This window comes from Sphaerodactylus townsendi, linkage group LG11 (assembly GCF_021028975.2).
Source record: "Sphaerodactylus townsendi isolate TG3544 linkage group LG11, MPM_Stown_v2.3, whole genome shotgun sequence".
NCBI lineage: Eukaryota > Metazoa > Chordata > Lepidosauria > Squamata > Sphaerodactylidae > Sphaerodactylus > Sphaerodactylus townsendi.
This window is the reverse complement of record NC_059435.1, coordinates 20,673,395-20,795,290: the sequence shown is the minus strand read 5'-3', so window position 1 is coordinate 20,795,290 and position 121,896 is coordinate 20,673,395. Positions and strand designations below refer to the sequence as shown.

At 46.6% G+C, this 121,896-nt stretch overlaps 4 protein-coding genes across 4 annotated transcripts; 3 read left to right on the top strand and 1 right to left on the bottom strand.

Annotated features, from left to right (window-relative positions):
* The first annotated feature begins 8,644 nt into the window (after positions 1-8,644).
* Positions 8,645-9,655, top strand: GPR141 (G protein-coupled receptor 141). The gene has a single exon (XM_048511920.1). The coding sequence runs from the start codon at positions 8,645-8,647 to the stop codon at positions 9,512-9,514; it is 870 nt and encodes a 289-aa protein (XP_048367877.1). The 3' UTR covers positions 9,515-9,655.
* A 6,524-nt stretch (positions 9,656-16,179) lies between these two features.
* Positions 16,180-50,629, top strand: NME8 (NME/NM23 family member 8). The gene is made up of 12 exons (XM_048510458.1): positions 16,180-16,282; positions 18,835-18,881; positions 18,969-19,026; positions 20,948-21,054; positions 28,810-28,989; positions 32,198-32,351; positions 35,188-35,332; positions 37,671-37,778; positions 41,905-42,056; positions 43,618-43,762; positions 44,596-44,833; positions 50,438-50,629. Exons 1-12 carry the CDS (start codon positions 16,180-16,182, stop codon positions 50,627-50,629), a joined length of 1,629 nt encoding a protein of 542 aa, XP_048366415.1.
* SFRP4 (secreted frizzled related protein 4) lies at positions 49,372-70,561 on the bottom strand. The gene is made up of 6 exons (XM_048510284.1): positions 70,072-70,561; positions 68,695-68,778; positions 68,520-68,585; positions 65,262-65,460; positions 59,906-59,969; positions 49,372-52,191 (listed from the first exon to the last, which is right to left on the bottom strand). The coding sequence occupies exons 1-6, from the start codon at positions 70,514-70,516 to the stop codon at positions 52,003-52,005; spliced, it is 1,047 nt and encodes a 348-aa protein (XP_048366241.1). The 5' UTR covers positions 70,517-70,561; the 3' UTR covers positions 49,372-52,002.
* Positions 70,562-74,594: 4,033 nt separating this feature from the next.
* EPDR1 (ependymin related 1) lies at positions 74,595-86,168 on the top strand. The gene is made up of 3 exons (XM_048511262.1): positions 74,595-75,102; positions 80,983-81,191; positions 82,615-86,168. Exons 1-3 carry the CDS (start codon positions 74,843-74,845, stop codon positions 82,803-82,805), a joined length of 660 nt encoding a protein of 219 aa, XP_048367219.1. The 5' UTR covers positions 74,595-74,842; the 3' UTR covers positions 82,806-86,168.
* The last annotated feature ends 35,728 nt before the right edge of the window (positions 86,169-121,896 follow it).

Here is a 121,896-nt window from a genome sequence, read left to right as displayed (position 1 = left end):
TCAGAACAGTTCCAAACCTCTTGAGAGAAAGGTTCATATTAACTCAATACTTTTCAACCATGGACCTTTAGATGGGACGGCCATTGACAATTGATGGAAATTTTAAACTGACTTAAATGGACTGCTTATTGGATGGAGAAACAAAACGGGTATTGTTAGACAATATGGGATGGGCAGACTATACTGAAATTGTGAATTGCTGTGCGTGATGGTGGTGAAAATGGACTCCACAGTGAGAAATGGCAGAGTTGTCCAGTGGAAACAGCAAGGGCCTCTACTAATTTGGTGGTTAGTTTGAGAAAGGTTTGGCCCTTTCCACAGAGACAGTTTTAAATGTTTTGAGGCAGGAAATAAAATGTTTCCTCCAAGGAGTTCCACATATTTTTTACCCTAAATTTTTAAAATTTTCATCCTCAAAATGTTTTAAACGCATCCTCAAGAATAGCGATTATTTTGCTGAAACTTTTTCAAAACGTTTTGACTTGCTGCGCGTATCTCTTTAAAACATTTCCCACAGCTTTCTGCAGTTCCTGGACTTCCGCCTCAGTGCCATTTTCTGAGCTCGCTCCGTCCATCTCACCTGTTTGTTTTGTCAATTGAACTCAGTTCTGATTTTTTTTTTAATTTTGGGAGGATAAATCTACACAATGAAAGAGAATCACCAGAATAAAGCACTGAAGTATCAAATCCATGAAGAATAGGGGGGGGGGGCGGGGGGGGGGGCAGAAGAATCACAAAATGGTGGCTTGTGCAAGAAGGGTAGCTATCTTTGAGGAATACAAAAGGAGGGGGTGGCCTAAGGGACAGCAGTGGTACTTACCTGCTTTTATAATCAGCTTCTTATCTCAGCTCTAACTTCTTTGGCCTTTCCCTGAAGTTGCTTTGGGGTGTCAGTCACAGCACGGATGAAGATTAAGCAACAGAATTTTCAGCATGAGTGTGAACACACACGCATGGGGTATTCCAGGCAGCTTTTTACACCCTGAATTTTCATGTTACCCATAGAACCGCCGAACTGAGCAGGGGCCACAAAAACATGAGACGTCACAAGTTCAAAACCCAGGCCGTCAATGAATGCATGAATGTGGTACGTCATCACACCAAGACTTTGCTGGAGTTTTGTTGTTGTTCTTCCTGTTCATTTTGAGAGTTTCCTCCAATCACACAAGGTTGAAATGCCAAAATCTGAACGAACCCAAATTGAAGTTTAAAATTATAACCAACATTCGAAGCCCCATCAAATATAGAGTGTCTTTTGAGGACACATGCATAGTTCAGTATGCAACATGTACAAGCTTGAGGCCTTTGAGTGGGAATTTTTCACTAGCAGCTTGTGAGATTACGCAAGGTCCACTGTGGTTTTGTGGTTCTGAAGACTATTTAGAAGGACAACTAAAAAAACAGTTGCTCATAGCTCTTGACTGTTCCGCTGGGGACAGTCGATTTGTTTACTTGTCGCAGCAGATATCTGGATTTGTTGCCACTGGACATGCCAGGTAAGTACTTTAAATCATGGGTAGCCATTATTGTGTAGCTAGCCTTGTCAAAGACAGAAAGGAAAAGGAAAAACTTGTTGAAAGGTTTGTTCCAATCCAATCCAAAAACCTTTATTAGGCATAAACCAGAAGTAACGTACATTCCAAGTACAAAAACAGGATCATTGTTATATATCATGTAGAACATGGATGAAAAATGTAGCAACTGCTTCAGAAATTTCTACATTAGGGCTGTTCAATAGCTTAGACATTTTTAGTTTGTCTGAGAGAAACATAAATTCTAGAGGTGGTAAAGCTCCCAGATCGGTTCTAATATCATTATACTTCGAACAGTAAAGCAGGATATGAGGGATTGAGTCCATAGCATTGGGACAGTACCGACAACAACGCTCACTTTGTGGGATGTTAAGAAAATGACCTTGAAGATAGACAGAGGGGAATGAGTTGCATTTGTTGCCATTGGACATGCCAGGTAAGTACTTTAAATCATGTGTAGCCATTACTGTGTAGCTAGCCTCGTCAAAGACAGAAAGGAAAAGGAAAAACTTGTTGAAAGGTTTGTTTCAGAACTAAAACAATACGATGGGGGGAAGTGAAATTTGAAACAAGAACCAACTAAAGGGTCACTCGCTTCAGAAAGAACAGCAGCTCATGGTAGCCTCGAGTGTTGGCACTAAATAGCTGGAACAATGATTAAGTACCACTGAATTAAATGTGCCAAGTTCATACATGTCCTTTTTTTCAGATTTCAGCAAGGCAGTTTTTCTTCCAGTATGGACAGTGAGGAAAGTAACCGTTATCAAACAGGAGATGGGGGCTACCCCTTTGAGGGTCCATACCTTTGGCCCCACTGAACCAAACATCACCAAACTCAGGTGGTATCATCGGTACAGTCTCCGGATGATACCCTGAAATTCTGGAGCTGCTAGCTTTAAAAATGTGCCCCCTGCAGGCCAAAACACAAAAACCTAAAAATACTTTTAAAAAAGCCCGAATACCTTGCATTTGGATTCGTTCATATTCGGGCACGACATATTCGGACAATTTTTGCCTGAATATGCCTGAATTCACCCGGATTTAGGCCAAATCTGGTATTTGTTGCACCCAAATCTCCAAGCCTAATCTGGAGTCTAAAGGATCTTTGCAGGAAAAGCAGGGATTTATTCAATGGCAAATGTAGTGAATGGGGCTTACTTGCAGGGAAACACAATAGTAATATAACAAACATAACATGATATAACAGCAGTACCAGATTTTTAGAAAGAAATATTAGGTGCTACGTGGAATTCCCATTGCAATTCCACTTCCAGCTCCCTGGGGAAAATAAATCCTTCAACAGAGAAAGAATGGTCATAATGCAGAACCAACCCTCGTGAACAGTTCTCCATCTGCAATATGTAGGGTTGCTTCGTACCAAGGTGGGAGGCACTTTGGGCATTTCCGCGCTGGCCAGGATGCGCCCCCACGCCGCCAAGAGTTCTGGCGGCGTGAAATGGCGGAAGCCCATAAAGTAATGCAAGCATGCTGAACGGGCGAAGCGGAGGCCGGCACGAAGCAGGTGGCTCCGCACGCGAACGCCTCTTCTCCCTTCTGCGCCCCACTCACGGTGTCCTGCGTGCAAATTCGCCTGCTGGGCGTGCGCAGCCACCGCCCACGCTGCCCTCCGACCCCTGGAGGTCAGAAGGGACGGGCAGTGTGGGCGGGAGCCTGCGACACCAACAGGCGACGACGGCATGACACCCGTGAGTGGGCGCATGGGGGGGGCTGATGATCTTCCCGGCGTGGATTTCGCACCGCGCCACGGGGAAGAGCCTTCCTCTAACAACAACCCTTTAAAGGGTTGTTGTTGTTTAAGCTGACCCTATGAGGCAGCCAGAGGAAAGCGAGAAGTCCAGGTCGCCGCTGCTGCATTGCAGTAGCGGCGCCTGTGCGAACAGCGGCCTGGGGGCGGCGTTTTTAGCGCCCCCAGGCCGTCGTTAATGGGCCGTGCTGACTTGACGGCCCTAGAGATTCTGGGGATGGAGTCTGAAGAGGGTGTGGTTTGGGGAGAAGAGGGCCTTCAATGGGGTATAGTACCTTAGAATCCACCTTTGAAAGTGGCCATTTTCTCCAGATGAACTGATTTATGTCACCTGGAGATTAGTTGTAATCCCAGGAGATTTCCAGGCATCACTTGGAGGTTGGCAACCCTACTAAGATGGGGAGATAGCAGCTAATCTTTACAACAACCCTGTTAGTCGGGTCAGTGTTATCTACTTCATGAGGACCTGAGATTGGCTCGTCCCTGGCCTCCTAGTGAGGAAGGTGGCAGATGAGAGGTCTGAAAGGGGAGCCAACTCACACCCTTGGAGATGACTCGTGGACAGATGGACGGATGGGGAAGGAAGGAAGGAAGGAAGGAAGGAAGGAAGGAAGGAAGGAAGGAAGGAAGGAAGGAAGGAAGGAAGGAAGGAAGGAAGGGACGGACGGAAGGAAGGAAAAGGAAGACGGACGGACGGACAGACCAGGCCGGACGAACGGACGGGGCGGACCAGACCGAGCGGAAGAGCAGAGCAAGAGCAGGCGAGGCAAGGCAGGCAGGCAGGCAGGTGCTAAATAACAAAGACCAGAGCCGCACAGCTTGGAAAACCCACAGGAGCTGCTTGATTATCACAGTGAAAGCCTTTAATACTACATAAAACTTACTTTATTTAAGTTTTTAAAACTACCCGTATATACTCGAGTATAAGCCGACCCGAATATAAGCTGAGACACCTAATTTTACCACAAAAAACTGGGAAAACTTACTGACTCGAGTATAAGTCTAGGGTGGTAAATGCAGCAGCTACTGGTAAATTTCAAAAAATAAAAATAGATACCAATGAAATTACATTAATTGAGGCATCAGTAAGTTAAATCTTAATTGAGGCATCAGTAGGTTAAATGTTTTTGAATATTTATTTCAAAGAAAAACAGTAAACTCCTACATTCCTGCTGGGTGACCTAGGCTAGTCACAGTTCTTCGGAACTCTCTCAGACCCACCTGCCACCTACCTCACAAGGTGTCTGTTGTGGGGAGAGGAAGGGAAAGGAGCTTGTAAGCCACCTTGAGTCTCCTTGCAGGAGAGAAAGGTGGGATATAAATCCAAACTCTTGGTCTTCTTCTGTGACAGGAGGGGTAATTTCATCTCATCCCCCTTCTCACTTCAGCTCCATTATTATGGCTTTTAGTTTCAGTGACTCTTAGAGCCCTAGGACTGCTTGTGCAAGAGGTATGTGACAAACATTTACCCAGCCAACATTCCAGTTACCGACCCAACCCAGTGCCTGCAAGAAGCTGTGAACACAACATTTATGATGAATAAGTTGAGCAGATACAATAAGATAAGATAAACGGCTGAGCAGTCAGAGGTGGTAAAATCATGGGATTCTTAAGACTCTGCAGGTAGCTCAACGTCCCTCAACGTCAAGACACAGAAGGGTGAGAGATGCCTGTGGTCAAAGTGTTATCTGTACATCACAGCATCCTTCCTACACGTGGACTGGAAGGTCAATAGCAAACACTTCAAATACGGTAACTGTCTCTTACAAACTGCACTGTGTCTGTATGAAGACAGGCTGCTGGACACATTGCAGACCTCCAGGAACAGTAAAGAGGAACATTTTGATGATTAGCAGTAGCAGTTTAAGAATCTGCAGCCAGGGACAGGTGTAGGGCAATTGGTTAAGTTAAAGGTTCACCAGAATTAGTTAAGTTAAAGGTGCAGCAGAATTAGTTAAGTTAAAGGTGCACCAGAAAACTTACTACTCATGACTTAAAGGCAATAATAGATGTGACTTGACGTTCTTTAGGAGTCTGTTCAATTTCTCTACATTGAACCAACAGACCAAACTCTGCAACAAGGATTAAATTAGAAACCACAACGTTAAAAACAAAACAGTGGGGGTACATTTTAACCTTCCAGGAGATTCTGTTGCTGATTTAAAGAAGTTCTCTTAAAAAGGGGGTTTAATGGGAGGTTAGAAAGAGAGGCTGCTGAATTACAACTAATAATGAAGTTCAGGACCATGCCTTCTCCTGGAGTTAAGAGAGACCTAGGATTCCTGTCTCATTCCCAGCGCTGATTTCTCCACACTTACTATTCCTCTGCACAGCCAGAGGCATATCTAGGGTGGGGCAAGGTAGTGCATGTGCTCCGGAATCTGACCTTCAAGGAGTGCCACCTGCACCCTGCAGCCTCTGGGAATGACTGCAGTGCATCCACAAATTCCGTGTGGAATTTAAGGATTGGCACTTCTGGCCAGCATTCAGCTGGGTTCACCCCACCCCTGAACCCCATGTGAATTCACCTGATTGACCCTGGGTTTCGCTTGGCCAGATCTAACTTTAAACTGCAGGCTTCAGTCAGCTGGTGCTTGGGAGCAGAACCAGTCGTATATAGCCGGAGTCAGTCAGTTTGATGCTGGACTCAGCTTGGCTGTGACAGTCTTTAAACTCCAGGGTCTGTCCTCCAGATGAGCTGCGGACTCTAATTTGGTGGATTTGTTTCCCTGTTCCTACACAGGAAGCCTGCTGGGTGACCTTAGGATAATCACAGTTCTCTCAGAATTCTCTCAGCCCCACCTACCTTACAAGCTGCCTGTTGTGGGGAGAGGAAGGGAAGGCGTTTGTAAGCCGCTCTGAGACTCCTTACAGGAGAGAAAGGTAGGATATTACTCCAAACTCTTCTTATTCTTATGATTTCCCCACTTGCTTTTCAAGATCTCATGGGCACTCTGATATGCACAGAGGAAAGCACTGGTCAATCCTTAGCAGAGAAAGGCCTTGGAAAGGTCAAATATTAGAGAACATGGTCAGTGACATAGGTATAGATTTTTATGGGGGGTTCAGGGTGTGGCCAGGCCCCACCCACCCCTGGGGGTGTGGCCAGGCCTCCCCAAGCCCCGCCCACAGCCTCAGTGCTTATAAAAGCAGTTCTCCAAGGCCACCCTGTCCCATCCCCTCACCAGCTGGGCTCCCAGCTGGCAGCCGGCAGTCCCTTCTGCCTTCCCCTCCAGGCAGAGACGTAGCTAGGGGAAATGGAGCCTGGTGCAAAATCTGAATTTTGTGTGCACACACACACACACACACACACACACACACACACACGCCGGGCAGCTGCTGTGATGCTGGAATCCACCCCCAAACAGCATCACTTTCAATGGTGTTTAAACTAGGGAGCCCAGATTCTCCTTTTAAATCCACCTTAAAGGGATAATCTGGGGTCCCCAGTTAAAACAAAATTTAAAGTGATGCTGTTTTGGGGTGGATTATCCCCCACCCTGAAACAGCATCACTTTCAATGTTTAAACTGGAGACCTCAGATTCTCCCTTTAAATCCACGCCGAAGGGGGTGGATTTAAAAGGAGAATCTGGGGAAATTTGGGGGGTGCCTGCTGTCAGGGGTGCAATTGTTAAGCTAGCAGCACCAAACTTTCAGGATATCTCTAGGAGACTCTCCTGATGAAGTTTGGTTTAGGGGGTTCAAAGTTATGGACCTCAAAGGACCCCTTTAGCTCCCATTGGAAACAATGGGGGATTGGTGCACACACTTTGGGGGTCCATAACTTTGGACCCCCTGAACCAAACCTCACCAAACCTGGGTGGTATCATTGGGAAAGTCTCCCAACAAATCCCTGAAATTGTGGTGCTTTGAGCCTAAAAACTGCGCCCCCTGCAGGCCAGAAATCCCAAAACACAAAAAATACAAAAAAACCACAAATGGGAGGTGGAGCTTTGGAATAGAATAGAATAGAATAGAATAGAATAGAATAGAATAGAATAGAATAGAATCTCCCTTTAGAATCTAGATAGAAATAAATAGAATCTAGCCTTGCAGGGGGGCGGGGGAGAAACGTTCAGTTCTAAGGTTGAAAAAAAAGTCTTCCAGCCCTGGTAAGAACATAAGAACATAAGAAAGAGCCAGCTGGATCAGACCAGAGTCCATCTAGTCCAGCTCTCTGCTACTCGCAGTGGCCCACCAGGTGCCTTTGGGAGCTCACGTGCAGGAGGTGAAAGCAATGGCCTTCTGCGGCTGCTGCTCCCGAGCACCTGGTCTGCTAAGGCATTTGCAATCTCAGATCAAAGAGGATCAAGATTGGTAGCCATAAATCGACTTCTCCTGCTCCATAAATCTGTCCAAGCCCTTTTTAAAGCTATCCAGGTTAGTGGCCATCACCACCTCCTGTGGCAGCATATTCCAAACACCAATCACACGTTGCGTGAAGAAGTGTTTCCTTTTATTAGTCCTAATAACATGTAATGGGGGGGTTTGAACCCGAGGAAACCCCCCTTTCCCTATGTCCTTGAACATGGTTGACCTTATTGGGAAAGGTAGAAACATCTACTACCAACACAGACTGAACAGGGAGGTTACCTCTAAAGGTAGGCCTCTAACAACAACAGAGACACCAGATGACTGTTGGAGGGAGCTAAGGGGGAAGGGAAAAGGGGGAAGGGAAAAGGGGTCACTCTAATCCTAGCCCTAACAAAGACTGACCTCCCAATAATGCTGACAAGAAGGAACATGCTGACACCTGGTTTTGCCCTGTGAGGAGCAGCTTGGGCCCCGCCTGCCAATCCACCCCAGTCTTGACAGTAACATAAACATAAATGAATGTTCTCTATATTGTTTACAATAATACCGTATATTGCAACTTGAAAGTTTCATGTCCTTGATAAGCAAGCCTTCCTTGTGCTGTTTCAAATGGCAATCGTTGCAGAAATATTTCAGATTTGGAGTTGCTGAACCAATTCCAGAGATGGGATTTTCTAATGATGAGGACCCACTGAAAAAAAGCATTTTTAGATCTCTGCCTAGAAGGGGGAAAAAGTCACCACTCCCTTGACTAGGTATAACACTAATTACAAATTTGAAATTATGATTTTTCCAAACCATAACTTTGTGTTCCTCTTCCTTTGATTTAAAATATTTCCTTCATAATGTCGCAACAGCATTTCTACTTCTTTGCTTTACAAAGGACAGTGATCCATATACTTTTAGACTTGTTTCAAAGTATACTTTCAAAACTTTAATAATGTTTGTTTGTTTTCCTAGTGTTTGACAGAAGGCAATTCTGAGACTCAGACTACAGAGAACACAGGCTTTCTAGACCTACTTTTTGAACCCATGGAGCTAACCAACAGCCCCTGGAAAGCCATCTTGATTACAATATACACAGTAGTGCTCCTTGGAGGGGTATGTGGAGCTATCACCATATCATTTCTCCTGGTGAAAATGAATACTTTATCGGTGACCACGACAGCAATCATAAATCTGGTGGTAATTCACAGCCTTTTCCTTGTGACTGTGCCATTCCGGCTGTACTACTACATCACAGACAAGTGGGTCTTCGGACATCCCTTTTGTAAAACTGTGAGTGTAATGATACACATCCATATGTACCTCACCTTTCTATTCTACCTGTTTGTTTTGGTAACCAGGAACCTTATTTTCTTTAAGTGGAAAGATAAATTGGAGTTCTACAGGAACCTGCACGCTATGGCAAGCAGCATAGCTATATGGATTCTGGCTGGTGTTATCGCTCTACCGCTCATTTACCATCACTATGGGAAAACTGGGGATTATAACAGCACCACCTGTTTCACATTCCACCAGGAGCTAAAAGAAAACTCCGTGAAAGAACTGAACTACAGTGTCATTGCTCTCATGGTTCTAATAACCTGCGCCCTTTTGGGCTTGCAAGTTTTCATCATTCTCAAAGTGGTCAAGAGGCTATCAGGATCCATTTGCTCACATCAAGAGTTTCGGGCCCAGCTAAAAAGTCTGATTTTCATTTGGGTCATCATTTTTTGTTTCCTTCCTTACCACTTTTTCCGGATTTATTACATTCAGAAATTTGAGGGCAGTTCTCAGTTGGAGATTTACAATGAATTTTGTTTGAGCATCACCGCAGTCAGCTGCCTTGATTTGTTGTCCTTTGTGTTAAGTGGAAGCCAGCTCTGGAGGCGACAAGGAATGGTCATTTCATGCTGTTAAACAGCCATCTGCTACATCGTAACGGCGTCTCTTGCTGGATAGGAGAATGGTATATGGCTCAGATTCATCGTTTTTAGGCATTATGCATATTTTACATCCCTGGAGGCATGCAAAAATGTTTTCTTTACTACATTTCATGGATGATACGTAACAGTTACAGCACCTGCATCACACTAAACCCCCTTCCGCACATGCAGAATAATGGACTTCCAATCCACTTTCACAATGGTTTGCAAGTGGATTTTGCGATTCTGCACAGTAAAATCCAGCTGCAAAATGCATTGAAAGTGGATTGAAAGTGCATTATTCTGCATTTGCGGAAGGGGTGTTAGAGATTTAAATACTATTCCTGTTTTCAAAAACTGGCAGAAAGTGCCATATTGATAAATGTATAATTAAAGGGAAATTGAAAAAGCAAACATCTATGACTCTTTATATGTGTGTACCTACTGATGCACTGCATTCACTTATAGTAGTACCAGGGACTTGAATTGCAAATCTCAGGGGTTTAGGTTGGGCACTGGACTAGTGAGGTACCAAAGACTAGGGGCGTTTCCCCACTTACCTGCTGCTGCGTGCTACTCTCCCCAAGTAGCGTGGGGTCCCTGGCACTCCCCACTACAGGGGCGGCGTTTCAAGCGCTTAGCACGCCCGGACTTAGCTACTCACTGCTCCAGCCCCCTCAGCCCGGCGTCATTTTCTGGCGCTCCTCTGTGCTTGAAGTGCGTGGGGAAGCCAGGGGTAGCCCAGCATAGAAATGACGCGCGCTGGGAGTAGCGCACAGCAACCTTTGGTCGAGGTAAGTGGGGAAACGACCTAGGTCTGGTTTTTTTCAGTAGGAAGAAGGGGCAATGATCCCAAGCCCAGCAGTGTCAGGGGCCCACTGCAGGGCCCACAGCTACAAGGGACAGCAGGACATAGGATGCCACATCAAGAAAGCATGATGCTTCCTCTCTCCGAAGCACAGCCATACTGCATTCAGATGAATCACTAGTTAATCTCTGACCCAAACTGTGTCCACATATAGTTAGATTAAATAAGCTTGGGCCAGTAAGTTCTGACCTTCTGGAATGTTCCTGTTCAGCTGATAGCTGCCTATCTTGTTTCAGTTTCCTGGGCAATGAGAGGAGCACAGAAGGGAAACAGGGTGGCCTTGGGCTAGTCACAGTTCTCTCAGATCTCTCTCGGTTGTCTCTGTTGCGGGGAGTGGAAGGGAAGACATTTGTAATCCATTTTGAGACTCCTTATATTTGAGAAAAGCAGGGTATAAATCCAAACTCTTCTTCTTTTCTTCATTAGATATGGAATTGATGCATCTTTATTTTATTTTATTTTATTTGACTTGATACCACACACTCCCCAGTCTAAGCTGGGCTCGGGCCAACTAACATAAATAACTAAACAGCAATTAAAACAATAATTTAAATTATTCAAATTAAAACATTTCATATAAACATCGCCAATGGCGATTTAAATTGCCCGTGTAAATCTCCGTTTCACCCAATTATAAAAGATCTAATTTGGACAAAGGGAAATATCCAGGTTTGGAGAAGAACTTTGCACGGGTCCCTTTCCCCAAAGGATTGACCAGTTATATTTCCCTCAATCTGTTTTTTCAAAAAACGCCAAAATCTTTTTGAAAAATCTTGGCTTGGATCCACTTTTGAGGGAATGGCATGGGCGGCCAACTGCTTCATTTTTCCCATCCCCCCACCTGATCTCCCACCATACACCATGTCCATTTTGTTTGAGCTGAGCTGCCAACCAGTGTGATAGTCCACCATTTCAGAAACATACACGAGCAGCACGTTTTCTTCCCTTGTCAGCAACTGTGAGCCCCACTTCATCCAAATGGGGACATTGCGAGTAATGGGCCTGTTTTCTTTCCTTTTTATTTATTTGGTTATTCAGAGCATGTAGCTAGGTAGACGCGCACCTTTGGATATGGATGGGACATATTGTTTTGCTCCCTTCTTGGAAAGATATTATTTTGCACATCACAACCTTAAAGGGGGGGGAGGGGGGTTGCATGCTTCACGTTTACAAGTGTCAAGGTTTCAAAGCCCTAAACTTTTTTTCCATGCTGGAGAAATGGAAGGGGAAGGTCCCGCTCAGGTTCCCGTGGTTGCTGTAGATTCTCCAATGGAAGCATTCCCTCAGACGAAGGTGGGAATGGGCAGAAGGGGGACTGTGGTGATGGAACAGCCAATCAGAATGCAGGAAAAATGGGATGTTTGTGCCTGTGCATTTGCACTGTGAAAAAAAATAGTGGGTTCGCGTGAAGGGGGCAGAAAGAAAATGCACTGTTTCCTTCATGGAAAATGGGCACTCATGCAAAGGACAAAAATGAAATAAAATAGACCCAGATTCAAAAATAAAAGATGCAACCCATTTTATTATTATGCCTTGTGGAATCCACCTCTGGTTAAACAAAAAAACCTGTGGAGCAAACAGCCATGAGGTAAGCCCTGCAGGCACAGGTGGCCTAATTTTTCTATGCCCATTTCACCATTGATTCCACCATTAGGAAATGGCATTCACCCTGCCTATGCCATTATTAGTCCTAGAAAGCAAAAAAATACAGGCAGGGGTCAATTAGAAATGAAGTGTTGTTAGGACCTTCTCTGTGTGTGTGTGTGTGCGCGCGCGCACGTATGACTGCATTAACTTTTGTGCGTGCACGTATGACTGCATTAACTTTTGTGCGCGCACGTATGACTGCATTAACTTTTGTGAAAATTGTGGAAAGGCCGCCAGGGAAGCAAAAAGAAAGGTTTCCTCCCATCCCTTCCCTTGATTTAAATGACCCCTTGAAGTTGCAAATAGCTTCATGGGGAAAAGCTAGCGCTCATAGCCCTGAAAATCACATGGCTGTGCAGCTTTTCCTAGCAGAAAAATCATTACGTTTAGCTTTGCAGATCATTTGATTTAGATTACTCTAAAGGCTTTTATTCAAATACTAGTTGGCATTCGTTCTTAAGGTCACTGTACAGTCACCAAGGCAACAACAGTCTTTCTCATGCTGGGTGCATTTTTATAGGCAAGACATTCGCGCAATAAAGATCATTCCGTAAAAATGAAAGAACAAGGCAAAAATAAAGATGGACAGTCTGGGACTGATGGAAATCAGAAAACAGGTTTTATGAACGATTCAGAAAGCTGAGGAAAGGAAGTGGAGAAGAAGTAGCTCTTCTTGATGAAGACCAAAGAGTGAAGCCGCTGGTGACTTCTCAAAAATTCTTAAATATTATAGCAGCAAATGAGAACAGGCTACAGCAGTATTGACTGCAGGATAATAAAGTGGCTAGAGTGCTCGAATAGGGTCTGAGTTTGAATCCCTGCTCTGCCAAGGAAGTTCACTGGGTGACCATGGGAGAGTCACTCTGACAGAGGGCAGAACAATGGCCCCTTCCGCACATGCAGAATAATGCACTTTCAATCCACTTTCAATCCACTTTGCAGCTGGATTTTATTGGCTCATTCCGCACATGCAGAATAATGCTCTTTCAAACTGTTTTCAGTGCTCTTTGAAGCTGTGCGGAATGGCAAAATCCACTTGCAAACAGTTGTGAAAGTGGATTGAAAGTGCATTATTCTGCATGAGTGGAAGGGGCCAGTGTTGGACACTGCTCTGGAGAGAAAAGTGGGTGAAACGATTTAAAATTTTGAGTGTGTGTTTCTTAAAGGTAAATTGTAGAAGGAAGGGAGTGAGGTGACTGCTTGACACCCGAGAGTATCAGTGAAGGGTTGTTATTTTTTTTGAGAGACAGAGTCAGGGAAAATATGGTGAGAAAGGGCTGAAGCAAACAGAAAACGGTATGATCTTAACAGCCTAAAGAAGATTTCTGATGTGAATCCTTCCTAGTGTTATATAAAATACAAAACTGTATAAAGAAATGGGTAGAAGACAAATAGAAGACAGTGGGAGACCAGAAATGGAGTAAAATCCTAATATGGTCATAGAGATGTGGGAGAGTGAGAGAGTAGATTTATATGACATAAAAGTTTCCTCAGCCAGAAGTCATTGCCTCAAATTGTTCTACTCCTTCTAGAGATAAGATAAATTACTTTATCTTTACTCCTTCTAGAGATAAGATAGATAACTATTAAGCTAAAGAGAATATATAAATAAATTTTAATTTGTTCAAATTAACCTGGAATCCTAATACTGTCACCACAGGCTTGGGGTACAGACCCAGAGGCAAATGAGCCAAACCGACAAAGGAATAAAATTAAAGAAATAATTTTATTCAGACCAACAAGGGCTTCCACTAGAATCAGGAGAATCACACACAACTGAGCAAAACCCGGGGTTTATAAAGGGTACAAGCCAGAGTATATCAAGAGAAAGAGAAGACCAATTGATTCAGATAGGATTACAACAGTTCTGTCATAATTAAGTCATCAATATGCCAATATGCCAAGAGATAGTCATGAGATGGTCTTATTGTTCTCAAAACATGCAGAGATTTAGCTTAGTTGTTTGACCTGATTTAGCATATTTCACACTATTGACATCCTGTTCTTCTGATGTTTCTACTTTCTTATCTGAATGTGCCTTTATGGCCCTGACTTGAATTAAACAATAGAAACTAACTATTGACACTCCTCTGGAGGATCTCAGAATCCTAGTACCAGGGAAAGTCTGTTTCTAGGCAGAAGACATGTTGATGTGTTTGGGGCTGTGTAGGGATGGGTGGAGGAAGGGGGAAGTGAGGATGATGTATGAGTCTGAAAGTATATGAGTATGATGTATTGTATGAAATTGTATGAGTATGATGTATGAGTCTGAAATTGTGTGCATCAAGGAATGCTGCTGTAAATTTCGTTGTGCGTGCACAATGACAATAAATGCTTATGCTTAAGACAGGAGTTTTCCCTCTATAGATGCCTAAATTCCGGGGCATGATTTATAATAAGAGGGGTCTTTTGATGACACTATGAATTCCATTAGGCTGAATGTTAAGGTGTCTCTTGTTTGGGGGATTATGGCTGCTGCTATCTGGGGGCCTGGCTGGAAGAGAAGGCCTGTGCCTACAATACCAGTAACTTATGAGGGTTTCTTCCTCAGGACCAAATAGACCTTCAAAACTGCTTTAGACTTCAGCCACAATACGCTAGGAGAAATTAAAAAGGGGGTTTGAATTAAATTCCTGGTTTATATATACCTTGGAAAGAAAGGAAGAAACAAAAAGTATTTTTCACACCTATTCACAAAGAAGAAAGAGAGTGGTTATCACAGTGAGGATAAATACAGAAATAAACAAATACATTCCTCTAGCCATTAAAGACTGGAATCAGCAGATCTGAACTTCCTTCCAAGGCAAATATGAGAGCAAATAAAAGAATGCCACCATATAATCTGGGCCAATGCAAGTCTCTGGGCTGCACCCTGGTCATCAGCCATGCACGGACTTCAACGAGCCATCTGTTTTTACTGCTAGCTTTGGAGTACAAAAATAATCACAAACCTGGAAGACAACAATACATGGCTAGTGGGCTACATTTGGCTGAGTAGAGCAGAAGAAGCTGCGCACTTCTAATTTGATGATGTGTGTGAGCATAAGCTGACTGCCTACCACCCAACAGCCTTCAAGTCCAACCTAACTATTTATTCTCCCGTCCTCTTTTTCTACACACATCCCCATTCCTAACTGTTGGCCTCTAGAAGGGTGTTCTCTGGTATCCATAGCAACAACAGCCAACTGACTGTTGACCCACGTCTCCTTCAGTTCTCCTTTTGTTTTTTTACAAGGGTCCACTTCATGTAAGGCTGTGGTGATCTTGGGTTCATTTACACTGTGGGCATTGTCTAAGAGCATGAGCATGGTGTGTGACTGCCAAAATACATCTGTATTGTACATTTAGAAGAGAAAAGCCAATGAGTTGGACTTTTTACCTTTGCTGTGGTGGTGCTGTTTGTTCATCCTGAGGACGGAGGGGTGACCTTTCTGTACCTGTCAAAACCCTACTTAAGAAGGGTGCTCCAAAGGTATATTGGTAAATAGGGCAGAAAATGGGGGCGGATAGGCCAGGACTTGGGAAGGGGATTCTAAACCTTTATTCCTGGAGCAGCAGTGGCGTAGGAGGTTAAGAGCTCATGTAGCTAATCTGGAGGAACCGGGTTTGATTCCCAGCTCTGCCGCCTGAGCTGTGGAGGCTTATCTGGGGAATTCAGATTAGCCTGTGCACTTCCACACATGCCAGCTGGGTGACCTTGGGCTAGTCACAGCTTCTCAGAGCTCTCTCAGCCCCACCCACCTCACAGGATGTTTGTTGTGAGGGGGGGAAGGGCAAGGAGATTGTAAGCCCCTTTGAGTCTCCTGCAGGAGAGAAAGGGGGGATATAAATCCAAACTCTTCTTCTTCTTCTGGGGATCAGTGAAAACAGGGGGGGGAATTTGGGAGGGGAAAATGGTTAGAAATCACTGTCTCATATTGTGGAGACTGAAGCATTCTTAAGTCATTGGATCTCTGTGGCTGTGTACATGCCATTGAGTTGAATCCAACCAGATTCTCTGGTGGAGAAAAAGGGTAGGAGCAGAGGCATTCTCTTTGATTGCCCAAAATAGGGATGCTAAAAATTGTGGGCCATACATGTGCAAAAGCCGTGTGGGGTGGGGCTGTGGGGGATTTAATATGGAGGGAAATTAAGTGAGACTGAACATGCTGCCTGAATCCAACCCATTATGTTTTCTGCCAGCGAGAGACTTAAAGTGCGCTGAGATCTTCTCAATCCCTGAAAACGGCAAATGCCAATTTATAACTGGTAGGCACCACTGTGGATGGTCATGGTGTGCTAGTGTTTTATATTCAGGATGAATACATATCAGCAGTTGTAAAGCCATGTCTCAGCATTTTATTTATTTATTTATAATTGGTTTTATACACCGCCCCTCCCCCGAAGGGCTCTGGGCGGTGAACAACACAATAAAACAATAGTTACAATAAAACCCCATTAAAACAGCAATCAATTTGCAGGTGTTGTTAATGTGTCATGATGAAATGCAAAGCCATTCTACCAATTTACAGAATATACATCGTTTATCAGAGAATGTAACGTGACTAGCAATGGGATCGGTCTAGAAAGCTAGTTTAAATCTTTTTTTCCCCCCAAAACGGCAAAAGCATACAGCCTCGATGAAAGACTTCCAAGTGTTTTAAACAAGTGGTTTGCAGAACTGCAATTCTAACCAATCATTGGTCTCTGTCTGTGGCGTGGCCTTCTCTTTGACTCATCTTCCGCTTTGCTACCTAACTCCTTGTGCTGGTATAAAAAAAGATGTAACCCAATAGTCTTATCCCTCCCTCCGCCCCCCAAGTAAACATGCTTAGGTTGTGGTGTCAGTCTAGGGTCCCAGGAGCCTAGGTTTGCTTGGTTTTCCTTAAGAGACTAGCAATAGCCAGAAATGATTATCATGTGCTACTAAATTTAAAAGAATAATCAGGTTCAGGAGTAGCTAGGTCCATAATCTATGTAAGTATGAGCAGTTCTGTGTATAAGATTATGATGATTGTACATGGATATAAATATGTTTTCCATTGATGTTTCATCAGCTTCAGCCTGCAACCCCTGCTTTTTGCCACGTCTCCCTCATTCCCTAGAAAAGTAGAGGATCTTGCTCTAATCGCTATAGCACTATAATAATATACCACTTTGGGGAGCCCTCAGAAATACCTTGAATGAAACAGTCACGTGAAATGCTGAGCAATGGCAGCAGCTGGGAGAAAACTGTGCAGAAAACTCCTGTGTGGAGGCGGCGCCGCTGATCTTCATGCTGTTCTTCCTCAGCGAAAAAGTGCTTTTTCCCTCACAGGACGTTTAAAACATTTTGCAAATGTTTTGAAAAGAACCATTTTGGCTTTTTTTTTTTTTTGTCTGCATTGCAGACTGTTGTCTGGAGAAAACAGTTCTTTTTGTTTTTTAAATTTTCTGTGAAGTATCATCGAAGCTACTAAAAATCTGCACATATTGCCAATCTTATATCATGTCTATCAGGGGTAGGATTCTAATCCCTCAACCACCGGGTCCCCCCCCCCCGCCGCCGCTGCCGCCGCCCAATTATCTGGCTGCGCCTTCTAGCTGGGGAAGGGGGGGCAGCTGGCCACCAATGGGGCTGCGCGCCTTAGGGCCGGCTGCGTGACCTTCGGGGAAGGAAGCCCAGCTGCAGCCTGGCACCAGCAGGCCTCCCGCAAAGGCTGCACAGCCTGGCAGCACATGACTCAATCTGTGGCCAACCAGGCCCACCAATTGGGCTGCACGCCTCTGGGTTGGTAATCTGGCCCCATTGCTCCTTCTGACAGGGGAGGGGGAGCGAGGGGCTTAACAACCAATTCACCCGAACCGGGCCAAACCGGCTGAATCCGACCACTGATGTCTATGTAGCTTTGAAGATACCTCACAGAATTGTAAAAAAAAACAACAGAAACATGACATGGAAGCACAGGGTTTTTTTTGTTACTCATCTCCCTTCACTGCCTAGCTATGCAGGCATCCCCTTTAACCCAGTGTGGCTACACAGCTGAGACCTGGGACCTCTACAAAGGGAAGCGCGACTGCTTAAAGTGCTTCCCGGTCAGCCATTCACTCGCAACCAGCTCCAATCTGCGTTAAAACAAAAGAATCTCGGATTCTTGAATAACCCGTTTTGGGGAAGATTACACGGGTCAGCCTCGCTTTAGGGATGGGAGCCATGCGAAGTCCCCCCAACCCACCCCAACAGGTTTTTTTCCCATCCCCAGCCCAGGTTTATTGGCCTGTGCAGAAGGGGCCAGAGAGATGGATAGGTCAGGACCATGACCATCTATCTTTTTTACTGCTCTGATGTTTTACTGCTCTTTGATGGGTAGATTGCTGCTCTCAGGAAATCTTCATTTATAGATTATACCTTCTATCCATACTGTATTTCTCCATCTTGGCAGCTTGAGTAAAGCACCCACCACCTCCCTCTCCATTCATGCTAGTTAGACTAGATTAGAATCCTTCCTGTATATTGTCTGGAATGGAGTTAGTGCTTACAATAATGAACTCGTATTAGTTTTACAAAGATAAAACTTTGTTTCTCAGTAGCAAACACACACCAGATCAATCCCACTGTGACATGTGCCTTGGGCACTCTGCTAACCCTGTATTCCTTCAGATGTAACCTATATTTGGGCGATACAGATATCAGAGTACAAATATAGGGAATGTCTATAAAATGGTTATTCTGCTACCAGATTCAACTTAACTTAGTATTAAGAAATAAAGCTCTAAGTTTTGGCCAGTTAAGAAGCTGACAGAATTGTCGTTCAAACCTTTTCTTTTCTTTTTTAACACAGCTGTAGTGAGTAACATGGCAGGCAAGAAAAAAGAAATACAGCTGCAGGTATACATCTTGTTTTTTACTTTAATAATTTAACTTGAAACATCAGCACTTTAGAGCTAACAAACCCCTGTGTTTTCTTCCCTTTAGACAACAATACTCAATCAGACTCAGTGGGACGAAATGTTGTTGGTTAAAGGTCTAACAGGTACACTAATCCCCTGTCTCCTTAAATACTACATTGCCTCTTGTGTCTGTGTGTGTGTGGTCACCCAGTGTGGTTATCAAAACATGTATACACTATCTTACTGCATGAGGTGCCTCACAAAAATGAGTTACATGAATTCTCCCTTGCGTAGTGTTTCCTTTTCAGACTTGCTTCATGTAAACACTCTATTGCAGGGCAGGATAAACAATCCTTGGTGCCATCTGGCCTAGAGGGAAAAAAAAGTCCTCTCCTTTAATAGAAGCTTAATATGCAGAAATGGGCAGTTGAAATTTTTCATGGCATGGATTTGCAGCAGATCAAACTGTTTTTAAAGGGACAGCTAGAAGGACCAGTTTAAGCATTGGCAACTCTATGGAGAAGGCTTCCACCAACCTTTTGTCAAGAGTACCACAGTTGTAGCAAAGCATACCACTGAGAACCAACACCGTTATCACCTAAAAACATATCATGAACAATTTTACCAGCTTCATAGGACCTTAGTCCCTGAATTTTGACCTGCTGGTAATCTCTGCCACCTCTAACCTGCCACCTCTAACCTGCCACCTCTAACCTGGGTGTGAGAGTTCCCCAAATAGAATCCAACTATCAGCTCCCTAAAATCAGGGATCTGGTGTCTGATCTACAGAGGTCTTAATCAGTGGTGGGATCCAAAAATTTTAGTAACAGGTTCCCATGGTAGTGGGATTCAAACTGTGGCGTAGCGCCAATGGGGCTGGGCGGGGCACGACAGGGGTGTGGCCGGGCATCCGGGGGCGGGGCTGTGGCAAGGACGCAGCCATTGCGCTGGTCCTTGGGCGGGAAACAAATGCACGCAGGCGCAGGCTGCCACGTACGCCAGTGCACCTCCTGCTAGACTGCTTCAAGTTATGCGCGCTACTGCTGAAAGGAGGGGCGTAACTAAGGCAAAAATCACGTGGCAAATTCACCAATTAGTAACCCCCTCTCGGCACACACAAATAATTAGTAACCTACTCTCGGGAACCTGTGAGAACCTGCTGGATCCCACCTCTGGTCTTAATTGACCCCCATGGTATATTTCATTTCATTAATTTCATTTATTGGATGTATAGACCACCCTTCCCCGAAGGGCTCAGGGCGGTGAACAACAACAAATATAAAATATAACTTTAAACACAGTATAAAATAACTTTAAAATATAATATAAAACCAGCTCAAACCCCACTTAATAAAACCAGGAACCAAGTAACATCAGATGGCGGCATTTTCTTCCCCCCTTGCACCCACGGGGGGCCAGATGGAACTGGAGCGGTGCACTTAACCAGGCTGGCCAAATACCTGGAGGAACAGGTCCGTCTTGCAGGCCCTGCAGAAACTCTGCAGGTCCCACAGGGCCCTGACCTCCCTTGGGAGCCTGTTCCACCAGGTGGGGGGCAGGGCCATAAAGGCCCTGGCCCATGGGGAGGCCAGCCTGATCGCTTTTGGGCCAGGGATCACCAACAGGTCCTCCTTCGAGGAGCGGAGGGGCCTAACAGGGCGATGTAGGGAGAGACAGTCCCCAGGTATGTAGGTCCAAGGCCGTGAATGGCTTTGAACATCTGCATATTTGAAAGGCGAGATGCAGAGAGATCCATCACCTGACATCAGCATAGAACAGAAAGGATCCATTCTGCATATTTATGACATGGAGCATGCACCAGCCAGCAAAGGGTTTTGCAGTAATAGTACAGAAATCATAGAACTATGCATATGACGGAGTAGCCCTGGCATAAAAATACTCATTGCTACTAAATTCATATTCATTGCTATTAATTTGTGGCCTTGGCATCTGGTGTACTTCCAGTTTTCAAGTTTTTCCTCTGCAAAAGCAGATAAGCTCTTGTTCATTTGGAAAAAAAATATGTGGTCATTGAGGACTGACTGTCTGCGTATGTCTTTTCAGTAGTAGATGTTTATCAGGCTTGGTGTGGGCCTTGCAAAGCCGTGGTTACATTGTTCAGAAAACTAAAAAATGAATACGGCGAAGACGACCTTCTACATTTTGCTGTGGTAAGGATATAAATACGAAACTTTCCAGCGAGAAATGTGGCTTCAACTAGCCATTGCCTTCTTTTATTAGCGATGTTGTTGAAGCAAGGTGGCCGAGTTGGGAAATTCCTTGTGATTTGAAGTTAGAGCCTGAGGTAGATGCTGTTTGGGGAGGGACCTCCAAAGCAGACCTTTTCCTTCAGAAAATGGATCTCAGTCATCTGGAGATCAGTTGCATTTCTGGGCGACCTCCAAGCCCCACCTGGAGCTAACAATCCTATGGTGAAGTCTGTAATTAAACTTTAGTGTCATTGTCAAACTGTAATTAAGCTTTGTCATCCTTACCTATGATTAAGGTGGCCAGATTGTCACCTTTGTAAATCAGGACCCGGGCGGGCGGCAGGGCGGGAAACGAGAGCGCCCCAGAAGGCAGTGCGGGAAACGGGAGCGCCCTGTGACAGGGCAGGACACGGGAGCGCCCCAGAAGGTAGTGCGCTCCTGCAGCTGCGCACGTGGGAGCCTGCCACACTGCCTTCTGGGGCACTCCTGGTTTCCCACCCTGTGGCAGCGGCAGCCTTCCAAAAATCAGGACGGTTCAAAAAACCCGCGGGACACGGGACAAATTGTTTTAAGGCGGGACTGTCCTGCCAAAAGCGGGACATCTGGTCACCATACCTATGATCCAAGACAAGCATTATGAGTCAGCACTTTCCTTCAGCTCAGTAAGCAACTCAGCGTCCCTGGACACTGGGGGGTGCTATACCACTCTCAGATTGTCTAAGTATTATCTCCTTGAATGGGGTGTTCCTCTTTTCATCTTAACTTGGGAGCTGCCCTCTGACCCCTCCTCTCTCCCTCTCAGTGCTCATTTTTTGTTCTTCCCAGTCTCCATACGGCTTTTGATGGAGTCACACACATCTGCGGGTTTGTCCCGTAGAAACAGTGCCCTTCATACTTCCATACAAGCGATGCTGGATTAGCCGGCCATTTTGCAATAGGGAAAGTATTATTCCTTTAGGGAAAGTGTTCTTCCTTTTGACTGAATCTGCTTGTAAGTTGTATTTTTTTGCAACATACTTCTTGGGAGTTATATGTTTACTGCACTAAATACCATGCTTTTGGGACTGGGTGACCTCTGCTATATTCACCAGATATCCCAATAGTATTCCAAACTGAAGAGCTGTTTCCACCCACCCATTCACTCAGAAACCCATATCTTCTGAATTGAATGGCAGTAGTATGGGAAGTTGCTCATGTCTGTTTTTTTTACTGAGATTTCAGGACAGCACAGATACTTACATTTCAATGGTGCCACTTAATCGATACTGATCTTCACAGTCAACCAATTCTAACATGATAACATGAAAGCGGCATGTTGCAAAGCAAGGAAATGATGTGTTGCCCTTACCAAGCTAAACATATATTAGCACAATTTACATTTCACATATAATAGGAAGACAAAAGAATCCCAGTCCCCAGATCTGTAACTTTCAGACAGGGAAATGTTGTGCCTTCATATTTTGGAACATTGTTGTCTTCTATACATTTCAGATCCATCTCTGTAAAATATATATGAAAGAAGGATTTGGGTTTTCAAAAAACCTGGGAGTATGTTTAAGCCGTTCAGTGGGAATATGTTCAAATGTAAAAATAATTTGCCTTTTTTACATTAACTGAATTTGCACAGAATACTTGAAAAAGATGTGGAGCTTTCCGAAGTTGGGGGGTGATACCCACCAGCTTCTCGCTGAAGGAGGGAACCAAGATTACTAGTAGCAGTTTAAAGAGTCACAAGCTATGTGTAAAAACAAAACACAGTGCAATTATCCCACCCCCCACCCCCCCCCCCCCCCCCCCCCCCCCCCCCCCACCCCCCCCCCCCCCCCCCCCCCCCCCCCCCCACCCCCCCCCCCCCCCCCCCCCCCCCCCCCCCCCCCCCCCCCCCCCCCCCCCCCCCCCCCCCCCGCCCCCCCGTCCCCCCGCACCCCCCCCCCCCACCCGCGCCCCCCCCCCCCCCACCCCCCCCCCCCCCCCCCCCCCCCCACCCCCCACACACCCCCCCCCCCACCCCCCCCCCCCCCCCCCCCCCCCCCCCCCCACCCCCCCCCCCCCCCACCCCCCCCCCCCCCCACCCCCCCCCCCCCCCACCCCCCCCCCCCCCCACCCCCCCCCCCCCCCACCCCCCCCCCCCCCCACCCCCCCCCCCCCCCACCCCCCCCCCCCCCCACCCCCCCCCCCCCCCACCCCCCCCCCCCCCCACCCCCCCCCCCCCCCACCCCCCCCCCCCCCCACCCCCCCCCCCCCCCACCCCCCCCCCCCCCCACCCCCCCCCCCCCCCACCCCCCCCCCCCCCCACCCCCCCCCCCCCCCACCCCCCCCCCCCCCCACCCCCCCCCCCCCCCACCCCCCCCCCCCCCCACCCCCCCCCCCCCCCACCCCCCCCCCCCCCCACCCCCCCCCCCCCCCACCCCCCCCCCCCCCCACCCCCCCCCCCCCCCACCCCCCCCCCCCCCCACCCCCCCCCCCCCCCACCCCCCCCCCCCCCCACCCCCCCCCCCCCCCACCCCCCCCCCCCCCCACCCCCCCCCCCCCCCACCCCCCCCCCCCCCCACCCCCCCCCCCCCCCACCCCCCCCCCCCCCCACCCCCCCCCCCCCCCACCCCCCCCCCCCCCCACCCCCCCCCCCCCCCACCCCCCCCCCCCCCCACCCCCCCCCCCCCCCACCCCCCCCCCCCCCCACCCCCCCCCCCCCCCACCCCCCCCCCCCCCCACCCCCCCCCCCCCCCACCCCCCCCCCCCCCCACCCCCCCCCCCCCCCACCCCCCCCCCCCCCCACCCCCCCCCCCCCCCACCCCCCCCCCCCCCCACCCCCCCCCCCCCCCACCCCCCCCCCCCCCCACCCCCCCCCCCCCCCACCCCCCCCCCCCCCCACCCCCCCCCCCCCCCACCCCCCCCCCCCCCCACCCCCCCCCCCCCCCACCCCCCCCCCCCCCCACCCCCCCCCCCCCCCACCCCCCCCCCCCCCCACCCCCCCCCCCCCCCACCCCCCCCCCCCCCCACCCCCCCCCCCCCCCACCCCCCCCCCCCCCCACCCCCCCCCCCCCCCACCCCCCCCCCCCCCCACCCCCCCCCCCCCCCACCCCCCCCCCCCCCCACCCCCCCCCCCCCCCACCCCCCCCCCCCCCCACCCCCCCCCCCCCCCACCCCCCCCCCCCCCCACCCCCCCCCCCCCCCACCCCCCCCCCCCCCCACCCCCCCCCCCCCCCACCCCCCCCCCCCCCCACCCCCCCCCCCCCCCACCCCCCCCCCCCCCCACCCCCCCCCCCCCCCACCCCCCCCCCCCCCCACCCCCCCCCCCCCCCACCCCCCCCCCCCCCCACCCCCCCCCCCCCCCACCCCCCCCCCCCCCCACCCCCCCCCCCCCCCACCCCCCCCCCCCCCCACCCCCCCCCCCCCCCACCCCCCCCCCCCCCCACCCCCCCCCCCCCCCACCCCCCCCCCCCCCCACCCCCCCCCCCCCCCACCCCCCCCCCCCCCCACCCCCCCCCCCCCCCACCCCCCCCCCCCCCCACCCCCCCCCCCCCCCACCCCCCCCCCCCCCCACCCCCCCCCCCCCCCACCCCCCCCCCCCCCCACCCCCCCCCCCCCCCACCCCCCCCCCCCCCCACCCCCCCCCCCCCCCACCCCCCCCCCCCCCCACCCCCCCCCCCCCCCACCCCCCCCCCCCCCCACCCCCCCCCCCCCCCACCCCCCCCCCCCCCCACCCCCCCCCCCCCCCACCCCCCCCCCCCCCCACCCCCCCCCCCCCCCACCCCCCCCCCCCCCCACCCCCCCCCCCCCCCACCCCCCCCCCCCCCCACCCCCCCCCCCCCCCACCCCCCCCCCCCCCCACCCCCCCCCCCCCCCACCCCCCCCCCCCCCCACCCCCCCCCCCCCCCACCCCCCCCCCCCCCCACCCCCCCCCCCCCCCACCCCCCCCCCCCCCCACCCCCCCCCCCCCCCACCCCCCCCCCCCCCCACCCCCCCCCCCCCCCACCCCCCCCCCCCCCCACCCCCCCCCCCCCCCACCCCCCCCCCCCCCCACCCCCCCCCCCCCCCACCCCCCCCCCCCCCCACCCCCCCCCCCCCCCACCCCCCCCCCCCCCCACCCCCCCCCCCCCCCACCCCCCCCCCCCCCCACCCCCCCCCCCCCCCACCCCCCCCCCCCCCCACCCCCCCCCCCCCCCACCCCCCCCCCCCCCCACCCCCCCCCCCCCCCACCCCCCCCCCCCCCCACCCCCCCCCCCCCCCACCCCCCCCCCCCCCCACCCCCCCCCCCCCCCACCCCCCCCCCCCCCCACCCCCCCCCCCCCCCACCCCCCCCCCCCCCCACCCCCCCCCCCCCCCACCCCCCCCCCCCCCCACCCCCCCCCCCCCCCACCCCCCCCCCCCCCCACCCCCCCCCCCCCCCACCCCCCCCCCCCCCCACCCCCCCCCCCCCCCACCCCCCCCCCCCCCCACCCCCCCCCCCCCCCACCCCCCCCCCCCCCCACCCCCCCCCCCCCCCACCCCCCCCCCCCCCCACCCCCCCCCCCCCCCACCCCCCCCCCCCCCCACCCCCCCCCCCCCCCACCCCCCCCCCCCCCCACCCCCCCCCCCCCCCACCCCCCCCCCCCCCCACCCCCCCCCCCCCCCACCCCCCCCCCCCCCCACCCCCCCCCCCCCCCACCCCCCCCCCCCCCCACCCCCCCCCCCCCCCACCCCCCCCCCCCCCCACCCCCCCCCCCCCCCACCCCCCCCCCCCCCCACCCCCCCCCCCCCCCACCCCCCCCCCCCCCCACCCCCCCCCCCCCCCACCCCCCCCCCCCCCCACCCCCCCCCCCCCCCACCCCCCCCCCCCCCCACCCCCCCCCCCCCCCACCCCCCCCCCCCCCCACCCCCCCCCCCCCCCACCCCCCCCCCCCCCCACCCCCCCCCCCCCCCACCCCCCCCCCCCCCCACCCCCCCCCCCCCCCACCCCCCCCCCCCCCCACCCCCCCCCCCCCCCACCCCCCCCCCCCCCCACCCCCCCCCCCCCCCACCCCCCCCCCCCCCCACCCCCCCCCCCCCCCACCCCCCCCCCCCCCCACCCCCCCCCCCCCCCACCCCCCCCCCCCCCCACCCCCCCCCCCCCCCACCCCCCCCCCCCCCCACCCCCCCCCCCCCCCACCCCCCCCCCCCCCCACCCCCCCCCCCCCCCACCCCCCCCCCCCCCCACCCCCCCCCCCCCCCACCCCCCCCCCCCCCCACCCCCCCCCCCCCCCACCCCCCCCCCCCCCCACCCCCCCCCCCCCCCACCCCCCCCCCCCCCCACCCCCCCCCCCCCCCACCCCCCCCCCCCCCCACCCCCCCCCCCCCCCACCCCCCCCCCCCCCCACCCCCCCCCCCCCCCACCCCCCCCCCCCCCCACCCCCCCCCCCCCCCACCCCCCCCCCCCCCCACCCCCCCCCCCCCCCACCCCCCCCCCCCCCCACCCCCCCCCCCCCCCACCCCCCCCCCCCCCCACCCCCCCCCCCCCCCACCCCCCCCCCCCCCCACCCCCCCCCCCCCCCACCCCCCCCCCCCCCCACCCCCCCCCCCCCCCACCCCCCCCCCCCCCCACCCCCCCCCCCCCCCACCCCCCCCCCCCCCCACCCCCCCCCCCCCCCACCCCCCCCCCCCCCCACCCCCCCCCCCCCCCACCCCCCCCCCCCCCCACCCCCCCCCCCCCCCACCCCCCCCCCCCCCCACCCCCCCCCCCCCCCACCCCCCCCCCCCCCCACCCCCCCCCCCCCCCACCCCCCCCCCCCCCCACCCCCCCCCCCCCCCACCCCCCCCCCCCCCCACCCCCCCCCCCCCCCACCCCCCCCCCCCCCCACCCCCCCCCCCCCCCACCCCCCCCCCCCCCCACCCCCCCCCCCCCCCACCCCCCCCCCCCCCCACCCCCCCCCCCCCCCACCCCCCCCCCCCCCCACCCCCCCCCCCCCCCACCCCCCCCCCCCCCCACCCCCCCCCCCCCCCACCCCCCCCCCCCCCCACCCCCCCCCCCCCCCACCCCCCCCCCCCCCCACCCCCCCCCCCCCCCACCCCCCCCCCCCCCCACCCCCCCCCCCCCCCACCCCCCCCCCCCCCCACCCCCCCCCCCCCCCACCCCCCCCCCCCCCCACCCCCCCCCCCCCCCACCCCCCCCCCCCCCCACCCCCCCCCCCCCCCACCCCCCCCCCCCCCCACCCCCCCCCCCCCCCACCCCCCCCCCCCCCCACCCCCCCCCCCCCCCACCCCCCCCCCCCCCCACCCCCCCCCCCCCCCACCCCCCCCCCCCCCCACCCCCCCCCCCCCCCACCCCCCCCCCCCCCCACCCCCCCCCCCCCCCACCCCCCCCCCCCCCCACCCCCCCCCCCCCCCACCCCCCCCCCCCCCCACCCCCCCCCCCCCCCACCCCCCCCCCCCCCCACCCCCCCCCCCCCCCACCCCCCCCCCCCCCCACCCCCCCCCCCCCCCACCCCCCCCCCCCCCCACCCCCCCCCCCCCCCACCCCCCCCCCCCCCCACCCCCCCCCCCCCCCACCCCCCCCCCCCCCCACCCCCCCCCCCCCCCACCCCCCCCCCCCCCCACCCCCCCCCCCCCCCACCCCCCCCCCCCCCCACCCCCCCCCCCCCCCACCCCCCCCCCCCCCCACCCCCCCCCCCCCCCACCCCCCCCCCCCCCCACCCCCCCCCCCCCCCACCCCCCCCCCCCCCCACCCCCCCCCCCCCCCACCCCCCCCCCCCCCCACCCCCCCCCCCCCCCACCCCCCCCCCCCCCCACCCCCCCCCCCCCCCACCCCCCCCCCCCCCCAAAGGAAGGAAGGAAGGAAGGAAGGAAGGAAGGAAGGAAGGAAGGAAGGAAGGACGAGGAAGGGGGTGCACTCGCCGTGTCTCAAGTGCAACTTGCTGTCATTGGCATCGCCACCGCTGTCTATCTGGCCCGCTTGGCTGAAGGCAGGGCTTGGGGAGGCCAGGGGCGGGGCCAAATGGCTCTTTGGGTGCTAAAGGTTGCCAACCTCTGCTCCGGTGGAAGCAGGCTTCCAGCGATGGGCTATCAATGGAGCAACGTTTTGCATCATGGGAAGGTTCCTTCTGAACGCATATACAATATGCATGTGTCTATATACAGGCACATATACACACACAGTGCATGTACAACTGAATGTTTTATTTAAACCCCACATTTATCCAGGCACTGGTCTCTGGTTTCACTTTCTCACAGATTGTTCAACAGCAACAACAACAATGAGCCTTTATTGGCATGTGAAACAGGACAAAATTTCAGAGTAAAACAAGATTTAAAAACACCGTTAAAATTACTGATTTCCAGTATGAAATTTGCAACAGTCTCACAAAAGAGCACATCAGAGCTGTTCAGGAGGCTGGGCATCTTGGAACACTCTTGCCACTGAGAACATTGCAAGAAAATGGAGTTCATGTATTTCATGCATATTTGATCATATTTAGGGCATACAAAAAGAGAATGGTCAAGTGCACAGATTATTCACAGACAGGGAGGATGCGCAACCATTCGCTGTAACATGTGGATAGGACTGTAACATGTGGATATCAGTCATACAGCAAAGGGAGCTACCATACTTCACACAAACATGATGTTGTTCTCTCCTGGGCTACTCGTGGGAATTAGGCCTTTTATAGTGAAGATGTAAGACCCTGATATCTAACTAGTAACAGAGAGGTTGTTAAGTGACTATGCAGCGGAAGCAATTAACAGCCAAAGCTATTCTTTCAGCCTGAATTTGAGGACTTTGTTGCATTTATGGTGAGCGGACCAAGTCACATTCTGATAGTTGCAGAAGGTAAAGAAGCTCCTGATATAATGCCTCTTATGAAAGAACTGGGTGGGGAGGAGACAGAGGAGGAGGAAGAAGAAGAGGAAGCCCTGCTTGAAACAGAGAAACAGGCGGACCAAGTACCTGGAACTGAAAAGCCAAACAGGTAAATTCTACCTTAGAGCGTGTATTATGTATGTGTCATCAAGTCGCTTCCAACCTCTGGTGACTCTATGACTTAATGACTTCCCAAATATTCTATTATTAACAGGTGTGTTCAGGTCTTGTAAAATGAAGGCCATGGCTTCCTTGATAGAATCAATCCATCCAGAGGCATAGCTCCAAGGGCAGTGGTGGGATCCAAAAATTTTAGTAACAGGTTCCCATGGTGGTGGGATTCAAACTGTGGGGTAGTGCCAATGGGGCTGGGCGGGGCACGACGGGGGTGTGGCTGGCATTACGGGGGCGGGGCATTCCTGGGCAGGGCTGTGGCAAGGACGCAGCCGCTGCACCGGTCCTTGGGCGGGAAACGAATGCACCCAGGCGCAGGCTGCCATGGACGCCGGTGCACCTCCTGCCAGACTGCTTCAAGTTGTGCACGCTACTGCTGAGAAGAGGGGGGGTAACTAAGGCAAAAAATAATGTGGCAAAATCACCAATTAGTAACCCCCTCTCAGCACACACAAATAACTAGTAACCTACTCTCGGGAACCTGTGAGAACCTGCTGGATCCCACCTCTGTCCAAGGGGCAGGGGTGTGCGCAATGCATCGGGTGGGGGTGTTCAGGGGCGGGGGCATTCTGGGGTGGGACAGGGGCAGAGGACACACAAGTGCACCGCGTGCTTTCCCCCCTTGCTACGCCTCTGAATCCATCTCATGTTGTGTCTGTCTCTTTTCCTGCTGCCTGCAACTTTTCCTAGCATTATTGTGTTTTCCAGCTTCTCTTGTCTAATCATAATGTGACCCAAGCACTGAGGTAGCACTTTAGAAACTGCATTTATATGTTATGTTGTCTTTTATAGAAGTATAGTCTCTGATATCCTAATATAGTGTGATACCTTTCTGAGATGCCTAACCATTTCTAATAGACCTATACTGGAAGCAGGTAGACTTACAGTCTGCGGAAACCAATCATCGCAGCTCCCAAATAGTTTTCAAATGAACTTAGAATTGTAGGGTTTTAGAATGTTTGTTTGAAGAAGAGTAATTAATGTAGATAATCATCTTAGCTAGGCTAGTATTATTCTTTGCTAGGAAGACCCTTTCTCTCTCACACACACACCAATTCCTCTTGCACCTGGTTAGGAAGAAATAAACCTTTATTCTACTGTTGAAGGCTTTCATGGCTGGATTCAACTGGTTGTGGTGGGTTTTCCGGGCTATGTGGCCGGAAAACCCACCGTGGCATCTTCAGAGATGTATCACAGAGGAAAGCCTGTTACAGACGGTGTCCAATGACAGACTGCGTAACAGACTTCTCTGTATGATACACCTCTGAAGATGCCAGCCACAGATACAGGCAAAACATTAGGAACAAGATCTGCAAGACCACGGCCACCCAGCCCGAAAAACCCACAACAACCAGTTAAACCTTTATTGTCTGACAATAGGGGAAACTTCTTGGTTGAAATATCCTGCAGATTGCTGAACTGCAAACTGTGGATTCGGCAATATGTCACTATGTTCCAATTTTCAAGGATATTTGAGAGATTTTGGGTCTCCACTCTCAGTTCTTGGCAACACTTTCTATACTGTTTGCTGATAAGAACTGTGTATTGCTGTATGGCACCAGCCAAGCCTCTAATAGTTGGCAGTAACTCTCTTAAGGTGATGAATTGATCTCGGGCTGCCCCCGGAGCTCGTTGCCATACTAAGATCTCCTCCCATAAGTGTGAAAAGCACACCTCTTTTGAGACATGGGTCCTGTGTTTTGATCTGAGCTTAACCTGTATTGACATGTAAAGGGATAGATCAATGTGATGTAACCAGTGATGTACCGATGATGTACCATTGATTTATGTGTAAACCACTATAAAACCAAGTGCCTGCATTCAGTGCTTCGCTTCCACCTTGGGTCAGAAAACCTGCTATTTTGCTGCAGCTTAAGAAAGCCTTTTTATTCATCTGCACCTCTCTCCTCTCAAGTTTTTTTATTGGAGTCTGAGTCTTTGGAGACCCAATCGTGATTCACTAGTGCATGGTATCAGTTTGATAGTCTCAGTTTAGTCACTTTAGTTTTTAAGCAGAGTTCAGGCATGATTTGATCTAGAGCACTGGCGTAATGCCCATTGGGAAAGGTGGGCAGCTGCCCAGGGCATCACCTTGTGGGGGGCATCAAAATGCTGGATTCGTTTTTGGGTATTTTTAGTGGTTTTCCTTTTTTGGCCTGCAGGGGGCACAGTTTTTTGGCTAGCAGCACCAAAATTTCAGCATATCATCAGGAGACTGTCTTTATGCTCCCCCCCAAGTTTGGTGAGGTTTGGTTCAGGGAGTCCAAAGTTATGGACTCCCAAAAGGGGTGCCCCTATCCCCCATTGTTTCCTGCAGGCACCAATGTCCTGGTGTAAAAACAAATTTGGTTGTGGTGGAGTGGCCTCCCATGGTGGGGGGGGGGGCATCCAACTCAGGTTTTGCCCAGGGCTACAGTTTGCCCAGGGCTGCCTCGTTATGCCCCTGATCTAGAGTGAGCCCTTTAGGCACATTGATAATCTTTCTTGCATGGGAAGGACATCATGTTCAGGCATGTGCAACATCACTGCATAGAGCTGCCCTGTCTTCCAGCAATTTAACAGCATATTGCATGGATGAATTGTACATAGTATTTTCCAACTCTGCTTAGACTCTCTGTGTTTTCTTACTGTACCATGCTATGCCCACCCATCTGTGCCCCAATGCTATTTATGGTATGATCTAGTAGGAAAAAAGGTAAACATCAGAAACCATCAAATGTAAGATAAGAAAGAACAGCCAAGGTTTTATAGGGATAAGAGGTGACCAAAGTCAAGCTGATATGTACTTGGAGTACAATGTTCCTCAAGACAACTGATGACTATTTTAATGCTGTTAAAAACCTCAAATGGTGTAAGAAAATCCCCTGGAAAACAATTTATTTCTTCACATTTCCCCTTTCTGTTTTAGTAAATGCCAAAAATTTGCTCCAGAAATCATTCTTTGTATTATATATTTACTATTTCAGCAAGATTCACTGTCTATGCGAGCGGTATTGTTTGTTTGTTTGTTTCACAGTTGCTGTGATTGAATTACTGAGGCAAAACACTAACAGTGTGTGTGTGTGTGTGTGTGTGTGTGTGTTCTCTTTTAGTTTGCATGGTGTCTTGGAAAACCAGGAGATGTCAAATTTATGTGAAATTCATGATACTGTTGAAGAAGCAAGCAGGCAACTGGCTTTCTTCTTCCCTGGTTTTTCGAAAAAGAAGACAGGCCCTGCTGTCGAAAGAACGTTGGCCTTAATTAGACCCGCACTCTTAAGGGAAAGAAAGGGTGAGTGAAGCCTGTGACATTTCCCACCTGCAACAGGTATACGTTTCTGATGAAATTTGCAGTGCGATACAATACAATTTTTGCAATATTGATACTTGATATTAAAGTGCATATTAAGCTATAACTAAATTATAGCCTTCTGGGGATGGGTGGTTCCTAAATCTAATAATTAATTAATAGATAGATAGATAGATAAATAAATAAATAATAACAAGACAAGTTTTCCCTGCAACAAATTTACTTTGCCCATTACTCCTGAAGTAGTTTGAATATAAAGAAAAATCAGGGTATCAAGCCATGCATTAGAAAACTGTGTTCGGCTATCTCATGTTTATGCCTCATCTCTGCAATGAACTTGACAGGTAGTTGAAGGAAGCTGTTGGTAGCTGGGAATATCCTGATCTCTACTACCGAGCACTGCTGAAGCAGGAGGGAAGATGACACCCTTTGTAACAGCAGATCTTTGATCTGCTGAAATTGTAGTAATGAGGGGGCGCACACTGCTAACATGAACGTGAGGCAGTGATGAAGGGAGTGGGGACTGTGCCCGGTGCATGAACTGCCGACACGCGCCCTCCCTGCCCCTGAGATGCCCCACCCCTGAAACACCACAAAATGCCCCCAAGACACCCCGCCCCCGAGATGCCCTGCCCCTGAGACCCCCTGGCCCCGCCTCCCCATGTGACTGCAATGGCGCCGCCTGGAACAAGCCACGCCAGATGTCCCCATTGCAGCTACGCGCCTGACATGGGGTTCTGAACATGGGTTGATGTGTCGTTTCCCAGTACTGACTTCCAGTGCCCACTCAGTAGTTGCATACCTACAAAATGCTGCAGACTTGATCCAGGGAAATCCACCCACCAATAAAGTTGCCCCCTTCTCCTCCTTTTTCAGTTATGCTCAGTGGTGATGGGGAATATTCCATGCACCCCACCCGACAAGCAGCTGCTGATTTCTGTGCCCTAGCCCTCACATATTATAGAGACCTGCCTAAAAGGATTCAGGAGCAGCAGTGGCGTAGGAGGTTAAGAGCTCATGTATCTAATCTGGAGGAACCGGGTTTGATTCCCTGCTCTGCCGCCTGAGCTGTGGAGGAATTCAGATTAGCCTGTACACTCCCACACACGCCAGCTGGGTGACCTTGGGCTAGTCACAGCTTCTTGGAGCTCTCTCAGCCCCACCCACCTCACAGGGTGTTTGTTGTGAGGGGGGAAGGGCAAGGAGATTGTAAGCCCCTTTGAGTCTCCTGCAGGAGAGAAAGGGGGGATATAAATCCAAACTCTTCTTCTTCTAATGCCTTTTGAACTTATTGTTCAAATAAATAAATATCCAATACACCAAAAAGTTTCACTGAAAGCATGGGATGGGCAGAGGTAGTTAGTAAGGTCTACCATCGGCATACATGATCATTCTGTTTACGCAACAGAATCTTTAAAAATTACCCAATGCAGTCTAGTTGCAGTCTTAAGCATTTTTAGTCCCACTGAACTTGTAGTTAGTCTGTGATGGTGGCAAATGGGTTATTTGATATTCTCCATGAAAAAAAATCTGCCATTTTGCATTCCTGTTCAACCCATACTGAAGGGGACTTCACCGGAACATATAGCCAGATTCTTTTTGAGTAAACAAAGCAAGTGACCCATTCAGTATAGTACCAAATTGCCATGTGTAAAAGATAACCGAATTGCATATGGTGGGTGAGTTATACACACCTTAGTAACCATCCATGTTTGGTTGTTGTAATATATTCTATATAGGGCTACACTTGAAGATGTCTCAGAAACTTCTTTGTTTAAGGTCTTTATGTGGGCTCGATGGAGTGATCATAATAAGTCAGTGTTATGCCATCTGTACTGGCTTCCAGTTTGTTTTCGGGATCAGGGTATCTGCAGGACTGCTTCCACCTGCATCAACCAGCCCAAGGCCTGAGGTTGGCCCATGTGTGCTGCCAGTGGGCAGGGGTGTGGCCTGGTCTGATCTAGCAGGGTCAAACAAGTGGCAAGCACAAGTATAGTCAGGCCACAGTCCAATAGATCAAAGCAGGCAGCAGGCAAGGCATAATCAGGTCACAGTCCAATGGCCATGGTACAGGAGAAACGATAAGCAGGATGGGAATCAACAAAGTACCAGGCACACAGTGGTGACAGATAACACACTTATTGCACCCAGGCAGAAGCAAGTTCAAGCAAGGCTTATATAGAGAGCCTTGTTAAAGGGGCTGGGATTCTGTGAGGAGTTAATACTCATCAGATGCAGAGACTTCTATTTTCCCATAACTTGCTGCGAGATAAGCACTCCTTTGCTTCTGCAGCAGCTGCCTCTGCTCCTGCCTCCTATGAACAGCTGGCTCATTACTGGGTTCCCTAGGAGGATCTGCAGGCTCCTCCACCTGCATGTCAAAGCAGGGATGGACTGGGAGTTGGCTCTGCTGCCTGGGCTTCCTCAGGAGCCACCTCCTCTGGCTGCACTGTAATGCCAGGTTTTGCTTCAGAGTCCTCTGTGTCCTGGTAAGCACCCAGGGGCTGACTCATGACACCATGTGCCCGAAGCCGTATGAGGACAACAGCAGTCCCCCTTTTATTCCAAGTAGTTGCTATGCAAAAGGCATATCTGCTCGAAGATGGCTTCAATTAAGGAGGGACAACAATGAAGTTGAGACAAGGAGCTTTAGGTGAGGGGAGCTAAATGAAGACGAAGTGGGAGTGAATCTGCAGGTGGATGGAGAATGTGCACTTTCTGGACGTATTTGCTGCCTTACAAATACGTGATATATTTGTAAGGTACCATGGGGTTAAATTGGGGCAAGCTATTAATCATTATAATCTTTGGTGTGTAGACTCTATTCTCAAGAGGATCGAGGACGATGGTTTTACGATAGCAATGCAAAAGGAAATCATTCTGTCCGAAGACCAAGCACGAGAGTTTTACAAGATGCACGAAAATGAAGATTTCTTCCCAACACTCCTACATGAAATGACCAGGTACACTAGTTAACAAGAGACATGTTTGAAATTTTAAAAAAACCTAAATTATTTTACACAGTTCCGTAACTCTGAAACTAGGGCTGCCAGCCCCAAGGTGGGCCTGTAGTCGCCCTGGAACTACTGTGGATCTCCAGCCTACAAAAATGAAAGTAAGAGCTCAAGGGGAAGGAGGAGATGAGAGAAGAGCCATTTTGGCTGGCAATGCTTCATTTCTCCCATGCTGTGTGAAAGAAAAAACCCAAAACAGTTCTGTTTAAAACATCTGCAAGACCTTTTAATTCCTCTATAGAGACCCCTATTGTCCCCTGATGATATCTGCAGAGTTCTTCTAAGAGTGGCTCATGAGTGATGTGATCTGGTCGATCTCGTCATAATAGGGACCCAGAAACTGATGGTAAGGTCACTAATCAACCAATAGGTTTTCAAGCTAATGTCAGGCAATCTGTGGCCATTTGCAGTTCCTTCTTCCCCTATCCTCAGAGGCATAGGGGGACAAAATGGCACCCAGACCCACTCCCCTGCACCTGCACAGGCCCCCCACAACCCCCACTTCCATGGCTTGCCAGAGGTGGTGGTGGGGCTCAGGGGCAGGTCTCTGCCCCTGAGCCCCACCCACTGCCTGCATGAATTATAATTTGCATATTTAGCAAAGGCTCATGGGTATGTTGTTGAAATGCTCACCATAACTGGAAAAGATAGTCCAAGGCAGGTTTGGAAGGACCCCTGAGGACTCTGTGCAGGTGCCCCCCCAATGCCCCCTCCGCCTCTGTACTTTAAAAAGCTGTTTTTCGGTTTCCCTGCACAGAGAGGGGATGCTACCCCCATCCAGAGGAGAGCATTCTCTTTAGCTGGAAGTGACTCACTCTCCTCTAAAGTTTTGGAGGAAGATACAGGAAAATTCCCTTTGAAAAAAGGCTATATGATTGTCAATTAAAAGAGATCGAAACTATGGAACATACATTTTTGAGGTGTCCTTTGCTTGACTGGCCTCGCAAACACATATTAGGCCCAATATTAAAAAGACTTGCTGGAAATAATAACAGACATATATTTAGACAGTTACTTCTGGGAACAGATGATCCTAATATTATATTGTCAGTTTTGTGTATACTTGTGTAAATTTTGAAGAACAATGAAATATAGGGTGAAGTGACTTTTTAAAAATAGACCTTGAGAAATACCATTATAAGTTTTTGTTACCTTGGTTGTTGTTGAAATATGGAAGAGTAATAATTTAATTGTATTTTATATTAGTTAAGAAGGTTTTAAGTTGGGGTTTTTTTTAAATCATATTTTAAATGTTTTGGCCTAAGGCTGTAAATAAATAAATAATATATACTACTTCATTGTTTTAACTGGAGATTAGAAGACCTGAGCCTGGGACCTAGTGTCTGCCAAGCGCTGACCTATTCCAAATCTACTGGTTCCCACTCAGTAGTTAATATATTCAGCATTTGACATTTAGAAGTTGTTTGGTGGAGAGATTGCATCAACAATCACTCTTTCAATTACTTTCTTGGAGCAATTTGATCCTGTAGTTCTGTCTAATGTAAGCTGACCATCCGTCCCGCTTTTGGCGGGACATTCATGCCTTGAAAGAACTTGTCCCGCGTCCCGCGGGTTTTCCCCAATGTCCCGGATTTTGGAAGGCTGCCGCACTGCCTTCTGGGACGCAAGGCAGTGCGGCCGACCTCAGCTGACGCGGGGCTTTTACCGCACTATCTTCTGGGGTGCTGCCGTTTCCCATACTGTCACAGGGTGGGAAGCGGTAGCGTAAACGGCTATGCTTCCTCTTGACATATCATCTATGTGACCATGGAGGCATCAACCTTCTGGGGCGCTGCTGTTTCCCATACTGTGACAGGGTGGGAAAGCGTAGCGTAAACGGACCATATCGATATGTGATGCGAGTGTGTTGTGGCTCGATGTGTGGTAATGCGAGTGTATTACTCCGTGTGTGTGAGAGAGAGTGTGTGTGGCTCCGTGTTATTATTGATGAGTGTTGTGCACTCCGTGTGTGTGTGATGCGAGTGTATTGTGGCTCTTGCGCGAGGTGTGTGTATTGTGTACTTACTTGTAGCGAGCGCGCGGGGCCATACATACATCCCGGTTCTTGAAGGTGACCATCTGGTCACCTTATCTAATGACTTGTTGCTTATTGATCTCCCATTCTTTGAAAACTGCCTTGAATAGTCCCAGGGTAAACAGTTTCCCCTGCCCTGCCTCCATCACCCTGGCCAGGAAACAAAGGCATTGGTTAATAATCTTATCACAGAGCAAAGAGATTTAAAGATTGTATTTTTTTAAAAAAAAATTCCATATTTTCACCGAACAGTGGGCCAACTCTTGCGCTTGGATTAGTGAAAGAAAATGCAGTCGAAGAATGGAGAAAATTACTAGGCCCAAAGGCTGTTGAGGAAGCAAAGGAACACTGTCCAAACAGGTAATTTTTGAAATTATTGCACCTTATTCATACATGTCATAGAGGTAAACAAGGACCTCTGTGTTTGTACCACAGTTTACAGAATTGATACCTTGTTGTATACTTCATGCATGTTAGCACATGCGTAAGATGATATGATTGCACCATCATGTGGATGGTATTGAACATTGCAGCACATTTCCAGAACTGGTATTTTTAAACAGATCTGTAGCAAACCATTATTAATTTGGCAGACTGTGAATAATCAAAAAGTATTGCATTGGAATTATATTAGATTTCCTTAAAATTATACTGTGTGAGGTTAAAAAATGATTTTTAACTGAATTAAGTTAGAAATATGTGTAACGAACACAAGTAATTCATACCGCCATTATAGATGCCATTATTATGTTATTACTGTCTTCTAGTGCTCTACAGTATAATCCTAATCATTGATTTCAATTGACTTAGAAGCATGTAACTCTGTTTAGAATTGCACAGTTGAAGCAATACAATCGTATTGTATTCTGTTACTATATTTTAAACTGACAATATTCTAGGAATTTGAACAAAACGAAAAAACGTGTACATTATTATTATTGTTGTGTTATTTATGTCTTGCCTACACCTTCAATAGGGCTAACAATGAAAAACAGTTCATAAAAACAATAAAAGCATAGAGCCAGATATTAAGTCACAGCGCAGGAAGGAGGGGTCATTGAGGGAATGCCGGATGAAACCAAAAAGTCTTTACCCGCTGGCGGGAAATATTGAAAGAAAGTGATAGACAAATATCTCTGAAGATGTGAATTCATTGTCCCATAAGCCTAACCGGAACAAAACTATGAAAGAGGGTGTGGAGGTATCCCCAGATCATGGGCAGAGGGGGACTTTTGGATGCATCGTGCCTCCACAACAATAAAACAAAAGAGATGCATTTCCGTAGTAGACCACACCACGGTCCATGCCTATTTGACTTGGCTGATGTCTGAGGTTTAAGGCAGGGTCTGAATGCAGAATGTGGGAAAGAGAGGGAAATGCTGGCAGAGCATGCATCCCTTGGTTACCAGCTCGATTTGGGAAAATCAATTCATCTCCCTCTGCTCTGCCTGCTGGATTGCCCTGCTGGCCTAGAACAATAATAACAGAAGTGTCACAACATGGCAGATGGCCAGGGGGGCTAGCAATGATCGGTGATACACATTTTCAGTACGATGCTGACACTGTGCAACTTTAGTGCGACTTTTTAGTGCAATGTTGACACGGTGCCAGGCCCTAGGTGAGCAGTTGAAAGGATCACTGCCATGTTCTTATCTTCATGTGAATCATCAATATCATGATATTTCTAGGATAGACATTTGTAACTGATAATGTAGTGGACTGCTGGTGACAAATTGACTGATGGTATATAATAGCTTCATTTAGACAAATTTAGTAAACATTGACAATTTGGTACTTTGGGGGTTTATGTGGAGATATTTGTGTACCACCCCCACCATTCGGGTATTAAGTTCTTATATCCAAACATTTAACACTGCCGGCTTCATGTTCTGAAGCTAAGGCTGAGTCTTGCCAATAAAGAGGCTTCTTGGCTACCCTGGGACCCAGCTTAATACAGCCAACCTCTTAACTTCAGTTAAGCATACCAGAACAGACCTTGGAATATCAAGCTTCTTCCCCGTAGCCTATCTCCTCTTAAACATACTTAATGAACGCATTGGCATCATTGTTAATATCAGTGAAAATCAACCAGGTTTTTTACTTAAACTTGGGCTGCTTCCACACGGCCGAAAAACAGCACCCCAGGGATGGAAGAAACACCATCCCTGGGGTGATGTTCACACAGGAGGCGCTGCTGCATCCCCACCCCCCAGCAGCACAAAGACACCGCTTTCAAACCTCGCTCAGGGGGCAAGGTTTTTGGAATACACCAGCTTCCACCTGTTGCTGAGCGAACGGCAGCGGGTGGAAGCCAGCGTATTCCGTGTGCTGCTCCCAATTGACTTACCTTGTCCTGGCTTCCATCGCTCTGAGGAAGCCAGGGGACACGCCTCCTGGCCTCCGTCACTGCAGCCGTCGCTCTGGCCATGGGGGCATGTCCCTTGTCCTCCTCAGAGCAATGGAAGCCAGGACAAGGTAAGAAGCCGTTTTGGGGGGGCTGCTCAGCTGTGCGGAGCCTGCTCCGCCAGCTGCGCAGCCCGTGGGGCCGCTCGTGCGGACCCCCACAAATCTGGCTGTGCGGAAACAGCCTTGGTTTCTAGCCATGGGAGCTTAACCGCAGCTAAAAAAAAAACCCCTGGATCCAATCAATCCTCACTGGAAATTGATTTGGAGAGTGTAAACATCCTAAGGTAGCCCAAGCATTGGCATTGCAGTACACGATCTATAGTATTGGACAATAGATATGTCTTGAGTCTTGGTGGCTGGAGGTTTCCTGGGATTCCAATTGATCTCCTGGCATTTTCTCTGAAGAAAATGACTGCTTTGGAAGGCGGACTCTGAAGCATTATATTGCAGTGAAGTCACTTGCTTGCACTCTGCCCTTCTCTGGCTCCACCCCCAAATCTCCACCCCCAAACTCTGCCCTTCTCTGGCTCCACCCCCAAATCTCCACCCCCAAACTCTGCCCTTCTCTGGCTCCATCCCCAAATCCCCAGGTATTTCCCAGACCGGGCAAGTGCCAATAAGAGGACAGTGGGGCAGTGGAGTAGTACAAGAAGATGGGTGTGTGTGCGTTGCACTGGGCGCGCACCTGGGGAGCACGAAAATTGCCCCCAACCCCACCCTTCTTCCCTCCTCACCAGACCTGGCCCCGCCCCACCAGCCTGGCCTGTTTTCAGCCGGCAGAAAGCAGTGGGAGGTGGAGGGGCTGCGGGTGGAGGGGGCCCCATGGGGAAAATATGAAGTGTGCCCTGGGCACACACCAGCCCAGCTATGTCTCTGCTGTGGGGAGAGTTCTTTCTTGGCAAAGGGGCTTTTCTTTGTCTGCAGAAAGCCTTGTTGTTCTAGAAGCAGCAGTGGCATAGTGGTTAAGAGCAGGTGCACTCTAATCTGGAGGAACTGGGTTTGATTCCCCGCTCTGCTGCCTGAGGTGTGGAGGCTTATCTGGGGAATTCAGATTAGCCTGTACACTCCAACACATGCAAGCTGGGTGACAGAACTAGATCAGGGTAGGGAACCTCTTGACTCTCCAGATGTTCAGGAACTACAGTTACATCAGCCCCTACCAGCATGGCCAATTGGCCATGCTGACAGAGGCTGATGGGAATTGTAGTTCCTGAACATCTGGAGAGCCGCAGGTTCCCTACCCCTGGGCTAGTCACTAGTCACTAGTCTTCTGAGCACTCTCAGCCCCACCTATCTCACAGGGTGTTTGTTGTGAGGGGGGAAGGGAAAGGAGTTTGTTAGCCCCTTTGAGTCTCCTTATAGGAGTGAAAGGTGGGATATAAATCCAACTCTTCTAGTACAGTCCAGTAGTGCGCGCTCTCTCTCTCTCTCTCATTCAGCTAGCAAGACAGCTAGGTTTATCTCTTCTCCTTCTATCCAGCTCTTCTCCTTCTGCCCTTAAATTAAGCTTTCTTTTCTTTCAATCAGTTCAGTGTTCTGACTGCTGCCTAGGCATTCTGATTTGATTGATTTGATTTATATCCCGCCCTATCCCCAAAGGGCTCAACACATAGACCTACTGGGCCAGTACTGTCCCAAAAAAGGTAGGCTTGGAATAGTCGGGGGGTGGAGGGGAACTATACTCTTGTCTCTTGGATCCTAAGATCCAGTTCGTTCCTTTCAGAGTTCACTCCCTCAGCCCAGTACCCATCAGATTATCAGATACACTAGCTGTTGCTGCATTTGAGGCAACTGCTGAGGAATCCAAAAATACTGCTAAATGTGCTTGGTAGAAGGATTTAAAAAATAAAAAAAATTGGGTTCTTTACATCACAAGCAAGATAAGCGCACAAAAAGCAAACAGTTCCAAACAAAGGTTGTTCCAAGCGGCAGCAGTTCCTCGCATCATAGATATCTGCGCAATCATGGTAACTTTTCTATTTAAAACCAAGCCACCCATTCAAGAGGATAATGTAGCTATTACTGGAATGCAGAAAGCGTTTGTGCCATATTTCTAATTTTTTTATTTTGTTGCCCACAGTTTGCGTGCCGAGTTTGCCATTGACACTGCGCCTATCAATCAGCTGCATGGCAGCTCTACTACCAATGACGCAGAAAAGGAATTAGAATTCTTCTTCCCAGTGGAGCACACTTTGGCTGTTATTAAGCCCTCAGCTCTCGCGGAACATAAAGGTAAGCCATGTGGAGGAAGAGGTGGATATACAGCCTCCGGTGGGTAGGATTGGACCACACAGATTAGTGACCGCTTTCTATCTGCACTCTAAACATTTGGGCCTTGATAAAAAGCCCAGTTGATGGTCTTACGGGATAACTGTGGTTAGAAAATATGGGAAGAAGACAGAAATTATAATGAAGCAAGAATGCTATTAGAAGATCGTGTTTCCGCCATTTCACAGAAGGTAGCTAAATTTTGTATACTGGTACACAACAAGCGTAGTTCCTTATTAAGACAAAGAGCTGTACTGTGCGACGAGGACTGTAATAATGCCTGAAGTTAATGTTATTTATCAATAGATTTTATAATGGATTTTACAATTTATATTATATTTCTGTATAGATGGAGTGCTATGTGTTCACGTGTACTCTGATTTTGAACTGTTGGCTGGCCAAAAGGCCGTAATAAATATCTAAAAAAATAATAATAATAAAGCAAGTGTGTTGGCAATTGCTGGGGAACATTTAGCTTGAGGCAGATGAGACCTAGAAAGGCCAGAAGACTTGGGGCCTGCTGCCTCTCCAAATGCCATCAGGAGATTTTTTTTAAAAAAACTGACAGCGTTATGAGAAGCATACCATCAGTTCTGGGAAAACTCCAGAAGTGATGTCACATCACTCTAAGAATGGCTGGAAACAATATGGTTTAAGCACAGAGTTTCTGACGATTCTAAGAGCGACGTGATGTCACTTCCAGTTTTCCCCAGAAGTGCCCTTCTTGTCCCCAAGCTCCTGTCAGCTGCCTCCTAGCCCTAAGAAGACTTGCAAACAATGCATCCAAAATGGGCGTTACTCCTGCTCTTTCTGCTGTTTTTGGAGATGATCAACAATGTTCTGGAGGAACCGGGTTTGATTCTCTGTTCTGCCACTTGAGCTGTGGAGGCTTATCTGGGGAATTCAGATTGGCCTGTGCACTCCCACACACGCCAGCTGGGTGACCTTGGGCTCGTCACAGTTCTTCTGAGCTCTCTCAGCCCCACCCACCTCACAGGGTGTTTGTTGTGAGGGGGGAAGGGCAAGGAGATTGTAAGTCCCTTTGAGTCTCCTGCAGGAGAGAAAGGGGGGATATAAATCCAAACTCTTCTTCTTCTTCTAAAATGATGGATCTGTTTGCAGTTTGAAACAAAATGCATTTCAGGCACCCATGCTGCTTAGTGTCCAGATAGTCAGAAGGATTTATCATTCATGACACTGGAAGGTCAACTGGTAGCCTTTACCAAGGCAGGCTCCAAGCGCACCTCTTCCTGTCTCTTCTCTGATAACTTCCTGAAACACAGAAACTGATTTGAACTGCTTTTACTCCAGTCCTCAGTGACGTCGCTTACAATTCCTACCTTCTAGGGAGTCTCCTGCTAGGCTGTATCTACACCATGCTAAGTTCTCATTCTTGTTCGAGAACAACATGACTGGGTATTGCATGTGAAGTGGGACTTCTGAGCTGCCCAGGCATGCACTGCCTCTTTTGGGGTTGCGACTTTTAGAACCAAGTATCCTTAGTTCTCAGTGCTTTCCCTTTCAGATGACATTCTAAATGAGGCGAAAGATGCCGGCTTCATCCTGTCTGAAATGCAAGAAACACACATTAGTCCTGAGATGGCAGCCCAGTTCTACAAATCTCAAGAAGGGCAGCCCTATTACCAGCAGCTTGTGGATTACATGTCCCAGTAAGTGCCTGATTTTCAGAGTGGGATATGCAGGGAATTTAACAGGTCTGACTTCAAACTGACCCCAAAGGTTCTGATGTTAGAACTTTTCGAATTAGTAGAACGCATTGTAAATAATTTAGGCAGAGGCATATCAGGGGGAAATGGGCGCCCGGAGACAACTCCTTCTCTGGGCACCCCACGAGCCCCGCCCCACCCCACCTGCGTACCCCCCACCCCCGCACTCAGGGGTGGGGCTTTGGGGCTTTCAAAAACTGGCCTGCATGGAGGTGGGAGATGGGGCTTGGTGGCATGTGCCTGGGGACATGGGTGATCGCATGTCCCTATAGGCCATATACCTATGAATTTAGGAGCCAATCTAGCCTGAAACTGAGAAAACCTAATCTGTGCCCAGAAGTCTTCAGACATAGTAAATCTGTTTAAATGTATAATTAGGAATTTCCATTTCATTGTGCATGACATCTTCAAAGTTCTTTTCAGACATGTCAATGTGTACTGGGAATTGTAGTCCATGAACATCTAGTTTGGTATATTATGGTCTGGTTATAATTGGGACACGTCATTATCAAAGGCAACATACTCAAACCCTGTTTGTCTTGCTCAAATGTTGTTAGGTAACCTCAAGATGGCATGCAATCATTCCCCCACTTACAGGATGGGGCGGGGGGTGGGGGGGGGAAGGGTACCCAGATGATACAACACAAGGCTGGTACTAGCATAACTGGGGTGGGGGTTGACACATCCAGTAGCTCCATTTATGTTGGTGTGACGGTGTTATAGTTATGCTCACACTTAACATTTGCGTGGCATCTTCATATGACTTGAACTTCCAGTGGCCCGTCAATGGTGATGATTCTAACCAAGGAAAATGCCGTGGAGGAATGGCGAAAATTAATGGGGCCAACAGATCCAGAAAAAGCCAAACAGACTGCTCCCGAGTCGTTACGTGCTCGATTTGCTAAAGATATCTTGAGCAATGCTGTCCATGGATCATCAACTGCAGACCACGCGTTACAAAGCATTGACTTCTTCTTTGGAGATATTGATCTAGAGAGCCTCAAACACAAATATGTATATCTGAAATAGAATTTTCGAGATAGCTTGTTTTCGGCCACATGTGCCAGACAAAGAAAATAAAGTCAAATGTGCCTCTGTCTGGGAGATTTTGTTATTAATTGAAAAATGACAAGCTACTCATTGCAAATTAAGGATGGTGGTGGGAGCTTTTCCCCTTGACTGCTAAGAAATCATCTGTAATATCGCATAACATCACCAAATGTTATGAAACAAATAGTTGGCAGGATGTACTGTCGAAGGCTTTCACGGCCGGATTCAACTGGTTGTTGAGGGTTTTCTGAGCTGTGTGGCCGTGGTCTGGTAACAGACTTCTCTCTGTGATACACTTCTGAAGATGCCAGTATAACACGCTTCTCTCTGTGACACACCTCTGAAGATGCCAGTCACAGATGCAGGCGAAATGTTAGGAACAAGACCTACCAGACCACGGCCACACAGCCCGGAAAACCTACAACAACCAGTTGGCAGAATGTTCATGCTCACAGTGGATTGGATTCAGACATCTTTCCCACTCAGTCTTGCCCTGTTCATTCCACACACCCCATCTCACATGGCTTTTGTATATCCAGGTCCCATGGATTTCACTGTAGCTATTTTTGGGTGGCCACAGAGGACCCCTCGTTCCTTTTTTCCCAGCAGAAAAGATGGCTGGATCCAACCACATAATTCTTTTACTGTTATCATTATTGCAAAGTAATGAGTGTATAATATGCATCAGCACATTTTTATTCAAGAAAAAAGGAAACCAAAGAACAAAAAAGCCGGCACTGGATAACTACTCCAAACCAATAGCCACCAAGTAGAATGTTCAATTACATTCCCTCCACTTTCTAGTTCAATGTATCTAACATTGGGATTCCAGTAGCTAATAAATATAAATCATGTGTCCTAAAATTGGAGGATCTAGTAAGACAAGCCAAAGGAACTATCTATTATAGTCTGTCTCAGAAAAAGATGTTACTGGACCTTATTTGTTGTAGAATGCTCTGCCTGGGTCCTAGCGCCTACCTAGCCCTGCTCCCCCCATTCATTTGAATGTTTGAAAATTAAAATAAAGTGAACTATCGAAGTACTATGTTCAATAATGCACAAAATAATGGTTTTGTTAAAGGCAGCATGTAAAAATGAATAATTCTCATATTCATTCAGGACTCTATTCTAATGTGAAAGCGTATAATTTTACTAACTGCTGCACCTCAACTGACCTTACTGACATCTTTATCTGGCTCAGAGTCTAGATCTGCATATATTTTATAATATTAGCAGCTGCCCCAGGATCAGCTTTTATCGGGATTTTCCAGCCATAAAGGTTCTTCATTCATATCCTGTAAATCTAAAGATTTCTCCAGTTCATTTGTTCAGCCTTTTAATTGCATGCAGTTCAGTGCTCAACACTGATGACTTCAAGGTGCTCCTGCAGCTGTAACTCTGCTTAGGGCTGCACTTTAAGTTAGGAAATGCAAGAATGAAAGTCTTCATGGCCTTCTGTGCTGCTAATAGTTTCACTTTGGGCTGTTTTCCATTCCAGGAGAATTTAGTTAGCACTTTGCCCCAGTTACCGATTTCTTGAAAGTCCTGCATAAGGGGATGAAACAATATTGAAAACAAACAAACAAAAATCAGGCATAACAGACATATTAATATTTTAATTGTTCCAGATGGTTTTAAATGATTGCATCTTCTCAGATTTTCCTTGAATGTAGAACTTTGCCAAAGAAGCTAAATAGGATCAATGGTCAATACTACATACATGGTTAATGTTGCTAACTAATGCATATGATAAACTATTCACATTCTCTTAACCAGTTGATGTCATGACCTCAGCCAATGTAGCTTGAGCCCTGCTATGCTGTTTGTAAGAGTTTCTTCTCACACTTTCAGTCTGAGAAAGTCATCAAGTCACGAATGTTATCTGTGTTTGGAATGTGTATGTATGTCTCTTTCTCTCCTTACTCTCCCCCCCCCCCCTTTATGTACACGGTCCTTCCAATTCCTGGCTGCTGGCTCACTTGAGGTGGGAGGAGAGGGTATATCAGAATAATATATCAGCAGAGGGTATATCAGAATTATATATAAGTATTTTATTGATGAAGTAATGTATATAATTTTTAAAACGCTGGTCTATGACCGTAATAATCAATTTTTTTAAAAGTGGGAGGAGGAGAACATAAGAACATAAGAACAAGCCAGCTGGATCAGACCAGAGTCCATCTAGTCCAGCACTCTGCTACTCGCAGTGGCCCACCAGGTGCCTTTGGGAGCTCACATGCAGGATGTGAAAGCAATGGCCTTCTGCGGCTGTTGCTCCCGAGCACCTGGACTGATAAGGCATTTGCAATCTCAGATCAAAGAGGATCAAGATTGGGGGGAAAAAAGAAGAGGAAGAGGAGGGGAAAAGGGGAACCACTGGGAGTATATAATTGGTGTCTTGTGGAAAACTGACTAGTTCAGACAATTTTAAAAGTTACGTACCTAAGCTTGCTATCAATAAGACAAGGATTCTATTACCAAAGTATTGGTTCCTGTTATTCGAGCAAGACTGGGAATGTGACAGTCGATACTTACGCTATTAGGACAATTTATTTTCATCATTTTGCATTTGATGCACATGATGGTAGAAATTATTAATGACGTATTATTAATTAATATTGGTTACAGTACTTGGGAAAGATCAAGGGTTGGCCCTGGTTAGTACTTGGATGAGAGACCTCACTGAGGAATTTCAGGGCTGCAGGGCCAAGGAAGGCAATGGAAAGCCACTTCTGTCCCTCTCTTGCTTTGAAAACCCCGTGAGGTGTTGCCAATCCATAAGTCGACTGTGATGATTAAAGATTTTAAAAAATCAATATTGTAAAAACTTACATGGTGGTATAGTTTTAATATGGAAAATACTATGAACCTCTTAAGTCCTGCTGTTACAGGGTTTCACTCCCTAACATCTAGGATACCTCATGCATGGGTGTAATATTCCCTTACTGCTGTTTTCCCAACCCCTCTCTCTTCATTAGTTGATATTTGTGAGTCACTAACCACATACAGACACTATTTGTGAGACACTAACCACACTAACCATTAACCACATACATTCACTAGGCAAAGAGAGGCCTAGTGTGGCAGAGATAAAGAGCTGCAAACAACCACTGTGTGGGGGCCTATGCGGAAAATGGCAGTCCCAAGAGTCACCCCTGGCCCCAGAGGGCAGCCTGTGAGGAGCCTGATCCTTCCCTTCCATCAATTGGGAGTGGGGGTGACATTTTCCTCTTTCTCTTCCTCATGTTACAGGGGCAAGAAGGGTGTTCAGCAGCTGCTTCACTTCATATATGTTGCTGCGGTGTGTGGGGGGGGGAGCAAAAATGAAGGCTTCTCACTCAGTGGGGGGGCAATGGTTTCTGGCTTTGCTACCCCTCACCTCGCTGTGGTGAAGAGGGGCAGGAAGAGCTCCCCACATCATTTAGGTGTGGTACAGAGGAGGGGGAGAAGGACTAGTGGTGGCTTGGGGCACCAAAATCCTTGCCCTGGCCAGACCTCCTAATGAAGTTATTCCACACATTGTCTCAGATGCTGCAGGAGAGCGGGTGGTGTAAGCCTGCACCACAAAAACGGGGGCGCAGCTGCATTGGGGGGAAGAAGAAGAGGAAGAGGTGGGGTTTGGATTTAGAACCCACCTTTCTCTCCTGTAAAGTCTCAACTCCTTTCCCTTCCTCTCCCCACAACAGACACCTTGTGAGGTAGGTGGGGCTCAGAGAGCTCTGAAGAACTGTGACTAGCGCAATGCCATGCTGCCAGCATGTCCGCCCCTTTTGCAGGCAGAGTGGGCCCCTGTGTCAGCAAAATCCTGCATCGTTTCCAAGGCTCCCCCACTCCCTTTGGATTGCACTCTTAGGAAAGAGATGACCAAGGTTTCTGGGAGAAGCCGCCACTCAAAGGAGACATGCTTTCCTACAGGTTCTGAGGAGAGGTGACCAGTCATATGGAAAGGTAGTGGGGATGATCTGAGAATGTGTGAGAAAACTTAGACATGGACATCAAAAAGACCTGCTGTCCGCTTCTGGAGTAGTTAGTTCCACCACTGACACATAAATTCAACTTTTTGCTAATTTTATAATGACACATATTCATGCCTTGCAGGAATTACATTGATTTTACTTATTTACTTCATTTATATGCTGCCTTTCCAAAGGGGACCCAAAGCAATTTATATCATTCTCTATTTTATATCCACAACAACCTTGTGAGGTAGCTGAAGCGGAGAGATTGTGACTGGCCCAAGACTACCCAGTGAACTTCCATAGCAGTGATGATTCAAACCTGGATATCCCCGGTTCCTAGTTCAACATCCTAACCACTACACTACACTGTCGTTTCTGTTGAAAAAGTAAATGAAAGGTTTTAGGAATGTAACAGAACACTTGAATAAAGGGGAAACAGTAATGTTAAGATACAATCTTAAACTACACTATTTTTGCTGAACAAAAATTGGTTCCATTGTTAAAATGGTATTTCACAAGAGATGCTCAATAAAAACATAATAGTCTGGGGGATTACCATTTATTATTTCAAATAGTAGAATGTTAATGCTGACACATTATAATTGAAAGGTGCAAAATCTAGGCTGGAAAGCATTCTCGTTTTCCTCTCAATTCAAAGCAGCAAATAATATTTTATTTTCACAGAAATAAAACACACCTAGCAGCCTTATACATCTGAAGAAGTTTCAGTTAGCCCACTGTGAAAGAGGAATACCAAATCTACAATATTTGTTATAATAGCAGTGTCTTGTTAAGTTGGCAATTGTACATTTCTCTGCATTATTACTTAAGATGCACACGACATCTTCAAAGACAGAAACTGATACACAATAGGAGTGTTTACTTCATAAATCTGCACAAAGGTCAAGCGCTGGGGAAACTGTGCTTTGTAGAGGAATTGGCTTAGACAGCACTGATTGGCTGACAGCTGGCTGTGCAAAATGCTGATTGGCTGACTGCTATGGTCCCTCCCCCTCAAGCAGTTTCATTGAAAAAACAACGAAGTACCAAAACTTTTTTTAAAAAAAGTACATTCCATCTGTAAATCATACCAGGGAGAGAGGAAAAAGGGACACAGCCCTTAGCTGCAAAGTATAAACATCCAGCCAACACATATGATCTCTCATATGTATATATCTGCATTGTGCCCTTAAAGAAGAACTAGTGGAACTTAGATAAACCGAGTAACTGCAACCCTAGAAAAGAGCATGCATAATTGGACACAACTGCAAGAAGTGGGAACCACAGAACCCAAGCACACATCATTGCACAGTAGGCAGTGTTTGTAGTAAGAAGGATACTGGGAATAAGCAGGAGCAGCCAAAACCTGCTACTTCAAGAGTGTTGGGGAGGTTTCAATGGCAGCTTCTGATACAGTCCAGGGAAAATGGCAGGAGTATGGGAGAGGAGGAGAAAAGAAAGCAAAAAGCCCAACTGCACTTGCATGTCTTCCTACCTCTTTCTCTATATTTTAGACAATTGCCTTGATCAAGAGACAGAGACATTTAGGAAAATGGAGCCCGGGGCAAAATCTGAGTTTCCACCACCATCCTGGCTCCATTTTCCCTAGATATCGGGGTGGGGGAGAGAGATTGAGCCGTCTACCAATCTCTTGGAGGAGCGCCAGGTTGGCAATGGCGCCCAGGTCCACCACCGGAAAGCCGGCGAGGTGCCCAAGTCTACCACCCGAAACCCGGTAAGGTACCCAAGTCTGCCACCTGAAGCTGGTGACGGTGACCAGGTCTACTGCCCAAAGCCGTGAGCGTGACCTGGGCACAGAGGGAGCCACCGGGACCCAGGCTGCAGAAGAGGTCAGGTGTAAGGACCCGGCCGGCGCCCCCCACGTGATTAGATGGCATGCACCCGGGGACATGTGACATCACATGTCCCAGTGGGAGTACACCCCTGTCAATAGATAGTTTATGGGCACAAGAGAATTGATGCTCCTCTCCTTCAAAAGTTCCCCATCCATCTCAGTGTAGAGTTTCAGTCCATGCACTTCTTAGGCTATGCTTGTTAATGGGTTCCCTCCATGGACCTCTAATACAGGCATAAATAGCCTCATGTTGGTACATTTCAGATGCGTTGAAATGGCTGCCTCCTGTCTTTCAACAACATTTCCAAATCACACAGCGAGCCTACTGTTTAACCATGCTTCCAGTTCAAAGGCTGAAATAATTTCATTCCATGTTTGAAAAGAACCTCTATTCATAAGAAATCTACGAGTGACAAGTCCAAAAGTATAATTTCTAAGCTTATAATTTGTTTTTAGAGTACTCTAAAAATTTTATATGCAGCAATTAACGTTGTGAAAATTTTACATGCAACAATTAACATTGATGAAAAAGCTGGCCTAAAGTAGAGGATGAGGAAGGGATTTGGATTATTTTTGCTATACAAACACATGCTGATCAAAGACTCATGTCTTTAGGAACATTTGTGGGGCTCTTAACAAAACAGCCACCATTTTGGCATACATACACATATACACCACCTGCCCTGAGCAGAGGGTGCGAAGAAATCTCACACTGACAATACTTCTACAAAACAGCACTAGAGACAGAGGAACCCAAAATTAGATACTGTATTTTGATGTGTGCCCTCTCTGCACAGTACGTCTCATCACAAGGGAAACAACAGCGGCTGCCACATCTGGAGCACATGTGTAAAACCAGCCTTGGTATGTTCACCAATTCCTGCCAAATTCATGTTTGAACAGCATAACAGATCCAGATGTTTATTGGTTACTCCAGAAGAAATCCAGGTGGACCTCAAACACAGGCACAAATAACCTCATGGTACATTTCAGATCTGCTGAAATGGCAACAGAAACATGTCTGCCTCCTATTTTTCAACCACATTTCCAAATCACACAACGTATTTGCTGTTTAACCATGCTTAACCATGTTTAACCTAATCAACTGACTTTCATTGATCAATCAGATGTGGCCACAACACCTATATCTGTTGTTTAGCAGGAAAAGGCAGTCCTGTAAAAAGCAAATGGCAGCAAATAATGGCTGTCTGGGACATTGCTGCAAATGTTTGTGAGTTCGGGGAACACTGATTAACACCTTTCAGGCCGATGGAACCTTTGTCATGCAAGCGAATCTTTTCCTCAGAAGAATTGGGAATTTATATTCTTTTGATATTGACTTCTTTCCGGTCACGTCTCGGTTGATTGATCTTCTTAGGGCCGCTAAGCACCGGGTTGGTGTTCTTGGAGTTTTGTTTCTGTGCCCCGCTGCGACTGAAGCTTCTCGCATTTTGGTTTTTGTTATGGGCTGCTCGTAACTTGAGTTCCTGGAGTCGCTGCTCCCACCTCTAGAAAAACAATTTTAAACAAGTAAACATATGAGTGTGAGAGAGGAATCTTTCATACAGATCAATTCTTCCATGGTTCATACATTCAGCTGGTGGAGGAGGTATGCATAGTAATGTGAGCAGCAGTGCCGTAGTGGTTAAGAGCAGGTGCATTCTAATCTGGAGGAATCGGGTTTGATTCCCTGCTCTGCCGCCTGGGCTGTGGAGGCTTATCTGGGGAATCTCCTCCTCCTCCTCCTCCTCCTCCTCCTCCTCTCCTCCTCCTCCTCCTCCTCCTCCTCCTCCTCCTCCTCCTCTCCTCCTCCTCCTCTCCTCCTCCTCCTCCTCCTCCTCTCCTCCTCCTCCTCCTCTCCTCTCCTCCTCCTCCTCCTCCTCCTCCTCTCCTCCTCCTCTCCTTGGTAATGAGTAGTGTTAGTGGTGGGGGTGGTTGTGGTAGTGGTGGTAGTAGTGGTGGTGGTGGTAGTGGTGGTGGTAGTGGTGGTGGTGGTGGTGGTGGTGGTAGTGGTGGTGGTGGTGGTGGTGGTGGTGGTGGTGGGGGTGGTGGTGGTGGTAGTGGTGGTGGTGGTGGTGGTGGTGGTGGTGGTGGTGGTGGTGGTGGTGGTGGTGGTGATGGTGGTGGTGGTGGTGGTGGTGGTGGTGGTGGTGGTGGTGGTGGTGGTGGTGGTGGTGGTGGTGGTGGTGGTGGTGGTGGTGGTGGTGGTAGTGGTGGTGGTGGTGGTGGTGGTGGTGGTGGTGGTGGTGGTGGTGGTGGTGGTGGTGGTGGTGGTGGTGGTGGTGGTGGTGGTGGTGGTGGGGGTGGTGGTGGTGGTGGTGGTGGTGGTGGTGGTGGTGGGGGTGGTGGGGGTGGTGGTGGTGGTGGTGGTGGTGGTGGTGGTGGTGGTGGTGGTGGTAGTGGTGGTGGTGGTGGTGGTGGTGGTGGTGGTGGTGGGGGTGGTGGTGGTGGTGTGGTGGTGGTGGTGGTGGTGGTGGTGGTGGTTGGTGGTGGTGGTGGTTGGTGGTGGTGGTGGTGGTGGGTGGTGGTGGTGGTGGTGGTGGGTGGTGGTGGTTGGTGGTGGTGGTGGTGGTGGTTGGTGGTGGTGGTGGTGGTGGTGGTGGGGTGGTGGTGGTGTGGTGGTGGTGGTGGTGGTGGTGGTGGTGTGGTGGTGGTGGTGTGGTGGTGGTGGTGGTGTGGTGGTGGTGGTGGTGTGGTGGTGGTGTGGTGGTAGTGGTGGTGGTGGTGGTGGTGGTGGTGAAGTGAGATGAAGTGGTGGTGGTGGTGGTGGTGGTGAAGGTGGTGGTGAAGCTGGTGGTGGTCGGGCTGGTGGTGGTGAAGCTGGTGGTGGTCGGGCTGGTGGTGGTGAAGCTGGTGGTGAAGCTGGTGGTGGTGATGGTGGTGGTGTGGTGGTGGTGTGGTGGTAGTGATGTGGTGGTGGTGGTAGTGGTGGTAGTGGTAGTGGTAGTGGGGCAGTGAAAGTAGTGAGTGAGTAATTAGTAGTGGTGAGTAGGTAGTGAGTAAGTGGTGGTAAAAGTAGTGAGTAGTGAGGCATTGAGTAGTAGTAGTGAGTAGTGAGTAGTAGTGAAGTAGTAGTATGAGTACAGTGGTAAGTATGAAGTAGTGAGTAGTAATTAAGTAAGTGAGTAGTGGTAGTAATTAGTAAGTGGTAGTAGTAAGTGGTAAGTAGTGAGTAGTATTAGTGAGTGGTGATTGAGAAATTGAAAGGTGAGAATTTGAAATTGAGAGGTGAGGTGAGAAATTGAGAAATTTACAGGTGGTGGTAAGTAGTGTGGTAGTAGGTAGTGGTGAAATGGTGATGAGTGAGTAGTGGTGGTAATTAGTGGTAGGCAAAGTGAAATTGGTAATTGGTGGTGAGTGAGTAGTGAAGTGGTAGTGGCTGAAATAAAGGTATTAATTGAAGTGAGTAATTAGTAGAGAGTAATTAATTAGTGAGTGGTAGTGAGTGGTGGTAATTAGTAGTGGTAGTAAGTGGTAAAATGAGAGTAAAATGAAATTAGGTAGTAGTAAATTAGGCAAAATTGAAGTGAGTAGTGTTAATTAAGTGTGGTAATTGAAGTGGTAGTGGTGGTAATTAGTAATTAGTAGTAGTATTAGTAGTAGTGAGTAGTAGTGATTGAAGTAGTAGTGAGTAGTAGTAAGTAGTAGTAGTGGTAAAAGTAAAACCAAGGCATTAAGTGTTAGTAGTGAAAGTGAAAGTAGGCATTAGTAGTGAGAAATTGGTGGTAGTGGTAAGTATGGTAGTAAATGCATGGTAGTAAGTAGGTAGTAGTAATGTTAGTAGTAGTAGTAGTAAATTGAAATGGTAAAGTAATTAATTGATGGTAATTAAGTGGTGAAAAGTGGTAGTAAAATGAGTAGTGTTAAAATGGTAAAATTAGTGAAAAGTAATTAGTAGTAAATGAAAGTGAGAAGTAGTAGTGAGTAGTAAGTGAAGTAAGTAGTAAGTAGTAGTGAGTAGTAATTAGTAGTAATTGAAATTAATTAGTAGTAGTAAATGAAGTGTTAAGTAAGTAGTAAAAGTAAGTAATTAGTAGTAAGTAATTGAAGTAGTAAAATAAGTAGTAAGTAGTAAGTAGTAGTAAAATAGTAGTAGTAGTAAGAAAGTGAAGTAGTAGTAAAATGGTAGTAGTAGTAGTAGTGAAGTAATTAGTAAAACAGTAGTAGTGGTGAATTAGTAGTAGTAGTGAGTAGTAGTAGTAGTGGTAGTAGTAGTAAGTAGTAGTAGTAGTAGTAAGTAGTAAGTAGAAAGTAGTAGTAGTAGTAGTAGTAGTGAAATTAGTAGTAGTAGTAGTAGTGAGTAGTAGTAAGTGTAGTAATTAGTAAAAAGTAAAAAAAAAAAAAAAAAAAAAAAAAAAAAAAAAAAAAAAAAGAAAGAAAAAAAAAAATTGAAAACAAAAATAAAAAGAAAAAAAAAGAAAAAAAAAGAAAAAAAAAAAAATTTTTTTTTTTTTTTTTTTTTTTTTTTTTTTTTTTTTTTTTTTTTTTTTTTTTTTTTTTTTTTTTTTTTTTTTTTTTTTTTTTTTTTTTTTTTTTTTTTTCTTTTTTTTTTTTTTTTTTTTTTTTTTTTTTTTTTTTTTTTTTTTTTTTTTTTTTTTTTATATTTTTTTTTTTTTTTTATTAAAGTTATTTTTTTTTTTTTACATTTACGGCTTTTTTTTTTTTTTTTTTTTTTTTTGGTGGTGGGGTGGTGTGGGAATTGAGGTGAGGTGAGTGGGTGGTGGTGAAGTGGGTGGTGGTGAAGTGGGTGGTGGTGAAGTGGGTGAAGGTGAAGTGGGTGGTGGTGAAGTGGGTGAAGGTGAAGTGGGTGGTGGTGAAGTGGGTGAAGGTGAAGTGGGTGGTGGTGAGTGAGAGGTAAGGTGAGGTGTGGTGGTGGTGGTGGTAGTGGTGGTGGGGGTGGTAGTGGTGGTAGTGGTGGTGGGGGTGGGGTGAAATTGAGGTGAGTGGTGTTGAGTAGTAGTGGTGGTGGTGAATTGAAGTAGTGGTGAAATTGAGAATTTGAGGAGTGGTGGTGAGTAGTGGTGGTGGTGGTAATTGGTGGTGGTGGTGAGGTAGTAGTGGTAGTGAGTAGTGGTGAGTGAAAGTGAGTGGTGAGTGAGGTGAGTGAGGTAGTGAGAGTAGTGAGTGGTGAGTAGTAGTGAAATGCATTAGTAGTAGTAGTGAGTGAGGTAGTAATTGAGTGAGTAGTAGTGAGTAGTAATTGGTAAGAGTGAGTGGTAGTGAGTAGTGAGTAGTAGTGGTGGTGAAAGAGTAGTGGTGGTGAAATTAGTAGTAGTAGTAGTATTGAGTAGTGGTAGTGAGTAGTGGTAGTGGTATGAGTAGTGAGTAGTGGTGAGTGAGAGTAGTGAGGCAGTAGAGTAGTGAGTGAGAGTGATGAGTAATTAGTAGTGGTAATTGAGTAGTGAGAAATTAGTGAAGTGGTGGTAAAAGTGGTGGTGGTAGGCCAGTGGTGGTGTGGTGGTGGAAGTGGTGAAAAGTGGTGGTGGACTTCTTCCTCTTCTTCCTCTTCTTCTTCTTCTTCTTCTTCTAATTATCTCAGAGGTGTGGACCTCTCTCCACACAATGTTCTACCTTCCACATACCCACCTATTTGCATGAAGTCGCAGAATACATTTATTTTTATTATTATTTATTTAATAGATTTATATACGGCGATTCTTAGTGGACGCTTCCCCCGGGGAACAATCAAGTAAAACCTGAAGCAATCAGATAACAATAAAAGTCCTCGTATAATTACCAGAAGATTATTCATAAAATTGGAGCCATCATATCTCCAAAAGGCAAATGTTGCTATCAGGGCTATCCAGGGCTAATGTATCAGTTTCTTAAAATCTAGGGTAATTCCCAAGGTTTCAGAAAGAATATGAAAATTTTTAAAAAATGGGAATAAATAAGACAATTTTTAAAAAAATACTAAGATGTAGTGATATTACTTCATGGAATCTTCGCCATTTTGGGTTTCCTAGCCAGAGTGGTATAGTGGTTCAGAGCTACAGACTCTAATCTGGAGATCCAGGTTCAATTTCTCACTCCTCCACATGAAAACTGTTGGTTGACCTTGGGCCAGATATAGTTCTCTCAGAACTCTCTCAGCCCATGCAGAAGCGGGCAATGACAAACCATCTCTGAACGTCTCCTGCCTTGAAAACCATATGGAGTTGCCGTAAGTCAGAGAGGGAAATGGATTCTTCAGATCAGACCCTGCTGCTCTTAACCGCAATATCACGCAGAGTCCCTAGTCAATCTAAAACATCTTTCCTGAGGACCAGAGCATAACGTTGCCAGCCACAACCTGGGAAGTGGTGGAACAGAGTTGGGAATAAGGATGGAGGAAATGAAGTTACACCAGTGGCACCACGTCAGGGGCGTAACGAGGCAGCCCTGGGCAAACTGTAGCCCTGGGCAAAACCTGAGTTGGATGCCCCCCCCCCCCCATGGGCGGCCACTCCACCACGACCAAATTTCTTTCTGCACCAGGGCATTGGTGCCTGCAGGGGGTGCATTTCTAGACATATCAGCACCAAAATTTCAGCATATCATCAGGAGACTGTCCTTATGCTACTCCCCAAGTTTGGTGAGGTTTGGTTCAGGGAGTCCAAAGTTATGGACTCCCAAAGGGGGTGCCCCATCCCCCCATTGTTTCAATGGGAGCTAATAGGAGATGGGGGCTACAGTTTTGAGGGTCCATAACTTTGGCCCCCTAAACCAAACTGCATCAAACTTGGGGGGTGCCATCATCTCCAGATGATATCCTGAAATTTTGGTGCCGATACATCCATCAAAATGCACCTGCAGGAACATCTAGAAATTTGCCCAAGAATCTTTGTTCTGCATTGAGTTTTCTGCAATTGCTGTCCAATGGGGGTTGCAGGCTGTAGGGGCACATTTCTGAAGAGCACGAGTCTCAAAGCTTTCAGGGTCTCATCCAGGGGAGACTGCCCTAATGATACCCCCCCCCAAGTTTGGGTGCAATTTGGTTCAGGGGGGCCAAAGTTATGGACCCTCAAAACTGTAGCCCCCAATCTCCTATTAGCTCCCATTGGAAACAATGGGGGATAGGGGCACCCCCTTTGGGAGTCCATAACTTTGGACTCCCTCAACCAAACCTCACCAAACTTGGGGGGTAGCATAAAGACAGTCTCCTGATGATACGCTGAAATTTTGGTGCCGCTAGCCTAAAAACTGCACCCCCTGCAGGCCACAAATGGAAAACCACTAAAATACCCAAAAACGAACCCAGCATTTTGATGCCCCCCACAAGGTGATGCCCTGGGCAGCTGCCCACCTTGCCCAATGGGCATTACACCAGTGCACCACGTCACTTCCAGTGCAAAACAGGAAATGACTTCACCATTTCAGTATGATGCTTTAGGATCAAAACTAGTGTTTAAGCAAAGAACCTTGGGAGAGGAGATCCTATAAAGTCACGTCAACGCACTTGTATCATTTCCAGGTTTGTTCTGGAAGGGACACTGCACCATCAGCAGGTTGACTGTTCCCTCTCATTTTTCGCTCAGTGCACTGCCAAATGGCATCAGGGACACAAGAAGACAGGCTACAACAGGAGACCTAGAAAACAGGGGCGTAGCATAATAAAATGGTGCCCGGAGCTTACCCTGGGCACCGCTCCCTCCACAGCTGCACCTCAGTTGCATGCCAGCGAAAGGGACTTGTCCCATGCCCAATCCCCCCGTGGAGAATATAAATGGGGCCAGTCAGGTTCAACCCGACCCCATCTCCACGCTGGTCAGGTAGAGCTTGGGGGCAGAGCCAATAGTATAAAAGTTGAGTCTAAAACCATGCTCAACACACATGGAACCAGTAAACCTGTGCGTGCGTGCGTGCGTGTGTGTGTGTGTGTGTACAGACAGACAGACAGAATGGTTTCTCTCCCTATTAAAATGCATCTCAAAGTTATGCTGCAACCTTTTTAATTTTTCAATATTTGCCTCTTGAGCTTTACAAAGCAGACTGGCTTACAAGCTTTCCCTGTGTTGAAGCTTATATCCTGAAAGAAGATATAATTACCACATCAAAAGCAAAGAACACCTTAGGAACAGTTTACATGTAATAAGCATCACACGGAAGCTTCATGCAATTAGATGCACAGACTCCCGATGAGAGAACAGCTTGCACCTCTTTGAGTGGGAAGGGAGAAATAAAATTTTGACAACACCAATAACACTCCGGGACCTCCCCTCACAAGGAATCCGCATTCTGACCACTGTACATGTGTACATCATAGCGTGGGCTTAGCAACGAAGTTGTTCCCAGCTTACACCATCATGAATTTTAAACCGTGTCACAAACTTCCATTCTAAAATATATATATATATATATCAGATGTCGATATTCAGTCTAAGGGGGAAATTGGCAGGGCATATGCAGAAGGCAATCCAGCAACTTCTAAAAGCCAAACTCTTTGTGAGCAGCAAAATTGGTTTCTGTGGCAAAGCTCAACCAAAGATGTTTCAGTGGGAATTTCCAGCAACATAAAACAGTGGAGCGGGAGAGAGAGAAAAATCCCCTGGAACACTTTGGTAGCGACTGTGAAAAGCATGCCAAGGAAGTGGTCTTTGCAATCCTTCCCTCTGAAATCCTGTGGCTCAAGGGGAAAACCGGAGTCTTGTATTCCTAGAACAGTGGCTTGTATGCATACAGACTGGGCTGAGTTCATGTGCTTCTGAATATGGCTTCTTTTTACACATGTAGTTAATTCAACAGCCACAGCACATGTTGTATCCAAGGATGAAAAAGGTTACGTGTTTTTTGGAAACTACCATAATGGATTTTTAAAAATTTCTGGCACTCAGTGATGAATGTGCCTGAGGGTTTTGCTGGAAATTTATATCCTGCCCCACCACCGTGGGGTATCCAGCATCTGTTTCTGTCTCATGTATTGTTGAAGGCTTTCACGGCCGGAGTCACTGGGGTGCTGTGTGGTTTCCGGGCTGTATGGCCGTGTTCTAGCAGCATTCTCTCCTGACTCTCTCAGATCCTCTGAAGATGCCAGCCACAGATGCAGGCGAAACGTCAGGAGAGAATGCTGCTAGAAGATAGCCATACAGCCCAGAAACCACACAGCACCCCACTGTTTCTGTCTGCTTTCAACCCTGACTGTAGCCCATCAGCAGATCCTTTGAGCGGAGCTGAACCGAAGAGGCAAATATGAGGAATACACCCTGTTCTGGAAGAAGGGAAGTATAATGTGAGTGTTCTTACCTTGAATCTTTTGCTCAAGGGGTCCTTCCATTTTTCAACTGAACATCCATCCAGAAGCATCAACCTGAAATTTCAATTAAGGAGTCAAAGACAGAGGAACAGAAGATACCAATAATTTCCAAAGCAGACAAGCGCCACTATAAGAAAACCACCATATTGCAGCGATTCAGGTATAAGATCTGGGAAACCAAGGTTCAAGTCCCCACTCATGCTATGGAAGCTTGCTGGGTGAACTTTCAGCCTAACCTACTTCATAGGGTGGTTGTGAGGATAAAATGATGATGATGAAGAGTTTGGATTTATAGCCTGCTTTTCCTCAATGATAAAAAGTCTCAAAGCAGCTTACAAACTCCTTTCCCTTCCTCTCCCCACAACAGACACCTTGTAAGGTAGGTGGGGCTGGAAAACTCCTGCAGTTTTGGGTTTGGAGCCTGGGGAGGACAGAGACCTTTCCCGCGCCCGCCCAGTATGCCTCGCTGCTCTCAAAGCGTCGTTCTGGTGTGCCCAGGCTTTGACCCGTGCTCTACAGGCGATGGATGATTCTGGTGTGGCCCAGGCTTTCCCCCAGGCCCGTGACTCTTGCAAGGCCCTTCCTGCACTTACCTACGTTCCTGCTCTGTTTGGAAGCCTTTTGGAAGAAGAATGACGAAGCTGAGAGAAATTGCAGTTCAGGCTGGGAAGACTGACTGAGGAACTGCATTGTTCCCAGCCCCTTGTAGTGAGGTGGGGACCCAGCACTTCTTGCCTGAGGGAGTGGCCAGCAGGGACCCTTCTGCCTACAGTAGCGCGGGGCAGAAGGTAAGTGGGGAAAGGCCCAGAGACCTTTCTAGGTACAATGACATAGAATCCACCCTCCAAACAAAGCATCCACTGTCTCCAAAGGAATTGATCTCTATAGTCTGGATGATACGGCAGAAGGGAAATGTACCATTAGAAATTAATAAGCCTATATCAGCTTTAAGTATTATTTGATAAGTCTTAGGTAAGATCGTAGATTTAAGAAAGTTAAACCACAGTTTAGGTTAGTTTAGAAAGTATTATATCTAATCCGTCTGAGGTTTCTTTATTATAAAACCTACGACTGAGAATCTGCCGTGGCCTTGAAAAAGATGCTGCCTGTGAAGGCGTTTTGACCTACAGAAATCTAGATCTACGCCTACTTTTGCAGTGACGTCATTCAAGGCTTCCAGGTTACGGTGGGCACACGATCTCAGTACACCTACTTTTCTGATAAGACAGACAGGTTCTCAGCAGAAATGACCGAGGGATACCTCTTTCTGAGTCACGTGAGGTGACTTCAAAGGATTTCATAGGTAGGCTGAAGATGTCAACTGTCCGATTGCCACTTTTCAATAAATCTTTTTTTTATTTGCTGAAATTAGCATCTGAAGTCCCGATTTAGAACGATTATTTCTTCCAATTCAATTGGTATAACATAGAGATGAACTGTAATACTAGGGGATCCCCAGGTCCCACCTGGAGGCTGGCATCCCTTCCACCCCTCCAGGGTGGTGTAGGGGTTAAGAGCAGGTGGATTCTAATCTGGAGAACTGGGTTCGATTCCCCACTCTGCCACCTGAGTGGCAGAGACTTATCTGGTGAACCAGATGTGTTTCCGCACTACTACATTCCTGCAGGGTGACCTTGGGCTAGTCACAGTTCTTCGGAACTCTCTCAGCCCCACCTACCTCACAAGGTGTCTGTTGTAAGGGGGAAAGGGAAAGGAGCTTGTAAGCCACCTTGAGTCTCCTTAAAGGGGGCATAAATCCAAACTCTTCTTTTTCTCCTTCTTTTGTGCTTTTAAAGGCTCTCCCCTTCCCTGCTCTACTGTGTTATAGGACAGTTAGATAGGGAAAGGGGTGTGTGTGAAATGGAGATCTTGGGCAAAGGCAGGTTTAGGTGTGACTCTTCTTCCTATGCTTTTTTGCAGACATGATGTGAGAAGGGGAGGGACGAGGGGACAGCCACCAGAAGTGAGGTGAAGTGGGGATGCCATTCTAGCACGTTCCTGTGCTGCTTGTTGCTGTGTCATGGCAGGAGCACAGGTTTGCACACAGACTCAGACAGGCTCTTAGGGAGCATTTCCCACTATGGCTCAAGTTCACCACAGTGCTTCTGCTTTCTCTAATCCAAGGCGGAGCCGGACAAGGCCTGCAAATGCCTCTCATCCCCTCAATGAAATCAAGCAAGTGGAAACTGCGAGAGGAACAAGAATGTGGTCTTTCCTCCAGCACTTTCCAAGCAAGTGACCGTTACTTCTGACATTTTTAAAAGCCACTGTAACTTAAGCCTTGTTTACATACCGCTGAGGCTGATGGGAAACACAATATGCTGTTTTTTGCTGACTTCTCCCATTCCTTTGACACAGGGTATATAAAGAAAACCTCAGTGACCTTTAAAAACAGCATCGGCAAACTTGTTCCACGTTGGAATTACGGAACTCTGTGTAAACTTTTCCCGCTTCCGAGCGGTATTTGTTTTGATGCTCCAACATCCTCACAAAGACCACAAGATTAATCAAGATCATGTTTCTGACATGTCCCCCGAGTTCCAATTCCATTATCACCCACGCAAACACATGAGGCTGCTTTATACTGACCCTCACCACTTGACCTCCTAGGTAAGTATTATCCCCTCTAATTAGTAGTGCCATGTCAGGGTCTAAGGTAGGAAATGATATTTTCTGAGAGTTGATATCCTTTAGCTGAAGATGCCTGGGACTGAACCAGGAATCTTCTGCATGAAATGCAAATACAAATACAAAACCTTTAATGGCATATAATGAAATGCATGGGTTCTACCCAGTAGTGGGATTCAACCGGTTCACACCGGTTCAGGCGAACCAGTTGCTAAAAGGCACTAAAAGCCCCGTCCTTCCCTCTCCCAAGTAAGAGGGAGCGAGGGGGCTTTCAGAGCCCCATAGCAGCTGGGTGCAAGAAGGCCTCCCCCAAAGGCGTGCCAGCCCAGAGGCACATGGCCCGATAGGCTGGCAGGAGGGCGCAGCCCTGCTGGAGGTTGCCCAGGCCTCCCAGCCGCTGCCCTTGCCCAGGAAGGCCACCCTGAGAGGCCATGCCGCTGACCCAGGCGCACGGCCTGATCTGCGGCCGGCCAGTTCCCTGTGGGGGCCTCTGGCAGCTGCCGCCCACCCAGGCCTCTCCACCAATGCCAGAGAAAGGGGCCCCACCAGAGGCGGCCAACCGATGAAAGAAGTCTGACCCCATTGGTGGCTGGGCAGCCAGCCTGGCGGTACGCAGGCCAAACCGCACCTGCTGCCTTCCCTCACCACTCCCCAGCCCAACATCAAAAGGGGCGTGTGTGTGCAGCAGCCAGGAAAGTGGGCAGTGGGGAGCATGTAGTGAGGGGGCACGGCCCGGTAGTTAAACCATTAGAATCCCACCACTGGTTCTACCACTGAGCTGTGTTCCCCTTAACCCTTGCTTAGACAGAAAATGTTGCTTACCTCCTGTCTCATCCCTCCTCCAAATTCCGTTGTCTCCTTTTCAAACCCATGTAAGTTCTCAGATGTTATTATTAATAATAATCAAAAGTGTGTCCTACTCTTCTTCCCAAAAGCTCACAACTCTCACTGGTGACAGGCTGACAGATAGCGGTTGATCCAAAATCAGTCAGTGAGCTTCCTGAATGGGCGAGATTCCAATCTAGACCAGTGGTGGCGAGCCTATGGCACAGGTGCCAGAGGTGGCACTCAGAGCCCTCTCTGTGGGCACGCGCAAACAAAGTCCCCCCCCCCACATCTAGGCTGGCATGGGTAGCTGGGCTCGATTATTAGCATTAAACCTAAAACCTAGTTTTGGGGAAGCAGTGTAGGTAACCCTGTTAAGCCCCACTGATTTTCATGCAAAGAACTAAAGCACGATCCTTTATCTGGGAATAAGCTTGGTTGCTGGCAATGGGGCTTGCTTCTGAGTAAACCCTCCTAGGGTCGTGATTCACCCGTTGGAAGAGTTGCACGGTTGCTTCAAAGCAAAGCCACCAACTGCCACCAAGCTTACTCCCAAGTAACGCACGTCTCAGAGCCAACCGTTTTTTCTAAACTAAAACCTCAGTATTCAGGTTAAATTGCCGTGTTGGCACTTTGCGATAAATAAGAGGGTTTTGGGTTGCAATTTGGGCACTCGGTCTCGAAAAGGTTCGCTATCACTGACCTAGACTCATCCAATCAGAAGTCTAACACACATGCCATATGCTACATTGGGTCTGACAGGTATGCTTGGAGCTGCCCCACTCTGGAAGCATAGTTATTCAAAACATTTTATATGTCTGCCTTTCTCTCCTGCCACTCAGGACCCAAGGCAGACAGAAACAATATGAAATGCAATAAAATCACATACAATCAAGAGTTAAAACCAATTAAATATTAGCACAATAAACAGAAAATAAATTCAAACTACATTAGCGTACCAGCACCCAGCTAGCAAGGTAATCCTCCTTTGCCCAGCTTTAGATTGGCCCCAAACGTTTTACAGACTCTCCAGCTGGAATTAACACTCCCATGACCTCTTTGGGGAAGCTGTTTCCCAAGCATGGGGCAGCCCAGAAAAGGCACAAGGACAACATTCCCTTTAAGCCACGCGGCCGCATGGCTATCATATTGGTGCTGCACAGGTAAGAGGCCACCCTGCAGGGGGCGATATCCTCGGTGGCTCAATACTCCACAGTGTTTTGGAACTTCCATGCAACACTGGGGAACAATTCGAGCGACAATTGCTCAGAATATGTCTAAGGCCGTTTCCTCACTTTAAAAAAAAAGCAGAGGCAAAACGGTTTTGTAAGCTTCAGGTGTTTTTGAGCGCGCAGCCACGCTCCCTACTGCAGGTAGTCGCGCGGGGTTTCCCAAAAGGCGCTGTTCCGAACAGGAACAGAAAAGACGCGCGCTGAGGGGTCGTGAGGGCGGCAGAATCGGGGCGGCTGTGTTGTTGCCGCTCCGGTAGTGGGGAGTGCCGCTGGAACCCACGTTACTTGGAGCGAGTAGCGCGCAACAAAAGGTGAGTGGGGAAACGGCCTTAGACAAAGGGGATACTGTCCTTGGCCCTTGCTGGGAAGAATGAAGCTGCCACAATAGAACGTGCAAGGAGAAGCATGTTAGTGAGTCATGAAAGCTATCAAGATAAGCATCAGAACCTTAAGCTGGACCTGGAAACCAACTGGCAGCCAGTGCATAGACCTCAGAATGGGAATGACAAAGCCTTACCACAAAGCCCTTGATCTTCAAGGGCATCCACAGCCATTTCAGTGGACCACGCACACAAAGGAATTTGCTTATTGTGTTTGCCAACAAAGAGGACAAACTATTCTTCAGTCCGATTCAATTTCTTGTTATGGCATTAACGCTTACCTTGAGCGCCACTCATAGCACATAATGAGTACATCTTGATTTGGTGCAAGAGGTGGGCACCGGCAGGACGAATTGGCGTACAGGTGGACTTGAGAGCGGGGAACTGGAGTTGAAGATTTGAATACATCTTTCACTTCGACAGTTGTGATGATCTCATTACAGCTGCCTCTCTCCAGGCTCTTGGCTTTTGCGTGAAGAACTGCAACACACAATGTAACTTGGTGGATACACATGTTGGGTATTAACTCACAACGAAGCCCCAAACAGTCTCTCAGCGTAGCTCACTTTCTAGGGCTGGCGTCTCCTACCATGCTGAGCTCGGAGGCACTTTGATATATGGAAACCAGCTAATGAATACCACCACAAAATGGCAGCCATTAATAGTGGGGCAAACAGAAAATGGTGGGAGGTTCTTTTGATGAGGCAATTTCTGAATGGGTGCTCTCTGCAGACACAAATCTTCTGTCCCCTGGGCTATTCTGACCTCTTGCTTCACTGTGATGTAGAGCAGCTATGCTTGGCTTTTTTCTTTGGGGAAGAAGGAAGTGGATGTCCAGAAACACACTGGTAAAGACCATGCCATGGCACCACCGGGCATGATGATGGGCACCACAGCGCTAGGGAGAACGTCCTCTTAGATTATGGGATTATCTACCCTTTCGGTATTCTGGTTTATAGAACATTTGGGGGCAATCTGAGGCTGGGCAAAGGAGGACTATCTTGCCAGTTGGGTGCTGTTATGTTAATATACTGGTAGTTAAAATGCATCTTTTCTTAAATGCACTGCCTTGGAATGTGGTGGAGTCGCCTTCTTAAACAGAGGCTAGATGGCTATCTGTTAGGAATGCTTTGATTGTGTGTTCCTGCACGGCAGGGTATTGGATTTGATGGCCCTGTGGTCTCTTCCAACTCTATAATTCTATTATTCTCTCAGAACTTCTGACAGATTGTTATTGTTGTTTGGTATACTATATTTCTTAGTGGTTATATTATGCTCAGTCTCTCTAGTTGCTCTTAAAGCAACCATGGATTTGCAAGTATCGACATGCGGATGGGTCTGTACATTCAGATGTGCATCCTACCAAAAGCAGTGCAATGTGGACATTTGGAGGATTTGATCTTGGATGATGTGTACTCTGATGCATATCAGGATATGTGTCACATTGCTGCCTGCCATTTAATTCTGATCCAATGAGTCATGTATGAAGAAGTTCACCTATGCTTCTGGAACTCTTTAGATGGATCAGGATATCAGATATTTATTGTCTCATTTTTATTAATCATCAGCTGCTTTGGGACTAAACATCTGGAAAACGGTGTATATACAAAAATAATAAAGTTTTGATCCAGTCCTCTTAATCAAATCCCTTGATCTAACAGACTGCAAAATATTCTTTCCCACCTCTTCCCATTATCACGCCTATCCCCTCTAGGTCCCACCGCAGAGATTTAAAACCTGCAGGAAAGCAATTTGACTTCTTGTATTTTGTCAAAAGGGTGGTTTAGATGTGGTTTAATTAAAGAGTAATAAAATACTGCTAACATTACTACCAATAAAAACACATAAAAAGGTTAAAAAGAAGCTGGTTGATATTTGTGTATTTATATGGCACAAATGTTTACCCCATGGACATCTGGGAAATTAAGAAAATAATTGTAATATAGTTTTTTAGTTAAACTAAAGTTCTAGCAAAGCTACCCAATAAAACACTCCTTCCTTCCTTGACATGGTTGCACTTAGTAAAATCAATGTCAACTTCTCTAAAAAAATACCTTGTACTTTAATCTTTTGGAATTTATAAAATTATTATTTGGCATTTAACATGGTAAGGGAAGATCCTAACCTACTGTTGTGATTTCCGCAGAAGATTACCACCTCAAAATGGGATATCTTTGCTTGGATGCAAGTCAGCTGGCTTCAGTCCAAATTAGTCACACCTTTACTGAACCATATCTACACATCAGTATAGATCCATTTTATTTTATTTACTTCATATATATACCCCACCTTTCTCCCAAAGCAACACACAGCATTCTTTTCATCTCCATTTTATCCTCACAAAAGGGTAGGAATTTGAAACTGAGTTTCTCAGATCTGGGTCTGACACTAGAACCACCACTTAAAGGCCCTTTCCCCACTTACCTTAAGCCCCGCGCTACTCTCCACAAGTAGCGCGGGGTCCCACTGCACTCCCCACGTCAGGGGCGGCAACAGCGCAGCCGCCCCCAACGCTGCTGCTCTCGCGCCCCCTCAGCGCACGGCATCCCTGGTGCTGGTGAAAACGGCGCCTTTTGATGACCCGCGCTCTGCGGGGTCGTGGGGACACTTGGACGCGCGCCAGGGATGCCGCGCGCTGAGAGCAGCGCACAGTGACTGCGGCAGCAGGAAAAGTGGGGAAAGGCCCTTAGAGTCTGGGCTGGGGAAAGTAAATTGGAATGGTGGACACCCATTTGGCAATAAATTCTATGAAATTCGGTGGAACATTTCTGAGTAACTGTGTATAAGACTATGGTGCACAGTTAGAATTCCATGCAAATGTATCAGGGAGCGTCCTCATTCTGTTGGAACTTGACCCATTAAAATCAATGTAAAAAAGATTTGAATTGGGATGTAATTCTGAGTAAACCACTGGAACCACTTTGTGCATGTTTCAGAAGTACTACTAATGAGTACAATGGGATTTATTCCCAATACTTGTGCACAGTATTACAGCCCTAATTTTTCATTTAAGTACCTTCAAAAAACAGGGATTTTAAATGGATTTCTGTCTACCTTTCTCCAAGTTGCATCCAAAGAACTTTTCTTTCATGTGTAAAATTGGGGGCTGCTTTGTTTGAAGCACACAGTGGTCTTTAATGTCTTCAATTCAACAATTATTTTAGTGCTTTCACAGTTTAAACCACAAATTAGTTGTTTGACGATGGTATGTTAAAAAGTACCTATTTGGAATTAACAACAATTTCATCTCCTTGAGAATATCAGTCTTCTAAAAATCAATGCATTTTTCCTAGTTATGTTGCGGGGAAAAGTACAAGGAAACTGGGAAAAACCAGGGATAAATTTCTTTAAACAGTTCCCCTCAAGATACCAGTTGGTAAAGGAATGGGTTAAATTATGATCAGGAAAAGAGATGGTGTTCACAGAAGTCTACGGGGGCAAAACGATACAGCGATGAAAACCATCCCGGTCACACAAGGAAGGGAGAGGGACGAGTCTAAATATTTGGACAAAATGCAGAGATTTTTTTTTCAACTTACCATAGCTGTAGTTTTTGGTTAGGTACGTGGCCAGCGTTGGCTTGATCTTCCTACATTTACATCGACCTTTTTCGTAAAAGGGAGAGAATAACAAGAGGTAGGTCAGCGGGGATATCTTTAGTGCTGGGATTAGTTTTGGGGAGGCCGGCAGGGCAAAGGAGAAAGACACGCTCACCGGGGTTGAAGTTCTTGCACTCGACAGGTGGAGGTCTCTCTTGAACCGTCACATCATCTGATAAGTCAATCCACTTCACATCTTCTGAACAAGGGAAGACAAAGAGACCTGAAGGATTAGATCAGGAAGGGCCTTGGGGGAGAGAGCTTGTCCATCCTGAACACAGTTGGATTGTGCATGATGGAGATCTAACCCTACGTTTGTGGGTGGGAATGTGCCCTCTGTCTGATCCCTCTTGGAAGACTCCAGAGATCCCTTTTCAAAGCTGAACAGCCATAGTAGCATCGAGTCCCATGGGATTTACTCCCATGTCAACATGGGCGTAGGGGATTGCAGCTTTAGCTCCAGCCTGGAGATCTGGGAGGAGATGGGTGTTTTCATTTATTTCCTCTATTCATATACAGCTTTAGCTGGTAGGATTCATAGCAGATTTCCAACACACAAAATGAAAATGCAAAAATTTGCACATTTGGCAAATAAAATATTAATCAGTTAAAAGTGACATCATTACGATCCCAGCAAAGGCAGGATAAAACAAATGGAAAACTAACCAAGCTACCCTTTTATATGATATGATCTGCTCTGTTTCCTCCTGATCCATAAATCGCACCCATAATTTGACCTTAGCAAATTGTAAGGGAACAATCATTCAGAAGGAATAGGAAGAAACCTATTTTCTGGCCCATTTCTTAGTAAGGATACTGGGGATGAAAAAAAGATGCTAGGGATGAAAAAAGAGTTTGGATTTATACCCCCCCCCCCCTTCTCTCCTTCAAGGAGACTCAAAGGGGCTTACAAACTCCTTTCCCTTCCTCTCCACACAACAGGCACCTTGTGAGGTAGGTGAGGCTGAGAGAGTTCTGAGAGAACTGTGACTAGCCCAAGGTCACCCAGCAGGAATGTAGGAATGCGGAAACACATCTGGTTCACCAGAGAAGCCTCCGCCACTCAAGTGGAGGAGTGGGGAATCAAACCCGGTTCTCCAGATCAAGTCCACCTGCTCTTAACTGCTAGCTCATTCCTTGGCAAAAAGTTATTGCTTTAATAATAGTGATAATAATAAGGAGGAGGAGGAGGAGACGGGAGGAGGAGACTGGAGGAGGAGGAGGAGGGAAGAAGGACGCTTTTCCGAGCCGCAACAGGTAACGCGCATCAGACGCGCATCATCCGGATAACGTCTTTTTCTGTACTCCTTGCTCAAAGTCCAGAGCACCAGACAGGAGTGCAGAAAAAGTGTGAACCATACCCGGACGAGGCGCGTCTGATGCGCGTTACCTGCTGCGGCTGGGCCAAGCGCCTTTCTTCCCCCGCCGGGGTGGACTTCCCCGGCGATCCCTCCCCCCGCCCCCCCCCCCACGCCACGGGCTGGCTGCTCACCTTCGGGCAGGTCGGTGACGATGGCCTCGGGGGCGATGCAGACGCCGCGGTCGTAGACGGGCAGGTGGTCGCAGGCGAGGGCGGGGGGCCAGGTGTGGTTGTAGCGGCGCAGGAGCGGCTCGCAGGCGTCGCGGGCGCGCTGGCAGAGGGAGCGGCAGGGCTGCACGGGCTCGTGGAGGAAGTCGAGGGCGCAGATGGGCGCGTACATGGCGCACAGGAAGAAGCCCAGCACGGGGCTGCAGGCCGCCTCCACCAGCTCCTGGTACTGCTCGATGGCCAGCGCGGCGTTCTCCTGCGTGCTGTGGTGCAGGTGGTTGGGCATGCGGGTCAGGTTCCACGGCATGTGCCGGCACATGGGGATGCGCACCGGCTCGCACGGCGCGCCCTGGACGCCGCCCGTGGCCCGCAGGGAGCCCAGCCACAGCCCCGCCACCAGGGCCCACATCTCCCTTGGGACGGCTGCAGCAGCCGGGCGAGTGACCCCCAACCGGATCCCTCCACGCCAGTTGCAAGACCTGGGCACCGCAGTGGCTGCGCACCCACAGCCGTCGCCCCGACGGCGCCGCATTTATAAGGGCGCGGGGGGACGAGATCGGGCTCTTGGGCCAGCCGGGGAGGGAAAGGGGTGGGTGGAGAGGTTGCTTCTCCCCAGGGGCGCCGTTGGGTTGACATCCCCTCCATCCATTCGCCCCCCCCTTCCCCCGAGGCGACGTCCTCGCCGGCTGCCCATTTCTCACCGCGCGTCTCAAAGCGGCGGTATTTTTTCTCGCCTTCCTCCAGCGGGGGGGACTTGATGCCTGCAATAAATCCCGAAGGGAGATTGAGCAAAGGTGGAGAAAGAGGGAGAGGCTGTCTCTTTCCATTTGCTTTTACAACCACGGATTCAGAAGCGGGATTCGAACTTGTCGCCTTGGAGAGCGGGGAACTGGAGGTCCCGGTCCCGCCAGGGTCAACTTTCCAAACAGCTCGATTGAAAGTTTCTCTCCCTTCGAAGCTCAAACTTTCCTTATCAAAGCCCTGCAGTTATTCCTGTCGCCTGTAGGGGGCTACGCTGCAGAGTTCACTAGGTATTCTCAAGCGCCCATAAATGCCTACAAATATCCTTCTTATGAATACACATTGCAGGTAAATCAATGGAGTCTCAAAGAAATCTTACAGCATTGCAAGGTATCAAAGGAGTCAAAAAGGAATCTTAAGAGTCCTAAACACAGTTGCTGGGAAACAAATTCCACTGCATTGTCAAAGGCTTTCATTGGCGGATACAACTGGTTGTGGTGGGTTTTCTGGGCTGTGTGGCCGTGGTCTGGTAGATCTTGTTCCTAATGTTTCGCCTGCATCTGGGCTGGCATCTTCAGAGGTGTGTCACAGAGAGAAGTGTGCTACACTGGCTTCTTTAGAAGTGTATCACAGGGAGAAGTGTGTAACACACTGGGGTGTTGTGTGGTTTTTGAGCTGAAGATGAATCTCTGAAGATGCCAGCTACAGATGCAGGTGAAACATCAGGAGAACATGGTCATACAGCCCGGAAACCACACAACACCCCAGTGATTCCAGCCGTGAAAGCCTTTGACAATACATGTGTAACACACTTCTGAAGATGCCAGCCACCTCTGAAGATGCCAGCCACAGATGCAGGCAAAACGTTAGGAACAAGATCTACCAACCAACGACCATACAGCCCGGAAAACCCACAACAACCAAATTCCACTGCACTTAGTGGGGCCCATGCATGCTTAAAATTGAACCATGTCCTTACTTATTATCCACTCTCCCCCATTTTTTCCTCCAGAGGGGACCCAAAGTGGGTTACAGCATCTTTCTATCTCCCTCGGTTCTAGCCTCACAACAATGTCTCGAGATAGATTGGGCTGAGAAACTGCGACAGGCCCAAGGTCAGCCAGCCGTGCATCTTAAGTGTGAGAATAATCTTCAAATCCAACTAGCTGTGAAGGTACTGGAAGGGTGCATTTCGAAGGCCAGCCTTCCTCCGTTTATTCAGACACATCGAAATGAACATAAATAGTAATCCAGACATTTCAGGCTTTGATAAGAATCCACATGGATTAATCTTCAGTGAAGTTTACGAAAACAGTCACTGTGTCTCCCCCATTTTTTCCAAGAACCATCAAGCCTCCAGTCCTCATGATTATAGCCTTGCTCTGTAATTCCCTTAGCAATTCCAGATACTGAAACATGGAGCAGAAACATGAAACAGGCAGCACAGGGGCTGTAGACTACCTTACTCACCAGCGTGGTGTAGTAGTTAAGAGCAGGTGGATTCTAATCCACAAGAAACAGGCTGGGATACACCACATGCAGGTGAACATGAGTGTGGGGGAGGGCATCTATTTTTCCTTCCCTTTGGAAATAATCTTAACCTTTCCGTCTATGATGCAGGAGCATCATGTCAGGGGATAAATGACAAGGCACATCTCATTATATCTTTCAAATTAAATACATGCCAATAGGCCTAGCACCAAAATCATGCATGGGCCTGCGTGGTGTAGTGATTAAGAGCAGGTGCACTCTAATCTGGAGAACTGGGTTTGATTCCCTGCTCTACCACTTGAGCTGTGGAGGCTTATCTGGTGAACCGGATTAGCTTGTGCACTCCAACACATGCCAGCTGGGTGACACCTTGGGCTAGTCACAGCTTTTCGGAGCTCTCTCAGCCCCACCCACCTCACAGGGTGTTTGTTGGGAGGGGGGAGGGAAAGGAGATTGTAAACCCCTTTAAGTCTCCTATAGGAGAGAAAGGGGGGATATAAACCCAAACTCTTCTTATTCTTAATGTAAGACTTCTAGGGGAGTTCTGTGGACTCGCATCCAAGTAAATGGGTTGTTCATTAGCTTGAATAGCCCTTACTAACCCCATTTTTTGAGGACTTGAAAGTTAATAGGATTGGGTTTGGTTAGTACTTGGATGGGGGTCAACAGAGGAAGGCAATGGCAAACTGCTTCTCCTCACCTCTTGCCTAGAAAACCCCGGGGTCCTAAGGGTTGCCCTGAGTTGGTTGTGACGATATCATCGTCATTATTAAATATCATTATCATACAAGTAAAAAGTATCATCATACTTTCCAACAGTTGTAATGGAAGGATGGGTAGCAGGTAACAGTGACATTTAATATGAGGAATAACTCTATAGGATTTAAGGTCCAGCCAATATGCTAGGACCAGGGCAGCACATTTATTCCACTGTCAAAGGTTTTTATGCTGGAATCAACTGGCTGTTGTGGCTCCTCCAGATTGCGTGGCTGTTGTCTGGTAGTTTTAGCTCCTAATGTTTTGCCCTCATCCATGGCTGGCATCTTCAGAGGCATGTCACAGGAAGACGCGATTTTCACCATGGCAACACATCTTACATGTGTCTGAAGAATGATACCAGTGATACTCCAACTGAAATAACCAACCTTCCAAATCATATCATAAATCATAAATAACATATTGTACTTCTCCATCTGGTGAATTCGTCTTTCCCTTCCCAATAAACACACAGCGATGGGGATTGTGTTCATTGCAGGCACAAATTTTATTGACTGTTTTGCCTTCTCCATAGGGATTATATTTTAGAATTTGCATAGAACCTGATTTTAACATTTAATGTATGTAACTGTATTGGTTTTGTTGGTCTTAACCCTGATGCAAACTGCTCGATGCCCAACTTCGGCTGGGAATTGAGCAGGGTATAAATTTATTAAAATAAATAAATAAATCACTTTGGCTGGGAATTGGGCAGGATATAAATTTAACAAAATAAATAAGATGACAACTACCAGAACACCGCCACACATAGACTGTACATTATTATTCAGAATAATGATCGCAGCTAATCTTCTACATGAGCCCAGGGGTAGCTTTAAAAGACAGAACTCATTCCAGCTCTAACTCATGATGTTATGGACTACAGTTCCCATCATCCCTTGACAGCATGATGCTGTAGTCCATAACATCTGGAGGGCTGCGAGTTTGACACCTGTGGAATAGAGGTTCTTCATTTTTTACGGTACTGTTGCAGGGACAGACTCACATGGTCTCCCATTTGGAAGGAGCCATTGTGTTGTCCGTGTACAACAATTCAGAACCGAATTGAATTCAGAACCGGATTTTCCCAAATGGACATGGCAACTCAGTTGAAAAATATCACTGTGGTTCAATAACGGCACGCTATCCAAAGAGATGCAGACGCTGGATAAACTCTCCCGTGGTTCAAATCTAAGAGGACGCGATTTCTAGCCTGGGACGCGCGTAGCGTTTACTTCGGACTAGAATCAAGAGCGGCAACCGACACAAACAGCCTGGGAAAGGAAGGTTTCAGACTCCCTCCGGAGCCTAGAGTCGGAGGGACTATTTCAGGGGTTTCCAACTCTGGCGCTCGCCGGCATGGCCAATTGGCCATGCCAGCAGGGGGTGATGGGAAATGTAGTCCATGAACATCTAAAGCTCCAGAGTTGGACCCCTCTAGACTATTTGGTGCACTTTCCAGGATGCAAAGGGGGGGGGGGGGGGCTTAAGTAGGAAAATCCGGGCGCCATTTCCGCACAGGAGATTTCCCAGGGAGGGGGGCGCAGAGGAAGCCCGGAGCTTATCGGGTAACCCGCGGGCGCCCGGTCGGCGGCGTCTCGGGCTCCCTCTGCAGTTCCTGTCCGGCACACGGCCGCCTGCCTGCCTGCCTGGCCTCTGCGCAGCGGCCTTCCAGCCTCGCCAGAGCGGCCGAAGGAAAGCAGACCCGCCGCCAAGCTTGCGAGAAGGGCCCGCGGTTGCTCGAGCCATGGCCAAAGGCGTCGCGGACCCCCGAGCCTTCCTGCTGCTGCTGCTGGTGCTGTGGAGCGGGCAAGGGAGCCAGGCTGGCTGGAGCCCGGCGAGCGCGCAGCCGGCCGTCCCTTGCCAGGCCCCGGTGCAGTGGGAGGGGCGCACGGTGCGCTATGACCACAACACGGGCAAAAACACCCGGGCGCTGGTGACCTACGACGGCCCCAACCAGCGCCTCCGGGTGCTGGACGAGAAGAAGGGGCTCATCCCGTGCAAGAAGTAGGTCTGACCCCCGCCCCATCGTCTGACGCCGACCCTTGCAAGGGCAAGACACAACCGCGGGCGGGTCTTTTTCACTGGGCCGTGCCCAGGGGCTTTTTTAATAGGACGGGGCTTTTTAAGTGGGCGGTGCCAGAAAGGGGGTGGGGCGCACGTTTGTATCCCCATCGCGCGCTTTCCCCACTTCCCTCCTTTCACCCTGAGTGTTGGTCTTTTAACCCCAGTGTTGCATTGTGGCTGGGATGCCTCAAAATTCCCCAGCATCTCTGGTCTGCTTGTCGGCTAATGAGGGGTTTTTTAATTTCATTCATTCATTCATTCATTCATTCATTCATTTATATGGATTTTTATCCCTCCCTATATCTAAACATAAGCTTCATAAAATTCCAAACAACTTAAAAACAATCAATAAAAGCTGTTTAAAATTCATAAGACGTATTAAAAGGGCATAAAACCTGTTTAAAATTTATCATGTTAGCAAAAAGGGAAAAACCGTCTCTTCAGCCAGAGGTCAAGCAAAATAGGTGTGTTCTGAATGCATGCAAAGAAGATGTTGGATTTGGGGTGGGGTGTGGTGTCCGTCCGTATATCCTGGTTGAATCATTCCAGAGGGGCTAGCCATGTTATAACACAATCCTATGTTTGTTTACTTAGAAATAAACTGACTTGAGTTCAGTGGGATTTATCAAGAATTGCTATCTCTGGATAACGGAAAAAGAGGTCAGAGAGGGTGCACGCCCATTGGTTCAATTTTGCACATCAATAGGTCTAATTCTCAATGTTTCCAAATCTGCGGATAAATCCAAAACTCAGAGCTGTGGACAGTGAAGGCAGATTATTCTACAAACCTGAAAAATGCCTCATGCTTGTGGGAAAATCTGAATTTGAAAAATTGGGGAGGTTAAACCCCCCCCCCCTAAAATAAAAGAAGCAGTACTGGTAGCTTTAAGAAACAAATGCCTTAGTGAACATTGCTTGGCAACTGCAATAGTACTGCCAGTCTTAAGCCTTCCTTTCTGTCAGCAAAGGGTGGCTGAAACACTTTTGTGGGGTTTTTTGTGTTAGTTTTGTTGTAATTGTTAAAAAACCCAATAAAATGATTTTTTTAAAAGAAAAGAAGTCCACTTGTTTTGGGGTCATTCCCAATCTTCTTGACCCAAAAAGAAGAAATACAACCTAGAGTTTGGGCTTTCTCGGTCTCTCTCCTTTAGGAGTGACAGTACAGCTGAGGTATTAGCTGGTAAACCTTTTGTCTTTCTTCAGTCAGAGCATCCCGGAGCACTGAAGAACTCTGTACTTGGGGACTAGCGACTCATCTCTCCTGTACTTTTTCCTCTGTGCCAGCTACCAAGTTGCAACCAAGCTCCTAAACATGGACAAAGGGCAAATCCAATGTTTATTTATTTGTTTGTTTGTTTGTTTGTATTTATAACCCACCCTCCCCTGAAGGGCACAGGGCAGCGTACAACGAGGACCAACAATATAACATCAATATAAATAATTCAGTAAAAGGTCCATATTGGATAAAACAGATAAAAACAGATGGCAACAAACCCACCCCCCTCCCACTAAACCCATTATAATGTTATTGTGATCTCTAGGGTGGCTGTATTGCGATCATTGTACAACATTGTTTATTGCAAATAATCTATTAGTTACGTGATTATTGATCATACAGTGAAAGAGAGGTAAGGCAAAGGGCTCTGATCTTGCTATGGCACTTGACTCACTTTCAGCTCACAACAGTTGCAGATTCCCCTCTTGAAGGTGCATGGCTTTCCAAAAAGTATTTTGATTTTTATAGGCGTTTTGCTTGATTTTTCACTTTGGGGTCTCCTTGGCAGCCAAAAACCAGCATAAAATGAAATGAAAATAAAGTTAAAGTAAATTCGGGGCTTAGGGTCCTAGAAGTGCCATCCTAAGTAGAGTTGTACACTTCTGCATCCATTGCAGTTGACAGTTTTAGGAGGGTACTGTATAACTGGCCCAATATATAAGTGGCCCTTTGTTCTTGACCTCTAAAAATACTATCCGAAAATTATTTTCCTGGCCTCATAAAGGGTGAGGAAACAAAATTTGCACAGGGCAGTATTTAGCTTTATGGAAGAAAAAAAATTGGGAAAGATTGTTCTTGCAAGATGTTGAGTCATTTTGGCCATTACCCAACTAAGCACTCAAGCATGTGACTAACTTTCTCTACACAGCTTAATGGAAGACAGGATTTGCCAGCTCTCTGGCATGCCTTCCTTAAACATCAGTAAATGCGGCTTGGCACATAATTTGATAGAAGTGAGGAAAAAAAAGATCTGGGAAATTGGTTTTGTGGCAAGGAGTTTGTACAGAAAGGAATACCACCACTATGCAGAATTTAAGGGAACAGAGCATTCCGGATAAGTCCTTGAAGTTGAAAACGGTATTTTATTCTCAAACTTCGTGGCCAGTAGTGGCAAAGTTTTCCTAGACTTCACCAATTCAAATGCAAGTGGAATATTTTATGCCAAGCAGAATAGTTCAGCTTACCATCTACTTGCAATGGTACCTTCTTTGCACTGGAAATTGGGTGATTTATTGATTTGTTTTCACTTTTACCTGCCTTTCTTACAGAGACTCAAGGCAAATTACATTGTGTAAACAGTGGATTCTTAACAGCAAGATAATAAGCCATGCAATATGACTAGATTTATGAAAATAAAAGTGCAAAAATGTATCAGATATATGTTAAGTTAAGCAATGCAGAAAAGTGAATTACAGAAGTAGAACACAATGCAATGAGGGCATTCTGTAATTTACTTTTCTGCATTGCTTAACATATATCTGATGCATTTTTGCACTGTTTCTAATTTTTATAAATCTAGTTTCTCCGGAGCTTTTTTGTTTTTGTGGAATGACAGAAATATGGAAGCCTTCCTGACCTCTATGGGGAGTCCATTCCACGAAGTGGTGGCCCCAAAAGAGAGCGGGGAAGCACTAAAAGATATACTTTACTACAAGGAACCTGGTCTATCCCATTTAGCTAGTCTTCTCTATTATTACACAATTTACGGTGCCCATTAGTTGCTCTGTTGATTTCCATCAGTACTTTTTCCATTTATCAAGGAGCTCTTTTCAAGAATAAGGCGAACTGAGGGACAGCTGCCAATTGACGAGGTCAAAATTGTGCAGAATATCGTTAGTCTTGACAATGTGAGGATTCAGAGGCAGCAGTGGTGAGGAGACAGTGCGCGCTGGGAGTTTAAAATGGCAGGAAATGCATCAGGACCCTGGACAGAAACAGGGGAAATGGAAGAAAGGCTAAGGTCAGTGAACAGGCAGTCTAAATTGTTGCTCTGGCACATGGTCAGAAGCCTACTGGACCCTGATATTCTGCTGCAGGAATGTCTATGCTTTTGCTGCTGCATCAATGGAGCAGATATGTTCTCAGATAAAGAATTGCTGGGGAGGTGTCTTAGGACATTCTGCACGCAGACATTCTCAGGCATGTTAGCCAGCGCTGGCTGTTGACTAGTGGAAGTAAGGAAGCTATTTTAGGATAAAGGCTTGTTGCAGCTTAGTAGCTGGCTTGTTTTAAAGAAATGGATGTCATTTGTTGTTGGGAAGGAGGCTTAGACATTGTAGCTATCTAATTTGATGACGGAGGAAGATTCTTAGAGTGCATATTGGGCTCCTTGGAGGATGGAGAAAGAAGACAAAAAAAGAAAGTAGCAGGAAGGAAGTCCCTGAGAAAAGCAATCTGAGATCAAAAAAAGTAGTAACAGAACAGACAGGAGGAAATAATAAAGAAGGATTTGACTAGCTTATTAGCTCTACTGCCTCTTCTATAGTGGAGGTGTATTTGGAGCAAAGAGACATTGCACTCTCGTTCACTGGCAAGTAGGTGATGGGAGAACATGATAGCTAGATGGTCGTCTAGCTAGCATGGTGTAGTGGTTAAGAGCGGTGGACTCTAATACGGTGAACTGGGTTTGATTCCCCACTCCTCCACCTGAGTGGCAGATTCTAATCTGGTAAACTGAGTTTGTTTCCATGCTTTTACATGTGAAGCCTGTTGGGTGACCTTGGGCTAGTCACAGTTCTCTTCAAACTCTCGTAGCCCCTCCTACCTCAGTGTCTGTTGTGGGGAGAGGAAGGGAAGGAGTTTGTAAACCCCTTTGAAACTCCTTACAGGAGAGAAAAGTGGAGTATAAATCCAAACTCTTATTCTCCCTTTCAGTGGAAATCACTACAGGAAAAGGTTCCTTTTGGCTCATTTAGGGAGAAGTTCTCTGCCATTCTCAATAGTCTTGGATGTCCCAGAACTCTTCTAATTGTTAGACGTTTCTGAGTCTTTGTCTTAGACCTTGGCACTTGAGTGTTTTCTTGGACAGACAGTTTTGGCAGTGGAGCCGAGATGTTCTTGAATGTTACTGATCTTCTTTAAACTCCCACAGCAGTTTCCATTTCCCTTAATGTAATAGAATGAGAATCATTGTGTATACCAGTATATGTATATACTAGAGAGAACTCTGAGCAGAGAGCTTTCAATAAAACAAGAGGTTTTTGTGTTGCTTTTGGGCAAGCAAGTTGTCCAGTGAGCCAGAATGTCAAGGTGCATGTAACAACCACTGGCATGGATCACCATTATGCACAAATGTTGTTTGAGAATTACTATCTGGAGAAAGCTCTTAAGAAGTTGAAAATGTGGGTAAGGTTCAAACTGATTTATTGTTGGTGTAGTTGGCATGTATTCCAGATTTCTTGGAAAACATCTCGCTAGCATTACAATGACCCAGCTGCTGATTTAGGAAAATCAAGCAGATTGGGAAAAGTTGGCCTGTTTCTTATGGCACACAGCTGTGAACTGTACGATAATGCACTGTTTTCTGTAATCCTGTTTGTGCTGCAAAGGTGACGTGGGCTTGTCGCTCTGCTGTTGGAGGGCAGCGTCTGACTTCATGCTCATTTGGATCACGGATCATGGGGCTCCTTTGAGCTGCGGCAAAAATAATAATTAAACCAACCCCTTTGCTTTAGCGTAGAGTGGAACTACCAGGCGACTGTGGGTATAGTGCCTTGTGGATGCTTTCTGAACAATTGGTCTAAGGAGGAGGCAGAGTTAACTCCCATCCTAGTTCTCCATTCCCCTGTTAAGCCCTTTCTTTCTTTCTTTCTTTCTTTCTTTCTTTCTTTCTTTCTTTCTTTCTTTCTTTCTTTCTTTCTTTCTTTCTTTCTTTCTTTCTTTCTTTCTTTCTTTCTTTCTTTCTTTCTTTCTTTCTTTCTTTCTTTCTTTCTTTCTTTCTTTCTGTCTTTCTTTCTTTCTTTCTTTCTTTCTTTCTTTCTTTCTTTCTTTCTTTCTTTCTTTCTTTCTGTCTGTCTGTCTGTCTGTCTGTCTGTCTGTCTGTCTGTCTGTCTGTCTGTCTGTCTGTCTGTCTGTCTTGTTTATTTATTTGTTTATTTATTTATGCCTCGCCCTTCCCCAAGGGGCTCAGGGTAGCAACAACAGTTTAAAACAAACACAATAAAATCACAATAAATATTTTAAAACAGTCAAACAATCAGCGTTAAAAAAAACTAACCCCAGATGGCGACTATCATGCAGCAAAAACAGGATTTGAACTTACAGTCTTCTAGCTATTCACATCCAAACTATACTAAGGCACACCAACACTACAGACTCATGTCATCTGCCCAAAGGATCCTGGGAATTGTAGTTTGTTTGCCATGCTGGGAATTCTCAGTTAGAAGTGCTTGCCCTTCATCATAGAACTCTAGTTCTAAGAGTTCTCTTGAACTGAAGGAATCGTTATTAAACCAGTTTGTGCTATACACTATTAAACTCCCCTGGTGTTCCTTGAACAAAGAATTACCAGCATCTCCTTTTCTCTTTGCCTGTTTTCTTTCCAGATTTTTTGAATACATATACCTATATAAAGATGCAGTGATGTTTCAGATTGAGCAGGTTACAAAGCTGTGCTCCAAGATGACTTTGACTGAGCCCTGGGATCCGTATGATATTCCAGACAATTCAACCTATGAAGATCAGTACTATATTGGAGGACCTTCAGATCAAATTATGGTACAGGAATGGTCTGATAGAAAACCAGCTAGGAAATGTAAGCACTTCTTGCTTTATGTATTTAACATTATTTCTTTGACCCTACTAGGTACCCTTCTCCCATAAAACCTTTTTTTTAATCATCAGATGATGTGTGGTATAAATACTATTCTTGTTCCTCTAAGCAATAACTAATTTGGATTTCTACAAAACCCTGGGCTTTCTGCATAGTGACTCTAAAGACTCACATCTTAATTTATTAAAGCAAAGTCACAGCAAACTTATGGTGACCCCAGAAATGGGTTTTCAAGGGTGGCAGAAGCAGAGGGGTCTTGTCACTGCCTTCTTCATCAGTGTCTTCTTTGGTGGTCTCCCATCCAAGATCTGAAGGGATCGGGGTATACTAGACCATTCCACATTCTGTGGACACCTATAGGAGTGAAATAATTAACAAAATATGCATCTGGATTGCATCCCTTTCAGAATGTAAATGTCTGCCTTAAATCTGTAAACCTGTAGAACTTAGTTTCTTGGAAGGTAATCTCGGATTGATTCTTATTCAGCTGGAGGCACACAATGACTACTTCCTTGTTGCCAGTACTGTAGACATTATTAAGTATCACGAAGAGGGTGTCCTCAGAAATTAGAAGGGTACATCTCAGAAATGGTGACTACGTTGGCAAGTTTTAAAACAGTTTAAATGGGAAACCAAGTATCTTATATTTTTTTGTACCAGAATGCTTCCATTACTGAAATCGTTTTCAAAACATTTTGAAGTCAGACCCTCTCATATTGGTGATGGAAAGCTCTGTCAAGTCACAGCCAACTTATGGTTGACCCTGTATGGTTTTCAAGGCAAAAGACCAGGGGTCTTCAAACTATGGCCCTCCAGATGTTCATGGACTACAATTCCCATCAGCCCCTGCCAGCATGGCCAAGTGGTAGGGCTCATGGGAATTGTAGTCTATGAACATCTGGAGGGCCATAATTTGAAGACCCCTGCAAAAGACTATCAGAAGTAATTTCCCAATGCCTGCCTCTGCATAGCGACTTTGGACTTCCTTGGTCGTCTCCAGTCAGTTTCCAAGGTCTGATGAAAATGGGCTAGTTGGGACATCCAGGTCAGGGCACTTCATATGTTATGTACAGGCAAACCTAAAGTTGCCATTGATCAACCGAGAGATTTCTTCTCCCATCACTCATTGATTATTTTGTTCCTTTCTGGTCTCATGATCCATGTGCAAAAAGGTTGCAGTCCATACTTTGGTTCCACACCACAGGTTGAAAAGCCATAGTTTTCACAGCACTTGAGGCCAATAAAAGCTATTTCCAGAATAAGTGTGCTTGTATGCGTAGCATTAAGCCACATTTTAAGGAGTGGGAGATCAGAGGTTGTTTTTTGTTCTGTTTAAAGAACAGTATACTAAAAACTTGGAAATTATTCATGCTTGCCCCATAAAATGCTTTGTGCTTCATTACAGTTGAAACCTGGGTTGGAGTTTACACAATGAAGGACTGTTACCCAGTTCAGGAAACCTACACCAAGAACTACAGCATGACAACCTCCACCCGCTTCTTTGATCTCAAGCTTGGGATAAGTGACCCGTCTGTATTCACTCCTCCCAGCACCTGCCAAGCAGCTCTGCCAAAAATAATGGGGGACGAATGTTGATGGGGGGGTGTTGGCTCTTTATATGCAAACAAAAGACATCATGTGAGTGGTCACTGATAACCAACTGCCAACATCTAACCTGAGTGTTGTGGTTTGCAGAAGGGCAGAGTTGGAGGATGGGGCGAGGCAAATTAAGAAATCCATGTCGCCGTCATTGTCTCATTCTAACATTGCACTCATAAACTGTGGTTATAAGTGCTTCTGGACATTTATTTAAGCTGCTAAAGGTGTTTGTGAGGAACTTGATTGCTTTTATTTTCTAAGAAGCATACTATGCTCTAAAAGCACATTAAAATATGATATACTTTTATTAATTTTGGAGGAATAGATAGAGTATGGCATATTCTGGAATAAAGCTACTATTGTAGCATGGCATCAATAGCTGATTAAATACATTTCCTAATATTGCTCTCCTTAGTCTTCTGGAAGCTGTTATTTTGCATTGATTATGGGTGCAACAGTCCAGGATACTAACATTAGTGAGTTTATATTATTTCAGGAGTAAGAAATTATTGTACTTAAGTGTACCACAGGGTCAGAGTAGGTATGTTTTTCGTTTCTGCACTGCTTATGTTGTATTTTTTCAAGGGAGGTAAGAAAAGGAATTTAGGCTGGAGCCACAAGCCAGGTAGGAAAGACAGAGCTAAGAATAAGATGTGTGAAGGCTAAAGAGAAGAAGATTGTAGAAATGAATGCAGGAGATGGTCTCTAGAGATTATAAATGTGGAGATTTGGGGCAACTATAGAATCAGTGGCGAAGCCACAAGGGGGCGGGGGGTGGGTGCGTCATGCACCGGGCGCATGCCTGGGGGGTGCAAAAATCACCTCATATTTTGAGTCAAAGTAATTAGTAGACTGTGATGAGAGGTATATGAACTACCATACCTTGTATGGTTAAAATGCATGATAAATGTCACTGAGAATCCTACTTTTATTTGCACAAACTACTTTGATTGCTGAACTTCTATTATTGTTCACATAAGTATTCCACAACATGAGCACTCACGTGTAGCTCTTTGCACAGAGCACTAGAATAGCATGAGACTTGAGTTCTCCACACTTTTCTAACTGATTTCACTCACCTTTTGGTGGCCTTTTAAAAGTTGCCCTTTCCCATTCTTGTTAAAGAGTGCAATCAGACAGGGAATATGGGGGTACAATAGTAGTTTCGGCAGACTGACAGCAGGATTGGCCGTTATCCTTTAAATAGCAAAAGAGAGGGCGATCCAGCAAGAATCCATCAGCTTTTCTGTTGCTCAGCAAGGAAGGAGGTATCCTATCAAAAGTGCTACGGTGAGAATCATAGGACTTTTGTTCACTTGCCTCAGGGCTGTTTGCTTCATAATGGCATTTTCCTGTGGTTTTCGGTTTACACAAGAGATTGGGTTGAAGTACTCACACAGTTCTCAGGTCTGTTCAGCAGAGACAAGCAGGTCCATAACAACAACTTTCGTTTGCAAGGAAGGCAGCTCTTACAACTGTAAGCATTTGCCACAAGAACTAGAAACTGAAACCAAGAGCTCCACCCAGTAGCAGTAAACTAAATCCAGGGGTGCAGCGAAGGGGAATTGCGCACAGGACATGTGCGCACTCTGTGCCTCTGCTGCAGTGGCACTTGTCCCCACCCTGGAATGCCCCAGAACACCCACAGCCCGGCCACGCTCCCGCCATGGTGCTGCCTGGGACGTCGCGCCCCCGTTGGCACTATGCCACTGATTAAATCACACAATTAATAGGGGAGAAATAGGAGTCTTCTACTCTGTACGTACACAGTTCTATAGATGCATACCCTAGCAAAGCCCCCTTTGCCTACTCTATTTGATTTTTAAAGAGTCCTTTTCCTCCTTATCTAAAGTACTCCTGCCAGCCCAACACAGGCAAAAGTTCAAATCTTGAATGCCTTGTTTTTCTGCAAACTCTACCCCCCGCCCCACAATTCCTTGCTTCAGTGTTAGACTGGTCCTTTGCTTCAGCATTAAACCACCACCATTTTTTAAAAACACACACAGAAAAAGAGTCCTTCTGATCATTCAGGAATAGTGACCAGAAGACTATGAAAATCTGCTGTTGGGTGACCTGAGGAAGGCAGGAAGGAGCAACAAAACCCAGATAAAGAATTAAGCTTCCTGTTTAGCTGCTCTATTTCACAAGAAAAAGCGAAGCAGCAACGAAGGGTAGCTTTTTTTGCCAGCGTTTGGAAACAGCACAGCTTTTCTGCTCTGCCCCGTGATGGCTTTGGGAAGGGCAAAAAACAGTGCATAAAGGAAAGTCTGCGCAGCAAAGGAAAGAAGCTCACTGTGAGGCAGAACACAAGTATGTCAGTGGCCATAGGCTCTGCCTGTGCAAAAGCCATGAGGAACAGGAGCTGGTTTATGCAGGACAGTTGGGTGAGGCTGAGTGCAAAAATCTGGCTGGCTGTCACTCATCAGTTGCTGTGACCTCCCCCGACACATTGTCAGGAAACTGTTGTATCTTCTTGCAGATTGGAGAATCGCGTTTTAAAGAGTGGTCCCATTTTCCTTTATCCTCTTCAGCTCATTGACCCTGAGCAATGTTTGGCTAGAAAATAAAGTGCAAAAGTTACTCCTGATAACCAGAGTGAGATCTAACAATACTGATTTTTTTTTTTTTTGCAGATTAGAGACTTTTATCTCTCAAGTGGCACAGCATATATGACAATCTTGTTTTAGAATTTTAGGCACATAAGAATGGTAATGAAGGTTGCATTTGCATAGAAACGGGCCCTTGGTGATGGAAATGGCCATCAAGTTGCAGCAGATTTATAGCGGCCGCATAAGGTTTTGAAGGCAAGGGGCAAACATTGCCTGTTTCTACAGAGCAGCCGTGGACTTCCTTGGAGGTCTTCCACTGTAGTATTAATCAAGGCCAATCCTGCTTAGCTTCTGAGATCTGATGAGATGCAGCTGGCCCATCTAGATCAGGGTAAATAGGCACCTAGGCATGTTTAAATGTAATTCCCAATGAATAATATTTTTTCTGCACTCAAGCCAATGTGTGAATTGCATTTTCCTTCTGTTGTGCTAAGGAGTGGTGGTTGGAGTGTCTAAAACAGACCCAGGAAGGCCTGGGTTCATATCCCTATTCAGCCATAGGTGACCTCAGGCTATTCAATATCCGTCAGCCTGATCCACTTCACAGGATTGTTGTGAGGATAGAATAGAAAGGTGAGAATTATGTACACCAGCTTGAGTTGGATAAAAATGCAATACATTAATCCTGTATGGTCAATGTATTTTAGAAGTGAATAGCACATTGTTGTTAATGGAGTTGGGATTTTTTTTTTTTTTTGCCTTGCTATATTTCTAAAATGTAACAATCTTGATTAAAAAGTTATGGAGCTCTGATGTTGTCTGGATGGTTGTTAGGTGTCGTATCACTGTTTTGTGTGGGTTCTTATGGACAAGGAAGGTGGCTGCCAACCTCTCTTTTTAAGATCAGCTGAACTCTAATCTGGAGAACTGGGTTTGATTCCCCACTCCTCCACTTGAGTGGCAGACTCTTATCTGGTGAACTGGATTTGTTTCCCTGCTCTTCCACATGAAGACAGCTGGGTGACCTTGGGCTAGTCACAGGTCTTTGGAACTCTCTCAGCTCCAACGACCTCACAAGATGTCTGTGGTGGGGAGAGGAAGGAAAGGAGTTGTAAGCCCCTTTGAGACTCCTTACAGGAGAGAAAGGGGGGGGGGTTATAAATCCAAACTCTTCATCTTCTTCAGTTGTGTCCTCATTTCTGCTGGAACATCTCTATCGCAGGGCCTGACAACACCAGCCACTCAATCAAGGGGTCCTTGATTTGCACATCACCTTATGTCATCGTCTACCTGTGCCACCCTGCCATTGACACCGGGCAAAGTGGACTGCTTCTGGGCAAGAGAATAAATGGACACAAATCAGGTGTTAAAAATGGAAGGAAAACAATCAGTAGGAAAACATCTCGGTCTGCAAGGAGATTCAGTAAAATACATTTGTCATATTTCAGGAATGTTATGTAGACAATCCAGGAACCCCTAGAGCAGTGGTGGCGAACCTTTGGCACTCCAGATGTTATGGACTACGATTCTCATCAGCCCCTGCCAGCATGGCCAATTGGCCATGCTGGAAGGGGCTGATGGGAATTGTAGTCCATAACATCTGGAGTGCCAAAGGTTCGCCACCATGGCCCTAGAGTGAGGAGCAATTGACCACAGTTTGTTTGCCTGGGCTCAGTGTGTTTCTTTCATCTTAGACTGGTAGGCAGTGGCACAGAATACAAAAGGAGGCACCCAAATCATGATTTTGCTGCAACATGCTTTGGCAGCAAATGAGTTTCAGTTGTTTAAAATAAGGGCTGGGCAACTTTAGTGCAGAGCATGAAATCCAAACCCTTCTCTTTTTGAAATGACGTAGATTGTAACGCAGAGAATCAAATGAGCCGGTGCAGCTTCCAGAACATCAGGACTGTTTATTTACTAGAGCTAGCCAAAACCACCTGCTAGGAGGTGGGTGAGTCCCATCTCCTTGCACAAATTTCTGCCAAGTTCACCTAGCTTGGTCCAAACTGGAGGTGCGTTAAAACTTTGCAGAAAGAAATCCTCATAATGAAAGAGCTGGCAACCGTTTTACTCTACACCAATAACTACCAAAATGTATGGACACACAAAGGTAATGTACTTAGTACAAGAAAGTCAGAAGACAAAAAAGATACGGTGTACACTTATGAAATGCATATACACACACACACACACAGTGAGCAATATACAAGGAGACAAAAACGTGTCAAGAGCATGCTGAAGAGAAGAAACGAACGACAAGAATGGAAGACTAAGGTAGGTCCTTGGGCAACGACCTCAAACCCAGGCAAGTCCTAAAGTCCTCCAAGAAGGTATATGAGTCACAATTCCTTCAGAATAATCAATCTAGGGGGTTCCCGGGTCTTCTCCCATTTTACAATGGCTGTACTGCTTCATCAGTAACATACATTTTATAGTTTGCCCATAGTAGGAATTTTTTGTTCTAGACAAAACTGGTTATTACATAATCCCAAACGTATTTCCACTGGTTATTACATAATCCCAAACGTTTCAAGGGCTAGGCATTCAAAGCAACATCTTGTAGACTGCTCTAACCAGATAGCTATCTGCAGATAGCTAAATCTGCAAATTTGGGCTCCACTGACCAAAACCAGGTTTTTTCTGCAAACTTGGAGGACTCTGCAAGTTTGCAGAAAAATCTGAGAACTTAAAGCATACGCAAGGGTTTAAAATCCCCACCCAAATAAAATAATATTATCTGTGCACATGTAGACAATGCACTAACCTTGGTTCTGCAGAGCTTGTGTTGGCAAACTCCAGGAGATGCTCTGGACCTGGCCACAGTGGCTAGGCTCAAAGGTGGCTGTTGAGGCCTGGGGCTGTATTGGACTGGGCAACTGTGTGTGTGTGTGTGGTGGGGGAGAGATATCCCTCCCTCCTCCTTGCAAATGTTGTGGCCCCCAACTTGTTGCATCTAAACCTAATCTATCTCACCAGCTTGTCATGTGAATAAAATGTTCAAGTGGGAAATGATGTAAGCCCCCTTAACAATTAGCATTATTTCTAAATTTTTATACTTTGATGGGTGTCCAAGACCCCAGCAGAATCTTATGTTATGTCTTTGCTGGTTCTCTTCAGGTCTTGCACTTTTAAGTGAACACCACAGCAAAGCTCGCTTGCTCTTGTGTAGATCATTTATTTAACCTACATAGCTACAGAACCTACAGATAGATTCTTATGACTGTATTGAGCCTATTTTAATTCTACACTTTCCATTATAATTTTGACATCAGTTGGTGAAGCTATTCTCTATTGTAGCTGTTCCTTATAATGAAGCTTGGGAAGAATAATTGACGTAAAGAGATTTTAAAATCCAGGAGGTACCGAGTTTTTATAAAAGAGCCAATTTAAAAATGAACCCCCGCTGTCCTGATGGGGGTTCTTCCTCGGGAATCTTTGCAGATGGCATGAGATTGTTCCCACTGGATATTCTTTGTTTCCCTAGGATAAAGATGAGCTAGCAGCAAGATTTATGTATACCTGGGCTGGAAAAGGAATGAACAAATGAAATTCAACAGAGACAGCACTTCACGTTACTACACTGGCCAAAGATATTGAGTGGGATAGATATCCCTGTATGCTTTGAAACCTGAATACTAGCTAGGCCTTTGAAAACGTGGATTGTTGTGTAGTCTTTAGGTTGGATCCAAATTTTTTGTTCAGCTACTGGTGGAATATCCTTCCTGTGTAAGAAGCCTATCACCAGTTTTAAGAGCCTTCCACTGGAGGAATATGGCTCTTTCAGTGGAGGAAGGTTAGTTAAACCTTTGGGCCTTGTTAGTAAAACCTTGTTAGTAAAACCTTTGGTCCCAACTTTAACTCTACAAGGTTGTTCAACTCTTTAGCTCTACAAAGATCTAATTATTTCTGTATGGAGACATAGAACCCATGTATCAAGCTGCACAGGACTCTAATCTGGAGAACTGGGTTTGATTCCCCACTCCTCCACATGAGCGGCAGACTTTTATCTGGTGAACTGGATTTGTTTTCCTGCTCCCACACCTGAAGCCTGCTGGGTGACCTTAGGCTAGTCACAGTTCTTTGGAACTCTCTCGGCCCCACCTACCTCACAAAATGTCTGTTGTGGAGAGAAGAAAGGAGTTTGCAAGCCCTTTTGAGTTTCCTTACAGGAGAGAAAGGCAGGGTATAAATCCAAACTCCTTCACAGGAACCGAGAAGAAGATGGCTTTGATGGAGAAGTAGTACAGAAATGTTTGAAATACGTAAACGGGACTCACTTATGAAAACTAAATTGCCAGCATTGCATAAAATATACTGAAATTAAAAGAACATTCTGCTAGCAGCTGATTAAACAGTCCTAATGGCTTCTTTTGCAGTGGGCTACCTTTAAAGTATCTAGAACGAATTTGGTCTCCTCATCCATGAAATCTATGTCACTTCACCTCTAACTGAAATCCGGAACCTATAATCACAGTGTTATTGATTTAACACCGATTAATTTAGTTAGGGCTGCTATGAAAACTTGTTCACCCTTACATCTTTCAATACCCCTATATCAAAACAGGATGGCTCCCTATTTGTATTTTTTGACTAATCCTATGCAGAGAAGAGCCCTCACACTTGCTCGCTTCAATGTTTTCCCCTCTGCTTTATTGCATGGTAGATTTAACAACTTGGAAATGAGCGAAAGGGTATGCTCTTGTGGGGAACAACAAATTGAAACATTGGCACATCAACTGCTTTGCTGCCCTAATTTTGCTAATATCAGATCAAAATATTCCAATATTCTTTCTAGGATACCTAGTGAAATGGGAGAAGCAGGTAGACTTCCTTTCCTTCTGGACAATTCTGACAATGAAACTTGTGAATTGGTAGCACGATTTTTACTGGAGGTGATGCACAATCAATAATTTATATTCTATCTTAAACCTTTGTATTTGTGTACCTTTCATCTCAGGTTTTTTATTGTGTTATGATTATTGTTATGCCAAATAAAGGCTTATTCTTATTCTTATTCTTATTATCATCATCATTATCATTATCATTATCATTATCATTATTATTATTATTATTATTATTATTATTATTATTATTATTATTATTATCATTATTATTGATTTAACACCAGGTATTCTTTCTGACTTTTTCTTCGTAAATCCTCATGCTGTTTGTGGGTCACACATATCCAGTGGGCATTATTCCATAGGATTGGAACTAGCCATTAGCAAAAACAGAAATAGAGGCCTTCTTTGACCACCCAGTAAGGCTATGCTGGGGATCTTGAGGCCTGCATGGACCAAAGCCATGGGAGATGGTCTGTCATAACATGCCGAATTTGGCAAGAGTAAGCAAAAAAAAAAGGTCATCTGAATCCAACCCATAGACTTCTTTGTTTTGTCCTGCCTATTACTAATAGAATCAAACAATAGATCTTCGTCAGTTCCCTCTTTGAGTCTGGTAGGTCTTGTTGTTCTAGGACTCTTAAGTCATGAGCCCCCGTCATTCCCTCAAGGGGCAATGACTGTGGAAGAGGTGAAATGGGTGTTTTTACCTAATGGTTTCTTTCATTTACATTGGTCCTTCTCCAGTTATTGGGAAAGTGGAACAATTTAGCATAAACTGTTGGACAATGATGTCCCAGAAGTTACTTGTGAAGCACAGTAGGTGTCAGAATTATCCAACTTCTGTATAAACATACGCCAATGAAGTGTTGCGGGCCACCGCGGGTGAGCTTTGAAGGCAACACTTCCATTTTTGTAATTAATGAATTCCTAGCATGGGGTTGTCAGGAATTAAATATCATATAAAGATGATTTGTGGTGCCAGTCAGAGACACCACAAGTGAAGAGGCCAGCATGTCTACAGTGAAGTCACAGAACTTCCATTCCTCTCTCTGCGCATGTATTTAGAGAATATACTGTTCTCTTGATTCCTAATGCATCAGACCTATCATTTAAAGCTGTTTATTATTTACCTCCTACGTTTTCATCCCACCCTTCTTCCAAGAAGCTGAGGCTAGCATATGTGAGTATCCCCTACTCCAGTGATGGCGAACCTATGGCACAGGTGCCAGAGGTGGCACTCAGAGCCCTCTCTGTGGGCACGCGCACACAGAATTTGTCATGTGGGGGGCAAAATATCACACACACACACCCCCACACACACACATCTAGGCTGGCTTGGGCCACTGAGCACGACATGCGCGCACTGCGGTGAGCAGGGAGGACTTGGCTGGCGGGCCTGGTGCCTGTGCTCCGGGTGGCTGCTGCCCAAGGGGGGGGGACACAAAGGAGGCAAAGATGCTAGAGAGGCACAGAGTGGTGCACACGAGACATGCTGGAGGCTAGAACAGGCTGGCCCCTGCTTGAGCGGGTGGGGTGGAGGGAGCCAACCGTTTTTTTCTAAACTAAAACCTCAGCATTCAGGTTAAATTGCCGGGTTGGCACTTTGCGATAAATAAGTGGGGTTTGGGTTGCAATTTGGGCACTTGGTCTCAAAAAGGTTCGCCATCACTGCCCTACTCCATTTTACCCCCACAACATCCCTGTGAGGTAATTGTGCTGAGAGAATATGACTGGCCCAGGTGTGAAGTGTGGTTGTGGTGGTCAGAGTTTCAGACTATGATCCGGGAGGCTCAGGTGTAAATCCCCATTCTGCTTTGGCAGCTTGGGCCAGTTGGATATAGGGGTGGTGATTTGGTAAACCCAAATCACCCCAAAAAACCCCCAACCCCCCCAAAACCCCTTATTGGTTTGTTTCGGGATTTTATATTGCTGAAAAAACCCAGGCTATTCGGCGAGCTGAATAACCTGGGAGCCAACGAAGCCAAACACAATTGAGCTTTATTGGCTTTTTGGGTGGGGGATCTGAATGCTGCACGAGGCTTACCCCAGCATAGCATTCATATCTCCACGCCGCTTCTACTTACCAATTTCTCTTGGCCTTGAGTGATGACGGGGGGGTGGGGGACAGGAAGGGAGTACACTACGCAAGGGGAATCTTGAGTAAAGGATACACCGGTTGGTAAGTATTTAAACTATCGTAAACATATTTTAATGTTTATACATCATTTTTTCCCTGACCTGGGTTGCTCAGGCTAACCTGATCTCATCAGATCTTGGCTGCTAAACAGGGTTAGTACTTGGATGACAGAACACCAAGGAAGACCAGGGTTGCTCAGCCAGAGGCAGGCAGTATAAATCTAAAAAATGAATGAATGAATGAATGAATGAATGAATGAATGAATGAATGAATGAATGAATGAATGAATGAATGAATGAATGAATGAATGAAAGCTGTTGCTTATATACTGCCCATACCATGTATAGGATTCTGTCATTTTGTGCCCTTGTGACAGTTAAAAGGAGTGACCAAAAAACTTATTTGTCATCTGCTACCATGCTCTACTCTTGTCCATTTGGTGTTATTAAATCCTATAAACTCATCCCAATGGGGCTAATGGAATCAAGGGGAATTGACTGGTTCAAGTTTGTTTGTATCAGCTAGAATTCAGAGGATTACCTCTGTCCATGGAGATGTTACTTAGCCATCATGGCTAGTAGCTGGGGAAAGACCTATCATTCATGTCCAAAGCTAATCCCTTTTCCAAACCATTTGTTTTATGAACTATATAATTAGATTACCCGTCCCAAATTTGTGGATGAGAATGTGACAAAGCGTTTGCAAGATTTCTGGTAAGCCCTGCTCAGTTACCAGTCTTTCTAACCAGGACAACCAGTAAGACAACACTTTTAACTTCTATTTTAGGGTGCCCTGAGCCAGGGGAAGAGGCGTTATTCCTTCTTCTGTTGAATTGCAAAGGGAAGGCTGTTAATAATTTTCCAGCTGGCTGGTCTCAGCATGACACGGAGTGCGGGCAGGACTTCTTCTCAGTTGCATCCCATTACCGAACATCAAATGATAGAAAGGGGTGACCCACCCTGAAATGACTAATGACAAACGTTGTCTGAAAAGACTCCCTTTTGTACAGCCTTCAATTAGAGAAGCCACACTTTCCAGAAACTGCCGCAACTTTTCAAGTTATATACCTTTTCAAAACACAAATAACACTTCACTACCCACCCCACAGTTGAGCAAGAGTGTTTTTGTATGAAACCAATAGTGAATCAGTATGAATCATATAACTTTAGACAGTGTCCAGTAACTCTTCTTTAGAACAGGTAACATAGGATCCCTTAGGGACAAGATACACGTGACTCAGAATTAAAGTAGACTCAGCAGAGGTCTGTATTCATTTATTCAAGTGTCTTTTTAAGCGAGGGGGTAAGTGAATTCTCCGTTTTACGGAAAGCAGAATCAACGGGTGAGGGGAAACTACATTGTTCACCCTCTCTTTCTTTACCACTGTTTTATGCCTCCTTTTTCCTGCCTTCACTTCAGATAACAAAGCCAAGCCAGGAGAATAAAATATCAAATAATGTCACATGGAAATGTGAGAAGGACAAGGGAGAAATATGGATTTCCCCTCACTTACGTTTGTTGTTAAAAAAATAAAAATAACCTCACATAGCCTCCTCAAATTCACCTAGTCTCCTTCCCCTCCTGTATATGTGTGTGCTTATTCATTTTATGGAGTGTAGTTGAGGTTGGAAGAAATTTAGGTTCTTAACGCTTTCCTTTTTTACTCCTTTGCTGAGGTCCCCCACCAAAACTTGGTCTCTCATCTCAAATGTATAGGGGCCCAATTCAGATCAAAGGGTAACCAACCTCCAGTTTACTGAGATCAATTTCTCTGGAGACAATGACTGCTTTGGAGGGTCTATGGCAGGGGTAGGGAACCTGCGGCTCTCCAGATGTTCAGGAACTACAATTCCCATCAGCCTCTGTCAGCATGGCCAATTGGCCATGCTGGTTGGGGCTGATGGGAACTGATAGAGTCAGTATCTGGGATCCCAGTCTATAACATCATAACCCTCCCAACCCTCCCATGCAGGGGGGCTCCTCCATGTCATCAGGAGTTGGTAACCCTACTTCTATCCCATGCTATTTTTTCCTGACTTGAAATGGCCTTGGGAACTCCAATTTGGCCCAATAGGTCAATCTACATGTAATTATGAGAAATAGTGGCTCTCTGAGGCCATTTTGGGTCAGGAAAATGTCACTCAGACAGGGAGGTTAAAGGCCCCCTTTCCATACATACAATAGTCCCAATCCAAATTGAGCCTGTGTGCACCTGGGAATATGAGGAAAACATCCTGTGTAGTCAGGTCTGGGATGTTACAGGAAGCAGCAGAATGTGAGGTTAAATTGATCGTCTAATGGGATGTCCTAACCAAATTAGAGAAAGAATACTTTTATTTTTATGCATATGTTAAAGGCTGGCCATTTCTTAAAAATATTTTTGCTGTACAGAACAAATTGATCTTAAATATATGTCGGCTCTTGGGGCCAAGCTAGATAAGCGATGGTAAGTGCTGGATGGAATGGATGATACAGGTATCTTAGTATTAGCACACACCTACATTTTAATTGGAGCAATAGAGCTACTGAGATAAAAAGGTCAGAACTCTCTTTAACTTTCCTTTATCTTCACTGCTGCTGTCCTTTGATGCCTGGAATGCTATTCTCAGGAAACTTCCTTCCAGCTGACCTTTCTCACTTTTCCCTTTGAGGGCTGGTGGGGGTGGGGGCAAAATTCTTAGGGCCCAAAATTTTACTTCTAATGCAGTTCTGTCATGCAGCCACTAGGGGTGCAGGTAAGGCAGAGCACAATAAATAGCAATTCTAGAACATGACAGCATCTAATGAAGCTTATGGGCAATAGTTTTCAGGACAGACTAAAGGAAATACTTGTTCACACAGAGAATGATTAAAATGTGGCATTCACTGCCAAAAGATGATGTCCGCAGACTTAGCTTTAAATTCATGGAGGATTGGTCTGTCAGTGGCTACTAACCATGGCGACTAAAGGGAATCTGCCCATTCAGAGAGAGTCAACCTCGAAATCCCAGTACCAGAAAGCAACTTCATGGGAAGGCCTCAGCCTCTATGCTTCGTGCTTTGCCCTCCAGAGGAAGTGGTTGATCACTGTGTGAGACAGGAGGTTGGATTAGATCAGTGATGGCAAACCTTTTCGAGACCGAGTGCCCAAATTGCAACCCCAAACCCATTTATTTATCGCAAAGTGCCAACATGGCAATTTATCTTGAATACTGAGGTTTTAGTTTAGAAAAAACAGTTGGCTCAGAGGCGCGCATTACTTGGGAGTAAGCTTGGTGAAGCAACCGTGCAACGCTCCGAATGGGTGAATCACGACCCTAGGAGGGTTTACTCAGAAGCAAGCCCCATTGCCAGCAACCGAGCTTACTCCCAGGTAAAGGATCGTGCCCACGCCAGCCTAGATGTGTGTGTGTGTGTGTGATTTTCCGCCCCCCCACACATGACGAACTCTGTGCACGTGTGCCCACAGAAAGGGCTGAGTGCCACCTCTGGCGCCCATGCCATAGGTTCGCCACCACTGGACTAGATGGACCACTGGTCTGAGCCAGCAGGGCCTATTTTATGTCCTTATGTTCAAGGCGAAACCTGTCAGGATATTGAAAATTGCAAGGTGGTCATATGCTGGTCTAGAATGACTGGAATGTAACAGTCAGCAGAATTGTAAAGGTCGGAGCCTCTCTGTCTGGGTCTGCAGTGATTGGCATGTAACAGTCAGCAGAATTGTAAAGGTCGGAGCCTCTCTGTCTGGGTCTGCAGTGATTGGCATGTAACAGTCAGCAGAAGTGAAAAGGTCACAGGCCAGGATGATTAGATCATCTAGCTAATGATTTGCTGGACAAAACTATATAAGAAGACTGCATACCCAATTCAGTACCTCTCCTTCACCTTCAGGTTCGGGCTCAGATTGTTGTCAGAGTAGAGAGTGGATAGTCATTGTTATTTTTGTTCCTTTGAGAAACAAGAGATAAAGTATTCCTGTTGGAACTAAATCTACTGTCTGAGTGTTTCTTTTTCTTATACTGCAAGCAGTTACCTCCTGTTCTAGCAGGGGTGAGTTGGCACCTAGTCCTTCCGCTGTGCACTTCCCACCAGGCCAACAATTTGGTTATGGGCCCAGTATCCTAACCACTGAAGCTAGAGAGTGTGAGGAGGCAGTGTGACCACTGATGACATCCACCATGTGCAGTTTGCCTTTTGAGCGGCTGACTGCAGGGAACTACTCAGCATGGAGTGTGAAAATGCAAGAGCTTTCTCATGCATTGAAGATTTATGGGCTGTAGGCCGAGGGCCCACGAGACCCAGGCACAGCAGCAGAGCAGAGGGCAGATGCAGAGCCAAAGGCGTCCATAATGTTGGCTGTGGAAAACTTTTAGCTCATCTATCTGTGACGGGCTGCTGAGAAGGCTTCTGACTGCTGGAAGGTGTTGAAGGACTCTGTACCAGAGCCTTAGACTGCTGGTTCCAAAATTAATCTTGACCAGACGTTTATACAATTTGAAGCTGAAAGGAGGTGAAAATGTGGCCAACCATGTCCAACAGCTCATTACACTATTAGTCGAACTGGAAGACAGAGGCATGACTTTAACTGAAGAGCATGGGGCCTATATTGTACTATCTTCCCTAGATGACAGCTGGGACAATTTTGTCTATAGGTATGCAGAGCATAAAGGAAGATGATTTGACTCTAGACTATGTGACTGCCGCGGCTTCTATAGGCTCCAGAAACAAAGAGAGTTTTGCCTTGAAGCCACAGCCAGAGAGCCTGCTGTTTCCAGGAGCAAAAGTGAAACCCAGCTTTCCCTGAACTGTCCAAGGTCATATGCAGTTCGGCGTTGTTTCACGTTGTGGCTCTACTAATCATCTTCTCCGAGAATACCCACAGAAGGGGAGAAAGGGAGCCAGCTAAAGGGACAGGGGAGAGGAAAGAAGGAGCACTACTTGGCGGCATTGCTGAGAACCGATGTCCAGAAACCAACCCATCTGGCTCTTGGACTCTGCCTGCTCCAGAGCATGTCATTAAATGCTCATCACCTATTGACTGAGGAGTCAAAGGCAAGTGTAAGCATGTCAGCTTGGCCGATGGATCACCAGCTGCTGTTACGCTGCAAGGAACTGCACCTACATACCATGCCCTAGGTAAAAAAGTTGCAAAATGTGTTGTGTGTTCCTGGACTGGATTTTTGTTTGTTGAAGCGTCCCAAGTTTAGCTGAACAAGGGTACAAAACTATATTTGATAGACAGGGTTGTACAGTATGGCAGAATGACATAGAGTGCAAAAGGTACACTCTGCGACAAAATGTATGTTACTTGACTGATAAAGGGCAAAATGAAAATGTAATGAATGTTTCAAGTCTAGCTAATAAGCCAATGCATGATGATTGTGTGCACTATCTTCCACAGAGTCCCTAGGACATGCAAGTTTGCCACCATCAAGCAGTTGGCAAAAGTATGTGATTTGAGTGTAAAGCCTTATAGAAACTGTTCCTAGACTGTTCAGTCTGTAGTGGGGTTAAAGGTGAAATCCTATCCAATCCCCAAAAGAGCTACAGACAAATGGAAAGACCATTTGAACTAGTCCATGCAGACTTAGCTGGTCCTTTCCAATCAGCACGAAGGGGGGGGTGCCGCGATATATATTTCTGCTGATTGATGATTATAGCAGATATTCTTACTGCTTGCTGTTGAAATCTAAGGATGGAAGCCTTTACAAGGTTTAAGGAATGGGTCTCAATGATTGAGCGGAGGTTTCCCCTCACAAGGTGGCTTGCCTGCAATCTGACAGAAGCGGTGAGTTCATGGGAATAAATTCCAAACAGCTGACACAGAAAGGTGGCCAGCCACAGGAGAACAAATCCGTTCAGCCCGACTGAAAATGCAAGCGTGATAGCTGAGAGGAGACTGGGCATTCTTCAAACAATGCTGAGATTGCATGATAAATGATGCCAAGGTTCCATTCCATTTTCTGGGAGAGGCTGTATGCTTAGCTGCCACACATGTAATAAACAGGTTGTGGGAGTTCAAGTATCAATGAAACACCATTTTCAGAATGTTTGGCAAAGGCCTTCCCGCACCTTAGAATATTTGGGGTTTTGCTAGCGTCCTCATTCCCAGACAACCAGCGGAAAAAAGGACAAAAGAAATACTTGAGAGACTGCGTTTTGTAGGATATCGCATAGAATACCAAAAGGCTATAGATTTTCATTGGGTCATGGAAGAATTGCTTATACCATGAGTGCCAACTTTAGAAAACATACAGGTTGGGAACATGTGCATCAAAACTCTGAAGTGTTCTTACCACCAGTAAGCCATGACACAGTACCTAGTGACAGCACACAACCCACACTCCCTGTTCAAAGTCACACGTCTGCTCCAAGCCTTAAGCAACAACAGAACAGTGATAGTGATCAGGGGAAGGAAGCCAGGAGAGGAGGGGCTGAGCAAACTGGAGAAAATAGCTATACCATGAGATCCAGAAAAGAACAAAATAAGGCATACCACCAAAAGGTTTATGGTACAAGAAGTGAGAGTGTACCAATTAGGGACAGAACCACAAGGTTTCCATGATATGTTGAAATGTCCACCTGAGGAACAGGAAAAATGGAATCAGGCTATGGACAATGGTTTGAATCCTTGGTGAACTTAAAAGTGTTTAACATTGTTGATAAACCTACTGATAAACTGCGATCCTTAGGTGCAAGATGGGTATACAGGCGTAAACCTATGCCCGATGGGACTTTACAAAAATATAAAGCAAGGTTAGTCGCAAAAGGCTTCTCTCAAACAAAATTTGAGAGTTATGATCAGACGTATGCACCCACTGCAGAGGCAGAATCCATGAGATTAGTGATTGCTCTGGCTGAGCAAAGAGACTTTAAAATGAGGCACTGTGATTTTGAAACAGCTTATTTAAATGCAGATTTGCAAGAGACCATATACATGAAGCAAGCACAGGACAGAGCATGAACAAGTTGATAAAGTTTATAAGCTCCAGCAAAGCTGGCGGGCTGAAACAGTGATCCAGCCAGATGTTGGAACAGGTTTTATACACAAAGCATTATGTGAAATGAAATTTGACAAAGAGGTGGCCGATGCCTGTATATATACCAGAGGTGCACTGGTGATGAATGTATCATTTTGATGATTTATGTTGATGATCTCTCTGTGTGAGTTTGCAAAACAGACAACCAAATCAAACAACTTTACACTGAGTTGAGTAAACACTTTAAGCTGAAAGACTTGGGGTATCTAAAGCAATACCTGGGTATTCAAGTCAGTAAATCTGAAGAAGGGGATGTGTTTCTGGCCTACCAAAATTAAAAGATAGGGTGTCATACAAAAGCTGGTCTGCAAGATGCCAAAGTGGCACAAACCCCAATGGTGGCTGATTTTTTTACATGAAAGAAACCAAAGATCTTTCAACAAAGCATTTGAAGGCAAGACCTATATAAGTTCCTTAATTGGCAGCCCTGCTGCACATTGCTAACTGGACATGACCAGACATAGCTTTTTCTTTGGGTTTATTAAGTGTTAGAACAGTTTTGCAAAACCTACTGAGAAAAGAGACTGGCAGGGGCTAAAAGAGTAGTGCGTTACTTGAAGGGAACTGCTAACTATGGTTTACACTTTTCTAACCAAAACAACAAAGGACTTAGTGAGATTGTATGGACAGCTCATTTTGCAGAGGACTCAGGATGTAAGTCAGTGAGTGGTTATTATATGCAATATGGCAGCCATCCGATTTGTTGGAGATCTAGGAAACAAACAACGGTTCTGCCAACTGCACTGAGGCAGAGTATCGCGGCTCTTAATAGAGGCATGCAATGAGCTACAATGGGTTATGCCGTTGCTAAACTCCCTGGGTGAGTAATGTGAACACCCTATAACAGTTTTTGAAGACTCACCGACATGTATCGCCATGGCAGAGAACGAAAACAAGTGCATTGCCTAAACATGCTTAGCTGTGAAATTCCAAAATGTAAAACAACTGATACAGTCAAATATGATTAAGTTTGCGGTACTGTGAATCATCTGCAAACAGCCGACATCTTAACAAAGCCATTACCAATACAAAAACATAATGACTTGGTGTTTGGTTTGGGTTTAGCAGATGTACAATTTGCTTAGGGACTCCGTACAAAGTGAGTGAAATAAGTAACTCTGTGTAGTGACTATGTACTAACTATGTAATGAGTGTAAATAATGTGAATGACTTTGTTTATGATTATTTTGTTTGTAAATATTATGTAATGAGGCAACATTCCAACCAGATATGAAGAAGAGTGTCAGGATATTGAAAAGTGCACAAGGTGGTCATATGCTGGTCTAGGAATGACTGGAATGTAACAGTCAACCCAGAATTGTAAAGGTCCAGACCTCTGTCTGGGTCTGTAGTGATTGGCATGTAACAGTCAGCAGAATTGTAAAGGTCGGAACCTCTCTGTCTGGGTCTGCAGTGATTGGCATGTAACAGTCAGCAGAAGTGAAAAGGTCACAGGCCAGGATGATTAGATCATCTAGCTAATGATTTGCTGGACAAAACTATATAAGAAGACTGCATACCCAATTCAGTACCTCTCCTTCACCTTCAGGTTCGGGCTCAGATTGTTGTCAGAGTAGAGAGTGGATAGTCATTGTTATTTTTGTTCCTTTGAGAAACAAGAGATAAAGTATTCCTGTTGGAACTAAATCTACTGTCTGAGTGTTTCTTTTTCTTATACTGCAAGCAGTTACCTCCTGTTCTAGCAAGGGTGAGTTGGCACCTAGTCCTTCCGCTGTGCACTAGGCCAACAAAACCATGGCTATGACTGCTGCAAACTCCTAACGAGATTCTTTTTTCTACCTGTATCATTCTTCCTTTCTTCCACTCACCTCAATAGTTTTGTCTGCTCATCCCAATCTACATGTTAACAAGTTGTAGAAAATAAAGCCTTCCCTTTTTTCTTAATATTTCTTCCTCTTTTCCACACTTTTCTCTTCCTTAATTTTGCTCTTTTCCTTTTGTGATATGTGTTTCTACCCCTCCCAATCCCCCTTTACTTATGAATCTTGAACTGATGCTGGGTGGATCCATTGAAGTAGCAATCTATGAACTATTACACTAGCAAGTTATCTCTTAAACTAATCAAAAGGTGTCCTCCATCACTTTACGAGGATGGAAACAGAATTTTAATCTATTTTAGCAGTTACAAAGGAACAGAAGTTAGATTGGCCCCCTTTAATTAGATTTAATTGTGTTTTAAACAGTGTTGAGGCAGTAGGTTGTTATGATGTTGGTGGGGCATCTAAAACCTCTTTGTAAGTCTACTTTGCTACTGTAGACATTAAGCTTCATGTTATATGACAAATGACACACATAGCCAGTTATGTAGTGGAGCCTTCCTTTTGAAAATTCATAACAGTTCTGACAATATTCTGAGAACTTGGTCCAATTTTCCTGTCCCGTTAATGCGTAGAACTGGCTAGCAAAAACACACTGGAGTCAGCATCAAAAAGACAAACACAACAATTATTCCACCATATGTTTTTGTGGGTCAAAGCTCTTCACACATCTGAAGAAGAGAGCTCAGATTCACAAAAACTGATTCTGAAACCAGCGCTGTTAGTCTTTACAGTGGTACTTTACTCCTGTGCAATTCTGTAGAACTGCTAAACTTTGTACTGATTCTGGGGCAGCTCTTCCCTAGCACTGACTTGCATCCGCTTTGAATAAAACAACCACGCTGTAGTAGTTCAGAAATGTAGAACACGGTCTCATGAGTGAAGGGAACTAGTGGTTGACTCACTGACCGTAAAAATCAAGAAACAGAATAATTATTCTTCTCACTGTCTTCAGAGAAGATTCATTTGAAACTTCTCCCCCTCCAAATCAAAAGGTTTGTGAGCAGGACTGGTGCGTTTGTTTGGGGCATGTAGCTCCGGCTGCTCTGGAGTCCTGTTGGATAAAGTATATCATTCTGGCTGCTGGTAGAATAATTTAAAAGATTTATTGTTGGTGGTAAGCCTGCAGCGTTTACTGGATTTCTCAGTCTCATTATTTGCAATGAACAATATTTCAGGCCTGGAGTTGGGCAGCCTCTTCTACCATAAATCTGTTTGCAACTGAGATGGAAGTTTTGCTTTCTACCTGGATTTCATGTATATGCATGGAGATGGTGGCCTGGGATGCTAAACTAGTAGCTGCGAATATAGAAAAGGACAGGGCCCAAAGTGTCTGTTTTTCCTAGTTTGCAACCTCTGCAGTAGATGCAAATTTCTAAGGCCCCTTCCGCACACACAAAATAATGTGTTTTCAAACCACTTTCACAACTGTTTGCAAGTGGATTTTGCTATTCCGCACAGCTTCAACGAGCACTGAAAGCAGTTTGAAAATGCATTGTTCTGCATGTGCAGAATGAGCCTAAGTGAAAATTGCAAGAACTGTGTTTTCCCTTTTTACAATAAGCACCTCTCAGAACCCCCAATAAGTATATTTTTTAGAATCATCGTAATTAGCAGGCTTTTTTTTTGCTTGCTGTTTTCGATAGAACAACCTTTGAACAGAGAAAAAAATAATCTGGCTTTGCTTTTGCGATGTCTGGTGTGCTTTAAAACTGCCGTTTTGTTTTGTTCAAAGAGCGCACGAAGCTGCCTTAAGCCCAGTGGTCTACCAAGGTCACTTTTATGATAAAATGTTATCTATCCCTGAAATCTGGTAGGGAGATGAAAATACCACGCCATGAAATGCTTTGTGTTCGTAACATGAATTCTGAAGAGTCAGTTCATCATATCCTACATCATTGTCCTTTATATAGTGCAGCTGGGGGAAATCTCTGGCACCTCTGTTGACTGACAGCAGCATTCTCACAGACCCAACAAAAAACCCTCTTCCTTCTGGACAATGGCTCCAGAGAAGTCTTAGAGTTGACTGCCAGGTTCCTCTGTATTATAATTGCAAGGCATTCTTAATGTAACCTTTGAAACATTTTATTCAGTTTTAAGGAGCCGCGTGGCGTAGTGGTCAAGTGCTTGCCCTGCCACTCACATGGTCAGGAGTTCGAGCCCCTGTGGGTCAGATATTCTGGCAGCTGGCTCATGGTCAACTCAGACATCCATCCATCCCTTGGTTGGTAAATGAGTACCTAGCACATAGGTAGGGGGTAAAGAATAGCCGGGGAAAGCAATGGCAAACTACATCACAAAAACGGCTTGCAGTGGTACCCCAGGGTCAAACACGACTGAAGGGGAAACTTTACCTTTACCTATTCAGTTTTAATCTATCATTTTAGAGGGTTTTATATATATATATATATATAGTGCAGCTGGGGGAAATCTCTGGCACCTCTGTTGACCGACAGCTGTGGAACAGTTTTTGGTGTGTATGTGTTGTTCCACTTTCATGCGCTGAGGGAAACACTTCCTCTTTTCTCAAGCTTTTAGGTGACATTTAAAAAAATAAGTGGAAGTCACTCAAATGTTGATCTTTTACTTGCAGTTACGCACGTTGGATAACACATCGTCAATGCATTATAGCAACAGTTTGCAACCGAATTGCCTGTTTCATGCAGGAAAATCCAGTTGCAAAGGATTGCTATAGTGCATTGAAAATGCATTATCCAACCTGTGAGAAAGCAGCAATTATGGTTTAATTTAGTGCCTGTGACGCAGACATAGCACATCTTTTTGGAGTACAAAAAGTCCCACGTTCAATCTCATGGTATCTCTACCTAAAAAAAAAGTCAGGAGATCTAAAAGACCCAAAATCCTGGAGAGCCACTGCCATTCAAAAGATAGATAAAAGTGAACTGAACTGAAACCTTAAATGGCATTCAAATAACAACAACAATACATACTTTCTACCTTTTATATAAACTAAAAGGTTTATATAATAGGTTTATAGCAATCCTTTGCAACTGGATTTTCCTGCATGAAACAGGCAATTCGGTTGCAAACTGTTGCTATAATGCATTGACGATGTGTTATCCAACGTGCGTAACTGCAAGTAAAAGATCAACATTTGAGTGACTTCCACTTATTTTTTTAAATGTCACCTAAAAGCTTGAGAAAAGAGGAAGTGTTTCCCTCAGCGCATGAAAGTGGAACAACACATACACACCAAAAACTGTTCCACAGCAATGGAATCACAACTTAGTGTTCCAAACATGGGCAGATTTCATTTCCCAAAAGGATGGGAATCAAAGTGAACTACATGGTAAAACTGGGATTTCGAGCCAGGTCGATTCCAATACTCGAATTCAGAGGTCATCGCTGTTTAAAACCAAAGATCTTAACCATGCTAACATTCAGAGCAAGAGATCAACAAATGGTCCATACAAGAAAGCCCATTTGCATCCTGAAAGTATACAGCTTTACATTACTGACAATCGGTGTGTTGATCATAACTTCCAAAGACCAAACACTGGTTGCTGCAATCTTTCACCAGGAAAAGGCCCACACAAGGTTTCAAATAATGAAGAAGAGTTTGGATTTATACCCTGCCTTTCTCTCCTACAAAGAATCTCAAACCAACTTACAAACGCCTTTCTCTTCCTGTCCCCACAACAGACACCTTGTAAAGTAGGTGGGGCTGAGAGAGTTCAGAGAAAACTGTGGCTAGCCCAAGGTCACCCAGCAGGCTTCATGTGGAGGAGTGGAGAATCAAGCCCAGCTCTCCAGATTACAATCCATCACTCATATGGAAGAGTGGGGAATTAAACTTGGCTCTCCGGATTAGCGTTCACCACTACACCACACTGGCTCTAATGAATACATAGACACCACCTAAGGAGGCATTTCTGTCAGAGGAAGACTCCTTAGTCTGGAGGGAGATTTCAAAATTTGCTGAGCAGAGTAGTTGAATCATCTCCATTGTATGTTGCTTTGGTGTGATGCTTTTTAATATGATTTGTATGATTTATATGATTTGTACGATGCCAACTTTTCCACTCAGTTTCATCTGGTTCCCCTCCATATTATAGCTCCCATCTCACTAGCATTGCCAGGACTCTTGTATGTCAAGGTGAGAGAAAGTCTGTGAGGGGTTTCCAGACCTGGAAGTGACATCATTTCCAGGAAACACTCTGTGAATCTGCCAAATCTCTATGATAAAGACGATAGAACCTGGGCAGGGAGGGATTCCTAGAGCATCACCTATCACTTCTGGTTTTGATTCAATTCCCGCTACCCACATTTTCTCCCACTGCAACAATCATCATTGGTGGGTGACTGGATTAGTGGGCAAATACCCACTGGGGACAGGCCGGTGGTTACACTACATTCCTCATGGGTTTTGCATAGACAGGTCCCATAATTTTGAACAGATTATTTGGGTGGACAACGGAAGACCCTCCTGTTTTTCACCAGCAAAAAAATTAGTTGAATCCGGCCCCTCGCAGTCAGAATTGACATCCCATATTTGTTACAGCAGGAACTGTAACTATTTTAAGATGTACAAAGATACAACCTCCTCTTATTTTTGCCTTTTGAATATAACTCGCTGCCACTAAGACATTATTTTTGTGTATATAGCAACAAAATAGCTCTCGAAATAGACTGATGTTTTGCCTACTATATTCAAGTAACCATTAGGGTGTTTGGAGCAGCCCTGGTCCTCAAGCCACAAACCAGCATTCAGATTAGCAGCAGCAATGTTTCGTTTATACAGTGAGCCACGCTAACAACTAGACATTATAGGAAGTGACTTGCCAGGACTTCCCACAATGGTCAACTGTCAAGTTCAAAAAGGGGAACTTGTTGGTTTTTTAGCCTTTAATAAAACTGTATCTGCCTTGCTGCATCTACACATTTTATGCTTTATCACCCATTTTGTTTTGCTCTTATAGAAGTACTCTGGGCTTGTTCAAGCGTCTGCATTCCTGGGCCTTTTTGATCTGTTTTCCTTGACTTAAAACCCCCCAATCAGTTGGAATAGATCTCATGATCCCGAAAGGGCATCCTTGAAAAGCTAAGACATTGTAAAAATTATAGCTGTGTTCAGTGGTGGGGTTCAAATAATTTAACAACCAGTTCTGGTGGTGGGATTCAAATAATTTAACAACTGGTTGTTTACAAACACCATTTTAACAACCGGTTCTGCCGAAGTGGTGCGAACCGGCTGAATCCCACCACTGGCTGTGCTGCATAGCCAGTATAGTGTAGTGGTTAGAAAGTCAAAACAGAATCTAGAAGACCCATATTCAAATCTGTAGGCCATTTTTATGTGGTATTTATGGATTTTAGGGCTGTATTCAAGTATATTGGCTGAAACATCAATAGATAATGTAACCCCTGTGTCAGAATGGGATGACCCAGAAAGGGGTGGAGTCTGAAAAGAAGCAGAATGCTGCAGAACTCATGAGGTTGGAGGAAACAAGGCTACCAGGCTGGGACCTTGATTGATTTTATTAAGCCCTTAACACCTTGTTTAAGGTAACTGCAATGTTGTGGGGAACTAGTGGGAAGGGAGTTTATTTTTTTTGCTATATTTTAAATGTTAGAATTTATTGTTTCAGGGTTTTTTGTGTATGCTTAAATGGTGGGAGTTTTCTGGGAACCTTCATCATCTTTGAATCCCGTTCACCGAAGCCTCTAGAGAGTCTTCAAAACCAACCCCACCAACAAAGAAAGAATTGGACTTAGCAATATCAGTAGGAAGTGTAAATATAAGAATCTTGGAAGTCCAAACCTGAGACAGGACCTTGAATTGTAAATGTTAAATGTTGATGTTTTAATGTTATTTGTAAAGAGATAGTAAAGCTGTTTTGTTTTAGAATTTGGTTCTTTTTGCAACTCCTTTCCAAGTACTGCCCACAGTATTATGAACCCACAAGCTGAAGGTTACAATAACATCAATAGAGCAGCAGTGGTGTAGTGGTTAAGAGCAGGTGCATTCTAATCTGGAGGAACTGGGTTTGATTCCCAGCTCTGCCGCCTGAGCTGTGGGAGGCTTATCTGGGGAATTCAGATTAGCCTGTACACTCCACACACACACATGCCAGCTGGGTGACCTTGGGCTAGTCACTGGAAGCTTCTCGGGCTTTTCTCCAGCCCACACCCACACCTCACGGGGTGTTTGTTGTGAGGGGGGCCTTGAGGGTCTGCAAGGGAAGATTATGTAAAGCCCTCTCTTGGAGGTCTCCTGCAGGAGAGAAGGGGGGATATAAATCCAAACTCCTCCTCCTCCTCCTTCTTCTTCTTCTTCTTCGGGTAATCTATACATTGTATGAGAACCCAAAAGCACAAATTCATGTGGACGAGAAGGACAGATGACTGGTGGTCCTATTCCCCTCTCACAAAGTGTTAAACAAGATTGCCTTCTAGCTTCTCCCATACTTTTAAATCTTCATGTAAATGATATGATCCCTTATCTTCAAAAATCAGTGTATCATGGGCCTATATTGGCTGGGCATGAAATTCCTGTTTTGCTCCATGAAAACAACATGGCCTTTATATCTAGATTATTGTACTTTGGACAGACTGTTTGTAAACTATGCTAATATAAAATAATTGTATTGTTGGTGGCTTTCCTGGCATGGACCAGCTGGCTGTTGTGGGTTTTCCAGGCTGTATGACCATAGTCTGATAGTTTTTGTTCCTAACATTTTGCTCACTTCTATGGCTGGAATCTTCAGAGGCAAGTCATGGTGAGATGTGTTTCTCTCTGTGGCACAGTGAATAAAATAATTATCTTTTCCAAAAGGACCTGTTTTAGACAAAATATTTGGACTGTTAAAGAGGTGGGGGAATAGAGCAGGTGACTCATAAAATATCTAGGGGGTCATATTTAGCTGCAATCTCACTTGGGGAGCCCATGTTCCCTCAGCTACTCAATGAACGTTAAGTTCCACAAGTGATTTTTGATTACATAAACCAAAGGGTAAGGTCTGGTGCACCTGACACACTCCAGCTTAATGATCCTCCTGCCAAAAAGCAGCAGCAGCTGCAATACTGCTTTTGTATAGACCTTATGAGAAAAGGAGAGGGCTGCAGCGCTTTGGGACTCTTTGGTTTACTTGGAGGAAGGCGTCTGAGTGGGGGAATATGATTGAAGTCCTATAAAATTATGCATGGGGTAGAAAAAATGTTGACAGAGAGAAATTTTTCTCTCTTTCTCCCACTACTAGAACCAGGGGGCATCCATTGAAAATGCTGGGGGGAAGAATTAGGACTAATAAAAGGAAACACTTCTTCACGCAACGTGTGATTGGTGTTTGGAATATGCCTGCCACAGGAGGAGGTGGTGATGGCCCACTAACCTGGAGATGTAGTTTAAAAAAAGGGCTTGGACAGATTTATAGAGGAGAAGTCGATCTATGGCTACCAATCTTGATCCTCTGTGATCTCAGATTGCAAATGCCTTAGCAAACCAGGTGATCAGGAGCAGCAGCAGGCCATTGCTTTCACATCCTGCACATGAGCTCCCAAAGGCACCTGGTGGGCCACTGCGAGTAGCAGAGTGCTGGACTAGATGGACTCTGGTCTGATCCAGCAGGATGGTTTGCTTAATTTCTACACTGAAATTACTAGGACTAACACAAATGCTGTTATAGGGTTTTTCTATGCCTCTAGCGACACACCTGCAAGCAGAAGAGAAAACAAAACCAACCACATGGCATTCAATCTTCCATATCAACAATCTTCTCTATCTCCTTCCCTAGAGAGATTGAGAGATGCTAGTTTTATTATGTTTGTGTTTATTTCTAAAACACAGTCATTCTTAACCAGAAGTAGCGTATCATGACCAAATTCTGACCTTCCACTTGCTGACTGGTTTTTGTTGGCTGCTTCACTCTTTGCAACCTAAAACCTAGCCTGCAGGATGTTTTGCTGAGAAACCCTTCTGTCCACAGAGAAAATTCCTTTGTGATTTGAAGACACCACAGAACACAGCATCTTCAGAATGCATTTCTAACTGCACCACAATTATAAGGCAGGCCAAATGATGAAGGATCGCAGCCAGGTGGCTATTGCAGGCCAGAGAGAACTTCACATGCAGGAGACTGAGAGGGATACCTCCCTTCCCGCCATGCATGCAAACTGACTAAACGGATGTAATCAAAAACAGGGAGCCCTTCCCTTCTCTTCTTTTGTCCACTTGCAGTCAGAAGGATTTCCTTAGGCAGGTTGGTTTGGGGCATAATTTGCAGAAGTACCAATGGGTGGCCATAATTGACCCAGCAGTGGCGTAGGAGGTTAAGAGCTCGTGTATCTAATCTGGAGGAACCGGGTTTGATTCCCAGCTCTGCCGCCTGAGCTGTGGAGGCTTATCTGAAATTCAAGATTAGCCTGTACACTCCCACACACACCAACTGGGTGACCTTGGGACTGATCACAGTTCTTCCTGAGCTCTCACCTCCCACAAGGTGTTTGTTGTGAGGGGGGAAGGGCAAGGAGATTGTAAGCCCCTTTGAGTCTCCTGCAGGAGAGAAAAGGGGGATATAAATCCAAAACTCTCTTCTTCTACCCTAAAGATACTCTGATCTTGATGGCCCAGTCTAGCCCGGATCAAGTGGTGGGATTCAGCTGGTTTGCTCCAGTTCGGTAGAACCAGTAGCTAATTTTTTGTCTAGTTCGGAGAACCAGTTGTAATCCTGCCACTGGGAGTTATTTTGTTTGCAGCAGGGAAGGGCCGGAGAGTTGTTGAGGGCAGGCTTGCACCCCCGCCGAGCGATGGCAGCCTGAGACGGGAATGGGGCGGCTAGTCACTGGAGGCTGGGGGCACCGCAGCTCTAAACAGCCCCTAGAGGCCCGTAGCAGCCCCGTCCAGGTTTGAGAGGCTGGCGGAAGCCAGGAACAGGGCCCAAAAGCTGCCAGAAGGGCCCTGGAAACCGGCAGGCTGGAGGGCAGGGCCAAGATACGGCTGGAGCCAGGCAGGCAGGGAAGAGCCCGGGTTTTAAGGGAGGGGAGGAGGGTGAAGCGAGAAGTGGCAGCAGGAGGAGGGTGAAGTGAGAAGTGGAGAGAATGAGGAGGAGAGCATAGAGAAGGTGAAGGATGAGCAAGCCAAAGAGAAATGGAGGAAGACGGAGAGCAAGAGAGAGGCGAGGAGATGGGTCATGTTTGGAACAGGTTGTTAAATTATTCGAATCCCATCACTGCCCTGATCTCATCATGTCTCAGAAGCTAAGCAGGGTCAGCCCCCCATTATTACTCGGATGTGACATCATCCAAGAAGTCTAGGATTGCTACACAAAAACAGGCAACGGCAAACCACCTCTTTGTTCATCACTTGCCTCAAGAGCTGTATGGAGTTGCCATAAATTGTGATTTGATGGCCCTTTCGACTACCATCCTAAGGATGCTGTAGTAGATAAAACAGTAAATTTGGGCAGAAAAGACTAGTCACTAGACAGTATCCAAGGCCCTTTCCCCACTCACCGTTTGCTGCGCGCTACTCTCACTGAGTAGCTGGGTCCTTGAGATTAACTCCCCACTTCCCACTACAGGGTGGCAGCAACAACGCATAGTCAGCCCGACTCTCTACTGCTCTGCGCCCTCAGCGCAAGGTACACATTCTGGCGCTGCTCAAAGCCCAGCGCTTTGATGACCCGATGCACAGCGGGGCAGTGGGAAAACCAGGGGAACACGGCTCCCTCGCACTAAAAAGGTCCTGGACCAGACGAAACCAGACGTCATTTTAAAAGTGGGGAAATGGCCCTGATCTCATCTCAGCCTTGAGTGGTCAAGGTTAATGCCTCTCAACCTAACCGATTTCCTAGAGTTGTTAGGAGCAGAGAGGGGGAATGGTACAGAAGTATCCTTCTGTACCTGGACCTGAGCTCCTGAAGAAAGATCATCATAAAAACTGATAAAGGTCTAGGAATTTCTTCTCCTTTGGTAGCCCACCAAAGTACAGTCTGTCGGGCCTGTTGCCTTCCTCTCTGATTTCTGCTTTAGGGTGGATTAGTGCTTATGGTGGCAGATAGAATGCAAATTATGTTCTGTTGTATTGGATTTTCTCAGTCTGAATTGCTAAGCAGGTGACCTCATGCAATTAGAAAGTTATTTAGTATCTTTGGTAAAGGGGGAATCTATGACCCATTCCAGACTCAGGGATTTATTAAAAAAGATTCTTGCTACAATGCTAATAGGGCTCTAGGAGTCCAATATTTAAAGAAGACTTGCGATCTGTTTCCCCTGGTAGCTTGAGGTAATGTGCACTTGGGGACATTTGTTAGACTCATGATTTGTGCAGGGAGCATTACTACGAGTAGCTTAAGCCAGTGTGTATGCTTTTCATGCAAAATATCATGTTATATTATGGAGAAGAATGGGGAGTGGGTTCTACCACATAAGGGCTTTTATTTGAACAGGGCCAATCATAAAAATCTGTGAGGTTCCACAAACTGTTGGAATATTCCCCAAGATTCAACATTACAGTGTGTGCCAGGAAAGAACACTGGCGGGTGCTGCAATGGGAACTGATGATATAGAGCAGGGGTCTTCAAACTATGAGCTCCCTCCAGATGTTCGTAGTTACAGTATTCCCATCAGCCCCCTGCCAGCATGGCCAAGTGGCAGGGCTGGATGGGAATTGTAGTCCAATGAACATCTGGAGGGCCATAGTTTGAAGACCCCTGATATAGAGTTTTAAGATGGAGCCAAACATCCCAGCATGAAAATATAGCTATCACATTGTTGTTGTGTCAGTCCAGTGAGCCATCTGATATACAATATTCAGCCCCAGTGGTCTAAAGAATTCTACAGGTAGTGATGTATGAGCCAAACACCTTCCATTTTAACTAGACCTGAGCAAGCATTTGTTAGAAGCCAGTGGCATAGCGCCCACGGGACAGAGGGTGTGAAGCCCGGGCAGAGCCGCATGAAGCGCAGGCTTGTGTACGTGGCCAGGCCGTGGCATGGGCATTTTGAGGCAGGGCGGAGGTGGACAGTGCCATGGCAGGGGAGCAGGGCAAACCCCCCAGGCGCAGTTTCCCCTCACTCCGCCTCTGTTAGAAGCAGTTTTAGAACCTTGAGCCTGCAGGCAGAGGAAAGATATACATTTTTGGCTAATAGCTCTAAGTTGAACAATAGTCCAGTTTTCTCTCACTATTACTTGAAAGCCATTACTAGGGAGAAATGGGAGTTATAAAATGTCTTTAATGCAATTGCTCAAATATTATATAAGTAACTTTTGCACATGTGCCATGAATTTCTTGGTACCACACAGAATTTAGCCAATTCAAAAGAAGAAGATGAAGAAGAAGAAGAAGAAGAAGAAGACAAAGAAGAAGAAGGAAGAAGGAAGAAGGAGAAGAAGAAGGAGAAGAAGAAGAGTTGGGATTAATACCCCCCTTTCTGTCCTGTAAGAAGACTCAAAGGAGCTTACAATCTCCTTTCCCTTCCCCCACCCACCCCACAACAAACACCCTGTGAGGTGTGATTTCTATCATTTACTTTATGTGGGGCAAAGAATAGTTTGGACTTGCCCCTGGTATAAAAAGTCTGTGAGAACATAACTTGTGTTGATTGAGTTTTTGTAATGAAACGGTCCCCCAAGACTCCCTTTCTCCCCAAATAAAGATTCATAGAAGCCTTGCCTCAGGCTTCCTTATTGGGCTAGGAAGATCAGGGTACTCCTGTGCAAGGGTAGACATGGTATGTCCCTCAGCATCCAGGTGTGTTCCTGTACAACAGGCATCCTGCCAAATGATAATCCATGCTACTGATAACTCAGTCAGTCTTCATTAGGTATAGCGAATGGACTGTTGGATTTAGTCAGCTTCATTCAGGCCACACAAGAGACTCCTTCAGCATGGCAACGGATACAAAACTTTCAGCTGTGCCTGAAGCATCAAGATTTGGGACAAAACTGCTATACTCAAGAGCCAATTTGAAGCAATTAGTGGAGGTAGTGGAGGTAGGAGTTCCCAACCTCGATGTGGGGCCTGGAGATCCCCTGAAATCACAGCTGATCCTCCAGACTGCAGTGATCAGCTCACCTAGAAAAAAATGGCTGCTTTGGAGAGTAGACCTACAGCCTCGGACCCCACTGAGGTCACTCTACAGACTCCGCCTTTCCTAAGCTCCACCCACAAATCTTGAGGAATTTCCCAACACAGAATTGGAAACCCTAGACCCACAGGGACTCAAAAAGCTATAATAATCTGCTGTGATTCTCTGAAGAACTGTAATAGAGGCAGCCATAAATGTTTGCCAATTATTTCCTTTCCCCTGGGAGCTCTGAGAATTGTGGTTATGGGAGGGGCATTGGTGGTTTTGGGACTAAGCATTTGTAGTATAATTATAGACATGCCTTACAATCTCAGGGTTCTTTGGGAGAGGTGATAACAATTATGAAAGCATAACATCGATCTAAGTTTATAGTATTAATCTATTCTCTCTCTCTCTTACCAAAGGAATTTTCTTTGCAATTCTTTCTAAGCACTTTCTGACGCATACACAAAGCGGGCTTCCTCAGTATCACATTTCGGTGGCTTGGGAAGTGAAGCTATTGGAAACTTGGCTATTCCTTTATGGTCAACACCCTATCAAAACAGTGGGTGCATTTGCTGAGCTGTAAATGACAGACTGTGTGTATTTCAGAGGCCAAAAAACTGTTTGTAGAGGTTTTGAGCTGACATGGGAATCATGTGCCACTTCTATGGTGTCTTCCATTTTGAAACCACAGAAACAAAAACCGGAATGCACTGCAGAAGTTAACCATAAGCAAAATGCTATACTCTTTTTTTTGCAAGCCATTGTTACAGTACCACACAAGAGCGATGTGCCCACGCCACAAATATCTTTCTGTGACCCTCTTTCACTTCCTTAGTCTGGGAAGATACCAATGAAAGCAGATGAACACAGTTCCAATCTTTCTGAATCCTGTGGGGTCAGTAACAGTCTGATTCCTTTGAAGTTGCTTGTGAGAACTGGGGAAGAGGGGAGTGTGTGGGCTTGAGAGTCTAGACCAGGGCTCAACAGCCTTTTATCATTCAAGAGCCAAACTATGCCAAAAATCAGAGCAAGAGATACACGGAAGAGTTTAGAATTTAAACCTGCCTTTCTCTCCTGTAAGGAGTCTCAAAGCAGCTTACAAAGTCTTTTCCTTCCCCTCCCTACTTCAGGCACCTTGTGAGATAGGTGGGGCTGAGAGAGTTCTGAGAGAACTGTGACTAGCCCAAAGTCACCCAGCAGCCTTCATGAGTAGGAGCAGGGAATCACACCCGGTTCTCGCAATTAGAGTCCACTGCTCAGGGGTGTCCAACTCTGGCACTTCAGATGTTCATGGACTATAATTCTCATCATCCCCTGCTGGCATGGCCAATTGGGAACTGTAGCCAATGAACAGCTGAAGCACCAGAGTTGGACACCTTTGGGCTAAATATTGTACTTGGTGGATGAACGTTATTTAATGAATGATCCAAGTGCTTTTAAATCCACTATTCCCCAGCGCAGATGCAAAGTGGCTTACGATGTCAACCATACACACACCACCAGCACTATGAATGTGCTGTTTGACCCAGTCTGTTGATGGCAGATAATATTTGTGGAATGAGATTTTTTTTTCTGGTGCTGGTAGTTTGTGTATCTATCTTTCTTTGTCACTTCTGTCCTTCGACATTTGGAGTTACTATATTGACCCCAAAAGATTGCCGGCCCCTGCAGCATCCAGAAGCCCCTGCGGCAGGACACAGCACTGCTTTGGTGACAGTGTGAGGAGGTGGAAAACAAGAAAAGCTTCTGAAGGCTGCTAAAGCGCCCACCGTTAGGCTCTATGGGTTTATGTCACCCAAAAGGGTGGCATAAGCTCAAATCACCAGCAGTGGCGTACTGGTGAGCAAAGACTAGAAAGAAGCTGGCTAAGGTCGGCATGAGTCCCGGCCAGCCCCAGAATGCCCCAGGCCTGCTGGCACAGCTTTTTGCACTAGTGGGCCTGGGGATGAGCGGTGACTTCCAGATTGGGCGATGTGGGCCTGCGCAGTGCCTGCCTGGCCACCCAAATAAATTGCCCTTTTGCAGGTGCATTTGCCCCTTTTACCAGCGGGGTGGGTATCCACACTGGTGCAGGAGTGTGTCAGAGGGGGATTCGCCCCTCCTTGGGATAGTATACTATAGCCTAACCCTGAATATAAGATGACTTCTACCCCTTTAAAAACTTTAGATACGGCACTTCACAATTGTCCACACTTATAGTTTGAACGTGAATTAAAGACGATCCCCTATTTTTTTTTATTTGCATTCTTGGGTGGAGGGGAACCTAGCCTTCCTTTCAGGTAAATAGCCAGGAAGGTCTTCAGCATTTGGACGGCTACTTTAATTGATTCAGGCAGCAGGGCTCCTGTCTGGTGTGAGATGCATGTTTAGGAAAAAACTAAACATAGCAAAATTCCATGTTCCTAGTTGTTCAGCTCAAGAATGAAACAGACAGTGGGTTTTAAGAGTGGTACACTAAGAGGCAAAGAAAGAAAAGTGAACACAGAGGGTATTTTACCAAATGCACCCATAGGCACAGTTCCAACTACTTGAACAATAGTTATGCAACCTAGAAAAGCAACTTAAAAGACATTTAACTTTAACAAGTCATGTTGCAGAAGTTAAAATCCTTTTTCTCACAGATAGCACAATCCAATGGGAAAACATGTTTGACCCCCGCTGCCATCCTCAGCCAAGCAAGTATAGACTGAAGAGGATATGCAGCTTCCAGAATTACAGCTGATATCCAGTCTACAGAGTTCCATTCTTCCAGAGGGATTTAGAGCTCAGGCTTTATGTTATGCCATTCTGGAGTTCTTCCAGAATCAAAATGGCAGCTTTAAAGGACGGGCTTGAAGGCATCAGATCCTCACTGAGCGCTCTCCCCTCGGTCCTCCTCAGGAGCCACTCCCAAATATCCAGGAATTTTCCGAGCCGGAACTGGCAAATCTACATGAAGTCTAGGAGAAACAGAACTCCTAGAGTGGCTACACAGGGTAGATTCTGATATTTCCCCACTCAGAGCTAACAACCCTACCAATAGCTCACACACTGCTTCTTGAAGACCCTTGACCTATGTTCTTTTCAGCCTGGCGCCCAACCTAGCTTTGGGGTTGGGACTGCATGAGGCGCATTCCTGCACCCAGAAATGGAGGGGAAGGCCATTCCATGTGCTTCTTCTGGTTGCATCAGTGGCTTTTGATACTGTCAACCATTTTATCCTTCTAGATTTCTTTGCTGAGGTGGGATTGAGGCTTATTCCTCCACAACATATTGGCCATATTGTAAGCAAAACGAACTGGGAGCCTTCTCAAGATGCCAGGGACGTAGGTGTGTGCTGTGGAGAAACGCTGAACATTTGTAAGGGGTTTCTAACCAGCTATGAGTTTTGCAAACACCTCCCCTTTTCGTTTCATTAGAAAACGTTGGAACAACTAGCAGAATGAAAGTGCTTTAAGCCATGATGTACTACTTAGGAGTGCTTCCACCATGGTGTAGTGCACAGGTGTCAAACTCGCGGCCCTCCAGACATTATGGACTACAGTTCCCATCATCCCCTGCCAGCATGATCCTGGCAGAGGATGATGGGAACTGTAGTCCATAACATCTGGAGGGCTGTGAGTTTGACACCTATGGTGTAGTGGTTAAGAGTGGTGGACTCTAACCTGGAGAGCTGGGTTTCATTCCCCACCTTTCCACATGAGCGACGGACTCGAAGTTTGATGAACCGGGTTTGTTTCCCCTCTCTCACACATGAAGCCTGCTGCTCTCTCAGAACTCTCTCAGTCCCACCTACCTCACAAGGTGTCTGCTGTGAGTAGAGGAAGGGAAGGTGATTGTACGCTGCTTGGAGACTCTTTATGATTGAGTAAAGTGGGGTATAAATCCAAACTCTTCTTCTCAGTATTTAAAATTTTATTCCATAAATACAAACAGAATAGGCCAGAGCTTGCAAGGGAGTGTTGGGGGCGTTAGAAAGGTACGAGTCCTCTGTCTTTGCAGCGCTGCTTGCAGTGGGTGTAGAGAAGGGCTAGTGCTAAGATAACAATGACGGTCAGGATGAAGAGAATGATCGGATAGATTATGAAGAGCTTCAAAAATGTTCTAAGGTGAGAGAGAAACAAAGAAAAATTGCTCTTAAATCTCTAGAAACAACATGATGGGTTGTTTTGCTTATCTGTAGTTCTCTACAAATGACTACAGGGTTCTTTTCTAGGTTTCTTTTTCAGGCAGAGTGCCTTTTGTGAGAGAAATCTGTGGTTTTTACCCAGTTGTTGTGAAGAATCTGAGCATTAACACGTAACACATGTCTTTTTTTCCTGCATTTTAACCACAGTGTAGAATTACTTGGGAAGAATGAGTTTTCCCCTCACACTGTGGGACCCAGACTGCCCCACTACCCCAGCCACTTATCAGATGGTGCCAGTGCAGTGGCGTACCTAGGCAAACTGGAGCCCTGGGCAAAACCTGAGTTTGATGCCCCCCCATAGGCGGCCACCCTCCCCCACCATGACCAAACAATGATTTTTTTTTCACCTAGCTTTGGCCTTCAGTGCCACCATCACATTATAGAACATGCCCCAACTCACAAATCTGAACACAGCAATGGGCCATGCCACACAGCAGAAATATATTTTTGAAAACATTTTCAAAATGCTTTCAAAATGTTTTATTACTGCTATGAAAACATTTTATGGTGTTGTATCCAGGCCCCTCCAATTAGGAAATATATTGCTTTTCAATGTTGAGTTTAACTGAGAACCCTTGTGATTCTCCCTTTAAGGTGGATTTAAAAGGAGAATCTGGGCTTCCTAGTTTAAACACCATTGAAAATGATGCTGTTTGCGGGTGGATTCCAGCATCACTTGTTTAAACTAGAGAGCCCAGATTCTCCTTTTAAATCCACCTTAAAGGGAGAATCTGGGGTCCCCAGTTTAAACAACATTGAAAGTGGTGCTATTTTGGGGCGGATTCTCATCTCACCAGGTCTTGGAAGCTAAGTAGAGTTGACCCTGGTTAGTATTTGGATGGGACACCTGCCAGGTACATCAGGATGGTGGCATGCAGGCAGGCATGTCAAACCACCTCTAAATGTCTCTTACATGGTCACCGTAAGTCGGCTGCAACTGGTTGGGACTTTCCACCACCACCAAGCTCAGTTTGGTCTTGCAAACTATCTGGTAATACATTTGAAAACTCCCACTCATCTGGCCCCAAGTCAAGGCTGGTGGATATAATCAAAGGGATTCACATACCTGTACTGGTAGACGGTGTTGGAGATGCAAGAAATCAACCACTATGAGCAATCCAAGGTAAGATTTTTAAAAAAAGGGGGGGGGGGAGAGAGACAGAGTTGAATGCTTTGATGCAAGTCAAATGTGCACTGCTATTAATGGTTAGAGTCGTATATTGTAACAGTTAAAAGGATGATTTCAGCAAGCGGGTGAATAGAATATTGGTTCAGATCCTCAAACGCAAGAGTTCCAAAATCGAACTGGCTTCGTGAAGACCTGACCTTGTCTTCACTCTAATTATTCCAATTATTCCTAAGCTTATGTTGAGGGATGACCCTGTTCATCCACTGAAGCAAGAATAACAGGAGTCTGGGCTTTAGTTATGTTACACATTAGCCCGCCCGCCCCCCGTCCACAAATCTAGCATGTCTTCCAAGGCCTGTTTCATCTAATGCACAAATGGGATCCTCAAAGAAAACCAGAGAACCCTGGAGTCCCTGCCTCTCTGGGGTTTCCAAGAGCAACACTGCAATTCTAAATGGATTTAATTCCAAAGGGCCAACCAATTGCACTGTAGCTGTTTCATGGTTCAGGCACTTATAGAATCTGGGAAGTGTAAGAGCAATCCTACCCAGATGCCTACTGGGATCTTCTTGGCAGGTTAGATCCAACCCAGCTTTTCTACCAGGGATAAAGGAAGGAGGTGGTCCCTGTTGAGCCTGAAGAAGTCCTAGATGAGGACCACTAGATTTGTACACTCAAAAGCTGAGGGAGATGGGAACTGTAGCAAGAAGGGTCTGAGAATGAAGGTGGCTGGAACATCACAAAGATGTCTACTTCAAGGAAAGTGGTCTTCAGACAGATGGGTGGGGGAGGAGGAGACTGGGCAGGCAGAGAGGGGGAGAGGCAAACAAAATTACCCCTCCCCTTGAGTTTTGCCTCTGGTGATCTGCTGTGGCCACCACCCTCTGCTCTTCCCGCAGCCGCTAAGGAGGCAGCACAGAAAGCTGGGGGGCTGGAAGGAGAACGGAGATCAGGGTCACTTCCACAGCAGTGCTGGGTATCAGTAGGGAAGGAGGAGCAGGCAGAGAGGGAGCTGCTGTCCTCCCCCTGCTTCTTGGGGTAGGCTGGAAGTGGGGGGGGAAGAGGAAGAGGAGCCCCTACTGATCTCACTGGGGTGCCTGATCCTCAGCAGGCTGGGAGAAATAGGGGAGGAAGGCTGGGGTTAGTTTCCTGGCCCTGGGTAAGCCAGTCAGTCACACTATCAGGCGAGTCCATGACTGCTGGGTGAGTGGGCAAGGGGAGGTGGGAAATATGAGATTTCAACCTCTCTGCCAGTCTCGCAGTCCCCCCTCGTAATTGATCTAAGGTTAATTTGTGTTTGGTTTCACAATCCAGTACAAGGAAGCAACATTTCTAGCACTTGTCGCGATGCGGAAAAAGCATGCTCAAGTACACACCATGTCTGAGCAAATATTTATCCTTCTCACTTGACCTTTGCTCCTTCTCTTCCAATCCAACTTCCGATTCACCCCCAAGATTATCATTATAATATTAATATTATCATATTCCTTAGCAAAACATTTTCAGCTTTTTGGAAAACCTCAATATTGAAAACGCAATGTCGTTCTCCCAGTGCAGAATTTGGATTTATGGAAAATCAGGAAGGAGCGCATTTAGTGCACTCATTGTATCGGACTAACCTTTGTGCTTGATGCAACTTTCTTGCAAGAACATGTTCCTTTGGTCCTTATTGCCTGCAGAAAACCTTTGGGTGCTTCAAAGGTGATCATTATTTCAGATGTTTCAGGGGCTATTCCTTGATCAAGTTCTACATCATCTTCCGCAGATATTCGTCTTATGTTGGAGACATCAAAGGATACTTTCGATGAGCCTTGTTTTAATATTCTTCCATAATCTCCGGCCCTCATAGATGTTTTGGGCACTTGAATGGAACCCATGGAAGACCTTGATCTAGATGCTAAAAGACTTCCTGGTCTGAGAGTCATGATGGATTCTTTGATGTACTCCTGCAGGTTTTGCTTGGGTTCTTCAAGCCTCCTGAGGGATGTTTCAAGCCATTCCTTCACATCAGCTCTGGATGATTTGGGATCTTCCACATGAAGTTTTCGCAAAGACAGTGAAAGCCATTCTTCCACACTTGGTTGGGATGCTTCCTCTTTTACGTATGCCTCAAGGCATTCCTCCACATCCCCTGCGGATTCGTCAGGGCCTTCCTCTTTCAGTCTCTTTAGATTTGCTTCAATCCATTGATGTACACTAAGCATGGAGGCAGTAGGCTTTGGTAGTGTACTAAGGCATGCTTCAAGATATTCTTGCACATCATGCCTCGATTCCTCAGGAAGCTTCTTACCCAGAGTTCTCAGGGACTCTTCAAGCCATTCCTGCAGGCTCAGTTTGGACACTTCTGGGCCTGCTTCTTCAAGGCTTCTCATGGAGGAATCAAGCCACTCTTGCACCTTGAGTCTGGATGCCCCCTTTTTAACGTTTGGCATGGGTATCTTCAGCCAGTCTTTCGCATGCACAGTGGATGTTCCAGGACGTTTGGCTTGTAAACCCCTTACAGATTTTTGTCCCTCTGCTGCCGCAGACTGCCTGGGTGTTTCAAGGCGCTTCACTTCTGGCTTTCGCCCAGATGCTGAAAGCCACTCCTTCACGCTCTTTGGGGAGGCTTTACGCTTTTCATCCTCAGAGGATAGATGAAGTGATTTCTCCACATCCTGCTTGGATGTTGTAGAAGGCTCCTCTGTTAGATTTGATCTGTACCATTCATGCACGCTGCCAGTGGATGGTTCTTGACCATGCTCTAGCAAATTTGTTGATTCTAACGATTTATGCACAGCTATTATGGATGGTTCACGTTCTCCCACTTGCAAAGCGTCTTTCGATCCTTCGGGTCTTTGCAGTTCCTGGATGCCGCACATGGACTCATGAAGCCATTCTCCCACATTTAGCGTGGATATGTCAGGATCTTTCTTTTCCAGGTAAGACTTCGATACTTCCACCCATTCTTTCACATCTTTTCTGGGAGCTTCAGAAAATTCCGCTGGGAGATTTTTTATGGGTGCTTCAAGCCATCCCTTCAAGTTCTGTTTATCTGTTTTGGGACTTTCTTGTATTGTTGACATGCATGCTTGAAGCCACTTCTGCACATTTTGGGAAGATGCCTCAGCATCTCTACTTCTGAGGTTCGCTATGGATGCTTCAAGCCACTCCTTTTTCAGATGCTTATGGGGAAATTCAGTCACTTCAGGACTTGATCCATCAAGATCATCCATCACATCCTGTCTGGATTCTTCCAAATCTGTTCCTCTGATGCTCTTGAAAGATGGTTCGAGCACTCCCTTTCTTAGAGGCTCTCTGGCCAATTGTGACTTTTCTGATCTTGGCTGCTCAAGATCTTCCAGCACATCCTGTTGGGAGGCTTCCATATC

Excerpts from the sequence above, each read along its gene's own strand:
- SFRP4 (XM_048510284.1), bottom strand. The coding sequence starts at position 70,516 with ATGTGGGCCCTGGTGGCGGGGCTGTGGCTGGGCTCCCTGCGGGCCACG. Across the intron at positions 68,779-70,071 it reads CGTCACCGACCTGCCCGAAG|AAGATGTGAAGTGGATTGAC; the intron begins GTGAGCAGCCAG and ends TCCCTTGTTCAG. Across the intron at positions 65,461-68,519 it reads AACCAAAAACTACAGCTATG|TTCTTCACGCAAAAGCCAAG; the intron begins GTAAGTTGAAAA and ends TGTGTGTTGCAG.
- GPR141 (XM_048511920.1), top strand. The coding sequence starts at position 8,645 with ATGGAGCTAACCAACAGCCCCTGGAAAGCCATCTTGATTACAATATAC.
- NME8 (XM_048510458.1), top strand. The coding sequence starts at position 16,180 with ATGCTGCCTGAATCCAACCCATTATGTTTTCTGCCAGCGAGAGACTTA. Across the intron at positions 37,779-41,904 it reads AAGGAACACTGTCCAAACAG|TTTGCGTGCCGAGTTTGCCA; the intron begins GTAATTTTTGAA and ends TGTTGCCCACAG. Across the intron at positions 43,763-44,595 it reads CTTGTGGATTACATGTCCCA|TGGCCCGTCAATGGTGATGA; the intron begins GTAAGTGCCTGA and ends TTGAACTTCCAG.
- EPDR1 (XM_048511262.1), top strand. The coding sequence starts at position 74,843 with ATGGCCAAAGGCGTCGCGGACCCCCGAGCCTTCCTGCTGCTGCTGCTG. Across the intron at positions 75,103-80,982 it reads GGGCTCATCCCGTGCAAGAA|ATTTTTTGAATACATATACC; the intron begins GTAGGTCTGACC and ends TTTTCTTTCCAG. Across the intron at positions 81,192-82,614 it reads TAGAAAACCAGCTAGGAAAT|TTGAAACCTGGGTTGGAGTT; the intron begins GTAAGCACTTCT and ends GCTTCATTACAG.